This window comes from Bombyx mori, chromosome 24 (assembly GCF_030269925.1).
Source record: "Bombyx mori chromosome 24, ASM3026992v2".
NCBI classification, from domain to species: domain Eukaryota; kingdom Metazoa; phylum Arthropoda; class Insecta; order Lepidoptera; family Bombycidae; genus Bombyx; species Bombyx mori.
In genome coordinates, this window is record NC_085130.1 from 9,686,910 (window position 1) to 9,804,203 (window position 117,294).

The following is a 117,294-nucleotide window of genomic DNA, read 5'->3' on the forward strand; positions in this document are numbered from 1 at the left end:
TTGTTTTGTGCATAAAGTATAAATAAATAAATAAATAAAATAAGGCATGAGCTAAAGGTCTTAGTTACCAGGTCATAAAATCCCTTAAAAAAAAGGAATCTACTGGCCAGACATCGAAAAGACTTGCATTGTATTCAAAAACCTTAAATACAAATTTATTATTAAATCCAGTCTGGACAGCATGGGGCGACGTTGGCACGCACGTCACCTGGAGGGAAGGGGGGTTGGGAGGGGGAAAGGTTCAACTAACAAATAATGACTATGAAAAATAATACATTTTATTTTATCGATAACAATATTTACAAGTCACACTGTCCACCCTGTAGAAGACGCAGCGTGATGTTAATACTTGTCTCCGCGGGGGCTGGCGGGCGGCCGGTCCGAGAGTTAGAGTTGTGTCCGCGACTTATTGCATGTAAATAATGATTTGACTGACTTTGATGTCTTTTAAAGCTCAATAATTCGCATTTAAATACGCAATTTGGAAAATATATTTTTATATAGCCGGGCCGCAGACAGTACGGGAGTCCACACTGGCGCCATCTCTGGGACAGACGAGCACATTACTTACAGTCGGTCTGTCTGTCTGTGTGTTGACGTTTGAAATGACATCAGCCACAGCTATAGGATAAAGATGAAGCGTATTTACGCTACCAGGTTTTCTCAAAAACACCTGAACACTCACATGAAAATAGCTCATAGGAATCACTCATAGGAAAATGATTCATATCTTATTACGAATAAAAAACACAATCGGAATTGTGAATTTATACGACCTTGCTCCTTATGCATCATGGAATACGGGTTGAATTCCTATGTATTTTCAAATTTGAACACCACGGCGTCTCAAGCAGTACGTATGCTTTCAAGTATTTTCAAAACCTGGTTTTTGACCCGGGTATTTGTCCGTAATCGTTCTTAGAAGCCATGAAGATCATTTTTATAAAATGATTTCTTTAAGTGCTCTATTTGAAAAATGAGTTGGTTCAGGATCTGGACAGCACGCGGCTCCGCCCCCGCGCTCCGGTCCTGCCCGGATTGTCTCGAAGCTCTAACACATTCGACATTCCCACATCGACAACAGCGCTTCTCGCTGGTGCGGCACGGGACGCTCGGAGCCGGCCGCCACTCTCACCACAACTTCTTAATCGTTAATTTACAATAATTAATATTAATACAAAATTATATTTATTTATATAGGTAGTTAATGTGATGTTTCTCCGTGCGATGATAAGCCGCTTCCAACGCAGACCAATGATGGGAGGGTCCCAATGCAGGAATATTTACTGAAAGCATAAAATGATATTACACAATTAAAACATACTTTTATTTTCCTACCTAAGCTGATGGTCTAGAAACACGAGCCTGTGACTTGAATTAATGGAATGTGTGTTGAAAACTTCCACACATAAATATTTAATATGTCATTAAATAAACATTTGATTGGAAATAAAATTAAATGAATTAAAATAGAACGTGGCTCACAAAGTTTTTTGTCATTTTATTGTTCAATTATTTTACTTAAACAAATTAATAATAGCGGGGTGGGTGTGTATTTATGATTTCAATGTTAAAGCCAAATACTACAATTAAGAGTGTTTTTAAACATTAGGCTTTTTTTTCCTAAGTAACCTGATGGTCTAGAGATCATGTCAGCGTCAACAAATTTTAAGAAAATTCACAACATTTTTTAATATAGTTTATTTATATTTAACTAAAGCATGTGTAGATAACATTTTGTTTGATAACTTTTTGCCATATGATCCCATTGCTATAGAAATGTTGGGGCTTCTGACAGTCCTCTCGTGACGTACCTGCGGCTGGTAGAGGCCGGGCTCGAGGCGGCGCACGCGCACGCGCTGCCGGTAGTGGTACTCCTTGAGGTAGCGGCGGAGGCGGCTCGGCAGGGGCAGCAGCTCCACGCCGTCGTAGGTGGTGTGCGAGACGAGCACGGCGCGCGCCAGCTGCTGGAGCGGGAAGGGCGCGGCGCGGGGCAGCGGCGTGGTGAGCATGGGCTCGAAGAACATGACGCAGGCGGGGTCCTTGTAGTGCTCGATGAGTCCGGTGACGGTGCGCGCCGCGAACACGGCCGGGTCGTGCGAGTCGAAGCTGAACCGGTGTCGGTAGTGCTCAATGCGCGCGTGCAGCGAGCGCCCGTACTTGCGGAACGACACCGAGAACAGGTGCTCCTCCTGCGCGGAGTCACGCAGCAGGAACGTGCCTGCGAACCACAACACACTCACTGCCTTGGTGCCATACGTACTGGAGCAATGCGCCACCCACCTTGAGACAAGAGTTCTAAGGTCTCAAGTATAGTTACAACAGTTGCTTTACTATATTACTGCTTCACGGCATAAATAGACATAATGGTGGTGGTATCTAGCCATGCAGACCCACGAGAAGTCCTAGCACCAGTAAAACTCACCACACCCACATTAAGCCATTTTATTATGTCTTTATTGCCACAGAAAGTAAAGGACATGAACAATGCAAAGACCACAGTTGCCTACTGTATCAGTAGCAAACATACTCTTCACACTAATCAAAGTTGAAGTTCATTGACCCCGCGTTCATTGACCCCTTGAAATTTCAGTTTGACATCTCATGAAGACCACAAAATCTTAAAATAATACTTAGATTTTCAACGTTTATAGTTTTCTGGTCAGGTTAAAGTTACATTAATATTATGTATCACAAAATACAGGGTGCAATATTTGTGGGTCAATTTGCTGCCTTCACTAATATTATTTATACATCAAATATTTTATACAGTCTTAAACTTAAAGCGGTCATACATACAGAAAATAATAAATATCCACCTACGTAAAGTCTAATGGCACGGCAGAAATAGGCAGGGTGGTGGTACCTACCCGTGCGGACTCATAAGAGGTCCTACTACCAGTAAATGCCCTTCATCTCTTACCCTCTGGTTTATTCTCTAACAATCTCTCGGCCTCGTATCGGTCCATCTTGCCCCAGTAGTACGAGCAGGCCGTTATCTCCTGGAGGTCAGGCACCAGGCAATGGATGTAGTCCACCTGGATCAGAATACAGCAGTTGAGTAACTCCGTCTTAATTATGACAGTGTCTATAGACCGAGCCTTTTGGAACAGCGTTACCTGAGTGTGTACTTTAGTAGGCGGGGGCTGCGGCTGCTGCAGGGGCGGAGCCCTAAGCAATAGCGCTCTTAGTTCACTACCGCATACAACCTGGCAAAAATATACACGACAACTTTGAATAGATTTACATAATATATCTTATATCTTTAAACGAGCAATTCTTGTATATAAATATATATATATATATAATCTGAATCTTAGAAACGGCTCCAACGATTTTCATAAAATTTAGTATACAGAGGATTTTGGAGGCGATAAATCGATCTAGCTACGATTTATTTTCAGAAAATGTTGTTTTATTCGTGTTTTCAATAATAAACGTTATCGATAATTTTGATTTTTTCTTTAAATAACCAGTTCATATATTTTTATTATTCTGTAGGTAAGATCGAATAATATTTTTCATATTTAATCATTTTATCAATATGTAATTCGTATTTAAACATAATTTCTAAAAAACTCAAACTCCTGTCATTATCTAGTATATTATTATGCTTAAATAAAACTCCACATGTCAGCTGCACAAAACTCGAGGTCAACAACCTCATTTTGGCAGGGGTCGTTGACCTCACCATGCATCTAATGATTCTTAATCCGATCCCAATAGTATGCAGACTCTGTCTGATAACATATTAACATACATTCCTTGAATCGTTGCCAGTACGACTGATGTGTGCTCTCAGCACTCACAATCGCCGTTATGACTCGTAGAGCCCTCAACACTCAATATATATAATAATTTACCTGGAAGTGTGGATGTAGTCGTATTGCACTTTCGTTTGTTTGTGTTGTTTCATTCCTCCTCCCTTCCAATGCTGGGCTTCCTTCCGTGTCCGGCCTGAAAACAATGTCACTCCATTAGAACAGGATAAGCAAAAAACATATGACGGGCCAGACTAGATTTTTTACTGGTGGTAGGACCTCTGGTGACCGCGCGGGTAGGTACCACCACCTCGCCTGTTTCTGCCGTGAAGTAGTAATGCATTTCGGTTTGAAGGATGAGGCAGCCGTTGTAACTATACTGAGACCTTAGAACTTATGTCAAGGTGGGTGGCGCATTTACATCGTAGATGGGCTCCAATAACCACTTAACACCAGGTCGACTGTGAGCTCGTCCACCCAACTAAGCAATAAAGAAAAAAATTTAAACGAGAAACATGTTTTCAATGAAGATATACATGGGCTTTTAATATGAACCGCAGTTTACTTTAAGTTGTCACTGACTGACTATCTATTCAAATATATAAATCTACAATGGTTTTTATGGATGTTCCGTTATAACTACTGAACCATGCATCCAATTGACTTGAAACTTGGTATCCATGTAGAAAATACATGTACTTAATGGATAGGCTAAAATTTATATGAGTGTTGGACTCCCTACACCAGTTGCGGGGGCGTTAATGATGAGAATCTTTGTGTGGGTGAGAAATAATAATGTTCATTTTAAATGCCCAGCGAAGTGGAAGGGTACAGCTATCATTTTATAATTTCAATCATTGTTAAACTCTCCTTAGAAGATTAAGCTATTTCATAGTTCAGAAGCCGCAAGGAAACTATTAAACAAATTTGGGTTTTAGATGCTCTTTTCAATATGGTCGCTAGATATCAACAGCGGTTGTTTTGTGTCAAATTCGGTAAATTAAGATAATAATATGTACAAACTCATGTCAAAAACTTTATTGTGCAAGGCTTGTTACTGGAGTAAGTAACAAACAAACAAACAAACAAACAAACAAACTGTTAAATTCTTTGGCTAGTTTTGACAGAGTTTACTTCTTCATCTGATTATTTTTAAAAAATTACAATATCAATTTTTTTTCCAATTCTTTTCCATATTTCCTCACTAAGCTTTCGAAAAATTCAACCTCTGATTTAAAAAAATTTAAAGCACATTGTTTTTACTCAAAAGACAGTAATGTTTTTTGTTTTTTGTTTTTAAAACAATGAAATGGACCTAATAAAAAAAAAAAAAAAAAAGTACAATGCATCTATCAATTTCAGCTCGAGACCTGAGCAAGATTAAAAGAACTCATGGAACACAAAATGAGCTTTCTTCGTATTGATATTACAAAAGAAGGTTAATGTATGGATCAAATTTGAACTAAGTTTTGTCAATCTTAGGTTTAAGCCTTAATTATTATTATAGGTCATAGTCACTAAGCCAGCAAGGTCCTTAAACACCATCACAGGCAATTAATATTACCGGTCATAGAGTCACTAAGCCAGCAAATAGGGAAGCCCTTAGATACCATCACAGAGGATACCACCACTAATCAGAGACATGAAGAAATTCAGAATTGTTTTGTATATTAATACAAAATATCACACACTTCAAACTGTGTAACAATCTACTTTACGGCAGCAATAATCAGGTCAATGGAAACTATGCATCTTTTATACGGTTTACATCGCTGGCTCAAGATAGCTCATGATTCAAACATATACTGAGCTATTTTGAGATAATTTTCATATTGAAGTCATGCCGAGGCAATGGTAGCTCCATGGTTTACGTACGTCCTGGGCGCCACGGAGAGCACGTAGAGTTCAGCCGTCGCGTCTCCGTCCCGCGCCGCGTCGCTCTCTGTAAAGCATATACAAGTGATTTTTTTTAAGGGATTTTATGACCTGGTAACTAAGATCTTTAAGTCATGTCATTTTTATAAAAATGATAATATGGAGTGAAATGAAATGAAGATGATTAATTTGAGACGTTAATCAACTGGGATGAAATTAAATAAAATGAGATTAGGTATGGGATGAATGTGATCTCAGTAAAATGGTGGTCATTTACTGAGATTTTTTCAGTGGATTTTGGAGGATCCCGAGAAGTTATATCCATCGGCTTTGTTTTATTTTCCCACATTTGTGCACTTTCACAGATATTAAACAGTTAATAAACCACCGTTATTACACATTTAAACCTGAAGAAACACGAAATAAAACAAATCACACAACTTCACTGCTCGCATTATTCCCATCAAAAAGTCGCACACAAGTGAGTTCCACGCGCTTATCACGAGACACCTAATACGGACAATGTCCAATATGGTCATAGCAAGCTATGTCAGTCCTCATATCCTTCAAAGAGGCTTTTTATAGTTCTATGTAAGCACATAGCTAAATTCACATATGGGTTACACATTGAAGATTTCACTACAAAGCAAATTAATCTAAGACCTTAGGTTTTGTAAATCTTGACTCGGGTGGAACCGGAATCATAAAAATAACAAATAAAAGGTGCTCTGCCCATATTGTGGTCTGTGGGCTAGTCATCAGATCAATAGTGACAGTAAAAACAATTGTCATCTTGCATATCTGATATGTTGTCTGATTTAAAATAACCAACACATAATGGCTGATTTGTTTACTGTAAAAAAAAAACTCACCAGTGTTAATGACTATGGCATCTAATTCCCTTCTGAGATCTCTTGCTCCTAACGTCAGAACTGCTGCCAATCTGTATAATAAATTGTATTTAATCATAATTTTTGTCACACTTAGAAAAATGAAATGATTAGTCTTAATAATAATTGAGGTAGCATTTATTTTACAGTTTCGATGGGTACCGGTTAAGAGTTAACACTAGTAGGCCATGAGAAACCCAGCCGATCAATGGAATATTCAACAAAAAAGGCAATTTATTGTATTAAATAATTAAAAAACGGTTTGTTTATTTTTTATGGACATTTTAAAATCGAAATGCTATTCGAGAGAACACCTTTATTTTTATTTTTTTTATTGTTTAGATGGGTGGACGAGCTCACAGCCCACCTGGTTTCAAGTGGTTACTGGAGCCCATAGACATCTACAACGTAAAAATCGCCACCCACCTCGAGATGTGAGTTCTAAGGTCTCGGTATAGTTACAACGGCTGCCCTACCCTTCAAACTGAAACGCATTACTGCTTTATGGCAGAAATAGGCGGGGTGGTGGCACCTACCCGTGCGGACTCACAAGAGGTCCTGCCACCAATAAAAATAATGTACTGTGCATCTTTTCAATTAAGAGTGTCTCTTTATTACAGGTGTACCGACGTACAGGTCCTGATGATCCACGACCTAAGCCAGCCATTGTTTATAGTAATGATTGTATAACAGAACTATTTTGATTGTGGCGAAGAAAATAAAACATTAACATATCGGTGAGTACTGACCTGTCATCACCAACCCTTCTGTAAGCAGTGCAGACGCAGGCAGGTCGTCGCCATCTTTTCCTTCTGCAAGCGCACTCCCTTGCACTCCACCTGGAAGCAATATAGTATACAAGGTGAACCACTGGAGAACAAATATTTTTTCTTTAATGAACTATGTGAATAGCTCAAGGCTCAGGAATAGCTTAAACTGCAATACTTTTAAGACAAATATTGTTTAGTTATAAGTTATAAGTTAAAGCATTTAATTATTGCATAACTAAACACAGAAAAAAATCATACAAAGCTTTATTTGTTATAAACAAATTGATTAAATTTTATCAATTTATGGCTTCTGAAAATTTACAAAATCCTTTATTAAGAACAAAATATAGGATATGTAATATGTTACTGCCATCTACAGGAGCAATGACAAGCTAATTGAAGCGAAGACATCTAGTGGCCGACGCCCGTAAACATTATTGTTGAGTTCTTGAGTTGCTTATCTATAACTAATTTATGGGTATTATCTATGTCACAGATATTACAAAGCTAATGCTCACACAGTTATAGTGTATAAGCTATCCAATCCTTCAAACTGGAATAGCTATTTGCTTAGTAGCAGATAGGCATTACGGTACGTACAGATGCTGACAATAAATTGAAATTGCCATTACAACATATATATTTTGCTGACCCTACGTAATTAATCACTTTGTGAAAAGATCACCTGTCTGTTACAGCGCTCACATATCTCTGGACACTGGAGGGTGATTCAGCATAGCGTCTTCTTTCCCAGGCTCCACAACCACAGGTGCATTCTCCACCTGAAATAAGTCATTAAAACCTTAGGCATTTTATTCTTGTTTATTGTTATAACAAAATACAGACCTGTATTCACTGGTAGCAAATCAAAATTGCTAATCTGTACTATTGTGAACAAGTTAAAAGTTCTATTACTAACATTACGTATTTATAATATTTTCATTTATAAATACGGTACTCAGTTAATGTTTTTTTTGACCTTAGACATAATTACTAGGGTCATATTTGGAAACTTTTTTTTTAATATTTATTAACCATTAAAGTGATGTAAAAACTAAAATTCTGCTAACAAAGGAATTAAGAAACATTTACACAGCTACACACTTGTAGACAATATTGAGTCTCACACAAGCTTCAGTTTCTTGAACACATTTTTTTTTGCCTTTATAGGCAGACGACCATACAGCCCACCTGATGATAAGTAGATACCGTTGCTCATGGACATCAGCAATGCCAGGGGCACAGCCAAGTCACTGCCTACCATTCAGTACTCTCCTAATAACTAGACTAAATACTAACTAATAGTACTAATGAATACAAGAACACTAATTTCTATACATTAACTCTACTCACTTTTCCTGGACGTCTGCTGTCCCATGTTCCTCAGATTTTCTATCTTTCGTACACTGATAGGTTCAACCAGCGAACTACCATCTGAAAAAAAAAACATGTCGTTAATTTTCAACTAAAAATAAATTTCAGTACTTTGTGCATTGCTTGTTTGTTATATTTGATTTTATTTATACGTGTTTTAATGAGATTTCTTGGGTACCTATTTCTTGGTTACCTATATTTAAATTACATGAAAAGACCGAAGACTAACAGCTGAGACACCTAGCATCTTAAAAATAAGATACTCCAGGGCTCGAAGCCTGTAGGCAACGTTGACAAGCTCAATGAAGCAATCCACCCAATATCACCTTGTACCAAGGGCCCTTGAAAATTACAGCGCTAATGCCACAACCATGAAATAATAATAAACTCTCCATATTATTTAACAGCTGTCCCACCTTCAGACCTGAACCTGTGATAGCAGCAGACACCGGGGCCACCTATCGACGAGACACACTAATTGATTCAAAGATTAGCACCTACACCAGCCGTGTTACATAACAAATATTCTTGGCTTAATAATGCTGTTTAAATTCACGACCTCGTCTTTTGTGATAAACAATATCAAGTTCGGAGACATTAACAACTCTGTATTATGATGTTATCTTAAATTTTAGGCAAGGAATAATGGTGCGAATAAATAGCGCGCTATTTTTGCACAACGAAAACGAAAACTCTTTGTTAATTTGTATATGGTATTTTGTAGGCAGCGGCTTGGCTCTGCCCCTGGCATTGCTGAAGTCCATGGGCGACGGTAACCACTCACCATCAGGTGGACCGTATGCTCGTATGCCTACAAAGGCAATAAAAAAATAAAATAAAAATATGGGTTTCTAATGTGGATATCCTCAAAAAGTCCCACAAACTTTGGTGAAAACTTATTTATAGGAAGAATATGGTTTCTAATGTGGATATCCTCAAAAAGTCCCACAAACTTTGGTGAAAACTTATTTATAGGAAGAATATGGTTTCTAATGTGGATATCCTCAAAAAGTCCCACAAACTTTGGTGAAAACTTATTTATAGGAAGAATATGGTTTCTAATGTGGATATCCTCAAAAAGTCCCACAAACTTTGGTGAAAACTTATTTATAGGAAGAATATGGTTTCTAATGTGGATATCCTCAAAAAGTCCCACAAACTTTGGTGAAAACTTATTTATAGGAAGAATATGGTTTCTAATGTGGATATCCTCAAAAAGTCCCACAAACTTTGGTGAAAACTTATTTATAGGAAGAATATGGTTTCTAATGTGGATATCCTCAAAAAGCCCACAAACTTTGGTGAAAACTTATTTATAGGAAGAATATATACACTGTACATACAATTATCAGTACTAATGTAGTTAAAAAAACGAATACATAAAGTTCAACAGCATGTTCCACAAATGACAGCTCTATATAAAAAGATGAGAAAAATGATATAGTATCGTCGCAAGCCCACAGACTCCCAGTACTGGACATGAACCCCCCCCAAAGTATTTAGAAGTTTTCATGGCCTAAACGATAAGATGTCCGGTGCATCGTATCTAGCGATGCAACGGTGTTCGAATCCTTCCGCAGGTACCAATTTTTCTAATGAAAATACGTACTTAACAAAAGTTCCCGATTGACTTCCACGGTGTAGGAATAACATTGTGTAATAAAAACTAACACCCACAAAATTATAATTTGCGTAATTACTGGTGGTAGGACCACTTTTGCGTCCGCACGGGTAGGTACCACCACCCCAACTATTTCTAACGTGAAGCAGTAATGCGTTTGAAGGGTGGGGTAGCCGTTGTAACTATACTGAGACCTTAGAACTTATTTCTCAACGTGGGTGACGCATTTACGTTGTAATTGTCTATGGGCTCCGGTAACCACTTAACACCAGGTGGGCCATGAGCTTGTTTACTAACCTAAAGGAATAAAAATATATAAATTGGAAATAGTTCTACATGACCACATGTTGCAGGCTTGTTGATCATCCATCATTAGATTGGTGGCGTGTGCGCCTAGACCCATACATAGATGGAAGTACTAATGTAAAATAGTAGTCAGAGAATCCTGACTATAATGTCATAATATATGACTGTTAGGTGAAGATTGCTCATTAGGACCAGTTCAGAAAGGTGACGGTTCTTGGCACGTCTGTAAAGACAAGGATGTGCAGAGGCTCTGATGGCTCGGGCACGTAGTGCGTATGGAGAAGGATCGGACTGTGAAACAGTTGTACCTGGGTGTACCGGAAGAAAGCCGTCCCGTAGAGAGGCCCAAGTATCACTATTCTTACACTGCGGAAGGAAATTTACGTGAGCTCAAGTGTCAAACTGGCAAGGAGTTGTGCATCGCCGGGATGAATGGCGACGTTTATTGTGGGAGGCCAAGACCCACTTTGGGGTAATAGGGCCAGCGAAGTGGTAGTATTTATTAAAAAATTGTTAGCAGATCTGCTTATAATTTTAAACCCTACCATAAACCTACCTACTAATTTCTTTAACTCATATTTGAAATAGCACACCATATGATGAATAGTTTTAACACTACATGTTATTCGTACCATACTATTTCGGGTCACCTTTAGTTCGTTTTAGCATAGGCATGTAAAATGTATCACAAAATGTTTATCATATTATGTTGAATATATTGATGTAAATTTCCACTTCGACAAAGCGGCACGACATGAGAAACCTCTCATCGTGGCCGCCGGTAACTACATTCCCGATCCTGCGGACAGAATGGAAAGCAGTCGACGTCGCCCCAAACACGTCATTTCGGATCCTCCCGATCCACTAACGGTGCTTTTAGGTACCTCAAGCACCTGTCGTCGTTCTCGTCGAACCCATCGCTTGCGACGAAGGGCTCGACGAGTAAATTAACCCTCAGACAGAGCCCACTGAGTTTCTCACTAGATCTTCTCAGTGAGTCGCGTTTCCGATCGGGTGGTAGATTCTGCGAAGCACGGCTCTTGCTAGGGTTCGTGTTAACAACGTCGTCAGGTTTGAGCCCCGTGAGCTCACCTACTAGTTATGGTTACGCTGATATAGCCTCTCTAGGCTCTCAGCTTAGGTAGGAAAAAATCTTAAATAGAAGGATGTAAAGGACAATGCCCATTTTCTATGGGCGTTTGGGCCCCAAAAAAAAGTTGTCCTGTCATGATGGTTTTAACTTAATTTGATAGACAAAGAAATATCGTTTCATATTCAGAAAACGATTTTTATATTCTCACCCAGGTTTAAGAGAAATCTGTTTTTTTCTGCGGCTAAAATTAAGTTGTTAATTGTTTTCTTCGAAATCAATAATCGCTCCCATAATTATTAACAGTATTAAATAAGTTAATTGTGGTTAATGTTGCTAGAAATAAGCCCTTACGTACATTTTATTATTATTATATCCTCGTAATAATAATAAAATGAAATGAAATGAAAATCCGGAAGCCGGCAACGATATTGTTGTTGTTGTTTTTAAATTCACCAATAAGCAGGCAAAGAGCGTAGCCTATACAGCCTAGTCTGTCGAAGTTATATATTTTTTAAATCAATAATTATTCAATCAAATCATTCAATAATAATCACAATATTACAAATACAAATAATACAAATTACACAATAAACTATTAAAAAAACATCAAAATAAAAATTCAAGTGACGCTTCACTCGGGTTGCTGCCAAAACTCTCTGATCATATATAATAAGAATAGAGTAATGGTAGGGCATTGATATTTTTACTAATGGAATCATTAATATCTAAAAATGTTAAATAATTCATGGTTTTAAGTAATAATAATTATTACAATATATAAATATTGAATTGAACAAAAATAAACTAAGAAGCCTGTGAATTATAAGCATTAGCTATTTTTTTTTAATTTGTTGTTCAAGTCACAAACAACTCTTTCGTTTGACAGCATATAGGTTTGCTATAAGGCTGTATGGGCTAAGCCCTTTGCCTATTGGCGAATTTAAAAACTATGGCATGGATAGTTTTGAGATGTTATCAAATAAGTAATTTATTTTTTTGGAAAACAATGCCAGGTGCCAATGTTGATACAGAAACTAAACAACGTGAAAAAATAAGGGTTAGTTTTTCAAGTACAAATAGTTTTGACATAAAGTTGGTCCACTTTTGGGCATTGTCCTTTCAATGATTTAGACAAAGTATATGAAGCACAATATATCCATTGTACTGTAATTTAAAAGCTAACAAATATAAGGTTATGGGTTAGTAGTGGTATTCATGTTGTACCTAGTGTGTACAAGAACAGCATGATATTTGCCAATTTGCCCACATAACTGTATTAATCAAAATGAATTGTCTAGAAGCCAGCTTTAACATGTCCTCCTGTGCATTAACTGAATTGTTAAACTTGTTAAAATTGCTACGTCAACTCATCTGCCACTATCACAATTAATTAAGGCTACATTTTAATTGGGAATGAACCAAATGATTCATCATTTCAGTGAAATGTTAATTGGCAATAATTAAGGCAAGCAATAAAGGACACAATCATATTAGACGGATGTGTGTGCAGAGAGAGACGATTCCAATATCAGGAGATCCAACTTGAACTTATAGAGAAATGTAATTTACAAAGATGAGAAATATATTTGGTTCATGTTCAAATATATTGGGTATCTATAATACCTTGTGCAAATCGTAAGCTTCTCTAAGCCATAACTTGTCTTTTTTATGGCCTTAATGCATAGCCAAAGGCTGGTGTTGCGTGGTTATGAGAGCCACTAAATATGACAACACTGAGGGCACTTTGGATCCCGAGATGTGAAATTGAAGCCTAAATTGTATTGTGTAACAGCAGTCCCACCCTTCAAACTGGAAAACATGGTTACTTCACAGGAGAAATAGGCCGGATGACGGTATAATGTGGCAGTTAACATTTAACAGCAAAACAACATTGCAAATATACATATATGAAATTAAAGCATCACATTCGAGCAATGTGTTCTCCCGTGATGGTATATGGGACAGAGCCATGGAACAAGCTGTTAGGCATTTCTCTACTGGGTGGGGTCTGCAACACCGGAGTCTGCAGAAGAACTGGTTTGATTGACATAGACAGTGATGTCACAGAGAAAGTGGAATTGGGCTGGCCACATATGCCATGACACAGACAATTGGTGGGGCACAAAAGTACCAGAGTGGAAACAACTTGCATGGGCCGACAATCAATGAGGTGGACCAACATTCTGGTCAAAATAGTTGGTAGGGACTGGATGTGAAAGGCAAGAGACTGAAAATAATGGAATGCATATGAAGAGAACTACACCTTGGGTATAGGGTATAAGTAGCGTGACCAGAGGTCCCGTTTTGAACAGGACTGTCCCTTTTTATAATTATGAATCCCGGTGTCCCCGAAATGAGCTCTGGGACGCAAAATTGGCTTGAATGAAAAACCAGCTATGTCTTTAAACAAAGGGATATTGATGGATGTGTCTTTAACAGAACTTTCAGGATTAACTGTAACTGTTATCGTCTAATATTGTTCAATTGTCTAATATTGCTTGCTAATAAAACGCAAATATTTAGGTTTTCTTCTATGTAACAAGTTTGGACAGGTTCAATAACCTATGTTGACCTCTTTTACGAGTGCTCAACAAAAACATCGCAGCAAACCCACAAAGATGATTTTGTTTGTACACGTTAGTGAAATTATCTCTAACAATGTAGAAATAAACAACAACAAGTGTAATATAGTTCCGCCATTTTGTAATTTAAATTTAGAAGTGGGTAGAAATATATAAGTAGGTATTAAAAACCTCTCCGCTTCGAATGAGATGAAAAGTAACTTACGTCTATTCGTGAAAGGAGTTTTAAATTCGCGTATTTTCTTAATTTTTGTAGGTTTTCCTCGTGTAGAATGTTTATATACAAGAAGTTCGTATGTAAAATTAGTCACGGCACTTTAAATTTGTCGATTGTACACTTTCCTCTTTGTTATGGTTTCGGGAAATATTTATTAAAGAGTAATTCAGTATCTATAAGGTGACATTCACGATTTTACTGCGAAATTTCACAATTTTACGCAATTCCGAATGAAGTGAATGAAAAGTGTATAATCTATGTGAATGAATGAATTTAGATTCGAAGAATGAATTCAATTACTTTTTAAGGGATTTTATGGCCTGGTAACTAAGACCTTTAGGTCATATCTTATTTTAATTTTAATTTTTTATTTTTATGAAAAACGACAATATGGTGTGATGAATAAAATGAAGGGATGAAATATAATCTCAGTAAAATGGTGGTCATTTACTGAGATTTTTTCAGTTAACTTTTTGGAGGCTCCCGAGAAGTTACATCTAGGGGCTTTATTTCACTTTCCCACATTTGTGCACTTTGTCAGATATTAAATAGCTAATAAACCACCGTTATTACACATTTAAACCTGAAGAAACACTAAATAGACAAAATAAAAAAAAACGCACAACTTCACTCCTCGCGTTACCGCCAAAAATTCGTATGAACTCAAAATGAAAATACTGTATAGTCTTCTTTTATTTTTTAGTACGGCAATTAGCTTTTTGCACTGCTAGTGTTAACCTCTTTCTTTTTTCTTCATTATTCTTCAATTATTTATTGTATTTGTTTATAGATATCATATCTTAGATGATTTAAAAGCGAATTAAAGAGAACAAAAAAAAAGTTGCTTTAAGTGGTATCAATTGGGGTAGATTTAATAAAATCAAAATTAAATGTTATGAAAGGAGATGAGTTGAAGGGAACTAATGTCCCAGTAAAAATCCGGAAATGAATAAGAATTCAGTGGATTTTTTAAGCACTCGAATTCACATTACGGTAAGAGTCCGATAAACACTACGTTTATGATTTTATTTCCGCTACCTAGATGTGGTAGTGGCCTTTTTAGTCGCCACATAGGTACTAAATTTTATTTTATAAATTAATTTAAGCCATAGCGGATGAAAGAGGTAAAACGGCTTAATTAACAGCATTTTCAAAATGAGAAGTAGCAAATTTCATATTTCTTTATTAGTAATTAATAAATGTGCTCGTAAATCGGCGTTTACACAATATATGAAAGTGTTGGAAGGCAATAGGAAAATCCATTTGATTTTGATTTTTATATTATTTATTATTAAATATACTTGTGAATATGCTCACCTGCAACAGGCTGGAGCCCATAATCATCACACGTGAATCTTGCCAAGCCTTTGAGACACCAGCTCGAGTCTCAATTGTATTGTCCACCGACATCCTGTTCCAAGTTGCGTTATTTTTCTTATGCTTAATGTTTATTTTATTGTTAAATTATTTGTTCAATTTATTGATTGAAAATGAAAATCAGAGTCGATATACTACGACCTCTTAAGTTAATGATCGATTATTCTAATCGATTCGTGCCATCCCTACTAAGAAGTTTTAATTATTCGCTCGCACAAAGAGTATATAATCACTACGTTAGCCATTTTGTTGGCTTTGTTAAAATACTGAAAAAATCAGTAGAGCCCAACTATTAATTGAAATACGTGTTTTATGATTTATTAAAATGTCCAAACGTCGTATTGAAGTAATTGATCCGTTTATCAAAAAGAAAAGGTTAGTAGCACATTTTTCTTCACTCTAAAGACCCCATGCCTCGCGCTGTGAAGAACATCGCGGCTTTGTTTCAACTTTGAATGTGTAATCAAATGCGAATTTATTACACTTTACTTAAACAGTTAATATTAAGAATACCCTTTAAAAGAGAAGTATGTATTTTTATTACAGAATAAAAACGATTAAAATTAAACGATGTTCTACCAGCGTAGAGTTTATTGATTTATAGTGTAAATATCTGCGTTTTATCATAAATAGCTTTAATTCAATATTCACACGTGATCGTATTTAGATTTAATAGAAACTATTAAAAATTATGTTATTTAAAATAAATAAATAAAGGCTACCTGAAATAATAATGTTATTATGCTGACATGGGCTGTTGGCATTGAAATGTTGGCTACAACAAGTGCCAGGGAAGGAAATTATATGCAGAAATATATTTTTAATACAATGTATGTTTTTTAAACTTTGTGATCTGCTGTGTTTATACACGTGTAATATCATATCAACATGGAGCCCATACTGCTGGGAGGCAGATTTTAAATTTCAGCACCTAATGCTCTTAATGTTACAAGCATTCTCTAAGAAAGTATTTTTAACAAAGATATTTTTGGAAATTTGGGAAGGAGGTAAAATAAGGAATGTACGGTTGTATGGAAGTCTGTCACTTTCAAAATATTAAGCACGAAATTTCATATTATTCACATACTTGGGGTTAAAAATGAGTGTGCATGTATTGATGTCTCAGATTGAAATTTTATATAGGAAATTATTTACTGTGAAGGCAGTAGCATCAAATGAAATTTATAGTATCATATATTAAAACAACAAACATTACTAATAATTGGTTAAATATAAATTTACATTGTCCATCTGTGGTCATTGGTCTTATGTAAAGTGAGCAGAATATCTTTAATGACAAAGTTCTGTACAGCTTTCATTCAGAAATAGTTCAGTTTAATATTAGACAACAACTAGGAGGAATAAAACTGAGACCCCAACCTCATTTCTCAAGACAGGCTACAGTAATTGTTGAATTGTATGGGAGCTTCTATTCGGTTGATCTTATACTATTATATTGAGGGGTGAAAATCTATTTGGTTTAAGCAAAATTTTTTGTGACTTTACAGGAGAGCCAATTAAAGTTTAAAATTTGGAAAAAATATAATAACCTAAAATTTCTTCAGCTATTTGAATGGAGTGAACTTAATTCAAGTTCAATTAAAAACATCGAATCGTTGATACTAATACATAAATTAAGTGTACCTTTAAATATAAAAATAAAAGTGGTGTGTTACATGAAATGTTGCTTAAACCAAATTGTCTATCGCCCCTCAATATATTAAGCTGTGTTTCCTTCTTTCATCATTATCACATAAAACCAATCGAATTAAATCAATATTTCTTGATGTATTCCAGGGAAGAGAAGGCTGCGGCTGCTGCGAAATCTGGAATCACCGGTGAACCTTCAGAAGCAACTACCAACACGACTACCACCATGGCTACCAATACACCTGGACTAAATAAATATACCGGTACCATAGAAACAGTGATTATATATTAGTATACATTGATACCAGTTTGGCTCTGCCCTTGACATTGCTGATGTCTGTGAGTGAATGTGACTGACCGTCAGATTGGCGTAAGATTGGCTAATAAACTATTTACTAATAATAAATAAAACTAATAAGCTATTGAAGGATAATAAACGGTCTGAGGATAATAAACAAATAATTTACTCAATACTTAATGTGACATTCGCTCTAAACTCAGATTCTCAATTTTTGAGCTTGATATGATAAAAACTCGAAATTTTCTTAGTACGATTGCTATTAGTTCTGTTGGCAGCTTACAAAATGAGTCTCAGATATGTATGTCATTGTTTTTCCGAACAGTCAATTCATACAGAAAATTTGGAAATGACAATAAAATTCAATAGAACAATATTCTGATATGCCCCTAAATATTATTTATAAAGTTCTAGTGTTATAAGTATAAGTACAAATTCTTATAGTGTCATAGATTTAAGTAATACTTTTATGATTTAATTTCGCATTTTTTATTGTCATTCTATCACTTCTGACATTTCAAATGCATCACAATTTTTGTGGTCACAAATGACTACCAGTCTGACTAAAAATGCTGAATGAAATAAAACATAAAATTAGTTTTAATTAAGTTTCAATATTTTAGAGAAGGAAAATAAGTAAAATAAATTGTCCACAGGTCTTCCGCATTCACAGCGTTACCATGAGCTATTACGAAAACGTTTAGGACTCCCTGTCTGGGAATACAAAAATGATTTCATGAGATTACTCAACACTCATCAATGTATAGTGCTCGTAGGAGAAACAGGGTCAGGGAAGACTACCCAGATCCCCCAGTGGTCTGTAGAATTTGCTGCAGTAAGTGGCCTAGGCAAGGCTAAAGGAGTGGCCTGTACTCAACCAAGACGAGTGGCTGCTATGTCTGTTGCTCAGAGGGTAGCCGAAGAAATGGATGTGGCTTTGGGTCAGGAAGTTGGTTACAGCATTCGTTTTGAAGACTGTTCAGGGCCACAAACACTTCTAAAATACATGACAGACGGTATGTTGCTAAGAGAGGCTATGTCTGACCCAATGCTAGAACAATATAGAGTTATACTCCTCGATGAAGCCCACGAAAGGACACTTGCAACAGATATCCTGATGGGTGTTCTCAAAGAAGTCATAAAACAGAGGTCCGATTTGAAACTCGTTATTATGTCAGCCACATTAGATGCTGGAAAGTTCCAGCATTATTTTGACAATGCTCCATTAATGAACATTCCTGGTCGGACTCATCCGGTAGAAATATTTTACACTCCACAACCTGAACGAGATTACCTAGAAGCTGCGATAAGGACTGTAATACAAATCCATATGTGTGAAGAGATCTCTGGTGATATACTACTATTTTTAACTGGACAAGAGGAGATTGAGGATGCTTGTAAGAGAATTAAAAGAGAAATAGACAATCTGGGAACTGATGCAGGAGAGCTAAAGTGCATACCGTTATATTCAACATTGCCGCCAAATTTACAGCAACGGATCTTTGAGCCGGCACCTCCAAATCGACCAAACGGAGCCATCGGCAGGAAGGTGGTAGTGTCCACAAACATCGCTGAAACATCTCTGACTATTGATGGTGTTGTTTTTGTCATTGACCCAGGTTTTGCGAAACAAAAAGTTTATAATCCCCGTATAAGGGTGGAATCGTTATTGGTTTCTCCGATAAGTAAAGCATCAGCCCAACAGAGAGCGGGGAGGGCCGGCAGAACTAGACCTGGGAAGTGCTTCCGGTTATATACTGAGAAAGCATACAAGGATGAAATGCAGGACAATACTTATCCTGAGATTTTGAGGTAATTTTTATAACGGTTTGTATGTGACTACCGTTTCGAATGTAGTGAGTAAATACTGTATTTATTTCTATACTAACAGTTGTAATGTTCAATTATTATTCTTATATAATAACAAGATAAGCTCTGTTTGTCTATATTTTATAGCTTTTCATGTGCATCATTATTTCTGTCTGATTGGGTGTGGTCACTGTCAATTGCTGAGAATCATCACTTTATATTACTGTCAATTGTGTATAAAGTTTACTTGTTGTTTAGTAGTCCAAATAAAAATGTATGTGCTATAAAATCATTAATTGTGACGAATCTTGGATATTTTTTCCAAAATAGGTTTACGTCATAGAAACAACAAGCTAGCTATATAGGCTATATATAGTTTCTAGAATATATTTTCATACAAGTCGGTGTAGTGGGCAGAGCACGACAATGTTTCTCTACTCTAATATAATTTTGAATGGGTTACAATTCGCGGTATAAGAATCAGACCAAACGCATACCCACAAAAAAAAAATTTTTTTTTTCATGAAACTGTTCAAAATATAGTATTTTATGAATTGCCAAAACGACGTAATGGTATAGTTGATATTTAACAAATTCCAAAACAACTAAAAAGCCTAAGAATCACTTTCAATGGAACCAGAAAAATGTATGGAATTTGGTATGAAACGAGAAAAATTGAGAATTTTTTCCTGACTTTATCTGACTCTTACACAGCGAATTACACTAACATAGTTCTAGAAGCTAACACCCTAAATATCTCAGCTATTGAATGGGTGAAGTCTAAGAGTACTGTTACTGTCATGTCAATATGCTAAAATCACACCCCCTTTAAGTTTGTCCTGTTCGGGTAATGAAGTGAGTTGTAATCTAATAATACGACTGCGTTGCCCGTTCCAGATCAAACTTAGGATCTGTAGTTTTGCAGTTGAAGAAGTTGGGCATCGATGACCTGGTGCATTTCGATTTCATGGATCCACCGGCTCCGGAGACACTCATGCGGGCGCTCGAGCTGCTCAACTATCTGGCTGCGCTGGGTGAGCTTGTGCTGTATATTGTTTTTGAAATTACTTTAGAAGCGTTCATGGATTATTGTAACTAGAGTTGCCACGAATAGTGATTTGGCCGAATACCGAATATTCGGCAACGCTGTTGGCGGAAGCGCCGAATATTCGGCACAAAGTACATGCTAGTTAGTCGAGCGCGTAAAGAATAATATGACCGGTTGGGACCTGTCTCCATCGTGTGCGGGCGGTGTCCGGCCATTAGACTGTTTCAGTTGCGAGTAAATCACGTCACGGCACGCTTTGTCAGATCAATATAAATGAAACATTACGATTTTGTAGAAAACTTTTATCGTCAGTTCTTTTTCAATTGTTGTTCATTAAAAAATGACACCAATTAATAAAAAATCGGCCATATGGGAATATTATGAGATTTGTAATGAAAATAATAAACAAAAATCATTATTCGAGTTTTTTGACGAAACATGATTTGAGACCTGCCCTTCATTTTTCGGTATTGGGCCGAATAGTACCTATTATTTGGCCCAATACCGAATACCAAACAAAGTGGCCGAATAGGCCGACTACCGAATATTCGTGGCATGTCTAATTGTAACGTCACTAAAAAAGGCAAAGACAAAACAATCATAATATACCATTTGTCTATTCTTTTTGTGGTTTTTCTTAAGCTTTCGTAAGGATACTGTTAGTAATAAATAAAAGTTGGAAATACTTAGCCTTACTTACTTCATGAAGAAATGACAATAACAAAACAAAAGACAGAAATGTAATGGAATTTTGACCATTCAATGGATTTATAGATGTATGCAGTGAGGACAGACCTATGCAGGCTCTGCATGGCCTGCCATGAATTAAGTTTTTTTGCTTAAATCTGTGGGCGTCTATCACCCACCTGATGTTAAGTGGCTACCAGAGCCCTCAGCCATCAATAACGTAAATTTCGCCATCTACATTGAGACATGAGTTCTGAGTATACGTTTTACAGTACAATGGCTGCCTTCGAACCGGAACACATTACTGCTTCACGGCAGAAATAGTCATGGTCGTGGTATCTACTCGCGTGAGCTCACAAGACGACCTAACACCAGTCGAGACAGATGGGTTATTATTCATGATGTTCATTTGTCATTTGATTCTCCACAGATGATGACGGTAACCTCACTGACCTGGGTGCTGTGATGGCGGAGTTCCCCCTCGACCCACAGCTGGCCAAGATGCTGATAGCCAGCTGCAATCACAACTGTTCCAACGAGATCCTCTCCATCACTGCCATGCTGTCAGGTAGGATGTTCCATATCTGTGCTTACAGATAGCGTGGTCATCGTTCTCGTCGAACCCGTCGCTTGCGACGAAGGGCTCGACGAGTAAATTAACCCACAGACACAGCCCACTGAGTTTCTCGCCGGATCTTCTCAGTGGGTCGCGTTTTCAATCCGGTGGTAGATTCTGCGAAGCACGGCTCTTGCTAGGGTTCGTGTTAGCAACGACGTCAGGTTTGAGCCCCGTGAGCTCACCTACTAGTTAAGGTTACACTGAAATAGCCTCTCAAGGGTCTCAGCTTAGGTAGGAAAAAAAACCCAGATAGTATTTGACTTGCTTTAAGTGATTTCTTGTTGGGTATACGATACTGTCTGTTTATTTAAAGAAAAAATCACAAGCCACACTTCACTAGTTTGTTTTAATAGAAATTAATTTTAATAAATTGTCCAACTCCTGAACTGGGGGTAGCCTCAATATCTACAGACTTTTAACTTGGAGAATATACTGGGCAACTAGGTCAAAATGCTGAAACTACAATATATCGAATAAGGATGATGCGATTACAATTGCAAATAAGACAAGCATCATGTAGCTGAATGCACCATAAGCTCATAGAAATAATTTGTTTGATACGATATTGTATAAGTAATGGTTACATGGCTCATCGATGGAGCATGAGACAAAAAATTGTTGAAGAGTGCGGAGTTGAGTGACCCCTCCCAGCACTGACGCTTCCTCACCACATTTGTCATAAAACTAGGGGCCTGTTTCAAACCCAATGAAGGAAGTTTTAACGATGACATTTGTTCTATGCATCAATGGGAGTCACAAGCTATTGTTTTTGTTAAACGAAGAACGCTTATGACGTCACCGTCATGCGAAAGAGACAGCGAGACTACCCGTAGACTGGCTCCACATTAGCAAAGGAAACATCCCCACTGCTCTGTGCTGCTGTTCATACTACCTTCATAGCTTCATATTGTTACGCGCTGGGGTTCAGGATAAATAAAATTCCACCAATGTACACCTAAAAACTGTATTCAACACTTAGAACACTTAAAACACTCAACAAACACTTTAAAACTCGCTTCGAGTAATTCCGATTACTGACTGACTGCGTGCCATCTCTACAACGCTTTTATAGCCGATACCAAATCCCTAGAATTATCGAGAATATTCCACACATCTCTAGTATTGTGTGTACTATCTGACAATAGATGGCGTTGTACTTCTCGAGCGTTCTAGGTGCTACTAGATCCTTCAAATATTCGTTCGACTATTCGGCGATAGATGGCGTTACTCTTACGGGCGTAACAATATTATATTAATAATTTTCAGTGCCGCAGTGCTTCGTGAGACCAAACGAGGCGCGGAAGGCTGCCGACGAGGCTAAAATGCGTTTTGCCCACATCGACGGTGACCATCTTACGCTACTGAACGTATACCACGCCTTCAAACAGAGTGAGTATAGCTTTTTTTGTTGCTTAGATGGGTGGACGAGCTCACAGCCCACCTGGTTTTAAGTGGTTACTGGAGCCCATAGACATTTACAACGTAAATGCGTCACCCACATCGAGATCGGACCTCTTGTGAGTCCGCACGGGTAGGTACCACCACCCTGCCTATTTCCGCGGTGAAGCAGTAATGCGTTTCGGTTTGAAGGGTGGAGCAGCCGTTGTAACTATACTTGAGACCTTAGAACTTATATCTCCAGGTGGGTGGCGCATTTAGGTTGTAGATGTCTATGGGCTCCGGTAACCACATAACACCAGATGGGCTGTGAGCTCGTCCACCCATATTTTTATTTATTTTTTATTCCCCTATATTATCTACAATCAGTATCCTGTACTTTTATTAGATTTATTACTTTTATTAGCGAGCCATCTACTCTAAATTCAAAGATTTATCATTGAACTATATGACATCTTTTCTCTTGAGCTGTTTACCGTAACTTCGTTTCTTCAAGGCGCTACTCCATAATTCGAGTCCATACAGCCAAACTGGCTTAAGGATAACTTTGTAGATTAAAAGTTTGTTGTCAACACTTAGCTTGCTGTTACGTCCGAACAGCCAATGGAGATTTTTGTATCGGATGTTTAGTTCCTGTCTTTTAGTTTGGATGTGGTGTTTCCATGTTAGGCGGAGGTCCAAGTGCATTCCCAGGTATCTTACTTTGTCTTGATGAGGCAATATACCGTTATTGACATGGACAGGTGGACAATCACCTTTTCACAATATGAATGTAACATGGACCAAGTTGTTTGCACTGGCTCTTATTCATCCACCCATATAAGCATTAAAAATAAAATAAAAAAATAACCACTTAGCTACTGGTGGCTTTTCGTTTTTCCAAATAATGCAATTATTTTCTGTATACAAAAATTTATAGAATATTATATTTCATTTTCAGACATGGAGGATCCCCACTGGTGCTATGATAACTTCATTAATTACAGATCGCTAAAGTCGGGCGACAACGTCAGACAGCAACTTAGCAGGATTATGGACAGGTTTGTTTGTGAATAGAGCAAGGGGACTTGATCAGAGTTCAAAATTACATATGATGTGTAGTGGGTAGCCATCATACAACACAAGATAGTCGAAAGACGCCTAAATCTCGCTTACGACATTTTCAAGATAAGCTCGCATATATACAAGTTCCGAACAACAACATTCAGACCGTCGGTCTACCGAGCAATGTTACCCGCTCGGTGAAAGATCTTCCCTTTGTCGTTTAAGCCACTACAGATGTGTCTGAGGAATGTTCTCTGATACCTTAATGATGAAGTCTGATGAATGATGATGAAATTTAAAAGCTCTATAACTTAGTCATTTTTAACAAAATAATGAAACAAAATTTCTATGAAATTGTGATAAAATTCTTCTGATCGAGTAGACAGGTAGAATTTATGTTTGCAAAAACAAACCACGTGAAGCATTTGTCGCTTGCAATTGTTGCAATTCTTATTATATCCTTGTTTTATTTACAGATTTAATTTGAAAAGAACAAGCACAGAATTCACAAGCAAAGATTATTACATCAACATACGGAAGGCACTTGTAAATGGATTTTTCATGCAGGTATTGTCAGTTGAGGCATTTGGTATAAGTAACATACACATAGTGACTTGCAAGCTCACACACCCCACCCTGTGAGATGTGGTGATGGTGGTGATTAGTGGTCGTGGTCATTTACGACCGGACTGTGACATGATAGTATCAAGTTATTATTTTCTACTGAACTGTAGAGTTGACCTCTGAAATTTGAAAATGCACCATGGATTAACAGTGGTTAAAACCATTGTTTGGTACTATGGGTGCTTCAGAAAGAGCTGGTGTAACAGTACAATGGAGAACACTAAAACAATTGCTCTGAGCACTTTCCTGTTGAACCTCATACACATGTGTGTATGAGAATTAGATGATTTCATCTAATTCTCAATACTTGTATATACTAATGATAATAATCTATGTTAGTATTTGCTATCGCCCTATTGCTGATTAGCCACTTGGTGAATAACAAAAAAAAATGTTATTTTTTGAATAGAAAAATATTTACTAACAGTACTTACTTAACACATTTAAAATAATATTTGAATTTTTTTTCTAATCTTCCTTATACACATAACATCATGATGATCGAGATAATTCAGTCATTTGGTTGTGCTTATTAGTTAATGAAGCTGGTTTGTATCAATAGCAGTTGTATGTCGGGTGTTCCAGGTGGCGCACCTCGAGAGGACGGGCAGCTACCTGACGGTGAAGGACAACCAGGTGGTACAGCTGCACCCTTCCACGTGCCTGGACCACAAGCCCGACTGGGTCATATACAACGAGTTCGTGCTCACCACCAAGAACTACATTAGGACTGTCACTGATATCAAGCGTGAGTTGTTACATTATTCAAACTCAATGTTTTTACTACAACTAGTGGTTTCCCAGTAGTAGAGATTCGACTATAACACGGGTCATGGTGTTCAAAAACATGGTAGTGTGTGTAATGTTTTTTTTATTGATTTAATGTATGTATTATTTACGCATAATTTAAAAAAAAATATTAACATTCTGCACTCCTTCTCGGTATTCTCTATAAGTGTGGAAAATTTCATACTGCTTCTGTCTGCGCAATTTTCGTGAAAAGGGATACAAAGTTTTTGCGTCACGTATCAATATATAGATTATGTTAACAGCGGAATGGCTGCTGAAGATCGCTCCCCAGTACTACGAGCTGGGCAACTTCCCGCAGTGCGAGGCGCGGAGACAGCTGGAGCTGCTGCAGGCCAGACTCGACTCCAAGCACTACCAGGAGGGCTTCTAGAATAAAGTACACATCATAGTATCCGTTGAGTGTGTTTTTATTTCGTAACTATAGTAGAATTATTTTGTCGGTGCAGTTTGGGTCATAAAACATAGCCCGGCTAGGGCGGAGAGCGTGTTTCGCGGGCGCAACGCCATTATCGATAAAAACAAATGAGTCATCGAAGGCAGGTACACGGCGGCGGGGTGGTATACGAAGGGTGGTGAGACATGTTACGTTATGAGTCATTTGTTGTACTTACCTGCAAGTTCTCTTCGACATAATGTATAGTAACATTATGTCGAAGAGAGAAATGTGTTTTTATGCATTCACTCTTTGAATTTCTTTAGTGACACAATGGCTACTCCTTTGTTTTGTATCAAAACTGTAGAATTTATTCAAAATAATATTTGCACGTGTTGTTATCAACAATGTATTAAAATTTTTCACTGAAATAAAAATAGATCCCGAAAAGTTACAAAGTGTTAATTTTTGCCGTTCTCGTTAACTGCTGCGGCGATATGTGGTGTGTTTGATTAGTGATTTTTTCTTTAATTTTTATCACTAACCCACAAAATGGCAAAACTAAAAACACTATCGATAACAATAATGCACATCACTATGCCCGTCCGTAAGGCTCGTGAGTGGAAGAGAGAGCGAAACACTCGCTTCACCGCTCCGACTACTTATGACCCAAACTGCACGGACAAAATAATTCTAGTATAGTAGGGAAGCGGGCCGTGACGCGCACGCCATCTATCCTACGTTGACTGTGTAAATACCACACGACCTTCTAACGGAAGTATAGAATAAGAATATAGTACACATGTGCAGTAAAAGCTCTTTATCCGCGGAATATATGTCTCGTAATACGCCGCGATTATCGAATGGTAATGATATTATGATAATGTATATGTATATAGTCATCATACAACACAAGATATTTGACAAAGACCTGATTCTCGCTTACAACATTTTCAAGATAAGCCTGCAATAACAATATCACCAGCTCGGTGGAAGATGTTCCTTTCATCGTTAAACATTCCATAGATATTCGGTTGGATACATACATATTGGATTCCTTTTTATCAATGTGTACGTACCGATGTACCAATTAGATTGGCGAGTAAATAATTAGCCGCGTATATAGGAATTGGGTTGCTTTTGTTTTAATTGGGGAATAGTGAAAAGGTGAATGAAGGAACTGCGAATAAGGGGCTTTTACTGTAATTTAACAACTAAAAAAACACCACAAGAGCAAGCCGACATCAAAATTAAAATATTTTTCATTCAGGAGCTTTTGGAACCCATCGTTAAGGTAAAAGTTAATGACAAAGAGACTACAATTGTAAAAAATAAAGAAACAAAAAACAGTTCAACATTTTATTTACCTACAACTGAACAACTACATGCGATATTACAAAACACACACTTGGAATATGTAATATAATATTATATATTTACAACCAAACACCGACGCTCAGTGATGCTCAGTGACGTTCCTCACCATTAAGGACAAAGTGGAACACAATGTTTTCAACTTTCCAAATTCACAATTACTTCTAAACTAGAATCTATATAAAAAAATATAGTTAAAATATCGCGACCGCACCGGAAAGTCAAAAAAAATCTACATACGTTCGTATTAGTGATCTTTGCAAAAAGAAAACAATGTTAAATTACCAAAAATTAACGAAATGCAATAACAGATTGTGACCGTTTATTTTTTTTGTAAATTATTTTGGTGGCCAAAAATTTTCAAAGTACCCACATTCCCTTGTCAAGGTTCACAGAAAAACCAATTGTAAATTAACAAGTTTATTACTAGATATGACGTAACACGCGCACGCTCAACTCAGCTGTTACCAAACACGTGTCGGATAAAATTATGTTTAAATCATAATATTACAAAAACTAGACTACTCTAGTAAGGTTATTGACCCCGAATTATGCACGTCATACATTGCACGCTACCAACCGGAACGATCCTTGGATCAGCATATGAAGATTGCTTTAGGAAGCAACTTTTATACCTTTTTATTAATAATTAAAACCATAGCTGTCCGTGGATACTGTATAAAGTATTGTAACAATAAAACGAAACAAATCAGTGAAGTTGTTTTTAATTATATCTGCGACACGCCAACGCTTCAACAACTATCAGACCGGTCCAGACAGAAGAATGGTGATGGTTTGGATTAAATTGAGAATTTCATTTGTTTTTTTTTGTTTTTACATTTATTTCGCCACCCCAACCAAAGCTGGTCTGACGCATCTCTCGTGCAGTTTGTAGCCGACCTTGCTGACGGCCACCACTGTGCCTGACTCGGCGCCCTCCACTTCCTGCAACCATAACCGTTCACAAAATTAGATATATCAAATATAATTAGAGCAATAAAAAAAACCGACTGCCCCACTTTTAGGTTTCCACCAGTCGTTGGTAACCAGGCTTTCAATCCTTGGAATGGCTGATATCCACAAGCCAAAGTGACCTAACATCATGCGGGCTGTCGTTACCTCTATTAATTCGGAATAATGTTTATCAGTGTGGTTAGTGCGAGTTTTTTAACGTTCTCGATAGCGTAAAAGTTAACTCAAATTTGTATGCAGTTGGAACAGCGCCCCTAGCGGCAAGCATTATCATCATCATCATTCTCCTGCCCTTCTCCCAGTCACCTGGGGTTGGCGCAACATGTTTTCTCCTTCCATATACCATTCCTTCGCTCACTCCCCACTCTTACACATATCATCTTCACGCAGCCATTTCTTCTTAAGTTTACCTCTTCCTCTAACCTCGGCAAACGTTATAACTCCATAAAAATTTGAGTTAACTTTTACGCTATCGAGAATGTTAATAAAACTCGCACAAAGCTCACTGTAACATAAGGATACAAATAGCGTTCGAGAAAACGCATTTTATTAGCGCTCTTTATATTACACGCAATGTATGAGCAAAGGTTCGATGACCCCGAACGCTCCCTTGCGCGAGTCCACAGATCTGTCCGTCAGTGTCGAGTGGTCGTTGGACCACCCTGTAAGAAATACGGCGGAGCATCAAACGAAGTAGCGGGGGTACTGACCTGCTGGAACAATGCTTCATGTAGATTCGGGTCGAATTTCTCTCGGAGGGGAGACACCGGGACCAGGCCGTGCCGCGCGAACACCTGCCGACAACAGACGCTTAACATAAGTAAGGTCATCTTGCAAATGTCGATGGTGCGATTCAGGATATTTCATTATTTCTATGCTATGACTCGTAGTACTACCGGAGCATATAGGAATATTATGTGTTACAAAACTACCCGTAAAGCCGAAAGGAGGTTAAATGAGGCCTTATAAGCAGTCCATTCACAATATTTAAGAACCGTAGTAACGCTGTCTAAGCTTATGCCAAAAAAAAAAATTTGTTTTCATTGGTGTGCAAACCCTATTTCAGTAAAATTACAGAGTAAACTACGTAGATGTACCTACATTTTTACCTAATTCGCGGAACGACAAAAATTTTAAAAGATTTGTAATGACAACATATTTTTTGACGTGACAACGTCTTATAATTCGATGGAGCCGGCTGCACGCACAAAAAACATGACTCATTGAGGCGTTCCATTTAAGGCTTGAAGTGCAAGCGAGAGCGCGCAACGAGCGACAAAGAGGCACAATCGGCCTCCGCGTTCGGCAGCGTTCGACATCTCTCTCTCCTACTTGAGTGAGCGATGCATCTGCGTGGACAGCTGCTATACAATAATACATTTACATGTTTTCGTCAAGTATGAAGTTCAGTGAAAAGTGAATATGTGTCAATTGTTTATAGCAACGATAATTGGGATAATTGAAAAATGAAACCATTCCATCAGTATTTTCTTATGACGTTGTCACGTTCAACTATCGTCAGTAAACCGATTTTACAGACAACCGATTTTTTTTCAACTTGACATTTTTTGAAACCGGTGTTTTAGTATAATGACATCCTTGTATTGAGGTAGCAAACATTTATGAATGAAAAATAAAAAAAACTTAAAGTAGACAATTGATAGGTAAAATAAGTAGGTACTTATATAGGCCTTTCTATTAAATAATCTGGTTACCTGACATAACAGTTTAATAGGGTTGACAACATTTTTGGGCTTTGATAATTTATTATATTTTTTACAGGGTATTTTGTAACATGTTATTTAAGCAAGCTTATCTTGAAAATGTAAACGAGATTTAGGCATCTATCAAATATCTTGTGTTGTATGATGGATGATTTTACTGGTGGTAGGACCTCTTGTGAGTCCGCACGGGTAGGTACCACCACCCTGCATATTTCTGCCGTGAAGCAGTAATGCGTTTCGGTTTGAAGGGCGGGACAGCCGTTGTAACTATACTGAGACCTTAGAACTTATATCTCAAGGTGGGTGGCGCATTTACGTGGTAGATGTCTATGGGCACCAGTAACCACTTAACACCAGGTGGGCTGTGAGCTCGTCTACCCATCTAAGCAATAAAAAATAAATTTAAAAAAACCGCCACAATAATAGCCAATGTGAGCCTATACCGTGCAATCTTAGCTACACTCCTGTCACATCACAACTCTCCTAGTCCATAATCAGGCTGACCTGTCCTAGTTGAGCCCTCGTGAGTCGCACACCGTCGTGCAGGGCTCGTAGGGCGCCGCCCTCGGCCTCCGCCCCCGCTCCCTCTGGTATGCTCTCTGCTGCAGCCGTCAATGTGTCTGCTACCTGTGATAATGCGATAAAATAAAACATTTGTACACATATATTATATGTTTTTTTTTCCTACCTAAGCTGGTAGCCTAGAGAGGCTATTCCAGCAAAACCTTAACTAGTAGGTGAGCTCACGGGGCTCAAACCTGACGACGATGCTAACACGAACCCTAGCAAGAGTCGTGCTTCGCAGAATCTACCACCGGATCGGAAACGCGACCCACTGAGAAGATCCGGCGAGAAACTCAGTGGGCTGTGTCTGAGAGTTAATTTACTCGTCGAGCCCTTCGTCGCAAGCTACGGGTTCGACGAGAACGGTGACTGGTGCTTGAAGTACCTAGAAGCACCGATGGTGGATCGGGAGGATCGGTGGTAGATTCTGTGAAGCACTGCTCTTGCTAGGGCTTGTGTTAGCAAATGCTCTCAGGTTGAGCTCGTGAGCTCACCGACACATTAGGGTGCAGCTGAAATAGCCTCTTAAGGCTATCAGCAAATAGTAGGTTAGGGAAAAAAATGTTTTTAACCTATTGCGTAGCTTTTATCGCGGGCTTTGAGCGCGGCAACGGAATCAAGAAATTCCGTAACGAAAATAAAACCTAACACCCCCACTCCGCCTATCATGTAGCTCGCGGTCAACACATTCACACGTTGCGCTTGTGTAGTGTTTGTGAATAAGCGCGCGGCGTGACTTCGCACTGCATGCGCATCATGAAAAGTCTTCCCATCTCTCTCTCGTGCGGTCTAGCTTATGAGTGTGAAGAGGACAGTTAAAGTTTTGCTTGTTTATAAATATAGCGTGGTCTTATTTTATTATTCTTGTTTTAATATTAAATTATTATTGTCTAATTACAATTGCATGAGTTGACAAAAAATGCTATGCAATAGCTTTACTGCGGCAGTCCCCGAGTGCTACATGTGTTTTTTTTTCAAAGTTTCAGTTTCCCAGTACAATGTCTGGGCCATTATGTAATACAAGTGACTTTGACCTGATGTCTCAAGATAAGGATCTACATCGGGTGGACCATGAACTGTTTCACCGATCAACAAAAATTTGGTTACACTCTACCTCTAGCAGATCCTTGCAGAAGCTCTGTATGGCAAAGGACTTAGCGTCTTCGACTTGTTTCAACATCCTCTTCCGTACATTCTCGCCGTCCGCTAACGCTCTCTTGTATTTGTCCTGCGAGATTGTGGTTTTTTTAGTACATTGGTTTAATTCAAAATTTTTAGTCAAAGGTTTCAAAATGCTTTTAGATGTTATTTGAATATTTAAAATTGAATATAAACATATTGTGTGCAGGAACCTGTCCTTTAAGAGAAGATATCCTGCAATAGTGGCATGTAGTATCAGTGAATGGTTTCCTGAAGCTTTAGATATTCCAAAATTCCAAAGTAAATATCACATTGAGTATTTAATTCAAAGCCTCTAGTGTATTGTGTGCGTGCGTGTGTGTGTGTGCATGCATGTGGGTGGGTGTGTGTGCGTGCATGTGGGTGTGAGTGCGTGTGTGTGTGTGCATGCATGTGGGTGGGTGTGTGTGCGTGCATGTGGGTGTGAGTGTGTGTGCGTGTGTGTGTGTGTGTGTGTGTACCGTGTGTACCGATTCACTTGTTCTTGCTGTTATTCTACTGCGGAGTTAATGCAGTATAGCTTCTATCATACATCATCTCTGCACTTACACATCTCGTATATTCTCTTTCACAGTAATTTTTTTTTTTATTATTGTTGCTTAGATGTGTGGAGGAGCTCACAGCCCACCTGGTATCAAGTGGTTACTGGAGCCCATAGACATCAATTACGTAAATGCGCCACACAGTTGAGATATAGTTCTAAGGTCTCAGTATTGTCACAACGGCTACCCCACCCTTCAAACCGAAACGCATTACTGCTTCACGGCAGAAATAGGCGGGGCGGTGGTACCTACCTGTGCAGACTCACAAGAGGTCCTACCACCAGTAAAAAAATTAAATTTCATCTTTGCCAGCAAAACACTTATTTTTTACGATTTCTTTCTACCTTTTCTACACAACACCCCTTGACCTGCTCTTTAATAATGAAAAAGATGTAAGTAAGTAAGAGTTAGCTCAATACTTACATTAATGTCATTGAATTGTTCTTTAATAGAATTAACTTCATTAGTCAAACTTTCAATTTGTTTATGACATTCCTCTATGGTGGCCGGGAGCTTGTCATTTGACTCCGACTCGGCTGGCTTCTCTGCACTGAGCGCACGAACGGATGGTCTAATGGAAAATAAAAATATTCCATAACATCTAGCCTAATACTACTCATTTACTTAGAAGATTTTAGAATTGTAACTTTAATAGAAGTTAGTTGACGGAAATAAGACAGCACAGCAGTACTTGGAATTTAAGCCAGATAACTGTACCCGTGTAGACTCACAAGAGGTCCTACCACCAGTAACCAGTACCCACGAGTTGCACAAGTATTTTATAGTTACAGTAGTTGTTCTAAAATATAATTGTGATTTCAGCCTTTTGTCTCAAATTCATTCACAATTCACAAGACATTCACCTTAAGGTGTGTATAGGATCCAGCAGCCACTTAACACCAAGTGGGGAATGACCTTGTTGATTGTGCAATATAAACATGCTCAATTTATCATCCACTAGTGATTTTCAAATTGGGACAGTTCCCTTGCCTCTCAGTCATATTTCTTCACATCTTTTCAACAATTAAAATTTATTAAGATAAGATCAAATCTTGGTCTTATATGTAGTTTAATATATTATGGAGAATGTTACAGAACAAATAGAGGGTGACTTAAACGAATTCTAATGGGTATTTAGTAAATCCTTTTTAATGTTGTCAGTAATTTCCGCTGGTCATAAAGGTAATCTATGTCTTAACGTGATTTATATCTGATTGCTTTGCAGAATATAATTGATTTTATAAAATTTTATTAATGTATATAGCATGTATTAATTTATTTATAATTTAACACTGGAGATAGTGTTTATCAAAGATGTTTTAAGTTTGAAAATTACGAGAATTATCTATTTTAGGTTAGAATATTGTTGATTATTGCGCAATTATTACCTGAAAGTTTTGATCGTTAGATTTGGTCTCAGCGTGGTATCCGCCAAGTATTTTGCTATTCTCCCAAATGTATAAGCTTTTAGAGCCATTATTCCCTATATTTTATTCACCAAATTTGAAATAAACTCAACATTTAAAGAGGTTATGTCAGACTATGTCAAAATTGTCAAATATTGTGTTTTGACAGTTCACTAGGTTTCCTACTTCAGTGATTCACTCACTGTACATTATCAATCTGTAAAATTTTTATTTTTACTCTATGTGTTTTTACCTACGTTTTGACATAAATTTATCGAATAAAATCAGGCTCGCAAAAATTATATTTCGTACCTAATTATTGATGATATAGACAAATACCTACAAATTTTTGCCACGAAGCAGTAAGGCGTTCTTATAGTTTCAATATTGTGATGCCTATTGCTAGCCTGTCAACCCAGAGCATAAGCATTAGTCGTTCAACTATCTATGTAATAAAAAAATCCACTAAAAGATGATTATCAATCAGACAATCAAATCATTTGTTCTAAAAACTATATTCGAAAGTATAAAATTGAGATTGATACATTGATTTATTTAATATTATTACTTAGATGATTATCAATCAGACAATCAAATCATTTGTTCTAAAAACTATATTCGAAAGTATAAAATTGAGATTGATACATTGATTTATTTAATATTATTACTTAATTGCTTTTAAATTATGATTTTATTACTTTTACCCACCGATAAGCCGCCTACGAAAACTACAAAGTTTTCGAAACTTCGAAAATAATAAAATTCAAGTAATCATTTTAAAATGAAAGTAAACAGTATTATTTTATTTAGTCCACATGTGAAAACGGTGATAGGCTAATGCTAATTAAGTATAAAAGATTAATTTTCGAAATTTTCATTCTGCAATACGACTAATTCGAAAGAAATGAAACATTCTTGTCACGCATTTATGTTGTGTGCCTGCTTACTATATTTTAATGATGTTTATATAATAACCACAACAGAATATAGCTAACACACAAAATGTCAAAATAAGATTTTTTACAATTTTCCAATTCTTCTACAAACAAAATATTCCATCATCGACTAATGTAACGTGAAAGAATCATTGTTTACGTCAACAGACTATATTTGAAGATTGCCAAAATTACGTAATTTCGACCAAAACACTCTATCCGCAATCTTTCCGGAACGTGATAAATGACGTAAACTGGTTAACATTTGCAATGAACTTGAAATGAAATGGAACGTCTTAAAATCACACATAAAATAATGACCAGTTATTTCTTGAAGGTTGGCGGGTGTGCTTGTGATTTTTGCTAAAATGGCTTCTGTTGCTTTCTTTGATTTTGATCGTACAATAGTTGATGATGATTCTGATGCCACGATAATTAATAAATTAAGAGAGAAAAAGCCCCCGCCTGACTGGGAGAGCAGTAACCACGACTGGACTCCGTACATGAGTGATGTGAGTGTTGAGGATTTTATTTTTCTGATAAAACCTTTTTTTATTAATCTCATTTATAATTTCCAATTGGATCCGAACTATGTACATACCTATTTAATTATAGGGTTTTTTAAGATTAAACACTTACAATCAGATTGTATATATATTTTTTTTTTTTTTTAAAAAACAAGGACTTAGTTTTTTTTTTAAAAAAAAACTAGTCCTTGTTTTTTTGTACAAATAAATATATTTGGAAATTCTTAAAAATAATTGAACGTGTCTAAAAATAAATGGTACTAAATTATGTACGTATTAAAAGGAAAATTTGTTAGGAATAAATTTACATGAAACATACGGAAATAATGTTTGAAAATAAATCATAAAATATTATGATAGGAAATAGGTAAATATGTATTATATGAAGATATTTTCATGAAGGTTTTTTATTGGCAATTTGGATAGCTCAGTCCCAGCTAGTTGGTGATACCCATTCGCGCAACACAAATTCACTGAATCTCAAAGCAACCCATGCGTGGTTGATGAATACAGTATAAAGCTCCTTATTCGCGGTTCCTTCATTCTTGTTTTTATTATTCGCGGACTTAAAAAATCCGACCCAATTCCTTTGTTCGCGGCTAATTGCGGATCTAATTGGTACATAGACATTTGATAAAAAGGATTCGAATTTAAAGGTATCCAATCGAATATCCTTAGTAAACGCGTCGTCAAATAGACTAATAAAAAAGTAAAATAGACCTTATTACAACCACCCCTAAAGTGTGTTTTTTATTTTGTCACCTACGTAAGGTATCACCTATAATCCCTATATAATTTGCGTAAAATTTACTGGTTGTACGAGGTTTTGTGAGTCCGCACTGGTAGGTACCACCGCCCTGCCTATTTCTGCCGTGAAGGAGTAATGCGCTTCGGTTTGAAGGGCGGGGCAGCCGTTCTAACTATATTGATATCTCAGAACTCATATCTCAAGGTGTGTGGCTGCATTTACGTTGTAGATGTCTATTGGCTCCGGTGACCACTTAATATCAGGTGGGCAGTGAGCTCGTCCACCCAGCCCAGCACTAAAAAAAAAAAACCATTTCACATTCATGTGTTTCTATATACGCGGCATATTTACAGACATATACCGCGCGTATAAAGCGCTTACTGTACTCGTTAAAATCATGAAACTGCGTGTATCAGACGCGCTGAGGACGAGGAAGAGGAAAACGAGAGCTTACTTTGGCACCAGATCAAACAGCCACAAAACTTTCGCCCACTGACTAATTAATTCTGTGGAAGTTTATTGCTAACCACTATAATAATTGTAAATAGATATGCTTTAACAAAAACCGACTTCGAATAGAAAAAAAAATGATATTCCAAAACAAATTAATATACACTAAAAACAATAATAATCGAAATCGGTTGGCGTGATATCGAGTTATTGAGTTATTCATCTATTTGTCGCGCACGTACTTAATGCAAATTGAAGACTTATATGGTTTTCTCATGGATACCATTATCAGAACTGGACTCGAAATGACCTTGATCTTCGATGTGGTAACGCGATCTATTTTCTGCCATCTCTTTTTTAGTTCTTAATCCAAAGGAATCAAGATAAAACGAATGCTTATTTTTTAAAAACGCCCCCTGACCCTCTCCCTAATAATACCGGATAAATATTTCTGCCGAGAAAAATAATACGTCTCGTTTTGATGGGTCGATCAATCGTGATTAGATACGATTGACAGTTGACACATTGTGATCCGGCAGTAGATTCATACGCTGAAGCCGAAGCAGTTGCCCTTGAATTGTTAGGTCTCTTGGAGGCGCTCAGGCAGCTGTTAGCAAATCCCACCCCTTCTGGCTGAGCCTTTGCTCGCTCACCTGTATTGGTGAAACTGGATAGGCTTCCGGGCCACCAGTAATCCAATAGTAACCACTTCGATAAAGCGGCACGACACGAGAACCCTCTCATCGTGGTCGCCGGTAACTACATAGCCGATTCTGCGGACCAAATGGTAAACAGTCGACGTCGTCCAAAACACGTCATCTCGGATCCTTACGATCCACTAACGGTGCTTTTAGGTACCTCAAGCACCGGTCACCGTTCTCGTCGAACCCGTCGCTTGCGACGAAGGGCTCGACGAGTAAATTAACTCTCAGACACAGCCCACTGAGTTTCTCGCCGGATCTTCTCAGTGGGTCGCGTTTCCGATCCGGTGGTAGATTCTGCGAAGCACGGCTCTTGCTAGGGTTCGTGTTAGCAACGTCGTCAGGTTTGAGCCCCGTGAGCTCACCTACTAACCCAGTGACGCTGACATGCTCTCTCTAGATCACCAGCTTAGGTAGGAAAAAAAACAATAGTATCAAAACAAGTAATCAAACAGTAGTAAAAAAATCCCGCATTCCCTGTGTCATGTCAATGTACTTTCGTGATCACTAATACCTTAAAGGTAGGTCGTGAGTTCGTCCATTATTGAATATCGAAGTCACCATAAACCCTTCATAAGTTCTTTCGTACATGTGCAAAAGAATTAGGTCAGGCATTTGTCGAACCGTAGACAAAGGAACAATGAATGATCCATCACGAGGCCTCTTACGAAAATAAACAAATACGATGACGTCATTAATGAGCTCATCAGGGGACTGGTTAATACAGCTCGTGAAACAAAGTGATGATACAGCACAAGGTAGTTAGGGAGACCGAATTGGCGGACCATACTGCAATGTGGAAGTTGACAAAACTAAGGCGCTTTTCTAGCTAAGCGTCCGATGTCTATAGGGGTCAGGAGTCAGGTAGTGGCGGGTCGCCCCTAGTTCTCACCCTGCACGGTTTTCCGACAAGGTATACGAACAATAGCAATGGTTAGTAAGCCGCCAAACGTTGAAGACCGCCGCCAAGATGCAGACTTTAGTCTGCGTGAGCCACGAATATTCCTTCAATATACGTATTGTATTTTGTACTAAGCCAGCGAGTACCTCGGCGAGCATGTTTTCTTTAAGCATGAGAACACCTAGTAGCCTACGTGGTTATTCCAGCTACGCCCAGACGGGGAGGTGAGCTCACAGGCTCAACCTGAGGGAATTTGCTAACACTAGCCCTAGCAAGAGTAATGCTTCGCAGAATCTACCGCCGGATCGGAATCGCGACCCACTGAGAAGATCCGGTGAGGAACTCAGTGGACAGTGTCTATGGGTTAGTTCGCTCGTCGAACTATTCGTCGTGATCGACGAGTTCGACGAGGACGGTGACCAGTGCTCTAACCAAGTACTCCAATCAACTAAGGGGACCAGGGCTCTAAAAGCACCGTGAGTGAATCCGGGGGACAAGATATGTTTAGGGCGACGGCGGCTTGGCGTTGCCCCGTTGCGGTCGGATAAGACACGGGGCGTCTTATCCTTTAGACGATATTGATTACTCCCGGGTCGGATAGAGCAATGTGGATCATAATAACTGACTACCCCTTGTTAGCAATAATAAGAAAAACCTATCGGTTTTGATAAACAAACATTTTTCAAGCACACTTCTAGCGTATATCTCAAGGTGGATATTGGCAGCGTTATGACGCGTCCAAGGACTGATCTAATAGCGAATTGACAGTTCTGGTTGCTCTGTTAAAGAACTTCTTACAATTCTTAAGGTATTTGAGCACGCATACTCAGCCGGTCTAAGCGAAGAGGACATCCTGTCGTGCATAGCGTCAATGAAACCGAACCTCGGGGTGCAGCAGTTGATCAGGACGCTGTCCCAACAGGGCTGGGAGATTGTGGTCATCACAGACGCGAATAGTGTCTTCGTCAATCATTGGCTGACGGAGCACGGGTTGTTGGTACGTGAGAGTTTATTATTAAGTCTTGGGTTTGTGTGATATTAATAACAAACATGTTTGGATCGGATTTCCTTCCCAATTTTACAGGTTAGGTCCGTTTCATTTGGTATCAGCATCAACAGTTCGATGTTTTTAATTGAACTTCAATTAAGTTTCTCTCATACATATACTGGTGGTCGGACCTCTTGTGAGTCCGCACGGGTACCACCACCCTGCCTATTTCTGCCGTGAAGCAGTAATGCCTTTCGGTTTGAAGGGTGGGGCAGCCGTTGTAACTATACTGAGACCTTAGAACTTATATCTCAATGTGGGTGGCGCATTTACGTTGTAGATGTCTATAGGCTTCGGTAACCACTTTACACCAGGTGGCCTGTGAGCTTAAGAGAGCTTGGCTGGGAGGTGTTAATGCATCCGCCGTATAGTCCTGACCTTGCAGGACCTTGCGCCTTCAGATTTCCACCTGTTTCGGTCTCTTCCGAATTCCTTAGGCAGTGTCAGGTTAACATCACGACAGGACTGCTAAAACCAATTGTCGCGGTATTTTGATCAGAAGCCCCAAAATTTTAATAGCAATGGGATCGTGTCCCTACCTACAAGATGGCAAAAAATTCTCGAACAAAATGGTACCTACATACCTTAGTTAAATGGAAATAAAGTATATTAAAAAATGTAGTGAATTTTCTTAAAAAATGCGAACAAACTTTTTCGCCAACCTATTATAAAGTAAAAAGTTGTTTACACTACGAACAGACTACAATTTTATTTATTTATACGTATTGCTAATAAGAGCCCAGGAGCTCATGGATAAAGTGGATGCCATTTACGAGGACGGAGGCTCAATCGTATTGCGTAACGGCTATCCCTACCCTAAAAACAGGGTCGCATGATTCGCGCGTCTGCCCTGCCGCAGTTATAGCTCTGAACAACCTTGGAGCAGTTAACACCGACGATCTAATACTGTTTCCTGTTTCATTCGAAAAATAACCACACTTTAACAAAAGCGCTAATCACGAGCCGAACAATTAGCATTGTTAGCACGCGTCTATTTGCAACAAGGACAATTGTGTGACAAAATTCTGTCCTTAAGTCCGGCGTCACATGTGCCGGGGTTGGAATCTCGCAGACGCACATTGTTCTCACGAAATATGTGATCACGAATGACCTCCACGCTTATGGTATACCTAGAGTATTAAAATACAATATAAACCCGCATTATAATTGGTGTAATTACTGGCGGTGGTCTTGTAAGCTTGCACGGATATGTGACACCGTCTTGCCTTTTTCTACCGTGGAGTAACATTGCGTTCCATTATTATTATTTTGTTATTGCTTATATGGGTGGACGAGTTCACAGCCCACCTGATGTTAAGTGGTCATTGAAGCCTATAGATATTTACAACGGCTGCCCCGCCCTTCAAACCGAAACGCATTACTGCTTCACGGCAGAAATAGGCAGGGTGGTGGTATCTACCCGCGCGGACTCACAAGAGGTCCTACCACCAGTGATTACGCAAATTATAATTTTGCGGGTTTAATTTTTATTACACGACGTTATTCCTTCACCGTGGAAGTCAATCGTGAAGACTTGTTAAGTACGTATTTCATTAATCAAATTCGATCATTAGGAGGTAAACGGAGTCGGCCAGGACCCGCCAATGAAGGTCAAGTTTTCTTCCCCAGCAATATATAACGAATGTCATCACAAATCGTGCGTTCTGGAGGCACAGCCGTCTGTACATCGAGCCCTATATGAAGCAGACGTCCTGCCCCAGGTGCCCTAAGAACCTCTGCAAGAGCGAGGCCCTGAGACGCTGGTGCTCGGAGATGCCGGCCAGGCGTATCGTGTATGTAGGGGACGGGAGAAACGATTACTGCCCCGCCACGTCGCTGCCCCCACACGTGAGTGTCCCGCGGTGGAGTCTCTGGCAAGCCAGGGAGACCACTCGAATAACCTGACGCATTTTTTTTTCCTGCCTAAGCTGATAGCCTTACAGGCTATTTCAGGGTCCCTCAGACACAGCCCACTGAGTTTCTCGCCGGATCTTCTCAGTGGGTCGCGTTTCCGATCCGGTGGTAGATTCTGCGAAGCACTGCTCTTGCTAGGGCCAGTGTTAGCATCACTCCGGTTTGAGCCCCGTGAGCTCACCTACTAGTTAAGGTTACGCTGAAATAGCCTCTCAAGGCTATCGGCTTAGGTAGGAAAAAAAAAACTACACCTTTCTACACTTTATTTCCTTTTTATAAGTTAAAAAAGATGGTTATAGTTTTTCATTCAACTTTAAATCAAATTGTTTTTTTATTATTTTTTTATTGCCTTTGTAGGCAGACGAGCATACGGCCCACCTGATGGTAAGTGGTCACCGTCGCTCATGGACGTCAGCAATGCCAGGAGCAGAGCCAAGCCGCTGCCTACCATTAAGTACTCTCCGCAAGCCTCGTTTGTGGTAAGCGGTTACCGTCTTAACCCATAGACATTATGGTTAGGCACCACATGTCACCAGAGTTACGCATATGACCAATCAGAATTTGTTGGTACACCAGACTAGCAGTTACGGGGTAAATTCAAACAAATAGCCGGTGTCAGAACGTAGGCTATGCAATTGACAATGTTGATGTGGATGACCGACGTTGGCCACCCGTGAGTGTCTGAAGGCAATGAAACATCAATCTTAGCCACTGGTCATTAAGGGCTCTTATCGCGCTGCAGGCGACAGTGTTCCCCCGCCGCGGCTATCCACTGGACGACCTGGTGAAGAAGACGCTCTCGTCTCCCAACCCTCAAGTGAAGGCCAAAGTGATACCCTGGGACAACTGCTACAGGATACTCCAGGAACTCTACCCGGACATCATGGTGGATAATTAGACATTTCACTTTAGATACCAATTTTACTATAGTCAATACTATCTATAGACGACTACGGGAGCGCGCTAATTTGAACTAGTGGTCCCGTAGTAGTCGAAATTCGACCATAATTGTTAATTTCAATTATAATTTTGAACAATATCATGGTTCTATTGTCAAAGACTAATAAACTTCTATAATCACAGATTTCTCCAAGACTATACTATAGACAAATAATATTAAAGACAAACTTAATCTATACTCAATTTGACTATAGACTTTAAACAATAAACAAAAGAGTGTATATGTGTGTGTGTCAAATTTTTATTTAATTATTAATTTTATTTATTTTTTAGGCACACAGTGCACATTACAAGCTAGAAATATACACAATAAATAACAATAAATAAATGGTATTGTCTGTCATGTTTATTTTATTGATTTAGTTAATGTATTATCTATGCAAAATTAAAAAAAAATTAACATTCTGCTTACTTTCCTTATATTCTCTCTATAAGTTTGGGTAATTTCACACTTCTCCGTACGCGCAATTTTCGCGTGCTTAAAATTTTTGCTTCACGTATTAATGTATAGAATTAGAAATCACAACTCAAAATATTAAAAAATGTATATATAATTAGAAGGATACAAAATACAATTTTCAACAATTATTGATTTTGAATACTAATGACCAAATGTGGGTAACTAAGTTGACAGGCGAGTGTACCACGTCCGTCTATCCCTGGTGGTCCCTCTTCAACTCCGACCAGTCTGAAGTCGCTGCTATATTACGTCAGCAGGCCACGCCCTTTTTATTGCTTACGTGGGTGGACGAGCTCACAGCCCACCTGGTATTAAGTGGTTACTGGAGCCCATAGACATCTACAACGTAAATGCGCCACCTACCTTGAGATCTAAGTTCTAAGGTCTCAGTATAGTTACAACGGTTGCCCCGCCCTTCAAACCGAAACGCATTACTGCTTCACGGCAGAAATTGGCAGGGCGGTGGTACCTACCCGCGCGGACTCACAAGAGGTCCCACCACCAGTAAAACGGCTAAACTTTCCTTTTGGGTCCGTCGATTTGGAAGTTCACAATATTAGTTGTAGATAGTACTCATATATAAAAAGCTTTTTGCAAAATTTCAAGTTGCGGAGACACACGGTTTACGAGATATTTTTTTTTAAAGTTTCCGTAAATATTAGAAAAATCGTCAAGGTAGATGTCACATTTGACGTTTCACGTTCCATTCACGGTAAGCGTGTATTTTGTTAAATTTTATGTCATGTTTTTACCGAAATATATTTTATTATTTTGATATATTCACATAGTAAATTTGTTGTAATTAAAGTGCATTGTAAACAGTTACAATGCACTTTAATTACAGTCTTATAATCTTAATTACAGTAAAATTGCTCGTGTTTTGGAAATAAAATTGCAAAAATATTCGAAAAATGTCGAAAACCGAATCAGAGCACCCCACTTTCCACCTGGTCTTGTCTGCCCTACCCCTAGAGTGTATATAAAAACCGGAGGCGCGGAAGGAGAGCAGTCCTCGCCCGCTGTGACGGAGCACGGAAACAGTGCGAAGTACGAGTGACCGTGCTTTGGCACGCAAGGGCGGAAGGGCTGCTCTTCCCGCAGCGCCGGAGATAAGGCGGATTCAAACTTAAGCTCCCTTGAAGCTTAACTAAATAATGCAGTATTAATCTAAAAAATTAACCATGGATATCTTCATAGCCATGAGGATCTGCGGTTTGGTGATGGTGCAGTGGTAAGCCCTTACACCCCTCCCTCCACAACTCAAAAATAATGGACCATAATTGAAATTTTAACCCTATGTTGACTAAATAGTGCTATTCTAACCTCAAAACATTAACCGTGGATATCTTCGTAACCATGGAGTTCCGCGGAGTGGGGATGGTGCAGGGGATTAGCCCTTACTCCCCTCCCTCCCGACTCAAAAATTGACGGACCCTAATCTAAATTTTAACCTTATTTTGACTAAATAGTGCTATTCTAACCTTAAAACATTAACCGTGAATATCTTCATAACTATGGGGTTCCGCGGGGTGGGAATGGTGCAGGGGGAAAACCCTTACCCCCTCCCTCCCTTACCACCCCCACCCCGACCCAAAAATCGACGGACCCAAAAGGAAAGTTTAACCATTTGTATTTCAACATTACAAACATAAAGTATAATTTGATTTATTTGCTTTGTATAGATCACTAAACACCACACACTGCGCACGTATGACGTCACATGTGGCTAGTCGCTGTAGATTAGTGGGTTACATCTTGTGAATTAGTGGTTTATAATAATAATTCATTTATTTATCAGATAATAATAATCCATATATTCACATATACATTTAACTAAATATTAAATTACAAATAGGTTAATATAGAAAACTAAATAAAATAAAGAATAATAATAAAGAAGTAGGCCTTTATTTTAGCCTCAGATGACGTCATACAGTAAACAGATTCTTGTAAAGTTTGCGGGAAGATTTTTTGCTATTGCTGTCTCGTTGACACACTCAGAAATAACAGAATAACACTATTCTGTTAATAAATATTCACTGTTATCGAACAGTGCTGAATACAATTAAACCGACCTCATGTCTCAAGGTAGGCTTCAATGTTCGCGTTGTGAGGTTCCAGTAAACATTTAAAACCGAAAAAAGTCCTTTTTTTAAATACCTTATTTTGTATCCTCTGCATCAAGAGAACAGCTTCCTTAGAAACACGACTTTTTTTATTGCCTTTGTAGACAGACGAGCATACGGCCCACCTCATGGTGAGTGATTACCGTCGCCCTTGGACTTCAGCAATGCAGAGCCAGGCCATTGCCTAAAACGGACATACGTCATAGCTTTACGTGTTCAAGTTCCGGTAAGCTTTCTTTACTGGGGGGCCTGACCCACGATCCGAGAGGGGAGCCGCCCACCTCACCATCATGGAGTAATAATGAAAATACAATCAAAATAAACTATTGACAAATTAAAGGACTTTTCATCTTTGATACCCTTTTCTCTCCCCATATTTTTTATTACCATTATAGGTAGACGATGCTTCTGATCCATTTTATGGTAAATGGTTACTGTCGTTCAACACTCATAGACACAGCCCAGTGAGTTTCTCGCCTAAGTACTTAGCAAATGTTCACGATTGACTTCCACGGTGAAGGAATAACATCGTGTAGTAAAAATCAAACCCGCAAAATTATAATTTGCGTAATCACTGGTGGTAGGACCTCTTGGGAGTTCGCACCGGTAGGTACCACCACCCCGCCTATTTCCGCCGTAAAGCAGCAATGCGTTTCGGTTCGAAGGGTGGGGCAGCCGTTGTAACTATACTGAGACCTTAGAACTTGTATCTCGAGGTGGGTGGCGCATTTACGTTGTAGATGTCTATGGGCTCCAGTTATCACTTAACACCAGGTGGGCTGTGAGCTCGTCCATTCATATAAGCAATAAAAAAAAAAAAAACTCATTCTGCTTTTCTTTGGCGCAATTATTATTATAAAATTTGTATATTTACAATGATTAAATTGAGGTACTAACTTTGTACCAATTGTTTTCTTTTTTTTTGTTTCTTTGTTTTTTTTATATACCCATTTAATATTTACGTGTTGTGCCAAATTATTGGCTACAATTGACGTCCACGCCTCGTCCGAATCACAGTTCGCGACTTCGCGTGCATTCAAGTAATGATTGATGCTTTTGTCGTTGTCATTACATGATGAAATGATTTTAAAATATCGATGATTTTTACATGTGACATGATATCGGTCTCAACTTTGGGTCACATGCGTCTCCTCTCTACGCATCACATATCCACAGCACGCTAACCGTCCGCTCTTCACCGGGACTACTTTCATACTTCTTCTGATTCACACTCATTCCTAATCTTAATCAATAATCTTACAAATAATAAAATTGAAATTTGACAAAAAAATCCAACCTCAACAAAACAAATTGAAATCATCAATGTTATTGAAGTCAATTAGATATTAGTATCTACTATCAAGGATAACTCAGAAAGTACTGATCGGATCTTGGTACAATATATAAAGGGGCAACACTAGAAATGACAGCCTTCAAATAACAATATAATCGTTAGAATCAGTTCAATTTTATTTTATTTATCTATAGTCTTGAGTTTGTGCGAAGTATTTAACGTTCTCGATAGCGTAAAAGTTAACTCAAATTTGTATGCAGTTGGAACAGCGCCCCTAGCGGCAAACGTAGGCAAACGTTTCAACTTCATACAAATTTGAGTTAACTTTTACGCTATCGAGAACGTTAAAAAACTCGCACTAGGTACACAGATATAAATACCATAAGCAAGATGTCAACCACCAAATGAAGTAACTTAATCTATTTACACAGCGCATCAAATTTCCGCGCACCAAACCAAGTGGTGAGCGAGAATCATCTTTCTAGCGCAAAGGGTTAAAATAAAACCAGAAGTTTTTAGGTCACAATATGTCTATTACAATTTAATACAATAAATACTTCTACAACATTACATCGCTGGTAATTGTTTGGAGAGTCCGCGCGGGTAGGCACCAACACCCCGCCTATTTGTGCCGTGAAGCAGTAATGCGTTTCGGTTTGAAGGGCGGGGCAGCCGTTGTAACTATGCTGAGACCTTAGAACTTATATCTCAAAGCGGGTGGCGCATTTACGTTGTAGATGTCTATGGACTCCAGTAACCACTTAACACCAGGTGGGCTGTGAGCTCGTCCACCCATATAAACAATACATTTTTTTTATAAATGTATGATTTAGATTCGGTGTCAAATACCCTACTAACGTTCTCCCAAACAATCGGATGGTTGTAGATAAAAATAAAATCTACAATCAAACATATCATGGAAGTCGATTATTTTATTTTATGCTATAGCGTAATACTGAATACTGAATGTCCGATATTTGAGTCTTAGAAAAACTAAATGTCCGAACATTTTTACCACAAACAATATATTATTGTCTAGAGAGCGTAACGTAGACAATATGTAATTACAACACTAGAATCAATATGACTTCGTCTTTACGAAGAGCCGATCTGAATATATAATTCTAAAGGACATCGTTTTGGATGGAGCAGATATACCGGACCACTGCTATGGAAAACATCATTTACTACAAGGCAAACTACAGACTACACAAGGTACAAGGTACACAGTACGGTACGGGATACACAGTTTTGTACAGGGTACACAGTACGGTACAAGGTAAACAGTACGGGTTAGGGTACACAGTACGGTACATGATACACAGTACGGTACAATGTATACCGTACAATACAAGGTACGGTACAAGTTACACAGTACGGTACAAGTTACACAGTACGGTACAAGGTACACACTAGAGTACAGGGAGAAATCTAAAGCATTCTAGAATATTTGCAGGCTCCAGACACATAAAATTACTTATACGGTTCAATTTCTCATATGTCGCTGCGTTAGACAAGTTAATCACAATAATAAACTTGATATTAAAAAAATCGTAATTATTTTATTAATAAGCTGGGTACTCACCTAGCCATGTAGCACGTAACGTAACAGATACAGTATCCAGTGAGTACGTAGGCACGAGCCCGCTGCGAGCCGCTCGCAGAAGGAGCGCAGCAAGCTCGCAGTGACCCGCCGAGTGGCGGTATCACTGCGAGCACAAAGGCGGCTCGCAGTGTGCTCATGGCAGCTCGTAGCTAGATACGCTGTGGCCCGTGGACAAGCCGTACCCACTTGCAGGTTGATACAGTAACTGTTACGTTACATGCTACACAGCTGGGTGAGTACCCAGCTATACATTAATTGCTGATCACCGACTTAGATATACACGCCACGAGATATATAAAGTATCACATCCAAGGGCGGATCCAGCTTTGGTGCCAGGAGGGGGTCACATAGTCATGGTCAAGTCAAGAACTTATAATTTAATTTTGATAACAATAGATACAAGTAAAAAGTAGGTATTTTATTATAAGCATATGAAAGGTATAAATAAATTTTAGTTTTTTAACTTAGAACTATGTTCATATCATATATGTTGAAGTTTAGTCGTTCCGATTCCGATTGAGGTTAGGATTCAATTTGAGGTTAGGCCTAGCTAGACGTTACGTAGTCGACAAGCGCGCGCGAGTGTGGCGCGGTAAAATTCAAATTTTCGATGCGTTCGTTCCCAAACATTTGCCATCATACAAAGTTATTATATTATATTAAATTAATTAAGGAGCAATATAAGGAGCAACAATATACCTAGTCTTGCCATAAATACTGAAACAAAGGAAAAAAAAATTCTATTGCAAATAACATTTATTACTTTTACAGTGTGTTAGTTTAATACATAAATATAAAACAATTTAAAGTATAAAAAGCTTATTCGAAGTGGTCTCCATAGGCTGCAATACAGTCCTTTAAACGTTGAGGCCAGTTATCAATAGAAGCACGCACTCTTTCCATGAAAAAATTTTTCACTGCTAATCGTGCGGATTGTTTTAGGGACTCCAAATTATCATGGCGTTTAGAGCAAGCCGTACTCTCTAAAACTGACCATAAATCATAATCCAGCGGATTAAGATTGGGACTAGACGACGGTCAGTCTTCAGCTCTGATGAAGTCCGAAACGTTCGTTTCCAACCTAGACTGCGTAGACCGAGCTTTATGACCTGGCGCCGAGTCTTGCTGGAAGGACCATTCTTGATTATTGAACATGGTGTTGTTAAGAGGCTTCACTACCTTCTCAAGAATGGTATCTTGATACACTTGTGCCGATGTTTTGATACCTTTTTCACAAAAGTATGGCTCAGTCACTCCTTCATAGCTGATACCCCACCAAACCATCACTGAAGTCGTATAGTGCCCACGTTGCACTCTGTCGACTAATTGGGAAGCTTCCTTAGAGCTTTGAGCATAAATACGGTCATTTTGTTTGTTAAAATGTTGCTCAATTGTAAAAAAAATTTCTCATCCGTAAACAAATTTTTTCTATGACCTTCCTTTGCGTACCGTTTCAGTAGTTGTTTCGATTTTACCCCCCATTTTCTTTTAAATTATCAGTTAAGAAATGACCACTAGGTCTCTTATATGACCATTCTAACCGGCGCCATCTAGGCGGGCTTCGGATAGCCTGCCGACCGAGAGGGCTGGTGGTCGTGGCGCCGACGACCGCCAGTCCGGCGTCCCGAGGTGGAGGGTGATGGGAGAGATGTTTTCCGCACTAAACGCTTCACTTTCCCCCCTTTGCCTTTTCATGAGTTTTGTCTCATGCGAGGTTTGGACGTTGGTTGTTGAGAGACAGGAGGTTTTAGTCGGTTCGACTCCGACATGCCCCGCCCTCCATCCCCAGTGAAGGGCGGAAGTCCGGCGATCCGGCGAAAAAAAAAAAAGGTCTCTTATAGGCTGCAAGTCTTAAGTCATCTTTTAAAATACGCGACATGGTTCTAGGTGCTATCTTCATCTCCCGAGATAAAATCTTTTGATTTCGGACAGGATTTCTTCGAATTCTTTCCCTTACTGCTTTGACCACCTTTTTCGTACGAACACTACGTGGACGGGTAGATATTTTGCTGTCACAAACAGAGGAGGTCTCATTGCACCTATTAATAGCCCGGTACACAAACATTTTACTAATACCAAGCGTATGGAGAGTTTTAAAAATTGCCTTTGGCTCCATTCCTACTTTGCGTAATGCAATCACAGCGATTCGGTTTTCTTTATCACCCCACTCCATTTTAATATCGCAAAATATTATACAATGTATTAGCGCCAAAATGAAAAAACTCAATGAGCAATCATATAAAAATGACAGATTCCAAATTCAAATGTAATATTTTGTTTATTTTTAATTGTAACAGTATTTATGGCCAGACTAAGTATTGTGTCCTTAAATCATTATGTTCAATATGTGGTCCACCTAGGTCCCGGAACCAGCTCAGGGGGGGGTCATGACCCCCATGACCCCCCCCCTGGATCCGCCATTGATCACATCATTAGAATTACAACGGAGAGGATGATGAATAAATTGAAGAATAGACATGCAGTTTGTCGCGATGTATGTATGTACACACATTTAAATTTTTCCAGAATTTGAATTACCTATCAATTTTGCTTGGCATGTCAATGTAACAAAATGTATTGATCGATTGAGGCACTTGAAGGATAGAGGTCGGTTGGTACTTTTTTTTGTTGATTTATGCTTGTAGCTTTGACTATTTAGCTTCACCTAATGTTGTAGGTGAGCTCACCCAGTACTGGCAATTTTTTTTTTTTTTTTTATTGCCCTTGTAGGCAGACGAGCATACGGCCCACCTGATGGTGAGTGGTTACCGTCGCCCATGGACTTCAGCAATGCCAGGGGCAGAGCCAAGCCGCTGCCTACCGCTAATACTAGCCCTAGCAAGAGTAGTGCTTCGCCTGATCTGCTGGTACAATGTGCTATACTACTGTTTAAGTCTCGGGGAATTCCCGGCACAGCTCAGTTGTTCGATAACTCATCTTTGGCGACTCGGCGGCGCAGTGGTTTGTGCATGTGACCGCCGGGCCGAGGGACGTGGGTTCGATTCGCAAATCAGACAAGCAGTATTGATGTATTTAAACGTATATATCGACGCTTGAAAGGCAAACGTGACTAAGCAACAATAACTGCTTTGTACATAAATGATAGACAATAACCATATTCGATGTGCAAAAAAATGTTTTTTCTATGTCTATTAAAATCATTTCAATCCTACAGCTAGATTCGTTAAAATAGAATTTGTTTTCAGGTATTTCAACTTGAAATTAGTCTACTGTAAAGTTCACGCATTGTCGCTTAGTCACGTTTGCCTTTCAAGCGTCGATATGTAAATGTGTATATTTATCTCCAATTGCCAATAGTACAGGGAATCATATCTTAAGGGACCGGTATGATAAGTACCTTATAATAAGTAGTGGTTCACACATCTGTCATGGTGGGGATTTCGATCCTTGAAATTATTGCATTTGTATTTTTAGTTATTGGTATTTTTGTAATTTTTTTTGCTACCAATTAGAATCGAGCTGTGTGTGACGCTAGAAACTGTGCGGATGCAATTGGATAAGAATATTGTTCCCTGACCCCCACTATCCTATAAAACTATACGATTCAGAATACAATGGAAAGCGGTCGACGTCGCCCCAAACACGTCATCTCGGATCCTCCCGATCCACTAACGGTGCTTTTAGGTACCTCAAGCACCGGTCATCGTTCTCGCCGAACCCGTCGCTTGGGACGAAGGGCTCGACGAGTAAATTAACCCACAGACACAGCCCACTGAGTTTGTCGCCGGATCTTCTCAGTGGGTCGCGCTTCCGATCCGGTGGTAGATTCTGCCAAGCACAGCTCTTGCTAGGGTTCGTGTTAGCAACGTCGTCAGGTTTGAGTCCCGTGAGCTCACCTACTAGTTAAGGTTCCGCTGAAATAGCCTCTCAAGGCTCTCAGAATAGGTAGGAAAAAAAATCAGAATACACACGCCAACTGGTTTTAAAAAAACGAACATCTTTGAATTTTACTGAAATCAGTTCTCAAGTCCAAAATATAATAACAATATCAAGTACGGCATATCTATGGCCGCTACAATCTATCTTCTATTTATATATATGTTAACGGAAATGTATGTAATCCGTCATTGTATACAATTCCTAGGAAATGTATGTAATTCCTAAAATCGCACGGAAATGTGTGAAATAAGTTATATTATACTTACACATTACACATTTCCTAGGAAATCTATACATTTCCTAAATAGCAATCGGAAATGTAAAACATTTAAGATATTGGTGGGTACGCGGGGACAGCGGGACGAGTCTTGCACTACGGTCAGTTGCCAACTTGCAATCCACTGGAACCGGCCAGGGATTTAAGAAGTGCCTTTGCAAGAAAAACTGTGCTACTTCAAGATGTCTGTGTTTTAAAAATAAAGTATTATGTACTTCCAAATGCCATTCGAGCTTACCCTGCAAAAATAAATAGCTATATGGACTGACAAAGTATTATCATACAAAGATTTACTTTTATACTTTGACATTTATAATTATTTAATTATCAACTGACAAAGTATTATCATACAAAGATTTACTTTTATACTTTAACATTTATAATTATTTAATTATCAGACTGATTACTTGCCAAATGAAAATTTGATTTTGTAAGAATAAATATAAGTTGATTTTGTGATACGTTAAAAGTTAATAGATAGTTGATTTTAGAAGTTTTAATTAGTAAGATAATATGAATATATTATTATTATTTTACGGTATGACTGTTACCCGATTGTCTCAATAAGTGTTATATAAAAAAAATATTAATAACAACGTGTTTTATTACAGAAAGAATTTACTTTATACATTTCCTAATACGATATTGGAATTATATACAATTCCGAGGAAATTTATAAATTTCCTAGGATATCTATGCATTAAATAGTTTTTCAAACAATATTTTATACATTTCCTAAATAGTATCGGAATTGTACACATTTCCTAGGATTTGTATACAATTCCTTGATTTCATACATTTCCGGTAACATATATAAAAATGAATTGCTGTTCGTTAGTCTCGCTAAAACTCGATAACGGCTGGACCGATTTGGCTAATTTTGGTCTTGAATTATTATTATTCGTGGAAGTCCAGAGAAGGTTTAGAAGGTAGATATAAATATGCAAATGCTCGGAATTAAATAAAAATAACAATTTTGTTCTTTCCTTTGATGCGTCCCCCGTCGGACGGATTCCTTTTGTTTGTTTTAAGTTTATTTTATACAAAAGTTTAGGTCTTTTATTTATCGATCGAGGCACTACGAAGTCTGCCAGGTCAGCTGGTAGTTAATAAAAGAACATTTTGTTTAGCAGTTATAGCGATACGAGTAATTAGTTACATAGACACCGCCCACGCGCGAGTCGTCTGACACTCGAAGGAGTTTCATTGGAACAAAGTGACACAAAAACGATCAAGTCTGGTTAAGTTTTCTAAATTACCTAAAAATTTTCGAATTTAGCTTCTACGAGGATATGCATCGTATTATTGTCGGGAGGGAGCGAGGGGGAGGGGTTAGGTGTCCGTGCCGTCGGGCGAGTCGGGGCGCAGGGGGTCCGCTTGGGGGGACGCGTGGGGGGCCGCCGACGTGGTGGGGGACAAGTTGCGGACGCCATTCTTGGAGACCGTCTGGAACAAATGGTGGACGCTCGTGTCGGTGGCCACGCGGAGCGCCTGCTCCCAGCCCTGCAGCGACTGCGCTAGCACCGACACCTGTCTGGTGGCTATGTACGCCAGGACGCCCTTGATGTCCTGATGGGTCTTGGCGGTCCACGACCAGAGCTCACTGCGCAGAGCCTCGGTCGCCTCCTCGACTCTGAAAGCGGAATATCAGAGTTGTGTACGATTAGCACAGCATCTTGTGTACCTCCGGTTGTACTTACGTATTAACGCCACCGCAGCAAAAATTCAAATAATGAACTAATAAAAAGCGATCATTGTTTAGATGGGTGGACGAGCTCACAGCTCACCTGGTGTTAAGTGGTTACTGGAGCCCATAGACATCTACAACGTAAATGGTAATATTTTACTGGTGGTAGGACCTCTTGGGAGTCCGCACGGGTAGGTACCACCACCTTGCCTATTTCCGCCGTGAAGCAGTAATGCGTTTCGGTTCGAAGGGTAGCCGTTGTAACTATACTGAGATCTTAAAACTTATATCTCAAGGTGGGTGGCGCATTTACGTTGTAGATGTCTATGTGCTCCAGTAACCACTTAACACCAGGTGGGCCGTGAGCTCGTTCATCCATCTAAGCAATAAAAAAAAAAAAAGTGTGTGTGTCCGCTCCGACGCACGACTGGAGTTTACTGGATATAAAAAATTAAACGAAACAATACGAGAAATAGTTCTATATTACGACAACACGATACACTACAGATTATTAACAAATTAACGAGACACAAAACAAACGACTAACAAATATATGAAAATACAATAATGAGAGAAACGCGCGATCAGTACGAGGCTTTGTGGCGGACTGCCGGCGCAGCAGCCCGGCGTCACCTGCGATAACGCATTTCGTGTGACATGCGCAATCAGGCGCATAACGCATTTCGTGTGACATGCTAGTACGATTTTGGTCCCCATAATTTTCATACCCCGGGCCTATATATGTAAATCGATTCTAAAGGAGTAAACTCCAAAAAAATGCGCCACCCACCTTGAGATATACTTTCTAAGGTCTCAGTTGGTCACAACGGCTGCCCCAGCCTTCAATCCGAAAGTACTGCTTCACGGCAGAAATAGGCAGGGTGGTGGTACCCTAGGGTAGGGTAGGTACACGTGCGGACTCACAAGAGGTCCCACCACTAGTGAAAAAGTTTTTTATCTATAGTCGCCTCGTTGTTTGTACACGCAAGACGAGATCTTTAGTGTCCTTATTTCCTTGTTATTTGCTGCTTTTTGGCCCATTTTTTAGTACTACAAGAATGAATTTTTGCTGCGGTGGCATAATACGTAAGTACCTATCCGGGTCCCGGCGCCACTGTTCCTGCTCCTCAACAGTAAGTTGTAGCACCAATATCATCTCCTCAATCCGTTTTCCTTCCGATCTTAGCGGTAGACAGCGGCTTGGCTCTGCCCCTGGCATTGCTGAAGTCCATGGGCGACGGTAACCACTCACCATCAGGTGGGCCGTATGCTCGTCTGCCTACAAGGGCAATAAGAAGATCTGGAGGGTAGGACCAATTATTATTCAAATCTATTAAGACTCCCACCTTGTTTCTCTACACAGCTAGTGAAATCCACCTTTATCTACGGGATTCTCGGTTACGTCAACAAAAGTCTAGAGCTAAGTCCTGTATCTAAAGAGCACCAGCTATAACACGTCTGGTGTAGTCCCAGGTGTGTCCCGGGACAGCGAACCCCCAACCCCCCTCCCCCAGCCCGCCGTCCTCGTCGCGAAGCTGCGCTATACTATTCAGACTTCCTTTCTTTTTTTTTTTTCCTATCCGGATCCGGCGAGAAACTCAGTGGGCTGTGTCTGTGGGTTAGTTCACTCGTCGAGCCCTTCGTCGCAAACGACGGGTTCGACGAGAACGGTGACCGGTGCTTGAAGTACCTAAAAGCACCGTTAGTGAATCGGGAGGATCCGAGATGACGTGTTTTGGGCGACGTCGACAGACTTCCACCTCGAGTACCCTTATATCGTGGTGGAGGTGGACCGTGACGTCACAAGCTTCGTATTGAACAAGAGACACTCACCTGTTCTGCAGGTCGTCGCTGGTGTCCGTCCCAGACACGTATTCCGCTGTCGAACATCGCAAGCGTCAATAGATATAAGGTCGGAGGGGTATTGAGGTCCGACCGTGCCGGGGTTCAAACCCGCAAATATTATTATTTGCATAATTACTGGTGGTAGGACGTCTTATAAGTTCACACGGGTGGGTACCACCACCCCGCTTATTTCTGCCGTGAAGCAGTAATGCGTTTCGGTTTGAAGAGTGGGGCAGCCGTTGTACTGTTACAATTGAGACTTTAGAACTCTTGTCTCAAGCTTTATAGATTCCGATAGACGCTTAACACCAGGAAGACTGTCTATTCGTTCATCCGTCAAAGTTTTAGCAGAGACCAGCGAATCCCTTCACAAGATCCGCCGTGGGAGGGGCCAGCATGCGTAGGGCACGGTCCCCCCTGGGGGGCCTACCCAGCGGCTGTGCTTTGTACGACGCGTCCCCCACTGCCATTTCTCCCTTGCGACACTAGGACCTACGTCACCGAGGACCGCATGGAACCTTTCCCAGCTTTATTTCATACGATTTTTCTTGGAACGCTCCGTCACCTCGTCGGTGCGATTATAAAAATGTCTATGGGATCACTTTTAGGATAAAAGTTATTGACCTAAAAGTTCTACTCAGGATCAGACCAGGGGCTCACTTAGAATAACAATCGTTCGAATTTAGGTGCTTACTCTCCCTTAAACAGAATCCTTTGGGATTACAATAATGTCCACGGTAGCGCGCTCTCCGTCAATGTTCCATCGGAGTTGTCCGATTGCGCTGAACTAATTTTAAGTGATGAAATAGATGTTTTTTTCTAATTGTCTCACAACTTACAGGAAAAATCTGTCGCGGATCATTTCCCAATTAAATATAAATTAATCTTAAGCAATCAATCAAATGTAATCAAATCTTAGTTATACAATTGTTTATTTTATTTTTATTGTTAATGCACGTTTTATTGCACCTATAATTGAGGTGACATCTACCATGTACTTACTGTCAATTTGTCAATGTTTTCTATTGATGATCACTTTGTTGGTGCAACTTAATAAATAAATAAACATTCTATTAAGTTATTGCCCTAAAGTTCTACTCGAGACCAATTAAGAGTTAAAGAACAAGTTACACACGATACTTTACTCTCGAAGAGTTCTGAGGGACGAGACCTACCGTGCATCCTGTCCCGCTGCCTTATCTTATCGGCCTGGGCCGCGGCGTAGGCGGCCAGCAGGGGCAGCACGGCGCGGTGGGAGGGGGAGGGCCGCCCCCCCGCCGCCTGCCCCGCCGCCCCCGCGCCCGCCGACACCCCCCGCACGCCCCGCTGCGTTCCCCCGCACCGCGCCCCGCACTGCGTCGACCACACGTCGCACACGCGCTGCATGCTGGAGTCGATAGATACAAAAGGCTACACGTCATTTCGGATCCTCTCGATCCACTAACGGTGCTTCTAGGTACCTCAAGCACCGGTCACCGTTCTCGTCGAACCCGTCGCAAGCGACGAAGGGCTCGGCGAGTAAATTAACCCACAGACACAGCCCACTGAGTTTCTCGCCGGATCTTCTCAGTTGGTCGCGTTTCAGATCCGGTGGTAGATTCTGCGAAGCACTGCTTTTGCTAGGGTTCGTGTTAGCAACATCGTCAGGTTTGAGCCCCGTGAGCTCACCTACTAGTTAAACTACATTACGCTGAAATAGCCTCTCAAGGCCATCGGCTTGGGTAGGAAAAAAAAACCGAAGGCAATTCTGATGGTGGATTGTTACCGTCGCCTATGGACATCAACAGTGCTGGCGGTTCCTTTGAAATTCCTTTATTGAGAGTCTTGAGTCGGCAACACCATCTCTCCAGTTTTGCTGCTCAGCCATTATGTGCCCAGATTTGAGGGTTCGGTATCACTTACTTTAATTCCATTGAGGGTCGCGGGGTTCCGGACGCCAGTATTTTTGCTTCCAATAAGAAGGAAAAGAAAACAATTTTAAATTTTTTCATGGACACCCCTCCTATTTCTGCCGTGAAGCAGTAATGCGTTTCGGTTTGAAGGGCGGGGCAGCCGTTTTAACTATACTGAGACCTTAGAACTTATATCTCTCAAGGCACATTTACGCTGTAGATATCTATGGGCTCCAGTAACCGCTTAACACCAGGTGGGCTGTGAGCTCGTCCACCATTGGTAATATGACCAGGTCCAAGTGTGGTCTGTCCGTGTGTCCCGGGGCACGTACCTCGAGTACTCGGCGGCGAGGGCGGCGGTCCCCCTGTATAGTTTCGTGGTCAGATCACAGAGGGTGGCCAGCTTGTCTTGTAGAGCGTTCAGGTAGTCGACTGCCGATGAAAACTCTGGATCTTTTACTCTGCAAGAGAAACGAGGGGGACACAATAAATAGACCGGGGGGGACCGTGAAGGGGCATCTTATATCACGATGGGGGTCCGGTACCTGACGTACCGATAGCTACCCTATATCTTGGAAATGTTTTTTTTTTAATGCTCAGGTGGGTGGACGAGCTCACAGCCCACCTGGTGTTAAGTGTGTGGCACCAACTGTCGTTTTGTTGCAGTGAAACGATACCACCAATTACAATTTTATATTTAACTAGCGGACCCGGCGAGCTTTCTTCCGCCACACGGTTTGTTTCAAACACTATCAACCGGTCAACTTCAAAATTTAACCATAGAACGTTTAGCTGTCAGTTGCGTTTTGTTATTCCATATCAGTTGCGTTTTGTTATACCACGTTTTATGTCACGTCCCACGGGAATGTGATAAACAGTATCCTATGTCCTTCTCCTGGCTCTAAGCTACCTCCTCACCAACTTTCAGCCAAATCAGTTCAAAATTATAATTTGCGTAATTACTGGTGGTAGGACCTCTTGTGAGTTCGCACGGGTAGGCACCACCGCCCTGCCTATTTCTGCCGCGAAGCAGTAATGCGTTTCGGTTTGAAGGGTGGGGCAGCCGTTGTAACTATAATTGAGACCTTAGAACTTATATCTCAAGGTGGGTGGCGCATTTACGTTGTAGATGTCTATGGGCTCCAGTAATCACTTAACACCAGGTGGGCTGTGAGCCACTCATCTAAGCAATAAAAAATAAAAAAAGCCGTTCTTGAGTTATAAATGGTGTAACTAACACGACTTTCTTTTATATATATATAGATTAAAGAGTGATCAAATACAAATGTTAATAGCGGAGCACCCAGCGTATATTTATCTCGAACTCAACCGAATGAAAAACATTTTGCGAGTACCGTCGAATATTATATATAGTGCGATGCTTTAGCGCAGGGCCGCACTCAGGCTCGCTACAAGTGGTTACTGGAGCCCTTAGTCATCTACAACGTAAATGCGCTACCCACCTCGAGACATAAGTTCTAAGGTCTCAGTATAGTTACAGCGGCTGCCCCGCCCTTCAAACCGAAACGCATTACTGCTTCGCGGCAGAAATAGGCAGGGCGGTGGTGCCTACCCGTAAGGACTCACAAGACGTCCTACCACCAGTGAATACCCGGCGATCTCCTCACTATGCGTGTATGGTTCATTTTTGGGTGCCGCGCTAAGCATTTTATTTCGTTGTTTTCTTTACGACCTAGGGTGACCACGCGGTCCACCAAAAGGTGGACAGGAAAAAATAAATATGGTTTTTGTTTTATGCGTTATGTTTTATCGATTCTGAGTGGCTCTTGAAAATTCGGCACCGGATTTTTTTCCTTGGCGTACATACAATGGCGTATATACGGTATTTACGTTGTAGATGTCTATGGGCTCCGGTAACCACTTGACACCGGGTAGGCTGTGAGCTAGCCCCCATCTAAACAATAAAGGGCAGGGGAGTGGGGGGACCGTGGGGGCCGCTGCGTCGGACGGCTCCACGTAACAAGGACCTGCAGATATTATTGGTAACAAGTGACGTCAGCCGCCCTCACCGGACTCCGTTGGAGTGACGCCCGTCCCCACCGTACGCTAGCGCGCTGCCCAGCCCCCACAGATTCAACGCGTTATTCTCACTCCGGAACACCTGTCGACAACATATTTACTGCAACAATGAAGGGTCGATTCTGTGGGTTCGCACCACTACCCCCCCTACCGCAACCCCCCGCAGTTTACTGCGAATCATAGTGGATTCCAAATCCGAGAACCGGTAGAGCTGATGCAGGACTGGTATTGTCAGTAGTCAGGGTTGAATGTCGTCGTTTCAATTCTCACATCAGCCAAACATTTCTGTGATGGGTAAATGTGTCTGCTGTATGGGTCTTTAATATTCACATATTATATTTATATGTATATAATTGTGTATATCAATCGCCGGCTCCCAGAGTCAGGGGAGGGGAGGAGTACAGGTATCCTCGTTCGATGACGTGTCCCAAATTGAAATCCTAATATATTAGGATATTAACCTGAAAAGCTCCCCACGCTGCCCCCCCAATAAAATAATTTTTTCTTACACTATTTTTAATTCAAATTTATTAAAATTTATTTTCTATTTTTTAGTTGGATTTTCTATAAAAGCGTATTTTTTTAGTTTTTTAAAACTATTATTTATTTTTTCAATTTTTTTTTAAATATTGAATTGTCATCGATCCTTAATAAGTATGCCAAATTTCGAGTTAATCCGACGTTTTGAAGGGGGTCCAAATCAAGTCCAAAGATTCCGTTACATACTGACATACATACGTCTGAAGCTAATGAAAGCATATTAAAAAAGAGCATGTGCATAGCTCTTCCAGTACCCAAGTAGAGTCCCAGAGGCCTGGGGGCCGTACGCCCCTGTCCCCCCAGCCGCAAATCCCCCCCCTCCCCTCCTCACCTTATCGATTTCCTCATCTGGCGTGGTCAGAAACAATCTGAAGTCTTCGCTGTGTGTCAGGATCGGATGTTTGGCGATGCGATCTGTTGGCAACCAGGTACAGTCAGGCTGAGACGTATCTATCGCGACTAGACGTCTGACATGCAAGTTGCGACCGTAACAACAGTACATAAAGTAGATATTTGTTTGCCTCTAACGTCTATTACTTGATAACTTCTTAAATTCTTTAACATTTAAATTTAACCTATTTTTCCCTAGCTTGTAAAATTGCTGTAACATGTCATAGTGTTGTTAAAAGAGATTGTTGTACATGCCTGTACCTGGCTTACATATCAGTACTTAAATTTATACAAGTTAATTTTAAGCTTGGATGTTTTGTGTGTATTGCTGTTGGTGTGTCCTGAATGAATAAATAAATAACACCAAGCTGCTAAGTTTTACCGGGAAACTGTTATTAATTCAAGTTTGAAGGGGGAATTGGGAGGGTAGATATTTTTTTTATTGCCCTTGTAGGCAGACGAGCATACGGCCCACCTGATGGTGAGTGGTTACCGTCGCCCATGGACTTCAGCAATGCGAGGGGCAGAGCCAAGCCGCTGCCTACCGTTGAGTACTCACTACAAGCCCCGTTTAAAGAAGGACACGTCATAGCGCTCGAGAAACATCGTGGAGGGGAGCTCATTCCAAAGCCGGACGGTACGTGGCAAAAAATATTTCTGGAAACGCACTGTGGATGACCACAGTCAGACCAGGTAGTATGAATGTAATGAGCGTCATCTTGTATAGGGGACAAGTTGATAAAGTGTCCGTCTGTAAGCAGCGCGTTGTTGTTGGAACACTCACCGACATAGCGCTAGTGTAGGAAGGGGGAATTATATGAATATAACAGTTTTAAACAGAGGTGCGCGCAGGTTGAAGTGAACTGTAGTAGCTTATGGCGCTGTTTTTTAACCTCTCCACTTGCTGCTCCTGTGGCGCCACCTAATTTACTCCCTTACACCGGACGCTTTTTAAAACACTGAGCTGGTGTTCCCCTACTTCTATCCTCTATAGTTTTAATATCCTTATAATATCCTTTATCATTGTCTCCTCACCTAGAAACGCGTTGAGGGCTAAGGTCCTTATGGCGACAAACGACGCCGAGTATCTGTCGAGCTGCTGGCGCGCGGAGTGCAGCGGGGGCGCGGGGGGCGCCGCGGTGAGGGGGTGCGCCGCCGACAGCCGCTTGTGCAGCACCTGCAAGCCGCCACGCCCTGCACGCGATCTGAACTACCCAGAGCATGCTGACCTCGACTGTGGTCGTGAGTGCTCCGTCGCTTGTTCGTCAGGTCTACTAGGTGGCGCTGAGATCTCTATACAAATCATTCCCAATCCTGCAGACCGAATGGTAAACAGTCGACGTCGCCCAAAATACGTCATTACGGATCCTCCCGATCCACTGACATCATCACCACAGACCATCGTTCTCGTCAAACCCACCGCTTGCGACGAAGGGTTCGGCGAATAAATTACCCCACAGGCACAGCCCACTGAGTTTTTCGCGGGATCTTCTTAGTGGGTCACGTTTCCGATCCGGTGGTAGATTCTGCAAAGCACTGCTCTTGCTAGGGTCAGCATTAGCAACTTCGCCAGGTTTGAGCCCCGTGAGCTCATCTACTTGTCCGGTAACGTTGATATATAGTCTCTCAAGGCTATCAGCATAGATAGGAAAAAATATATATACAAATCTCATTGAAAAATATGAGACATAATATGAGAGTTCTTCACACTAGCTTGAGACATCGGATGCATGAATCAGGCTAACCTTAAAGTGATTGTACCGTCGTCTCACGCTGGGCGGGGTCGGCCACCGCGCGCACACGCAACGCACCCGGTACGTCACATACGTCTCGAGGGTCGACAGCTGTTTTATGGGGGCATCGACCTGCAACACCAAGCCACGAGTCAACACACCATAACATATTCCGTAAAACGCTGTCTAATCTAATTCTAAATAAAATTTTGTAGCTGCTTTTCAGCAGTTTTTACCGGTGGTAGGACCTCTTGTGAGTCCGCACCGGTAGGTACCACCACCCCGCCTATTTCTGTCGTGAAGCAGTAATGCGTTTCGGTTTGAAGGCTGGGGCAGCCGTTGTAACTATAACGAGACCTTAGAACTTAAATCTCAAGGTGGGTGGCGCATTTATGTTGTAGATGTCTATGGGCTCCCGTAACCAGTTAAGGTGGGCCGTGAGCTCGTCCACGCATCAAAGCTATAAAAAAAAACCTATGAGTAGCTAGTGTAATTTTTTATAAAAGTTAATCTGAACGAAATTTGGTATTTTTTCTTTATTTTTAATTTGGGTACTACATAAGAAATATTTTTTTTATTGTTTTATTTTGAGTCCCCAATAGCTCTACTATGAGGGGTTTCAGGATTATCCATTCTTTCTGGGACACCCTGTATAAGAGTATATATAATAAGAAATACTTATCATGGCAATAATGTATGTATTGGCATCAACATATAAGCCATCAAGTAGCTAAAAACAGGACTGTAAAATCAATTTGGGTGTACTTGCCTTAATTGCAATGTCATAGCCGTGCTCCATGATGAGCGGTGATGGCTCCTGATCGTCCATGAGAGTCGGCATGTCCATATCGTCGGAGTCAGCATCTGTCATGTCCAGCATTGCTGAACTGCTTTCACTGGCCATTTTGTCTGGAATATTCAGATTTTCATTACATCATTATTTTGAATAACAAATGATAACAGTTTTTTTTTTTACAATTTTTTATTTATTTTGTAGGCCTATGGATTTCAAATGAAATATAATATATCTATATATTGTTCTTTTTATTTGAGCTAATTTTAAAATTTTTAACTCCATAAAGTTTTTATTGTTTTAATTTTTATTGGCCGGTTTATATTTTTGTGTGATTTACACTGCTAGAGCATAATTGTTATTTTTACTATGTATTTTCCTGCAATTGAGGGAGTATAGAATGATAAGAACTATTTGTTACCTTTTTAACAATTTTCATAATCAGTGTATCATTTGTTGGAAAATCAGAATAAATTTAAAAAATAATAATTTGTTTATTGAATGTGATTTATTTATAGAAATCTCCTGGGCCTTTGACAGTAATTTCCGAAAATGTTGTATAGCAGCTATTTAAGGAAGGATTTTTTAAACAAACTTTTGTGTCACGAAAAATTAAAAAATTAAATATTTAATTACAAGAATATTTCAAGATAATTTACACACCAAACATAAAAGTATTAATTTTAATATTTAATCTATCGAAAATTGATCAGAATTTAGGATAAATTCAATTCATTTAATAGTTAATAACTAGTTAGTAGATGTTATAAGTGTCCTATTAAGGAAAATTGTTAAATTAGTTTACATGTTTTGTTTCTGAAATTCTATTCTATGAATTATTATTATGAAACTGAAATGTGGTTATGGCTGCCAAAGCTAGTTAGTTCCTCTGGGCAGCAGTAGTACTACCAGGTTTTATGCCAGACAGGCCATCTTTGATAGCTATGGTAAAAAAGGTAAGATTGTTTATCTTTACAGACCCTCTAAGACAACTCGTAAACTTGAAGGTACTAATTAGATGCTATTCTTGAGGCAGTAACAAATCGAAAGAGTGTCGTGAATTAATATATATTTATAACTTTATATACTTATAAAGGCGGACTTAAAGCCATAGGCATTCTCTGACAACCTACCTTAGGAGGGTGCAGAGATGAACCTTGTTAGGTGTAGTGTGATAGTGATATAACTTAAACATAGTAATATATGTATATATAACATACATAATATTTATAGATACAAATACTCGTACTTCAATAAATACATATACATAATAAATATTATCAAAGTCTAATCTAATATTTTCTCTAATACTAATCTAATAACTAATCTCTAATTAATAATATAATACGCCAAAGTTATTCAAATATATTTACAGTAAATTTAAATGGGCGTATAACTAGTGTTCGTATTAGTCCATATAGTTTTATCAGCGGCACACGCAGTGATAGAAAGAATTTATAAAACTTTTTTAAGAAATCACTTTTTGTCGGCCTACTTTAGTAATTCTGTCACGAAGCGCCTAGGTATTAAACTCAATTAAACTCAATTAATGTTTAGTTTATTCAAATTTTAGTATAATATTGCGTTATTTACCTCGAAGCGTCTTTTACTATTGTTGTGAATGTGTAACTTTTTGTAACAAAAACAAAAATCAATTCCGATGACACATTGACGTTTCTCTTTATTCGTTTTCATGTCAACGTTTAAGGGTCATTGACATCAAAACCTATAAACTCACAGTTTACCAATTTTAGATGTCTTACAAGCAATACTTTCGTTTTAGTCGATTTTTTGTATTTTCATTTATTTTAGAAACACTGTAAATTAATTAATTTGTTTTAACAGAAATTGTGGTAACCTGAATAACATTCAAAGAAAAGCAGTACATACCATCTTAATAAAGTTATTTAAAACCATGGATGTTTACTTTATTGTTAAATTAACTTTTTCGTTACAACTTCAGCCAAGTTAAATTGAGTAGATCAATAGGTAGTGTTTTAGTCCAAAATATATGTAATAACCGCTGCCTATTTTACCGTTTAACGCTATGCGAAACCTCATAAATATTTGAAATAGTCACTGGGTATGACTTTTCAAGTTCTTACAAAATTTTCTTTTTCCACTAAATTACGAAGTTTTAATGTGTGTTTCATTTCTAGCCATCCGACAATTGACCAAATCTTCAATGCTGTGGGTCGTGACCTCTATGGGATTTCAGAATCTCTCCGGTGGATTATCTTACGCCATACGTCGATATATTCTCGACGCTATAGATGACCTCAAATACGATAGTGTATTTGCGGTACGGATTTGGTCTGACCAGCGCAGGGGGACCTGCCCATCAACAACATCTAATTTCATTTAATTCCAATCCTCAATTAACTCTACTTCACTTTTTAAGCAACAGATATGGCGGGCATTGGCCTTTGGTACAAAACATTTTGATTTGGGCTCTTTTCTTTGCGTATTCAATAAATAAAAAATAAAAATTGATATTGACAGTTGACGTTTTAATTAGTGTCACAGTCTTCAGTCAGTGTTGCATTTCACTTCTTCCTATTGTGATTTTGCTGATAGGGTATCAATAAATTTCGCCGTTTCCAAGTGAAAACATAATTAATGTGAAATTTTTTAAAAGCTTTGTCTACACTACAATTAAAAATATCATATTCATACTAAAAGTTCGTTGAAAACCGCCAAAATTACGTCCAAAATGCAAAGCGTAAGTGCTCCGCGGGAGCCCACGCAACCAGTTTTAAGCACAACTTCAACTATATTAAACATGAGGGAAAAGGAGAAATACATAGAGGAATTCGACTTTCCCTTCTGCGACGAGTCTTCCAAATACGAAAAAGTAGCTAAAATCGGACAAGGAACATTCGGTGAAGTGTTCAAAGCGCGCGCGAGAAACAGTAGCAAAAAGTTTGTTGCCATGAAAAAAGTCTTAATGGACAATGAAAAAGAGGGTTTCCCGATCACGGCCCTGCGGGAAATAAAGATCTTGCAGCTCTTAAAACACGAAAACGTTGTAAACTTGATAGAAATATGCCGCACGAAGGCTACGGTTCACAATAAATACCGTTCCACTTTCTATTTGGTGTTCGACTTCTGCGAACACGATCTAGCTGGCCTGCTATCGAACGTGAATGTTAAGTTCAGTCTCGGCGAAATAAAAAAAGTCATGCAACAATTACTGAACGGACTTTATTACATACACAGCAACAAAATACTCCACAGAGACATGAAGGCTGCCAATGTACTAATAACAAAGAATGGAACATTAAAACTGGCTGACTTTGGACTTGCTCGAGCATTCAGCGTCGCAAAGTCTGGACAAGCCAATAAATATACTAATCGTGTTGTTACTTTGTGGTATAGGCCTCCAGAATTGCTGTTAGGTGAGTTTTTAAAACATATTATTTATTAATGAACAGTGTTTTTTTATGTAAACCATAATTTCTGGTAATAAGACAAATTGAGCTTGGATGAGTGGGCACCATTATTCTACTAACTCCTGTTGCTAAGTAGTAAGGCCTTGAAGTAAGCTCCCCTCCATGATGTTTCCCGAGAGCCTGTCTGTCGTCATGTCTTTCTTCAAACGAGGCTTGTGGAGAGTACTTCACGGTAGGCAACGGCTTGGCTTTGCTCCTAGTATTGCTGACGTTCATAAGCTACAACCACTCACCATCAGATGAGCCTTCTGCTCATCTGCCTACAAGAACATTTTTTTTTTTATCTAAAGCATCGAAGCAGTCATACATTTTAGTTTAAAGGAGACAAGTGTTATGTTATCTTTCATAGTGGGAGTGATTTTGAATAACTTATAACTAACATTTAATAACATGTAATAGTGAGTTGTCTTTGTCTGCTCATTTAGAAAAATATATGAAAAATGAGCTGTGGTGTGTTGTATCAGCTTTAACATGCCTTATTTAATTAAAGGTGACCGTAACTACGGTCCACCAGTGGACATGTGGGGAGCCGGATGTATCATGGCTGAAATGTGGACTCGCTCCCCGATCATGCAGGTTTGAAACTTTTCAAAGATACCGACCTGATTAAAACTACTTTTACAGTTTAATCTAGTTTTTTTTGCAAATCTAGTCAAAGGAAATAGATGCAGGGCCCTTGCTTAAAAATGCAGTAATAAGTTTTTGTGTTATCTAGTCAAAAATCACTGCTCTTGTAATGGGAAAGCATAAAATACCAAACCCTCTATTGAGTTTATTCAATAATAAACTTGCAATTTTATAATGATCACAAATTATATGCCATAAACCCCAAATTTAATGGAGTATTATTGGATAGACTTATTGGTTCAATGATGTTCATAGATAAAGGTTTACAATGAGTCACAAAATCTACGAATTATTTCTTTTCAAATTGATAAATTTTATTGTAATTGTATATTCTGTAGATATTTATGTTATTATTTTTAGAATATGTATAGAATAGTTTTAGAAATGACAGACTAAGAGGCTGAGGCTCCAGAAAGACAGACGATACACCACAGATCAGCAGTTAAAAAAAAAATTCTTGTCTACCATGGATCTTTGATTAGAAATGTAATATTTCAGGGTCCGACAGAACAGCAGCAGCTGATATTAATATCGCAGCTGTGCGGTTCCTGTACACCTGATGTCTGGCCCGGAGTGGAGAACTTGGATCTTTACAACAAAATGGAGTTGCCAAAGGGTCAAAAGAGGAAAGTCAAGGTGAATATGGAATTTAATCATTGAGATTTTTATATCTATTGGCTTAGTAAGACTGTTTGGTCAGAATCAGGGTACCTATGTACTCAATTGCAGTGTGGAAATAAGACATAATCATTTTTGAAAAAAAAAAAAGTTTTTTTTTTATCTTTGGCCGATAACACACATTCCAAGATGATATTTAAGGTCAAGGCTCAACACACTGCCTCATAAGTCAACATTTCATAGTTCATTACATATTTTCTTACAAAAACAATAAGTATTTTTGCCTACTGTCAACTAGTTATTTTATTTCTGTATCACCGTAGCCACCAAAAGCATTGTCAGCCATTATATAATTGTTATATCGGAATATAGGAGCAAAGAAACGAACATACATAATAACAGCCGGTTTATTATTGCACTGCACACTGCATAACACACACTGCAATAATACTATTGAGACTCAGATCTCATATCTCATGATGGGCGTCGAGAACATTTTGATGTTTGGTCCAGTGGGCATTTAACAATATGTGTACTTATTTTCCCATCTATGCCGCTCTCTCTTCACTGCATACTGTATATATTCATTCCAGCATCTCTTATATACTAATTAAGATTTGTATATAAACACAGGAAAGACTGAAACCATATGTGAAGGATCCCTACGGCTGTGACTTATTGGACAAACTGCTGCAGTTAGATCCTGCCAAGCGGTATGTATAATAGTTTACTTCCAGCTTACAATTTCTACAAGGAATTTATTCTATTAATGTTAATTGTTGATAGACAAGAAACTGGTTTTACCGGTGAAAGGACCTCTTGTGAGTCCGCACGGGTAGGTACCACCATCCTGCCTATTTCTGTCGTGAAGCAGTAATGCGTTTTGGTTTGAAGGGTGGGACAGCCGTTGTAACTATACTGAGACCTTAGAACTTATATCTTAAGGTGGGTGGTGCATTTACGTTGTAGATGTCTATTGGCTCCAGTAAGCACTTAAGACCAGGTGGGCTGTGAGTTCGTTCAGCCGTCTAAGTAATAAAAAAACAAAACAAAAATGGGATGGTATATTCGCTTGTATCAAATGATTCCGCATATTAACTCAATCTATTCTATATCTATATATATAAATGAATTGCTGTTCGTTAGTCTCGCTAAAACTCGAGAACGGCTTGACCGATTTGGCTAATTTTGGTCTTGAATTATTCGTGGAAGTCCAGAGAAGGTTTAAAAGGTAAATAAATATGAAAATGCTCGGAATTAAATAAAAATAACAAATTTGTTTTTTTCTTTGATGCGTCCCCCGTCGGACGGATTCATTTTGTTTAAGTTTATTTTATACAAAAGTTTAGGTCTTTTAATTATAGATTGAGGCACTACAAAGTCTGCCGGGTCAGCTAGTTTTTAATATTAATCATCTTTGCAAAAATTTTTTTTTCCGTTCACGTTATCTGTCTTTACATTAAGATAAAATTATGTATTAATTTTGTTAATAGTAATCAAAATATAGGTAAACTAAAAAAAAAAAACGACTACCCTCTTTTGAGAAAAATGCTGGTGATACTAAATGTTTACGTATATTAACTCAATTTCGAATATTTTAGGAAATTGTGCACTTTTAATGCGAAGACGGTATATACCTTGTCAGGTCATAAGTATTGTCACACAGTAAAAACTTTTCTTTTAGAATGCTGGCCACAAAAAAGTTTATTGAATTCGAATTTCGAATTGTTCATGAAAATAAAAATGTATACTTTTAGAATTTTACTCATTGTTAAATATGGAGTGGACGCCTAAAGAAGACCGTGTTGCAGTTATTGCGTTGCATCGTTGCGGTTACGCGCCAATTCAAATTTTTAACATACTGAAAAATTTGAATATAACCAAAAGATTCGTTTATCGTACCATCAAACGATATAATGAAGACTCTAGTGTAGATGACAGGTCAAGAAGTGGTCGCCCTCGGTCTGTTAGGAATCCAGCAGTGATAAAAGCTGTGAAGGCGTGAATTCAAAGAAATCCCAAACGTAAGCAGAAACTGTTGGCCCTTCAGATGGGGTTAAGCAGAACCACGGTGAAAAGGGTGTTAAATGAAGACTTAGGGCTTCGGGCATATCGAAGAAAAACAGGACATCGTTTGAATGCTCGTCTAATGGACCTGAGACTGAAGAGATGCCGCGCTTTGTTGAAACGGTACGCGGGAAAAAAATATCGGGAATTCTTTTTTCGGATGAAAAATTTTTTACCGTAGAAGAGAGCTACAACAAACAAAATGATAAGGTGTACGCACACAGTAGTGAAGAAGCGAGCAACCGTATTCCGCATGTCCAACGAGGTCATTTTCCATCCTCGCTCATGGTATGGTTGGGAGTTTCTTATTGGGGCTTAACAGAGGTACATTTTTGTGCGAAAGGTGTAAAAACGAATGCAGTTGTGTATCAAAATACAGTCCTGACGAACCCTGTGGAACCTGTTTCTCATACCATGTTCAATAACAGGCACTGGGTATTCCAACAAGATTCGGCGCCAGCTCATAGAGCGAAGAGCACACAAGACTGGCTGGCGGCGCGTGAAATCGACTTCATCCGGCACGAAGACTGGCCCTCCTCCAGTCCAGATTTGAATCCGTTAGATTACAAGATATGGCAACACTTGGAGGAAAAGGCGTGCTCAAAGCCTCATCCCAATTTGGAGTCACTCAAGACATCCTTGATTAAGGCAGCCGCCGATATTGACATGGACCTCGTTCGTGCTGCGATAGACGACTGGCCGCGCAGATTGAAGGCCTGTATTCAAAATCACGGAGGTCATTTTGAATAAACTTTAGTGTCATAAGAATCTATGTTTTGTTAAGTTAATTTTGGTATATGAATGGTTACATAATGAATAAACTTGTTTCAATTATTTTACATTAAACATGTGACAGAATTTATGACCTGACTAGGTATAATGTTTGTTGTCGGGCTAAGCTCTTGTTGTTTGGTTGCAGCTATGACGCGGACACGGCCCTTAACCACGACTTCTTCTGGACGGACCCCATGCCGTGCGACCTCGGCAACATGCTCGCGCAGCACACGCAGAGCATGTTCGAGTACCTGGCGCCCCCGCGGCGCCCCGCCCACCTGCGCCACCACCACCACGCCGCGCCGCCCGCCAAGCCGCCCCTCGACTCCGGCTACCAGGACCGCGTGTTCTGAGCCGCGACCACTTGCCGCCGCCAGCGACACCGGCACAAGCACGACCAGACGCCACCAGAGCCTCGGTGAGGATGTAAAGGCGCTTTATGACTCTGATGTTGGGAGTTGAGGTCGTTGGGTTTGGTGTTGGGAGACACGTGGCGAGTAGAAAACATATTGAGGGGTAAAAGGTTATTTAGTTTAAGCGACTCGTCAAGTTTGAGCCCCGTGAGCTCACCTACTAGTTAAGGTTACGCTGATATAGCCTATCAAGGCTATCAGCTTAGGTAGGAAAATTTTTTTTTACCAACATTTATCTTTGTAATTTTACTGGTTTACTTTGTACCGGTGGTCGTCTTGTGAGTCCGCGCGGGTAGGTACCACCGCCCTGCCTATTTCTGCCGTGAAGCAGTAATGCGTTTCGGTTTGAAGGGCGGGGCAGCCGTTGTAACTATACTGAGACCTTAGAACTCGTGTCTCGAGGTCGATGGCGGCATTTACGTTGTAGCTGTCTATGGGCTCCAGTAACAACTTAACAATCCATATAATTGCGTGAAAGAGTAACAAGCAAACATACATTCTTACAAACTTTCGCGTTTATTAATGGGATAGGATTAGTATTAACAGTTCGATATTTTTAATTGAACTTCAATTATGTTTACTGCATTCAAATAGTTGAAGAAGCTTTTTTTAATATTTTATCCTTTAAATGACTGGTGAAGTTGCAAAAATGTTGCTTAAACCAAATAATCTTTCACCCCATGATTTCAAATTACTTTAAAATAATATGCACATAATATGTGAATACCTCTGACTATTTAGGAGCCAATGTTTCAAGCGGACTGCTATTTGAGGTTAATTATGTTATTATGTTCAATGGAAATTATTTTGTACAAGATAAAAGGGATTGTTCTTGAAGTCGGAATATATTAACTTATAAGAAATCCTTTGCCATTGATAGTAGAAAAACACCAACAACGATTTCTCTTCATCTGGGTTATGGACTCTGGAACGCGAGGAGTGAAGTTGTGTGTTTTTTTTATTTTGTCTATTTAGTGTTTCTTCAGATTTAAATGTGAAATAATGGTGGTCTATTAACTGTTTAATATCTGTGAAAGTGCACAAATGTGGGAAAATGAAACAAATCCGCTGGATGTAGCTTCTCAGATCCTCCAAAAAGTCCACTGAAACTCTTAGTAAATAACTACTATTTTACTGAGATTATATTTCATCCCATATCATCTGATCTCATTTCATCTAATTTATGCCAACTTCATATTATCATTTTTCATTTAAAAAAAAGAATATAAAAGATGAGGCTGTATGATACCTTTGCCTATTCGGTTGGAAAAACAGAACTACTATTACTATCCGGGTTATGACAGGGTCGAATTAAGCTTCCTGATTAAATAAAATAACACGAGATGGGTGGGTGAGCTCACGACCCACTTGTTGGTAAGTGTCACGAGTCGCCCTCCACTCACGAACGTTTGCATACAGCTTGTCCGAATATTGTAACTAACAAACGTCTGTATATTTATATTACTGGTGGTAGGACCTCTTGTGAATCCGTACGGGTAGGTACCACCACCCTGCCTAGTTCTGGTTTGAAGGGATGGGCAGCCGTTGTAATTATACTGAGACCTTAGAACTCATATCTCAAGGTGGGTGGCGCATTTACGTTGTAGATGTCTATGGGCTCCAGTGACCACTTAACATCAGGTGGGCTGTGAGCTCGTCCATCCACCTTAAGCAATAAAAAAATAAAAAATTTAAATCCGGTGATGTTTGTTGGTTGTAAAACCAAACACAAAAAGTATAGAAGTGTACGGTACATAATATTACGTTGTTTAATGTCGGCGAAACAGGGACATAGATTAGTTTTTATTAATAACAATTACGTGTAGATCATGTCCCTTTTTTTTAATTGCCCTAGTAGGCAGACGAGCGTACCGCTAACTTGATGGTGGGTGATTACCGTCGCCCATGGACTACAGCAATGTCAGGGGCAGAGCCAAGCCGCTGCCTACCGTTAAATTTACCATTAAAATACCGTTATCTGTGTAACCTTGATTCGTTCGAGTGAAGTGTTTTGGTGGCCACGTAACTGCGGTGTTTTAAGTTATTGGATAGCTTTTATCGCGGGCTTTGAGCGCGGCGACCGAATCAAGAAATTCCGTAACGAAAATAAAACCTAACACCCCCACTCCGCCTACCATGTAGCTCGCGTTCAACACATTCACACGTTGCGCTTGTGTAGTGTTTGTGAATAAGCGCGTGCATCATGAAAAGTTTGCCCATCTCTCTCTCGCGCGGTCGAGCTTACGAGTGTGAAGGGGAAGGTTAATGTTTTGCTTTTGTTAATGTTTATAAATATGGCGTGGTCTTATTTTATTATTATTGTTTTAATATTAAATTATTATTGTCTATTTATAATTGCATAAGTTGATAAAAAATGTTATGCAATAGTTTTACCGCGGCAGTCCCCGAGTGCCACACGTGTTTTTTTTTTTAATAAAAGAAAACCGACTTCCACAAAACAAAAAGAGATCACTAATATTGTTGAACTCAATTAGATATGTATTATTAAGGATAACTCGGTAACAATAGGTGCAGGCCCGCACTAAATGCATCAACTTTTCAAATAAAATCATCATTGATACTTCACTGGCTACCTTAACACATACATATTGATGTAGGGATTTGGAAATGCTTAACATGCAATGACTCCATAGACCGTTGAAAGATCAGGGATGCCACATGGTCAAATATTGTAATGTGTAATTGTAAATAGTAAATATGTAATAAGAGAACGACCATGTATTGTGGGAACTGATGTTTAGTCGCAGTGACTGGTTAAGTGAATACTCATTGTTGCTCAGATATGCTCACGAGTACACACTGCTGTGCTAGCATCAGTGGCTTTAATGTAAGGCTATGTATATAAAGTTGTATATTATATTAAAAATGTTGTAAATTATCAGATGTTTTATTTCTATGAACCGGAAATGGATAAAAATCGAAGGTCAGGCTCAGTGGAGTAAATTGTGAGGCCTGTGTCTCGCTGGGGACGGTGAGGGCGGCACAGAGCCCTATTAAGATATTTGACCAGATCAGCTCACCTGGTATTAATGGTAATATTAATTAATATTAATTAGGCTCATGGGCATCACAGCACTAATGTTATAATACTATCTTGAAACAGCCCGCATTTGAGACCCTGAAACTCCTTCCACCTGTACTAATCGATGGGATACGTTAATTGCCTTGAGGTCTGGACGCTCGACCCTTGCCTCACTCCCTCACATCGTCACCGAGTCTGGGCAATGTTTTTTTTTATTGCTTATATGGGTGAACGAGCTCACAGCCCATCTGGTATTAAGTTTTTACTGGAGCCCATAGACATCTACAACGTAAAGCGCCACCCACCTTGAGATATAAGTTCTAAGGTTTCAGTATAGTTACAACGGCTGCCCCACCCTTTAAAACTCATTACTGTTTTTTTTTATTGCCCTTGTAGGCAGACTATCATACGGCCCACCTGATGGTGAGTGGTTACCGTCGCCCATGGACTTCAGCAATGCCAGGGCCAGAGCCAAGCCGCTGCTTCACGGCAGGGTGGTGGTAACTACCCGCGCGGACTCACAAGACGTCCTACCATCGGTAAAGTATATCAGTGAAACCCTCTCATCGCCACAAAACGTTTATTTCGGTTGGCAGTCGTCATCTGTATCGCTGGGCGGGTGTCTACGGCTGCGATGTCTGTTCAGATCAGACCAGCGATCCGTGGAGTAAGTGCACTCCAAACACGAGTACCTCCGCTTCTTCCTACCCTCGTTTTCGTCGAGATCCAGTACCTTGGTTTTGGAGTGGCTCTTCATGTGGTAGATGAGGCTCATGTGGTGCTTCGCCTTGAAGTCGCACAGGTGGCACTTGAACTTTTTGTCGGCTGCGTGCTTGCGGGAGTGTCGCTCCAGCTGCGGCCTGGAGGCGGTGGTGTAGCCGCACGTGTGGCACACGTGCAGGACGGTCTGGTGCGCGCGCACGTGCCGCCGGTAGTCCAGCTCGTCGGCGGCGCTGTACTTGCACTGCAGACAGTAGTTTCGGTAGACGCCCCAGAAGATGCGCGCCAGGTTATCGGGGCTGCCGGGCCGCGCCAGCCGAACCAGGGGGACGTCGTCCTCGTCCGTCTCCGAGGAGAGCTCGACGGTGTCGATCTTCGGCTCCTGGATGATGACGTCGTCCTCGTCGCTCGACGTCAACAGACTGATCGGGTCCTCCTTGCTGCTGAACGCAAATATAAACCATTAGAAAAAAATAATCGCAAGGGTCAACCACTCCTCAGTGCAATGACGCAGCCTCACCCTGGGGGAACCGCCTTGGAATTGTTCAATTTACGTGCAGCGACATCTGTCGATAACAAACTAAACAGAAATAAAATAAACATGGCGCGTAACGGAAATAATTAAGATGGCGCGTAACCGAAAAACGTTACATACGTTTTTTCCTCCCTACGTCGATAAAGAAGTTTCACTTCAAAAATAACTAAATCAATCAATCGATCAATTTAAAAGAGTATTGTGAGTCCTGGTTTCGGTCGATGTACAATGAAATCGAGATTCCAATGGCATTTAATTTGATTCCTGTTCATCCAGAGGATACAGTCCAATAAACAAAAAAGACAGTCCGGCACCGTAGTCAGGACATGAACTCAGAGTGTCACAATGGTCAAATTAGTCGTGTGGTGGGTCTTCGTCACGAGGAGACCGACCCTGGACGATCTGGTGACGGAGCCCGGACTACACTACTGTTATATTGTGGACCTCTTGTGTTACTGGTGGTATGACCTCTTGTTCTTACTGGTGGTAGGAACTCTTGTGAGTCCGCGCGGGTAGGTACCACCACCCTGACTATTTCTGAGGTGAAGCAGTAATGCGTTTCGGTTTGAAGGGCGGGGCAGCCGTTGTAACTAAAGAGACCTTAGTACTTATATCTCAAGGTGGGTGGCGCATTTACGTTGTAGATGTCTATGGACTCCAGTAAACACTTAACACCAGGTGGGCTGTGAGCTCGTCCACCCAACTAAGCAATAAAAGTGTGAGTTCTGGTCAATGTACAATGAAATCGAGATTACAACGGCACTCAATTTGATGCCTGTTCATCCAGAAGATACAGTCCAACAAAGAAGAACGACAGTCGAGCTCGTCGCGTGGTGCGGGCCTCCGTCACGTGGGGACCGACCCTGGACGATCTGGTGACGGTACCCGGACCACACTACTATCATATTGCTCGCTGCATCAGTACTATAGACAGGGCACGTTTACCTGTTGGCGCAGTCGTCGTCGCGGTCCGGCAGCATGAGCGTGGCCGGGTCGAGCTCTACCTGCACGCTCTCCATCACCAGCAGACAGTCACTGCGCGCCGCGCCCTCTGCCAACACCAACACGCTCGCCCTCATCTACTGCACGCGGCTAGTCTATGTGTGTGTCTGTGCGTCCGGGGGCCGCCCCACGGGGGAGGGACACTGGGGGGTCCAGTATACAGTGCGTGCCCCCTAAGCGGTTCAGCTTTACCATTGTTTAACACTAATCATACCATTACTTACTGATATCTATTTCTACCATAGCGTGTAGATAACGGTAGCTCGACAAATATAACTTAAAATACACAAATAAAAATATAATTGCTGTAGATTAATTGTTAAGAAAAGTCATGGAGTCAAACTTAAAAAAGCCATAAGATGATATTATGTGCATTTTCAATGCAAAAGTTCAAAATTGGTCATTTGACCCGCTATGGTATGTTTAGTGTTAAGCCTGCTTGAGTAGGGACCATTATGACCCCTATGCCGGGAAACAGGCACGCGTGCCAATTTGAAGGGTGGGGCACACAATTGAAACTCCGGCCTCATGCCTCAAGGTCTGTGGGTACCTCGGGGAGTCCCCGCGACGCTACCATCAGCTCGGAGCCCTACCTTGTCCCACGGCTATCTCTATATACACCGGATCCTTTTCCTTAAGCTTGGCACTGTGTACCGGGACTTCTTGCACGTCGTCGGCGGGGTGGGGCGCGGGGTGCGCGGGGGGCGGCGGGCTGGCCAGGCGCCGCGGCTTCGATTTCACGATCTGGTAGTTGGTTAGCAACTCCTCAATGTCCTGTTTGTCGGGTTCGACGTGAGCTGTGCCTCTGTGGAACAAATTGTGGCTTTTGTGGATCAGTCCTGCCGAGGCCTCGTGGACTCCGCAATGATGGCTGACTTATTTTTAGTTCAACTGTCTTACTGTCTTAATGACTTCTACGATGAAGGAACAAAATCTATAAATATAAATAAAATTGGAGTGTCTGTTTGTAATATTGTAATAACCGTTTTTTACTGCATGCATATGAATTTATATACGGTACGTACACCAAAATAACATTTTTTACAATTTTTGTCTGTCCTTCTGTCTGTCTGTCTGTTTGTTGCGGCTAATCTCTGGAACAGCTGGACCGATTTTGATGGGACTTTCATCGATAGGTAGCTGATGATATAAGGAGTAACTTAGCTTACTTTTTTTAGACTAGCTTCGACCCGCGGCGTCACCCGCGGTACGACAATAACCGCGGATAACATCGCGGGACTCTGAAGCGAAGCGAGGGCGGATCGCTAGTTTTATAATAAAAAAATCGAACCCGCAAATGTTATAATTTGCGTCATAACTGGTGATAGGGCTCCTAACCCCGCTTCGGTATGTACCAATACTCTGCCTATCTCTGTTGTGAAGAAATCATGTATTTCGGCTTGATGATGATGCGGCAGCCGTTATACTCTAAAATTGAGACTTAGAGCTCATGTCCCTAATTAGTGGTGGTAATGACAATGTAAATAATAGGAATTGTACTTACATCTTCCTTCCATAATCATTGGTTGATCGGAGACTGACTTCACTTGCTGAATCAGTCCCGCTGTCAGCTGAGTCTGTGCTCACGCGGACGACGGGGGCTCCGGGACCCACAGGGCGGCCCCTCCGTGTACGGACACCAGTAGGCTTACCAGCACTCTCACTAGCCGGGGCACTTTTATTTGCTATTTTATTACTTATAACATTCTCGTCACTATTAATGTCCGTTTTGGAGTTAATTACGTTTTTACTGCACTCATCACTCGTGTTTACGGTAAACTTATCGACACTGTCACTAACACTGTTAACATTATTATCACTACTGTCAATTTCAGTATGTTTATCGGAATGTGTCTCACTGGTGCTCTCGACAACTCCATGAACCAGGGTCTCGTTTGTAATTTTGCTGTCAGCACAAACACTTGGCCCATTGGGGGTGTGACCGAGGACATCAGCTATGCCATTATTAACGCTTGCATCTAATTTGTTATTTTTATTTATTATCAATTTTTCACATATTTTGTCGATGTTTTTTTTTGTTTTTTTGTTGTTTTTATGTACCGTTTTAATTTTGTCATTTGTTATTACGCTCTTATTATCAATATTATTATTAGATTTCTCAGTTTTATCACTAATTGAGTTTTCTATTAAATCTTCTGTTCGTGTTTTGACGCTTGTCTGAAAAAATAAAGGAATTTATTGTAAAGCTACTTTGGTAAAATTTTTACAAGTGTGTTTTAAAATAAATTTTGTTTTGGTGTCTCGTTCTAGACTGCATACATATAACATATAATAAATTCTTGCTTTAAAAGGTTTCAATAGATAGTGTTGTTTTAAGTTTTATTATTGATGCACAAGAACCACACTCAACTCTACGTTAATTTTGCTATGGACTCAATCAATGAAGTTCAAATCAGGCACTTTCAATTACTGCAATTACTCCGATTATCTACTGGTAGCCTGCAGGAGTGGGCACTGGACACATCAGGATTCTGATACCCTCGCCTTTGAGACATGAGGTCGACTTTGTCTCAATACTTGGTAAGGTCAAGTCAGGAGGTGTTGACTGTCGACCTGAGTTCGATCTGAGCCGGACCTGTCGTCTAAAGGCTGGACATACTCACATCTTTTATAAATAACGTTGGCACCACCTTCCTTTTGAGCCTGACCTTCCCTCTGATGTACTCGTAGTCCGTTTTGGCGAAGTGTTTGCTGCACAGTCCCGATTCCAGGGTTATCTTGCAGGACGGCGCTATGACCTTGAGCCATCGCTGGCGGAGGAGACGACTCGTCGGGAAACTGAAAGGATATAATAGTCTTTAGATTGATTAGGACCACGATATTTGTATCCCACAGACTTTACCACTTAGATACGTGGACCAGCGGCTACCTGGTGTAAAGTGGTGGTAGGACCACTTGCGAGTCCGCCCGAATAAGTACCACCGCCCCGCCTATTTCTGCCGTGAAGCAGTAATGCGTTTCGGTTTGAGGGGTGGGGCAGCCGTTGTAACTATACTTGAGACCTTAGAACTTATATCTCAAGGTGGGTGGCGCATTTACGTTGTAGATGTCTATGGGCTCTAGTAACCACTTAACACCAGGTGGGCTGTGGGATCTTTCACCCATCTAAGCAAAAAAAAAGTGTTTACTGGAGCCCATAGACATCTACAACGGAAATGCCACCACTCACCTTGAGTCAAGTTTTAGTTTTCAGTACAAAGGCTGCCCCCTATTACTGCTTCATGGCAGAAATAGGCAGGGTGGTGGTACCTACCCGCGCGGACTCACAAGACGCCCTGCCACCAGTAATTACGCAAATTATAATTTATGCGGTCTTGATTTTAATTGCACGATGTTATTCCTTCACCGTGGAAGTCAATCGTGAACATTCGTTAAGTACGTGTTTCATTAGGAAAATTGGTACCCGCCTGCGGGATTCGAAAACCGTTGCGTTTTAATGAATGAATTTCACATGTCGGCTTAGTTTACAATGACGAACAGATCTGGATCGACATCCTGGACTGGCTCCATATGAAGGAACTCTACAGCAGCATTACGGTAGTCGATTATAATATTTACCCTGACATGGCTGAGGGCGAGTCTGGTCTTGATTGAGGAAGCCCCTCAATGGTCAACAGCACAGACATGAGACGTACATATTATGTAGACATATACAATTATGGTCTCTATAGTTCTCGTCGAACCCGTCGCTTGCGATGAAGGGCTCGACGAGTAAATTAACCCTCAGACACAGCCCACTGAGTTTCTCGCCCAATCTTCTCAGTGGGTCGCGTTTCCGATCCGGGGGTGTAGATTCTGTGAATCACGGCTCTTGCTAGGGTTCGTATTAGCAACGTCGTCAGGTTTGAGCCCCGTGAGCTCACCTACTAGTTAAGGTTACGCTGAAATAGCCTCTCAAGGCTATCAGCTTTGGTAGGAAAAAAGAAAAAAAGGACTCACTCGAAAAATATGATGTCCTGAGTAGATGTGACCCCGCAGCCGAGTACGCAGCACGTACGGAACATTGTCAGCGACCTGCCAGTTCACAAGACATTTAGTAGCCGAAATTGTCTAATATAATAATAAAATAAAATGATTAGATGGGCGGACGAGCTCACAGCCCACCTGGTGTTCAGTGGTTACTGGAGCCCATAGACATCTACAACGTAAATGCGCCACCCACCTTGAGATATAAGTTCTAAGATCTCAGTATAGTTACAACGGCTGCCCCGCCTTTACCGCTTACCCGTGCGGATCCACAAGAGGTCCTACCACTAGTAATACCAATCAATAATTGCAACCAATAATTAACAATTCTCACAATACATAATATTTTATTTTAATTATTTGCAAGAACTTCTCCTTGAGTGAAGACCTCCTCCAACGAAAACCAATGTTCCCTATTTTGGGCCACTTGTATCCAGTTTGGGCCCGATGTCCTTGCGATGTCATCCCACCTTGTGTGTGGTGTACCTCTGTCTCTTTCCCACTGGACCGCTCCAAAAAGTAGCTCTTTTGGTCCGTCTTTCATCTTGTAACCTCGCTACGTGGTCCGCCCAGTTCCATTTCAGTCTTTGTCTAATATTGGTCAAAGGACCTTAACAGCCAATCTCGACAATCCCGCTATTCATTTGGATTTACGAGGAACACCATTCCTTTATTTTCTGGACCGGGATCCCTACCGTCTTCGAGGTACTCGTGGCGAGCCTTGTCATGAGTTCTGTTTTTACAGTACAACAGCTGCCTAACTCATCAAACCGAAACGCGTTACTGCTTCACGGCAGAAATAAGTAAGGTGGTGGTACCTACCCATGCGGACTCACAAGACGTCCTACCATCACGATTGTTTAATTAATAAATCGTGATTGTTTTTTTACAAGAGTATTGACTAGACCAGCAGCTTCTCTCCTCCCGAGTATAGTAAAAGGCGACTTGGGATAACGTCGGAGAATGGGCAGCAACATTCTCTGGGTATTACTCCAGAATACTGGGATCACTTACTGGCATTACAGGTGGTAAGCCACAATGAAGGTATGCAGTCTGTTACTACCTATTAATTGGCAGTAGACAATCATACATTCTAGTTTGAAGGGTGTGCCTCATGTCTCAAGGAGAGTGTGCAGCATTCAAGTTACGATTTCTATGGGTTCAAGTGATGGCTTAATTGCGTTGGTCTATGTAATAAATTTAAAAATGTTGGAAGAATAAATTTGCTTTTTGTTTATTGCTTTCTACTTCTAACTACTAGTACATATATACTAGTAGATATATATTATAAAATGCTAAGGATATCAGAACAGTAAGTGATTTATTGAGTTTAAACAATAATTTTTATACAAGAGCTAAGAAAATAATATTCCTGTCTAAATTTATTGGATGTCATGTTTACAAACAAAATTGTGTGTGTTGTGTTAGTAAAATTGGAAGTGACCTTCAAGAGGTTCGGGATTTGTGGCTTGAATTCCAATTTTTAACAATAACAAACCGAACTAATAAACGGAAAGAAATACTAGGGCATAATCCACTGGTTTTGTTTTTATGGATTTTGTTCAATAAAAAAAATTAAATAAAACTGTCATGGCTTTATTTAATAAACATTACAAATTAAACATAAAGCTTAAATTGTATTTATTTTAATTTAAGAAATGCCGCCAAAATTACGGTAACAATCTATCCATTTAGATCCACAAAACATTCAAAAATGGAACCACTCCCGCGTACCTATTCTGTAAGCGCAGTAACTGAACGGTACAAAATCTATTCTCGACTCTAAAATCTCTATGCATAAGATCTATTTTCTATTAATCGCATCGGCGCAAAGGGACAACGATTTGCCAGAATACTCCCGTACAATAATTAATGCAACGCCAAACAAAATCAATAATTTTAACTACAAAACATTACAAAGTACAATAAATAGTTGTTTGTAAACATTAAAGCGTTGATTTTACGCGCGAAAACACGAAATACTAGCACAGTACTATACGATGCGTTATTTATGATTTACCTGTTTTTTCTCTCACGTTGTGGCCTTGCAAATTTGTAGAATACTACATGATCGCCCACTTTACATCGTTTAATACATAATATCAAATAAAATCCATTGTAAATGTGGAATTATGAATTATTACACGCGCACAGGGAAAAATATTTACTTGTGCTTTTTTTAGATTGACTTGACATTTCAATGAACAGTGCCGTGTTTATATCGCAGTGTTGGGCTTTCGAACGTCGAACTGCGTCTTGTTTTAGTCGATTTTTATTTATTTTGTTATCACCGGTGATGACCAATGCCCCTTCCCATATGTCAGGTTGAAAGTTTGACTATCTTTTAATTAATTGTGCGCTTTATTCATGTACACATTTTTATCAATTTAAATAAATGATTATTTCATTCTAAAAGTACTATTGTCGTGTCAATTTGGAGACTGCGAACACCACGCCCGCAGTTTATCCTACGGTTACGTAGATCTGTTTCGTGGGTTTACTTTTTAAGTAGGGTTTTCATTGATTACATAACAGTCAAAGGGAACAAAAACGGTACGAAATCTTTGTTAATACTGAATTTTTTTCATTATTATTTATCTATTTAGATTCGGTAAAATGTGCGTATAACATTTACGCAAAGAATAAATGTGCTGCCATCTATTGTTGAAGGTATATTAACATGTAACATGTTTATATAGTGTCAACATAATTTAACATGACTAAAATAAATTACTAAAAACATTAAAAGCTATTGGCTATATATATGGCTATATATATATTCTAACCTACTCGCTATCATAGCTCAATATCTACCAAATTTTGTAAATAACAATATGTCGGAGACGGTCATTGGTTTGGTAGCTAAACGAAACGCAGCACGATTCCCGAGAGATGGCAGCACGATTGCAGTATCGTCGGAACTCTGTTAGCTTCGTGCTACGACAGGGCCTAGCCGATGGATACGCGTTGATGCCATCACACTTACCAACCAGCCTTCTTGAAGAGCGGAGCCTCCGTCCTAAGAACTGTTCCGTATTCGATTTCGTTTGCTGGCGTCATGGCGTCAGGAGGGGATTTCTTAATTGTTCTAAGACAACAAGCGTGATTGGTGTACTCAATATTTCTCTTACCTCGATCACCCTATTCGTCCCTATGATGTCTGACGATGGTGTTAATAATTGTGGCTTCTCCGACATAATGTGTAGTGCCAATTGTTTGGACACATTAGACTTTAACGTTTAAGTTTAGATATGAAATATTGTTTTTTTAGTGACAAAGTATTATTCTGGTTTTCATATTTCTTTAAATTACTCATTGTATTTTTACTTTTCTAATTTCAAGATGTTATCAACTATTGCACTGTCGGTTGCACCTATAATTAAGGTGATATCTGTCATGTACTTATTGACAATTTGTCAATGTTTTGTATTGATGATAACTTTGTTGGTGCAATTAAATAAATAAAGTTTATTATTTTATTTTAATAATAAACATAATATTACTTTTCGTAACGCTCGATTTCACTACTAATTTGATTGAAATCGATTTTTAAGGAGTAAATTCATTTCATAGGTGAAGAATACAATTTTTTTGGATAAAAGTATTGCTAGCGGCCTAGATAATTTTCCAAACTCACCAATATAGGTTGGTTTGCTCAAGGGCATGTGATATTCACCTAAATAGTTTGGACAGAGGCACAAGCTTAAATAGTATCTATTTGTTGTGGCATTCATGGCCCTCCATCAGGTAGAAAATAAGGAATGCTAATAGGATTTTTAAAGGCTATATTATATACTATATACTGATTTATAGTTAATATGTAAAGTTTCAAGCATTCAAGTGATGTTTATTAGCCCCGGTAATAGACATGTGTAAGTAATGCGAGTGATATTACTCGGGTAATATTACTCTACGATGTAATGCAACATCACACATTACGCGAAGGAAACAAACATCACACTATCACCCAACATGTTTCTTTCTTTGTCGTGTAATGTTGCTTAATACACGAACGGAACCGAGCGAGCGAGACAGACCGATCGACGCAAAATAAATGAGCAAGCGACACGGAATTATTCCTAGTGATTTTGAACCGTATGTCCTGGCCGCTAGGTACATTTTTATACCTATGGTACGTCTGAATTTTAATATAGGTATTTGTGTTTATATTTTTCATGCGGCCAGCCGGTAGTTCTCCGCAAGTACTTACTTAATTTTTTATTCGCAACTTTTGTAAAATCGCTAGTCGCTCGTAATTGTTTAGTAATATTTCATATTAATTTTTGTGTTTGATTTGAATTACTTAAGCACTTGTTTGAAGATAGTTTTATTATTTGTTTTAATGCGTGTTTAATAAGTGAAAGAAATAACGGCGTCTAAATGAAAGTACAGTCCTCCTTGGATGCACTTTGAGGATATCGCGCCGAAACAATGCATCTACTGCTCTCGTATATTAACATTATTGTCGAGCTCAATTTGCAGTCTAAGTCGCCATATGAAATCCGTTCATCCCACAATAAATTATATTAAGTAAAAAATAAAATTATTATATTATTAAGTAAGTCAATCTCTGTCAAGTAATATAACAGTGTATTACAATACAAAGTTCATACTTTGTATTGTAATACACTACTGTAATGACACACCCGAATCATTACCTAAGTGATGTGTATCAACACAATGTATTCGTCGTCACAGTATCTATTGAACGCACCGAGTAATGTTAAGAGTGATGTGTAATGTTTTCGAGTAATATCACCTATCTGTAAAAGTGATGTCATATCACATTACATTGGAAAGTGATGTTTTGCGCAAGTCTACCCGATAACCACTTAAGTTGAACCATGAAATCATTCTACTGTCCATAAAACAAAATGTAAAAAGATATGTAAATTGAGTTTTAGAAAAATCATGGTGCTTGTATAAAAAAATGTGTGTGTGTGCAAGTCACATAAGAAACTTATAAAAAATGAGAATAATCGCAAGGGTCAACCACCAACCACTCCACAATGCAATGGAGCAGTCTCACCCTGGGTGAACCGCCTGCATGATCACGGTATCTCTACGTCAGGTAAGTATGATTTAGCAAGAGAAATACGAGAATATCTATCAACTGTGTAGCATCTCGTCATCGCAATTCAGGAATTGTTGAATTTACGTGTAGTGACATCTGTTGACAACAAAAGTATGAGGTAGCGCCCTCTGTGAATTGATATTTTAACTTCACGTTTCATTTTTTCGTTTCATCGAGTTTGAAATCACATCGTAACGATTCTAAAGAAGCTTCTCTTCAAAAATGAAAGGGAAATTAAGCGCACAGAAAACAAAGTAGTTAGAAAATTATATATTTTATTGATATGTTGATACAAAATCTCTACGTATCACTGTTTTGTTTTGTACGTGAAGAAATGTTGAATGTGTAAAATCAGCCTTAATGCTATTCATTTTACGAGCAGATCGACGGCTGCGGGGTCGCAACGCGGCACACAACCGCCTTCAAGTTCTCGAAGGCTTGAGTTTCGACATCTTTGTCGTATTTCTGTAACAAATTTGTGTTTTAAGATTCTGTGGTACGTTAGTAAATTGGCTTCTCGCGGCCGCCGGGAATTACATACCAGATCCTGTGGACCGAATGGTAAACAGTCGACGCCCTAAACACGTCATTACAGATTTACCCGATCCATTAACGGTACTTTTAGGTACCACAAACACTGGTCATCGCCTTGTCGAATCCGTCGCTTACGACGAAGGGCTCGACAAGTGAATTAACCCATAGACACAGCCCACTGAGTTTCTCGGCGGATATTCTCAGTCGGTCGGGTTTCGGATCGGGGGGTCAATTCTGCGAAGCACGGCTCTTGCAAGGGCCAGTGTTTTTTATTTTAATTTTTTGTTTTTTTTTATTGCTTAGATGGTTGGGCGAGCTCACAGCCCACCTGGTTTTAAGTGGTTACTGGAGCCCATAGACGTGTACGGCGTAAGTGCCGCCATCCACTTTGAGATTTGAGTCCTAAGGTCTCAGTATAGTCACAACGGCTGCCCCATCCTTCAAACCGAAACGCATTACAGCTTCACGGCAGAAATAGGCAGGGCAGTGGTACATACCCGTGCGGACTCACAAAACATCCTACCACCAGCCTTTAGTGAACTTTTAATAAACCTTTGCTTGGAGAACTATAACGATCAATATAAATATTGACATTCCCGCTTGCTGGTAGCAATTTTTTTTTATTGCCTAGATGTGTGGACGAGCTCACAGCCCACCTGATGTTAAGTGGTTACTGGAGCCCATAGACATCTATAACTTAAATGCGCCACACACCTTGAGATATAGTTCTAAGGTCTCAGTATAGTCACAACGGCTTCCCCATCTTTCAAACCGAAACGCATTACTGCTTCACGGCAGAAATAGGCGAGGCGGTGGTACTTATTCGTGCGGACTCACAAGAGGTCCTACCACCAGTAATTACGCAAATTATTATTTTGCGGGTTTGATTTTTATTGCACGATGTTATTCCTTCACCGTGGAAGTCAGTCGTGAACATTTGTTGAGTACGTATTTCATTAGAAAAATTGGTACCCGCCAGCGGGATTCGAACACCGGTGCATCGCTCGATACGAATCCACCGGACGTCTTATCCTTTAGGCCACGACGACTTCAATTGTCCGCTGGAGATCCAAGATTAAGATTTTAATAACAAATCAAACACAGAATAGAAACTAAATAGAAGACAAACCTCGTTAATAATAACGGTGGGCACGAACGCGAGAGGTCTCATCACAGCATCCGTTTTATCACCGTACGACGCGAGCAGATTGTCTCCTTGTTCACTGGATGCGCATCTTTTCAGTTTATCCGACTCCGACATCTTGTCTACTTGAGTTAAGCACTGTACGCAAATTAATATAAAATTCAGTAATCGCATAACACGGATTAATACAGAAAATATTTAGTGTAAGCGCGCAAGCAAAATAGCAGCTGTCTTAAGGGACTTGAGTCCACGGGTAGCGTATCGTGAATGCTAACACCTTGAGTCACGAGGACATAGTTCACATAGGGCCCTGAAACTGCGATACTTTAAGACAAATATTTTTTGTATGGAAACTAGCGACATCTTGTAGCGGATGCCTCTAAGCTTATATGTTGTTAGAGTTAAGACATTTAATTCTTGTAAATCATAAATAAAAAAATAATACATCATACAGGTCTTTATTTGTTATAGATAAATTGATTAAATTTTATCAATTTGTGGTTTCTGAACATTTACAGAATCCTTCGTTAATAATAAAATATAGGATAGGTAATATGTTACTGCCATCTACAGGAGCAATGAGAAACTAATGGAAGCGAATCCATCTAGTGGCCGATGCCCGTAAACATTTTCGTTGAGTGTTTGAGTTGCTTATCTATAACTAATTTATGTGTATTATCTATGTAGTTCACGACAGTGAGGTAGGATGATTTTACGCGTGTGAGTCACAATAAGCCCTAAAATAATTATGAAAACTATAAATTCTGTGGGTATGACTTTTACTATATAATGTTACTACTTCGTTGTGGAAGTCAAAGGCGGATTTACCCATTTATTAATGGAAGTTATGCCACTTCTAAAGATACATATCACATGTGGTATTGGCTGTGATGAGCCAATAATATTTAGATAAATAGGTAATATAATTTTTTAATTTCTGAAAAACATTGAAAAAGTTTCCCCTATAATTGCCACCGTTAAAATCTGTCTAGACTCTAGTCTACTCAGCCTAATAGTGAATTCGCTACTTGTAGAAATTATTACTGAAAAATTATTTATAGAATAATACAAAAAATATCTTAGTCGATTAATTAAGAGTTAATTAAAATCGACTAACCCCATGACATGAATCGAGTGGCCAATTTCCATTGTTCGATCGCTTCGGAGTTAATATCGATCTTTACACTATAATCAGGGGGGTGCAACTCCCATACAAAGGAAAATAACATACAACTAGCGTCATCTTACTCCTGTGGCGACGTCATTTTTGTAACTTTTAGGCATTAATGATCTAATAAACTCACTAGATGGCAGATATGAGTTCTGACTCAATAAAAAATGTAGCGTACTTTGAAGCAGTGCTTCCACTTTTAGGGAATTCTCCCTTTTTTAGGGAAAAATAGCTGATATTTTGGATGATAAAGACAATTTAAAAAATACCAGGATTTAGGATATTTCGGGGTAAAAAGCAAAGCCTATACTAGTAACTGTTGTGAATTTTAAAATAAACGATAATTAAAGTAAAACAATGAACATTTTATTTTATGGAGAGAGAATGACATTAAGTCGAGTTAACAAGTAAAAGAATAAAACAGAGTTGTGTATAAAAACTATAAAGGTTTGATTCAACAGTAACCCTCTAGTAAAGTAAATCATAGATTAAGCCACTGCTTTTTCTTAGGGATTCCCCAGAATCCCAATAAGTATAATCCGCCAAATTTTTATTTACCTATTTTCGTTGATGTCACCAGAACTTACTTGTATTGTAATATACAGGTACTTCATGTACCATGAAAGATTATCATGGTAATTTCATTTACGAAAACCTTGTAATTGTCATTTCACTTTTGCTAGCAGTTCCTTCTTCAAAGACTGAGGTGGAAAGATTATTCAGTGTTCTCAAATTTAAAAACTGACAAAAGAAACAGGCTTTCTAATGAAACCCCCAACGGCTTGCTTCATAGAAAGTTCCCAACTTTGCCAGCAAACAATTGCTCAATTTTAGAACCGAACAGTGTTAGGTTGTGCAGCAAAAGAATATAAAAGCAATGCGTCGACTTCCTTGAAAATTCTAATCCTATAGATCTATGATCTTCTGGGGGCGTTTATATTATATATACCTACATTAAATAATATGCTGTGGTTTATTTTCTGTATTTTATTTACGCTTTCTATATAAAGGATTTATGAAAGTTGTCTAGGAAATTTTAGGGTAAATTCAAAAGAAACTAGGGTAAAATGTGTTAAAAAAAACGTAAGTGGAAACACTGCTTTGAAGTTTTCAAAATTCCAGGGCCGTAAAACAATCTCAAAAAAAAAAAAAGTTTTCAAAATGTCGTAACGATTTAATTTTTTAAATCGTTTTTTTTTGGTCTTGGTGTGAGTTATTTTACGTTGTAGTATTAATTTAGAGCAACTTTTAGCTTTATGAGAATATTAGACGATTAGACATTGAGAAACTCTGTTTTGAATTCTCTTTAGACATAACTTGGCTCCAATACTTTTTTCTTCGTTAGCGTTTCGTAAGCCTGTGTAACTATTTTCATTTCTTACAGAATGTTTATTATTAAAAATCAGCATGCCTCGAAGATCGAAAATGAAATGCTATTTCGGATGCCTTGATAACGGTGAGTTTACACTATTTTCCCGGTATATTATTTGCTAACAGAATTATTATTCATAATATAATTAAATGAATTAGCACCAACTAATGGTCCTTCCTATTTCTGCTGCCTAGCTATCATATATGTTAAGTTTTGATCAAAACAGTCGGTATTAAGTCTCGTACTATCACACACACACCTCAGATAATAAAATTGTCTCGAGTGGGTGGAAGTATTTATGTTTTGCAACTCAGCGTATTATATGCTTATTGTCAAGTGGGCCCGAACTAGTTTTTTGGAATGATCAATCAGTCATGCTTTCCTGTTTAAATAAAATACAGCACAATTGATCTCACATCCAAAGTTAGATGATGGCATTCACGTTTTGTTTCCTGGTGTTTGATAACTAAGTTACACCAAGTGGCCTGTGACCACGTTCATCCTTCTACCCAATATAAAATAATGTTTTTATTTTTGTAGACAAAGGTTTGATAATGACAAAATTTTATGGAAAAATTATAAGGAGCACTAAAATGTCTGAAACATGAAAAGATTGATGCACTATATTTGAACCAGAACGTGTTATGTAATATATTAATTTGTAAGTAAGATTACATTAACACTAAATTTTTCATGGTCGTATTTTTTCAATATTTGTTACATACTTAAGATACTTTGTTTCTCCGTTTCAGAAGAGAAACTGATTCAGCAAGGAACGTGAACTCTCAAGGGATCTTAATTTTTTTTAAATATGTTTATAATTGATAAATTAATAATTGAAATAGTTCATAAGAACTAAATTGATGCCAATTTTGTTTTAAAATAGGTTGTTTAGTTCTTATAGTTATAGTATTACGTTTGAATAGTTGTAATTAGTAAGTTAGTAATATATGAAAATACTGATATAAATTTTTGTAAATAACCTTTTGTAAATTCTACGAGAAGATGATTTTAATTAATGATCAAAAGTCAACGGTCTTTAAAAGCATTATTTGCAATTATTTAGATTAACTGTGGAATATATTTGCTAAGTTGTGTTTTCTGTATGAGCAGATATAAATGAAAATGCCCAAACATGATTATGTTTCTTACATTTTCATTATGTGAAATCAATATGCTTGTGACTGAGTATATTAATAATTTATTAAAACTTAAGTGATAGACAGCAACCCCTATGGCACTGCTGAAGTTTATAAGCACTGGTGACCACTTATCATGGGCCGGGTTGCGTGCTCGTCTGCTGTTGAGTGCAATAAAAATTTTCGAAACCCTTTCTATTATTTAGATGTAATATTAGTGTACATTTAATTTGGATTAAAAGATAAATTTACATTTTATGTTTGCATGTGTATGTTTATAATTCATTTGCATGTAACGAACACCAGTTTCTTTTGTAACAAAATGTAAACTAATGGTTTGTAATGAATGTAATTAACTTTAAGATGATTTTCTTTCAATCTGCTGTTTGTTTCATCTAGTATTACCAAAGCTAAAGCATCAGAAACGTCAGAATAGAAATAATTTAGATAGGGAATAAAAGTATAACTAATGTAATCATGTCTAAGATTACTATAAGCGTCATTAAGTACAAACTATCAATATTTAAGAGTACTTTAAATCATCATTACATTTTTTAAACATTTTTTGTTTTTCAAATCATGTAATAAAACGTTTGTGCAGAACAAAATGTCACATGTTATGAACATGATTGTGGGTTAATCGTTTCTTAAATTTCTAAATGTTTATAAGAATGCTAAGAATAATTTAGTATTCACTTTAGTGTGTGTATTATCTCTACAATGCTAGTATAAATGACAATTATTGTATGACGAAGCATAGGTAGTGTTTATAGATGTAATATTTTCATACAAGGTCATGATCTGTCACGATCAACTTTAAGCAAGAACTGCTATAGTTAAGAAACAAATTTATTAAATTTAATTCAAATTGTCTACTATGTTTGTAATGGAAAGCTGACATGTTTATATTTCGCACAAATGACTTAAGTGACATTGAATGATTTGATTATCTAGACTTAATTAACTTTTAGATAACTTTCGATTTAATGTTATTAAGTACTCTAGTAGGATTAATCTAGAGGAGTTATTGTTATTCGAAATTTTATACAATTGTACGTTCATACTATCTTTTAACAGTAAATTGTTTGTAATATAGGGAAATTAAATAGCTTACAGAGAATTACAGCTTTTTATTTAAAAAAACTGTTTTCTCTCTGTATGAAAAGGTCTTATCGATTAGAATGCTGAACACAATCAAACGTTCTTTAATATTTCATAAGTACTACCGGGAATTTCAGCGATTCTAAACGATAAGATTTTTTCATAAAGAGAGTTAATTATAAAAAATATTAAAATTACTAAAAAAGCCACCTGGTGGGGGGTAGGGAGACTAATAATCGACAGCAGCGACGCCTGCTGTCCCGGGCTCTAACTAAAGCAAAAATAAAAATGAGAGTTGCGCATCTATCTCAAATATATTAAGTGTATAATCTATGACTATAATTAACAATGATGCTATCGTCTTAAGCGCAACACACAGCTTCTCGATTAATGAATTTGAAATAAAAATTTAAGTACATAACTAAATCTGTAAATATGCTCAACACGGACCAATCACCATTATCATTGTCAATATTAATACAATTAAAGACTTTATATTTTGCAAACTATGGATGGTATAGGTGGCGCCACAGTAGCAAGTGGAGAGATTTTAAAACCATAGATTATACACTTAATAATCTTAATATATTCGAGATTTAAAACCGAGCCATAAGCTGTTAGAGTAGAATATTAAATTAAAAACGAAAGAAACACTTGCTAAGTAAATAGTAATAAAAATAATTAGTTGAGATTTTAAATACTGTATTGTGTCAATCTACACAAGTCACGAAAAATATGAAATGTCTCTACCTACGCACACCTGACTCTGCTTAAAACTGTTAAATTCATATAATTTCCACTTGCTACACTAGCGCTATGTCGGCGAGTCTTCCAAAAACAACGCGCTGTTTACAGACGGACACTGTCAACTTGTCCCCTATACAAAATGGCGCTCCTTATTTCTAAACTCCATACGAATAAACACTTTGTGGTTAAAGACACGAAAAAAAGGGGGGGGGGGGTGAAATATTAACATGCTGGCTTCGATTAGCGATGTTATATTTAAAAAGCCTAATGCGCGATTATCCTCTGAAGCGGCAGTAAAACTGCGTTGCTTCGCTCAGAGCGGGAGGCGATTTTGCCCACATTCCTATAAGTATGCGTATCCTATATGCCCAAAAACAGACTTTTAAAGATTTACAGGTCACATGCTCACTATAAAGAAGAGGGGCGGGAGGTCAGTTCTGCCCCTTCCACGGCTGCATAACGACCACAACCACTAGGCCTTTTTTTTTCCTACCTAAGCTGAGAGCCTTGAGAGGCTATATCAGCGTAACCTTAACTAGTAGGTGAGCTCACGGGGCTCAAACCTGACGACGTTGCTAACACGAACCCTAGCAAGAGCCGTGCTTCGCAGAATCTACCACCGGGTCGGAAACGCAACCCACTGAGAAGATCCGGCGAGAAACTCAGTGGGCTGTGTCTGAGGGTTAAAGCAGTTAATCACTAGGCCAAGAGTGGACCGTCTCTATGTATTTGTAGGGTCAGTTCTATTAGCGCGCACGATTCCGTGTCACTCTATTTTATGACCCGGATTTGTCCCGTAATCAAACATACCTTAACCAGAAAGCGACTCTCTGAAGGCGCTTGTAAAGTCCTCTACCTATTATTAACAACTTTTATTTTATTGCCCTGGTAGGTAGACGAGCGTACGATCCGCCTTATGGTGAGTGGTTACCGTCGCCCATGGACTTCAGCAATGACAGGGGCAGAGCCAAGCCGCTGCCTACCGTTAAATCCACAAGCCTCGTTTGAAGAAAGACATGTCATTGCGCTCGGGAAACACCGTGGAGGGGAACTCATTCCAAAGCCGGATAGTACGCGGCAAAAAAGATCTCTGGACGCGCACTGTGGATGAACGCAGTGGCTCCAGGTAGTATGGTGAAATGCTAACTGGCATTTATCTTTGTAATTAAAGGTCCGTTTTATTTGGTATCAGCATCAACAGTTCGACGTTTTCAATAGAACTTAAATTAAGTTTACTCCATTTAAATAGCTGAAAACAGCTTTTTTGTTATGATGTTTCGACCAAATTTCTAAACTTTAAATAAGTCTCCTGTAAAGTTGCAAAAAAGTTGCTTTAACCAAATACCCATCCACTGGTCGATACACAGCCAATAGCCTGGAAGCGAGACACCGGCGTAGTACCCTGGTAGTAAATCAAACGTACCGTGTCCAAAGACTTGTCGGGGCTGGTCTGGTTCATGAGGCATATTACAATCTCCATCTTCTCCGTGTCCTGGAGGTTGCGGTCCTTCAGGACGCAAGCTTGCACCTAAAACCACATGGTCAAGAAAATAAGTACAGCTCTAGTTGCAGTAGTAGTGATATCTGTGTGCTTAGTGCGAGTTTTTTAACGTTCTCGATAACGAAAAAGTTAACCCAATTTTGTATGGAGCTGGAACAGCGCCCCTAGCGGCAAACGTACGCAAACGATCCCATTTCATACAAATATGAGCTAACTTTTACGCTATCGAGAACGTTAAAAATCTCGCACTGAGCACACAGTAAGTAGTATAATCCACGTTTAGTACATTAATATTTACTAGTGGTCCCCCGGTATTTGTAGGCAGCGGCTTGGCTCTGCCCCTGGCATTGCTGAAGTCTATGGGCGACGGTAACCACTCACCATCAGGTGGGCCGTATGCTCGTCTGCCTACAAGGGCAATAAAAAAAAAAGTCGAAATTCAACTGTAACATTATAAGTTTGAACATTATTGTGGTTCTATTGTCAAAGACTGTACTTTTCTAATCACAATCACCAAGACTACACTATAGAAAATATTAATCTATTCTCAATTTGACCACAGACTAAACATTAACTACAGTTTGACAATATACCTAGTCAGGTCATAAATTCTGTCACATGTTTAATGTAAAATAATTGAAACAAGTTTATTCATTATGACGTAACCATTCATATACCAAAATGAACTTAACAAAACATAGATTCTTATGACACTAAAGTTTATTCAAAATGACCTCCGTGATTTTGAATACAGGCCTTCAATCTGCGCGGCCAGTCGTCTATCGCAGCACGAACGAGGTCCATGTATATATCAGCGGCTGCCTTAATCAAGGATGTCTTGAGTGACTCCAAGTTGGGATGAGGCTTTGAGCACGCCTTTTCCTCCAAGTGTTGCCATATCTTGTAATCTAACGGATTCAAATCTGGACTGAAGGAGGGCCAGTCTTCGTGCCGGATGAAGTCGATTTCACGCGCCGCCAGCCAGTCTTGTGTATTCTTCGCTCTATAAGCTGGCGCCGAATCTTGTTGGAATACCCAGTGCCTGTTATTGAACATGGTATGAGAAACAGGTTTCACAAGGTTCGTCAGGACTGTATTTTGATACACAACTGCATTCGTTTTTACACCTTTCTCACAAAAATGTACCTCTGTTAAGCCCCAATAAGAAACTCCCAACCATACCATGAGCGAGGATGGAAAATGACCTCGTTGGACACGCGGAATACGGTTGCTCGCTTCTTCACTACTGTGTGCGTACACCTTATCATTTTGTTTGTAGTAGCTCTCTTCTACGGTAAAAAATTTTTCATCCGAAAAATGAATTTCCCGATATTTTTTTCCCGCGTACCGCTTCAACAAAGCGCGGCATCTCTTCAGTCTCAGGTCCATTAGACGAGCATTCAAACGATGTCCTGTTTTTCTTCGATATGCCCGAAGCCCTAAGTCTTCATTTAACACCCTTTTCACCGTGGTTCTGCTTAACCCCATCTGAAGGGCCAACAGTTTCTACTTACGTTTGGGATTTCTTTGAATTCGCGCCTTCACAGCTTTTATCACTGCTGGAGTCCTAACAGACCGAGGGCGACCAATTCTTGACCTGTCATCTACACTAGAGTCTTCATTGTATCGTTTGATGGGACGATAAACGAATCTTTTGGTTATATTCAAATTTTTCAGTATGTTAAAAATTTGAATTTCCGCGTAACCGCAACGATGCAACGCAATAACTGCAACACGGTCTTCTTTAAGCGTCCACTCCATATTTAAAAATGAGTAAAATTCTAAAAGTATACATTTTTATTTTCATGAACAATTCGAAATTCGAATTCAATAAACTTTTTTGTGGCCAGCATTCTAAAAGAAAAGCTTTTACTGTGTGACAATACTTATGACCTGACTAGTTATAAAAGAGTATTGAGAGCGTGGGTGTCAAATACATGGCAGTGTGTGTAATGTATTTTTATGCATAATTAAAAAAAATATCATTCTGCACTCCGTCTCTATATTCTCTATATAAGAGAAGTGTGGGAAATTTTATACTCCTCCGTCCGCGCAATTTTCGTGAAAAGGGATACAAAGTTTTTGCTTCACGTATTAATATATAGATTTCCTAGAGACAGGTCATTGAACTAGTCCCAACCTGCAGCCTACGTATTACCTAGTTGAGTTCTCTATGCTACTCTACGCTACTCCTGACGTTACTTCACTTGATATTTCATCATCATCAGGCCACAGACGTCCACCGCTGGACATAGACCTCTCCAAATCTACACCCCTGAGCCTGGTTTTCGACTCCCTCACCCACCTCTTGCTGGCTTGACATTTGCCGTGATAAAATATATCCAGGTCAGTTCATTATGCGGAATCAATCCGAAGGCTTACTATTACTGGTGTAAGGAACTCTTGTGAGTCCGCGCGGGTAGGTACCACCACCTCGCCTATTTCTGCCGTGAAGCAGTAAAGCGTTTCGGTTTGAAGGGTGGGGCAGCCGTTGTAACTATACTGAGACCTTAGAACTTATATCTCAAGGTGGGTGGCGCATTTACGTTGTGGATGTCTATGGGCTCCAGTAACCACTTAACACCAGGTGGACTGTGAGCTCGTCCACCCAACTAAGCAATAAAACAAAAAAAAGGCGTTCAACAATTTTTGACGTGATCATGTGCACAAATTTTCGAAGTGAAAATAGGGATTGGTCCTTGGAAATGTAGAGACCACAAATGTCCCCTTAGCAGTGATGCTACGTTGAGTCTCAGGATTGTCGGGCTGTCGATAGCACGATTTTAATCCCAATATGCTTTACTCACTTAACTGAACACGTGTCTTATTAATCCTTGCCCGATATAGAGACTATAATATATTGGAATAGAATACTTATACTAGAATATATTGGATGCGGAAGGCGGAAGACCGCATTCTGTGGAAGACATTGGGGAAGGCCTATGTTCAGGAGTGGGCAGATAAAGGCTGATGATGATGATGATATAGAGACTCAACAGAAATATTGAAGAGTTCCAGTGGAGCTTTTAGCCTAGTCTCTCACCTTGTTGCCGTAGCACTCGTCAGCGCCGTGGTGGCAGATGAATGACCATTTCCCATCCACCTTGTCGTGCTGCAAGGAAGAGAGGATTAAGTTTATCTTCGATTTTCAAGAGTCGAAGACTTTGTTACTGGTATCCGACGGAACTATGCCGGTATTAGAACCATTTACTCTGGATCCCTCTACCAAATCGTTGGCAGCCTAAGGGCAAATTCCAGCTATGCACGGTTTGGTAGGTAAGCCTCAACCAGAGTGTACTTGTTAACCCTGGCCCTAGCAACAGCAGTGCTTCGCGGAATCTACCACCGGATCGGAATCGCGACCCACTGAGACTATCCGGCCAGAAACTCAGTGGCTTGTGTCAATGGGCTAGGTCGTCGGTCGTCGGTATGGCGAAGAGTCCGACGAGGACGATGACCGGTGCTTGAAGAAAAAGCACCAAGAGTGGACCTAGAGGATCTGACAAGACATGCTTAGGGCGACGGTGGCTTTGTGTCACCCCGTCACCGAAGTCGGATATGTTATTAATGGCGGTCACTATAACAACCCTCAGGTTAGAGCCCCGTGAGCTCTCCTACTTGCCCGGAGAATTTAGTATAACCCCTAGAGGCTACTAAAATAGGTAGGAAAAAAAGTAACAAGTTTGTATAGATACCCTAAAAGACATTAGGTATATAAATGATATTTTAATAGTTACCGTGCTCTTCCCATACGGGACCATTTTGACTTTGACAAGTCCTCTGAAGTCCCTCCAGACGGGAGCCAGTTGCGTCGTTATAAACTTTTTGCTGTCAGGACAAAGGGATTCGTAATAGACCGCTATTTTGACCTGCGAAACCATTACTATATCACTTTCCTAGTACTCTATTTCGACATCAGAACCAGACCAGTGTGCTTAGTGAGACTCTTTTAACGTTCTCGATAGCGTTAAAGTGAACGGGTGGTAGGACCTCATGTGAGTCCGCGCGGGTAGGTACCACAACCCCGCCTATTTCTGCCGTGAAGCAGTAATGCGTTTCGGGTTGAAGGGTAGGGCAGCCGTTGTAACTATACTGAGACCTTAAACTTATATCTCAAGGTGGGTGACGCATTTACGTTGTAAATGTCTATGGGCTCCAGTAACCACTTAACATCAGGTGGGCTGTGAGCTAGTCCACCCATCTAAGCAATAAAAAAAATGAAGTCACTTTGTATGGAGTTGGAACGTTTGCCTACGTCTGCCGCTAGGGGCGCTATTCTCATTCCATACAAATACGAGCTAACTTTTACGCTATCGAGAACGTTAAAAAACTTACGCTAAGCGCACGGATCTAGTTTACACAAAATCCTGTTGAGCTATTCGTGTGTGATCCGTGATTTCAACTACTAGACTTCTAGAACCATCATCTAAAACGTTGCTATCTAAAAAAGGCAAAAGTCGATGTACATATATATGTTCCTTATCGACGTAGAGACAGCTGGACGGGTTGAGGTCGTTGAGGTTTTCAAGAAATCTCCAGATCGGCCTGGTGAATGATCAGGTCAAGTTTGGCAGTGACCAAAGATCGGCAGCAGAGAGGGCCGGAAGAGTTAAATTGTTTTAATTCGCTGATCAGTGGACGACCTCATCTGTAGTTGAGTGCTTCCTCGGACCCAACGGTATCACAGCACGAATGGAGACACTCTTTTCGAGACATGAGATTGAAGTCTCAATAATATAAAGGCTGTCTGAGATTTCACGTCGGAGAAGTTTGAAAAGTGAATGTGACGCAAATCCGAGGTATGCCTTCAACGTGATTCATAGATTTAGCAAGTGTCATCACGTATAGACCACGCCGGGTTTCAGTGGAAACAAAAGGTAAGTGTTATTACTTTATGGTCTTCGGTTTTCTTCTTCGCCACGACATAACAGAGCAGCATCAGAAAGCAAACCAGCCGGAGAGTCTTCATCTTGTTCTGAAACAGAAAATTTACAATGTTATTTATACCGATACTTACTTAAATGTTCTTAAGTAAACTTTTGTATGGGCTTTGTAAAATGAGCGTACGGTCTTATGGTGAATGGGCACGGTCACTCATGGACGCCGCAATTCCAAGGGCCAATAGCCAAGTTGCTATTAACCGCAGAGTACACAAATCTCGTTTGAAGAGGGATATGCACTAGCGCTCGGGAAACCGCACCTAACTGAGGAGGGAGCTCATTCCAGAGCCAAATGGTACAGGGCAGAAAAGATCAGTGGAAACGCACTGTCAATTAAGTCATACCCGATCCTGTGGACCGAATGGTAAACAGTCGACGTCGCCCTAAACACGTCATTACGGATGCTCCCGATCCACTAACGGTGCTTTCAGGTACCTCAAGCACCGGTTACCGTCCTCGCCGAACCCGTCTTGCTTGCTTGCGACGAAGGGCTCGACGAATAAATTAACCCATAAACACAGCCCACTGAGTTTCTCGTCAGATTCTCAGGTCACGTTTTCGATCCGGTGGTAGATTCTGTGGAGCACTGCTCTCGCTAGGGCCAGTGTTAGCAACACTCCGGTTTGAGCCCCGTGAGCTCGCCTACACGTCAAGGCGAAGCTGAAATAGCCTCTCAAGGCTGTCAGCATAGGTAGGAAAAAAAAGTGGATGAACGCAGTGGCTCCAGGTAGTATGGATGAACGTAGCGGTTCTATGGACAAACTCTGTTCCGATATCGGATTGGGGGCGACGGAGAAATTATCTCGGAACATTCCTAATAGATCAGTGGTCGAGAACCCACAGTTATTCGATTCCTTGGCTACGGCTCTTCCGCGATATGTTTAATGTAGATACGTAATATTACCCATTATCTTACCTTGTAAGAGACAAGTAAACACTTTTGATACACAAAGCTATAAAAATATATCGAGAGGTGAAAGGTTATTTAATGCAAGCGACATTTCGCTTAACCCGCAACATTTATCTCTGTAACTAAAGATGCTTTTTAATTGGTATCAGCATCAACAGTTCGATGTTTTTAATTGAACTTCAATTATGTTTACTTTATTGTAATAATTTAAGAAGATTTTTTGTCATGATATTTTTTTCCAAATTAAAAACATTAAATGGTTCTGCTGTAAAATTAGGTGTTATCTGTATTTGATTCTTTTGGTTGACGAAGGTTGTCGACCGCTGTCATAGAACAAACAGTAGGTATTGAACATAGAGAGAACCGAATTCCCTCCGTACACACATAGGTCCTAAAGGACCCGTGGAACTGTACGAACCGTACTATCGACAGTCAAAACGGAGTATTGCTGTATGGTATCAAAGCTGTAGCAAAAAGCTACATGGAGCTTACAGACATCACGACGCATCAATGCCCGATAAAGCAACAACATAAATGAATACAGCGTGCTTAGTGCGAGTTTTTTAACGTTCTCGATAGCGTAAAAGTTAACTCAAATTTGTATGGAATTGGAACAGCGCCCCTAGCGGCAGACGTAGGCAAAGGTTCCAACTCTATACAAAGTTGAGTTAACTTTAACGGTATCGAGAATGTTAAAAAACTCGCAGTAAACACACTGACGTATTGTTTATTTCAACAACGCAACAGTACGACAGATCTGTATGCGACCGACACGTATTTAGTACAACTGTAAGTGGGACATGTTAAAACTGTTACTCGGTGTTTGAACTTTCTCTTTACGGCAACGTCACAGAGCTGATGCACGCTAGAGGCTCCGCAGAGCAATCAACCGACATCAGATTTTCACTTATCGTTTGCTTAGAGTAGTACTCCGCGGAAGGCAGCGGAATGCCTATGTTTTTTTTTCTTTTTTTCTTATTGCTTAGATTTCGGTAGGCAGCGGCTTGGCTCTGCCCCTGGCATTGCTGAAGTCCATGGGCGACGGTAACCACTCACCATCAGGTGGGCCGTATGCTCGTCTGCCTACAAGGGCAATAAAAAAAATTAAAAAAGATGGGTCTACAACGTAAATGCGCCACCCACCTTGAGATAAGTTCTAAGGTCTCAGTATAGTTACAACGGCTGCCCCACCCTTTAAACCGAAACGCATTACTGCTATACGGCAGAAATAGGCAGGGTGGTGGTACCCACCCGTGCGGACTCACAAGAGGTCCCACTACCAGTGAACAAGAGATCCTATCACCAGTGACATTGTCGTATGATGGTAGACCATATTTTCATTCGCCAATTACGATATCCTAGTAGCCTCGAGTTATTCTAAATTCAACAGACGTGTAGCTGAGCTCATGGCGCTTTACCTGGCAAATTTGCTAATAATACTCCTAGTTTGAAGTAGGGAACATCCGCTGTTTAACGGAGCCTTTTTTTTCTCGGGCTGGGGGCCGAACCTCCTACGAGGTCCCTTCGCATAAGGGGGCGCGCGCGGTATGTGTGATTTGACAATCTGCTGATGTTGGGAGCAGACCGCGGGCCCAAGGAATTTTAGAGTCCTACCGCACTAAACGAGTCCACTGCACTCTTACTCCCGACGTATGATCTCCATCCGAGGTCCATTTTACTGAGATTATATTTCATCCCATATCATCCCATATCATGAAATGAGATGAAATGATAATAAGAATGAATGATATGAAATGATAATAATCATTTTTCATAAAAATAAGATTAAAAATTAAAATAAGACTTGACCCAAAGGTCTAAATTACCAGGTCACAAAATCCCTTGAAAAAAACCAAACCACTTTGGCGCCTTTTATAATTATGAATAATCACAATAAATTATTATATATCGAACTAAAAACTAAATTAAAACATTACTTCCACGAAACCGACTTATTGTTTATCCTGAGCGTGGATTTAAGTGTTTTTGGGACGCCTTCTCTTCACATTCTTCGACACTGAACGAACTATTATCAACAACTTAATAATTATGGAGGGTAGAGGTAAGGAGAACCGTCTCATATGGGAGAAGCTTGAAAAAGTTTCCCACATTCAGCACCAAATAACAGTTCAAAAATCCTCCAGAATGGCGCTAGCATAGGCACAGGGTTTGATATGAATTGAGCACTTGTTAACTGATTGAAGTATGCTGAGTTACGAAATTTAATATATTTAATGACTAAAGTAGTTAGTGATAGTGTAATATACAAGATCTCACATGTTTACGTTGTCCAAACTAATTACGTCAATGTAACCTAAAATTATTGCTGTGGTAAAACGTGGAGTCATCGATTGCATTTTCTTATCAGCTCTAAATTAAATACTTTTTATGATTTTGTAGTGCTTACAGTTATAAAAGCTCTTTCGTCCTTTTTTATTTCTCTGTTATTCTAATAACTTTCTACTGTAGCGCCACCCTTATTTAGCAGATTTTAACGGACACTTTTCACAAACAGAATTTTTTTAAGAGATTTTATGACCTGGTAACTGAGACCTTTAAGTCATGTCTTATTTTAATTTATATTCATATTTACATGAAAAATGATATTATGGAGTGAAATGAAATGAAGATGATTAATTTGAGACACTAATCAACTGGGATGAAATTAAATGGAATGAATTGAGATGATATGGGATGAAATATAATCTCAGTAAAATGGTGGTCATTTACTAAGATTTTTTCAGTGGACTTTTTGGAGGATCCCGAGAAGTTACGTCCAGCGGCTTTGTTTCATTTTCCCACATTTGTGCACTTTCACAGATATTAAACGGTTAATAAACCACCATTATTACACATTTAAACCCGAAGAAACACTAAATAGACAAAATAAAACAAATCACACAATTTCACTCCTCGCGTTCCCGCCAAAAAGTCCTTTCACAAACAGAGACGGTTCTCCTTACCTCTACCCTCCATATTAATAATTAAATTATGTACTTAAGTAGAGGTGACATGAAAACGCTAAAGCATACACATTCGACTTAATGCTTAGAATTGAACGAACAATTCATAGCTGGAATAGCCTCTTATGCTAACGGCGAATAGATACGAAAAAAGTACTAAAAACCAATACTGACCTTCTTCAAATAATTGATACACAGTAAGCAATAGTTTTTCATAACACTTCACAGTTTTAAGGCGAAGTTCTATCGGATGTTGTACGTGCAAAAAAACTTTACACAATACGCAATTGGAGTTCGCTAATTAAAAATACCTAAACGGAGCTGTGAGTGGTTCCGATTAAATTAAAACTATTTTTACCTTTTTAATCTCGCATTTTTCATTCTCGTTACAACAGTAACGCGTTACCATGGAAACTGTAAAGTATGCGAAACGATGTGATTCAACGGTAGGAAAAATTCGAGATCAAACGGTAAAGTTTGTTTTAATAATTGTAAACATTATTTAAAAATACTTTTACGAGTCGAGAAAAGCGAAGAGTTAGGAATTTCTTTACAAAAAAAGTCTTGTTCATTAAAACCATCATTTTAATAAAGTATTAACCACTTATGACGTCAGAGGTGGGTAATGCTTGAACATGACATGTATGTAATGAATTTCTGTTCGATTTCGGAAGCCGCTTGCTATCAGGTCGTTCCAGATTTCATCTGATTGTGCACTCTAATATTTAAAGCTGCAAAGCTAACGTGAAAATGATCTTCCGCTTTGGTAAACATACAGGCTGATAACTCATCATTAAAGCCATGAAGTTGCTATTACGACAAAATTATCATTTAACTAGCTGACCCGGAAGACTTCGTAGTGCCTCAATCGATAAATAAAATACCTAAACTTTTGTTAAAAAAATAAAAACAAAGGGGACACATCACAAAAAGGGGACACATCAAAGGGAAAAGAAAATGGTTTTTTTTTCCCGAACTTTTTCATATTTTTTCTCTTTTTAAACCTTCTCTGGACTTCCACGAATAATTCAAGACCAAAATTAGCCAAATCGATTCAGCCGTTCTCGAGTTTTAGCGAGACAAACGAACAGCAATTCATTTTTATATATATAGATTTAAAAGACAATAAGCTAGACATTTCTTTGAGATGTATTGCAGAGAGCCTACACGGATTGGTAACAAGGTCCGGACTATTTCGAGGCGAGGTTGTGACGCGCTGCCTTCTGAATTGGGAGACAGTAGTTAAGCTATATAAACGATATTTGGACCAAAGGATCAGGTCGGGTGTTGGTCATCACCTAACAGATTCAAATGGGCCGTGAAAAATCCCACATGAATCTGTTTAAGGATATCACTACATAGTATAAAACAAAGTCGCTTTCTCTGTTCCTATGTATGCTTAAATCTTTAAAACTACGCAACGGATTTTTATGCGGTTTTTTTTAATAGATAGAGTGATTGAAGAGGAAGGTTTATATGAATAATAACATCCATTAAATAGTGGAGAAATAAATAATAAATTACAGCTTCCGAAGCGAAGCGAGGGCGGGTCGCTAGTCAATAATATTTTAGGCAGAGCACAACTCACTTCAAGTTAAACATAGAATATATTAATTGATTCTTAAGACACTGCACTGATAAATGTCTCGTCAATGGTACGGACAAATGATTACTGAGTTTAATTTGATATTTTTAGTAGCTAGGGTGACCATATTATGATATATAATATTAATAACTGTAAATTTCATATATATCTATACTAATATTATAAAGCTGAAGAGTTTGTTTGTTTGAATGCGCTAATCTCAGGAACTACTGGTCCGATTTGAAAAATTCTTTCAGTGTTAGATAGCCCATTTATTGAGGACGGCTATAGGTTATATAACATCACGCTAAGACTAACACAAGGGGAGCGCCAATAAAGAATGTTTCAAAATAGGGGTTTAAATAGCTCCTTAACATTCTATAATTTAAAAATATCTTCACTTTCTACGTAAATGAAGGTGGGGGGGGGTAAAATTTAGCGTTATGCCACAGTAACTATTCCACGCGGACGGAGTCGCGGGCAATAGCTAGTATGATATATAATATGTTTAAGAGACACTTCGCTTAATACGAATAATAATTTATCTTTGTAATTAAAGGTGAGTTTTATTTGGTATTACGCATTACAAATAAAGGATAGGTATACATATTCTGTCGCGGGCTTTTTTGTAGGACTTTTTAAGATAAGATAAGCATTTTAAAGGTGTAACTTCAACGGTTTTTACGGCGCAGGCCAGAATGACTTGCACATTGCGGATTTTTTTCCTTACTTATCGTTATATTTTGGGTGATTCACACTATATCTTTTTATAAGTTATGGCTTATATCTTATTCTGATGTGTAAGCTATATTATTGTAAAGTTTCATCAAAATCCATTCAGTAGTTTTTGCGTCAAAGTGTAACAAACATACATCCATAGAAACTTTCGCGTTTATATATTATTATTTTATACTGCTTAATTTGGTGAACGAGCTCACAGTCCACCTGGTGTTAAGTGGGTACTGGAGCCCATAGACATCTAGAACGTAAATGCGTCACCCACCTTGAGATATAAGTTCTAAGGTCTCAGTATAGTTACAACGGCTGCCCTACCCTAAAAAACCGAAACACATTACTGCTTAACGGCAGAAATAGGCAGGGTGGTGGTACCTACCCGTGCGGACTCACAAGACGTCCGACCACCAGTTAGTAAGATTTTATGGTTCACGGAATTTCTGCTTCGGAGCTGACAACACCGGTTCGGGTTATCCAAAAGTCAAAGCTTGCGTTCAGTGTCAAATGTCGTTTGATAAACTTTGAGGCATGAAGGCGCCAATCGATATAATAGCTGTTTTGAAACATTGTCGACTGAGATGGCCACTCTATGGTAAGGGGCTACCGAAGCTCCTGGGTGACGTCACCAGGGATGCCCCTGATAAAGATCATTAGGGTTGGCAAGTATCTAGCTATCAATCAAACCCGCAAAATTATAATTTGCGTAATTACTGGTGGTAGGACCTCTTGGGAGTCCGCACGGGTAGGTACCACCGCCCCGCCTATTTCTGCCGTGAAGTAGTAATGTGTTTTGGTTTGAAGGGTGGGGCAGCAGTTGTAACTATACTTGAGACCTAAGAACTTATATCTCAAGGTGGGTGGCGCATTTACGTTGTAGATGTCTATGGGCTCCAGTAACCACTTAACACCAGGTGGGCTGTGAGCTCGTCCACCCATCTAAGCAATAACAAAAAATCTTGCTTTTATCAAGACAAAGACCACGTTATCACATCTCCGAAATTGAAGAGCTCCTTCGTCCATCAATACGCAAGCGTAGCCACTGTCATTAACCCTGTTATCGCCACCAACACCCGACCTGATCCTTTGGTCCAAATATCGTTTATATAGCTTAACTACTGTCTCCCAATTCAGAAGGCAGCGCGTCACAACCTCGCCTCGAAATAGTCCGGACCTTGTTACCAATCCGTGTAGGCTCTCTGCAATACATCTCAAAGAAATGTCTAGCTTATTGTCTTTTAAATCTATATATATAAAAATGAATTGCTGTTCGTTTGTCTCGCTAAAACTCGAGAACGGCTGAATCGATTTGGCTAATTTTGGTCTTGAATTATTCGTGGAAGTCCAGAGAAGGTTTAAAAAGAGAAAAAATATGAAAAAGTTCGGGAAAAAAAAACCATTTTCTTTTCCCTTTGATGTGTCCCCTTTTTGTGATGTGTCCCCTTTGTTTTTATTTTTTTAACAAAAGTTTAGGTATTTTATTTAAATGAAGGTGGGGGGGGGTAAAATTTAGCGTTATGCCACAGTAACTATTCCACGCGGACGGAGTCGCGGGCAATAGCTAGTATGATATATAATATGTTTAAGAGACACTTCGCTTAATACGAATAATAATTTATCTTTGTAATTAAAGGTGAGTTTTATTTGGTATTACGCATTACAAATAAAGGATAGGTATACATATTCTGTCGCGGGCTTTTTTGTAGGACTTTTTAAGATAAGATAAGCATTTTAAAGGTGTAACTTCAACGGTTTTTACGGCGCAGGCCAGAATGACTTGCACATTGCGGATTTTTTTCCTTACTTATCGTTATATTTTGGGTGATTCACACTATATCTTTTTATAAGTTATGGCTTATATCTTATTCTGATGTGTAAGCTATATTATTGTAAAGTTTCATCAAAATCCATTCAGTAGTTTTTGCGTCAAAGTGTAACAAACATACATCCATAGAAACTTTCGCGTTTATATATTATTATTTTATACTGCTTAATTTGGTGAACGAGCTCACAGTCCACCTGGTGTTAAGTGGGTACTGGAGCCCATAGACATCTAGAACGTAAATGCGTCACCCACCTTGAGATATAAGTTCTAAGGTCTCAGTATAGTTACAACGGCTGCCCTACCCTAAAAAACCGAAACACATTACTGCTTAACGGCAGAAATAGGCAGGGTGGTGGTACCTACCCGTGCGGACTCACAAGACGTCCGACCACCAGTTAGTAAGATTTTATGGTTCACGGAATTTCTGCTTCGGAGCTGACAACACCGGTTCGGGTTATCCAAAAGTCAAAGCTTGCGTTCAGTGTCAAATGTCGTTTGATAAACTTTGAGGCATGAAGGCGCCAATCGATATAATAGCTGTTTTGAAACATTGTCGACTGAGATGGCCACTCTATGGTAAGGGGCTACCGAAGCTCCTGGGTGACGTCACCAGGGATGCCCCTGATAAAGATCATTAGGGTTGGCAAGTATCTAGCTATCAATCAAACCCGCAAAATTATAATTTGCGTAATTACTGGTGGTAGGACCTCTTGGGAGTCCGCACGGGTAGGTACCACCGCCCCGCCTATTTCTGCCGTGAAGTAGTAATGTGTTTTGGTTTGAAGGGTGGGGCAGCAGTTGTAACTATACTTGAGACCTAAGAACTTATATCTCAAGGTGGGTGGCGCATTTACGTTGTAGATGTCTATGGGCTCCAGTAACCACTTAACACCAGGTGGGCTGTGAGCTCGTCCACCCATCTAAGCAATAACAAAAAATCTTGCTTTTATCAAGACAAAGACCACGTTATCACATCTCCGAAATTGAAGAGCTCCTTCGTCCATCAATACGCAAGCGTAGCCACTGTCATTAACCCTGTTATCGAACCCGATAAAATATGGGATTAATAATAAATGATAATAAATGAGGGCGATGCTGTAATTACGTACATCTCTGTCAGCACCTTTGACCGCGCCGCGATGATAACGATGCTCAAACAAAACAAAGTTAACGTCCGAAAGTGTTGCCGTGTGCCGATTGGTTCCATCACGAGCCTTGCAGTGTCCATGGCCTGATGTGGAAGACGCCCTGTATCTCCTATGGCCGTTCCATAGAGCATTTATCGAAGAAGTTACAGCTTGACTGCTGGTAGAACATCTCGTGAGCCCGCACGGGTCGTTACTATAACCTTGTCTAAATCTGCTGCGACGCATAATGCGTTCCAGTTTGACGTCGTCGTGGCCTAAGGGATAAGACGTCCGGTGTGTTCGTATCTAGCGATGCACCGGTGTTCGAATCCCGCAGGCGGGTACCAATTTTTCTAATGTTCACTATTGACTTCCACGGTGAAGTGTAATAAAAATCAAACCAGCAAAAATATAAGTTGCGTAATTACTGTGGTAGGACGTCTTGTGAGCCCGTGCGGGTAGGTACCACCAACCTGCCTATTTATGAAGCAGTAATGTGTTTCGGTTTGAAGGGCGGGGCCGCCGTTGTACTGTAAAAACGGAGACCTAAGAACTCATATCTCAAAGGGTAGGTGGCGGTATTAACGTTATTGATATTTAAGGCCGCGGTGGCCTCCGAAACTCCGAACACCAGGTTATCCGTGAGATCGTCCATCGGTCTAAGTAAAGAAAATAAAGATACTCCCACTCCTCAGACCAGACATCCTGTCTCGAGCCGTCTACATTAATTATAAACTATAGAACAGCACAGTCAAAGCCAGATTAGATCTTAATTGCTTTAAATTAGCCTGATTAATGATCTCACTTGGCGACTGCAGGCGAATCTAATTGATTGTTTGACCTTGAACGCGACCCCCCGTCCCTTTCCGGGGGGTGTCGTGATAGGGACTCACCGGATTATGGACAGCAACGTTTTCTGAGCATGATTACCGGGATACTGCGATCGACCACGGGTAGGATGTCAATATATAAGATCGCACGGCTTTTCTATTTACGACTTATCATATTTATATATTTAATACAACTGGTATAATAATTACCGGGGGTAGCACCTCTTGTGAGTCCGCGCGGGTAGGTACCGCCGCCCCGCCTATTTCTGCCGTGAAGCAGTAATGCGTTTCGGTTTGAAGGGCGGGGCAGCCGTTGTAATTATACTTGAGACCTTAGAACTTATATCTCAAGGTGGGTGGCGCATTTACGTTGTGAATGTCTATGGGCTCCAGTAACCACTTAACATCAGGTGGGCTGTGAGCTCGTCCACTCATCTAAGCAATAAAAAAAAAATGTTTTCAAGTCGTGACAGCTTATTATGTTGCGGCGACCATTTAATGCAAGATGGACCGCTAGCTCGTTCATTCATTTAGGCAATACATTTTTTATTGCCCTTGTAGGTAGAGAGCATATGGCCCACCTGATGGTGTGTGGTTACGGTCGCCCATGGATTTCAGCAATGTCAGGGGCAGAGCCAAGCTGCTACATAGCATTAAGTACTCTAGGTCAGCGGTCGGGGAACTTTTTTAATTATTACCCCAAAATATTTTTGTGTAAGTTGATATTACTCCATGGCGAAGAACAAAAAAAAAATGAAATCGTTTCTTTTTAGCATCTTTCATATTATAGCCCCCATGATAATTTTGAAAAGAAAACAATAACTAAAAACTTTATTTAAACATCATTTATCCTTTATCAATGTAATACTTACACATGACGCCTACAATAAAATACCTGGGTCAGTAACGTGAACTTTGTGTTTCCAAATAATGTGTTCTATCTCATTCTCTCGCCGGCTGAATCCTATACATTTATGTGTTTGTGTCTCTATGGACTTACTTTTTCGTTTCGTTTCATTTTGTTTCGTTTCATTTCGTTTCCCCCGAAATTTCATTTTACCCCATTTGGGGTAATTTACCCCGGTTCCCCGACCGCTGCTCTAGGCGAATTGAATTTGATGATTACATTGTTATTTGAAGGCTGACGCTTCTCGTGCACTCCCATGCTTATTGTACTATTGTATACCATTTATACTATTACTATCCGACGAGTAGTTACTGGAGTTATCCTTAATAACACATATCTAATGACTTCGACAACATTTATAATGTTCTCCCTTTATTCTGTTAAAGTCGGTTATATGTTTTTTGTTCAAATTGTAAGTTATTTTAATCATATCTCTAACATCGGGATATCTAAAAGTGGCGGGTGATATATTATTATAGTACGCAAGCGTCCCGATTCTGGTAAATTAATTCGTTTTCGGAATGATTCGTCCCAATAAAATGGCGATATATTTAGGACCCAAACAGAAGAAACATCTCGTTTTTACTATAGCACCGCCCGCCACCGGAGGAGAGTTCATCCATACTACCTGGAACCACTGCGTTCATCCACAGTGCGCTTCCAGAGATCTTTTTTGTCACGTACCATCCGGCTTTGGAATGAGATCCACTCGGCGGTGTTTCCCGAGCGCTATGACATGTCCTTCTTCAATCAAGACTTGTAGAGAGTACTTAACGGTAGGCAATGGCTTGGCTATGCCCCTGGCATTGCTGAAGTCCATGAGCGACGGTAACCACTCGCCATCAGGTAGGACGCATGTTTGTCTGCCTACAAGGGCAATAAAAATAAAATCGACATTTATGAAGACACTATGAAGAAAAAAAAACCTGTTTTCTTGTTTACGTAAATTTGTGAGGTCAAACTCAGTGAGTTTATTTGTAACCTTCTGCTGTTACGTAAACTAGCTTCTATCATCATTATTAGGCTTACCAACAGACACAGCCCACTGAGTTTCTCGCCGGATCTTCTCAGTGGATCGCGTTTCCGATTCGGTGGTAGATTCTGCGAAGCACTGCTCTTGCTTGGGTTCGTGTTAGCAACGTCGTCAGGCTTGAGCCCCGTGAGCTCACCTACATGTTAGCCTCTCAAGGCTATCAGCATAGGTAGGAAAAAAACATCAGGCTGATTCGTTGGGAGCCATGCTCTTGTATCGTCAGCAGAACTGTTTATTACTACGTGATGATATACAGAAGCGAGTGAAAAATAGTAGGACATATTCCAAGCACGCTCAGATGGGTATTATATAGGAAACATTGCAGTTATTCTACAGTGGGGCAGCCGTTGTTCTGTAAAAACTGAGACATTAGAACTCCTATCTCTAGGAGGGTGACGCCATTTACGTTATAGATGTCTATGGGGTCCGTTAACCACTTAACATGAACGTGAGCTCGTCATCAAAGCAATAAAAAAATTAAAAAAAACCACTTATCTATCGCGAAGCAATTCAAATATGCATAATATAATGATATGGAATACTCCAGAATGTACAATATAGGTATTAATAATAAAATACTTGATTGGGTTTTCTGTATTAAACAAGAAAACAACATTTAAAGCCCTCTTTTTAAATTAGTATTTTAAACAGTCTTTATTACATTACTAGCCGTACTCGCCCGCTTCGTTGGGAATTTAAAATTAACATTATTATTTATTGTCATTATTATTAGGGAGTCCAACACTCATATAAATATATCCTAAGCCTAGCCATTAAGTACATGTATTTTCTACATGGATACCAAGTTTCAAGTCAATCGGATGCAGGGTTCAGTATTTTTAACGGAACATCCGTAAAAACCACTGTAGATTTATATTATTAGTGTAGATGAAAAACTGAAGTAATCTCTTTACTGAATGACAGACAAATGAGGGGTTCTGTTTAAGAAAACTCTTATTTTTTAAACTAAAGAGTTTTATAGATTTTAAATGGTAATATTTTTCTTTACATGCCTAAAGGCATTCCGCTTTTAAGGGGGGGGGGGTCGTAAATAACTATCAAAGTTGCAGCCTTTTTTTTCAATGCAAGGGCGTTCACATGATGTCCATGGGCTCAGATAACAAATTACATCCGTTACGCCGCGAGTTAGTCGTGACCTTCAGTAATATTTTTTCCTACCTAAGCTGGTAGCCTTGAGAGGCTATGTCAGCGTAACCGGGCGAGTAGGTGAGCTCACGGGGCTCAAACTGGGAGTGTTGCTAGCACTGGCCCTAGCAAGAGCACTGAGAGCACCGAGAATCCGGCGATAAAATCAGTGGGCTGTGTCTATGGGTTAATTTACTCGTTGAGCCCTTCGTCGCAAGCGACAGGTCCGGCGAGGACGGCGACCGGTGCTTGAGGTACCTAAAAGAACCGTTAATGGATCGGGAGGATCCGTAATAACGTGGTTCAGTAATAGGAGGCTATCAAAAGCTAGCATCATAGAGAGAGATACTTCCTAAAAAGTCCCGTACGCGAAGCCGAGTTATACAGTGTGATTCTTTATAACGTGCACATATTTAAATGAGGGAATCCATGCTTAATTTTATTGAGGGAAAAATATTTAAAAAAATGCTAAAGATTTTTAAGATTTTTTTTATGTAATTTTTTAAATTTTTTGTTCATTTCTGTGACTCCGGTGTAAACAAAACGGTGTAACTTTTGAACTAAATGATCTATCGCGGTTAAACAAATTCCATTATGATTGGAAGTATTTAGGAGTCCTCATAAAATGAAAAATAGGAAGAGGAGAAAACTTCCCTTCAAAAAGAAGAGTCATTACACGCTTTATTTGTATGTATGTTTGTATGTTTGTAGCTGACTCCTTTAGACGCGATTTTGACCCACTTTAAACGGCCAGATTTCATTCAAACTTTGTAGATTTATCGAGGACTGATGACAATTCAATATTTAAAAAAAAAATAAAAAAATTGAAATTCAACTAAGAAATGAAAAATAAATAATAGTTTAAAAAAACTAAAAAACACGCTTTATATAAAATTCAACTAAAAAAATAGAAAATCAGTTTTAATAAATTTAAATTGAAAATAGTATAAAAAAAATATATTTTATTGTAAAAAAAGCGTGTGGGGCATGGTGTTATTAGTTATAAATATTTTTCTAACAGGTATGAGTAGAAGAATTATTATTTCTTTCAATAATATATTAAACAGCACCCCACCCTTTTTTACAATAAAAAAAAAATTTTTTTACACTGTTTTCAATTTCAATTAATTAAAAAAAAAAAAACTATTTTTTAGTTGAATTTTGTATAAAGCGTGTTTTTTATTTTTTTTAAACTATTATTTATTTATTTTCTGGATGAATCGTCTCGACTACACCTGTATGTATTTTTTTACCTATTACACATAAAAAATAAGCATTCAAATTTCGGTTATTCCCATATATTGTGGGTTCCCAATTGGGTGACATTATAATGTAATTTTCTACATAATTTTCAACAAAACTAATTCTCGTTATCGTGTTGTAGAAGTACCGTGTTATTTCTCTTTTCGTGTTAAAGTGGAACCGTGTTGTAAATAACTGTGTTAAAGGACGGATAAGTGTATAATGTAGACGCTAGTATCAAATGTAAAGCTATTTTTGAATATGAACATGCTTTTCTTGGAACATACGTGAGCTAATGTTAAGTAGACTATGTAAGTCAAGCATTAATGCAATAGTCTTGAATCTCTGCCCGCGAGCTAACTGTTTGCGATTACAAACAAAATATCCTCACTCATTACAATTGTGAATAACCTTCAAACAACAAAATGCTACCTCAGTATGGTATATTCAAACTAGGAACGATAGAGGAAAACATTACAAAAAAAAAAAAACATTACGCAAATAAAAAAGAAACCTCAAACAATGACACAATTGATTTTGCATGCAAAACTTTTAGTAACATAAAATCGATTTAGAATTAAAACGGAAGCTCACATAATTATTGTTCGAAATAAAAAAAAAAACTTACGTTTTATATCAGGAAAAAAAACGATTTAATGATTTTTTTGAAACTCCCGCGCACTGTAACGTCACGACAAGCTAGCGATCCGAAGGAGACTGGCGTAGATTATACACAAGTGGTCGAGCCGTTGTAAATAAAAAAAGTTGTAGTCAATATAAAGGTAAGAACACATTGGATTAACAAAATAAAATTATTATTTGTGGTAGACCATAATGCGTACTGCGTATTGCCGTGAAGTACTCATACCGACGCTTGAAAGGCAAACGTGACTAAGCGACAATAACTGCTTTGTACATAAATGATAAGCAATAAACGTATTCGAAGGGCAAAAAAAAAAAAATTACTAGGTCTATTAAAATCATTTCAATCCTACAGCTAGATTCGTTAATTTTTTTTTTTTCAGGTATTTCAACTTTAAATTAGTCTACTGTAAAGTTCACGCATTGTCGCTTAGTCACGTTTGCCTTTCAAGAGTCGATATATTGTATTTAGAAGGATGTGACAGTCGTTACCAAGTACAACTAAAATGATACGCTTAGATTAAAACGAAAGACTGCGAGCCCTTTGCCTTGAGAAAACAAAAACGTTTTCCTTACGTTATACCTTTCTAATTTTAATTATCTATGTAAGCAAATGAGGTCGGAGTCAACTTGATGTGATTGTTGTCGTCGCCTAGCGATATCAGGACAACTGTTTTTTTAAATTTACCTACCACTCACACACTCACTCCCATCACTGTTGATCCTGTGTATTAAAGGTCAACGACAATAACCGCTTGAAAAACAAAACAATGATGGAATGCTTTGAAAATAAATGATAAGGAGAATCTCCGAAAAAACTAAACCATGACGTTCAAGGAAGTCGAGGGAAGATAATTTGTCTTCTATGACAGCTAAACTCTGTTAAGTAGTTCAAATGTAATCTATTGAAATATATTACTATTATATGTATACTATTATATGTATTATATGTATTACTGGTGGTGGGACCTCTTGTGAGTCCGCGCGGGTAAGTACCACCGCCCTGCCTATTTCTGCCGTGAATGCGTTTCGGTTTGAAGGGCGGGGCAGCCGTTGTAACTATACTTGAGACCTTAGAACTTATATCTCAAGGTGGGTGGCGCATTCACGTTGTAGATGTCTATGGGCTCCAGTAACCACTTAACACCAGGTGGGCTGTGAGCTCGTCCATCTATCTAAGCAAAAAAAAAAGTCATCGACATCATCACCGGTCCGTAGTCGTCCATTCTTCCAAGAATCACTCGCCTCTTCCAAGAACCCGTCTGTTCCAGCAACCGTCAGTGAAAATAGCATTAAAGTAGTTGCTAGTTCAAAAACAATCACCTAAGAACATACTCATAGAAAACGCATTTAGACCAGCAAACTAGTGCATTGTATACAGATCCTAAGCTACGGCGGTCCGGTATTACCCTGTCAATTTTAAATTTCGTGCGCCTAAAACGGTTTTGATGCTTACAATTCGAATTCAATTTATACGATTTGCATCGCACTGATTTGTATTTGAAGTTGCCAGCCCAACTGTTTGTACTGTTGTTTTATTTATTTACAGCCTTTGTGTGTTTAAATATATAATATGTATGTATGTGTGTATATCTTTCAGTCGATAGGTACACCGTATGTAATTTATTATTTAATGATTCTTGTCCTTTTAATTGTTGTCTGGAAGAGATCGCTCTCAGCGATAAGATAATAGATAAATAGTTTGGGGACTTAAAAGAGTTTGTAGATATATACGACAAAGGGAAGATCTTCCACCGAGCGGGTGATATTGCTCGGTAGACCGACGGTCCCAATGTTGTTGTTCGGAATTTGTATAAAAGCGCTTTATATTGAAAATGTCGTAAGCGAGATTCAGGCATCTGTCAATTATCTTGCGTTGTGCGATGGCTACCCGCCACATGCCCCTTGTATTTTTTTGCATTTAATGTTTTGCGTTTTTGTTTATATTGTATACAATAAAGCATACTCTCTCTCTCTCTCTCTCTTTTTACCTAATTTAATTAGTCTATTATTGTCTAATTACGGAATAAAAATTGCCATTACTTTTACCTCATTGGACATTACACCAACATTAACACAGATAAAAAGTTTTTTTTTAAATGTATGCACGACATAATGTTTTATTTGTGCCACAAAAATAAAGTCATAATTATTACATGCATTCGTAACTCAAACGTAGAGTAGCCACTGAGATGGCAGTCGCAGATAACTAAACTATAACGAACAGTTAAAAAAATCAGTGATAAATCTAGAAGCTATAACAGTATTGTGCAGTATTATTGAAAGGTATTCTTGGCAACACTGATAGTATTTTATTCTCGCCGTGTCCGTTACTCACACCGTAAGGTAACACCGTGACCTAGTTCTCAATAAACATGATTAACAAGTTAAAGTTTCTATAATCGCATCGGGTTGTTAATATATTGTCTTTTTACTTGCATATGCTCACTGTAAGAGCGCCATGTAAAGTCCTATGGAGCTATTAAGAGATTCTACAGTACGATGTGTTTGGGTTGTTTTCAAATTTGGGGCCAAAAGCGAGTTATTTGATTTAATTCTCATAACCTTAATGTTACTGTAATTATAAGTACAGTAAATGTGTTGTCATGACAACAGGCACGTGGTCTTATAACTATATATTCGTAAACTCTGTTAAATTAGGAGCTGTACATTAAAAACTACCCCAAATTTCGTCCGTATCACTGGTTCGAAATTCAAAGTCTAACTTGTTTGTTATTTTGCCAGTAATGCGTGTTGAAATTCGGCAATTTTATTTAATCAGTATAATAAAGGAAATAATACAATAATAAAGGAAAACTAACTGGATATCAGAACATTATTAAAAACAAAAGAAGTACGATTTCTAAGCTTTTAAAAAAAGTTCCTATTTAGTTTGTCATCCGTGTTGGCGTTATCAAATGCGTAAAATGAAAAATATAAATGAATAATTATTATATAATATTATCAATAAATGTATGATTGACATGATTGTGATGAAGCATTATTTATTCTGAACATACCTAAATACAAGAAAATATGGAAAATTAGAGAAAGTTTATATACATGAAATCGTTACTTTTCTGCTTTATCGCAAAATTGAAAACGATCCGTTTGATGAACGTGCAGGTTGTCTTTGCGAGTTTATTTATTGCCCTTTTTTATTAGCTTTTAATTATTATTACCGTCGCCCACGGACTAAAGCAATGCCAGGAGCGGAGCCGAGCCGCTGCCTACCGAAATTAAATGTTAAATATTAATAAATTTGAATTAAGAATAGTGTAAGAAAAAATGATTTTGTTGTAAAAAAACGTGGGGTCCTTTTCAGGATATTATCAAAATAACCCTTCTACTCATATCTGTTCATAAAATATTTATAACTACTGATACGAGGTCCCCGCGCAAAAGGGGCGCGTGCGGTATGTGAGACTCAACGGTCTGCATGGTGTTGTGAGCAGACCGCGGGCCCAAGGATTTTAGGGCCCACCCACTAAACGACTCCCCTGCACTCTTACACCCGACGTCCGATCCCCTCCGAGGTCAGAACCCGGATGAGGTAGGGGGGCTACCGCGGTACGCTACAACCAGACGGCGCGGCTCACCCCTAGGACGCCCAGCCGACGGAGCCTTCGAGGCGAAT

At 39.3% G+C, this 117,294-nt stretch overlaps 8 protein-coding genes and 2 long non-coding RNA genes across 25 annotated transcripts; 5 read left to right on the forward strand and 5 right to left on the reverse strand.

Moving 5' to 3' along the window:
• Nucleotides 1-918: 918 nt before the first annotated feature.
• On the reverse strand, nucleotides 919-8,674 carry SOCS5 (suppressor of cytokine signaling 5). Its single transcript, NM_001256995.1, has 3 exons — nucleotides 8,650-8,674; nucleotides 7,982-8,078; nucleotides 919-1,014 (listed from the first exon to the last, which is right to left on the reverse strand). The coding sequence occupies exons 1-3, from the start codon at nucleotides 8,672-8,674 to the stop codon at nucleotides 987-989; spliced, it is 150 nt and encodes a 49-aa protein (NP_001243924.1). The 3' UTR covers nucleotides 919-986.
• Nucleotides 8,675-12,500: 3,826 nt separating this feature from the next.
• LOC105841654 (uncharacterized) lies at nucleotides 12,501-14,380 on the forward strand. The gene is made up of 2 exons (XR_001139657.2): nucleotides 12,501-12,747; nucleotides 13,130-14,380. It is a non-coding gene; the product is annotated as an uncharacterized LOC105841654 (long non-coding RNA).
• Nucleotides 14,381-16,042: 1,662 nt separating this feature from the next.
• Nucleotides 16,043-26,249, forward strand: LOC101746103 (putative pre-mRNA-splicing factor ATP-dependent RNA helicase PRP1). Its single transcript, XM_004926292.4, has 10 exons — nucleotides 16,043-16,241; nucleotides 17,664-17,779; nucleotides 18,471-19,626; nucleotides 20,521-20,657; nucleotides 21,789-21,926; nucleotides 23,244-23,366; nucleotides 24,316-24,415; nucleotides 24,896-24,986; nucleotides 25,629-25,791; nucleotides 26,096-26,249. Exons 1-10 carry the CDS (start codon nucleotides 16,192-16,194, stop codon nucleotides 26,221-26,223), a joined length of 2,202 nt encoding a protein of 733 aa, XP_004926349.1. The 5' UTR covers nucleotides 16,043-16,191; the 3' UTR covers nucleotides 26,224-26,249.
• A 1,322-nt stretch (nucleotides 26,250-27,571) lies between these two features.
• Nucleotides 27,572-34,406, reverse strand: LOC101745958 (grpE protein homolog, mitochondrial). The gene is made up of 6 exons (XM_004926291.4): nucleotides 33,970-34,406; nucleotides 33,005-33,152; nucleotides 31,975-32,088; nucleotides 30,801-30,923; nucleotides 29,283-29,366; nucleotides 27,572-28,545 (listed from the first exon to the last, which is right to left on the reverse strand). Exons 1-6 carry the CDS (start codon nucleotides 34,056-34,058, stop codon nucleotides 28,441-28,443), a joined length of 663 nt encoding a protein of 220 aa, XP_004926348.1. The 5' UTR covers nucleotides 34,059-34,406; the 3' UTR covers nucleotides 27,572-28,440.
• A 497-nt stretch (nucleotides 34,407-34,903) lies between these two features.
• On the forward strand, nucleotides 34,904-42,514 carry LOC101745817 (pyridoxal phosphate phosphatase PHOSPHO2). Its single transcript, XM_004926290.5, has 4 exons — nucleotides 34,904-35,434; nucleotides 39,058-39,246; nucleotides 40,927-41,145; nucleotides 41,954-42,514. The coding sequence occupies exons 1-4, from the start codon at nucleotides 35,291-35,293 to the stop codon at nucleotides 42,107-42,109; spliced, it is 708 nt and encodes a 235-aa protein (XP_004926347.1). The 5' UTR covers nucleotides 34,904-35,290; the 3' UTR covers nucleotides 42,110-42,514.
• Nucleotides 42,515-46,563: 4,049 nt separating this feature from the next.
• Nucleotides 46,564-64,472, reverse strand: LOC101736713 (sorting nexin-30). 2 transcript variants are annotated; one of them, XR_009976467.1, is made up of 11 exons: nucleotides 64,348-64,472; nucleotides 62,731-62,870; nucleotides 61,974-62,093; nucleotides 61,264-61,405; nucleotides 60,170-60,252; nucleotides 59,289-59,380; nucleotides 57,591-57,719; nucleotides 56,542-56,753; nucleotides 55,355-55,400; nucleotides 47,928-53,467; nucleotides 46,564-47,636 (listed from the first exon to the last, which is right to left on the reverse strand). XR_009976467.1 is itself a non-coding variant. In XM_038019747.2 (10 exons), exons 2-10 carry the CDS (start codon nucleotides 62,863-62,865, stop codon nucleotides 53,167-53,169), a joined length of 1,260 nt encoding a protein of 419 aa, XP_037875675.1. In that variant the 5' UTR covers nucleotides 62,866-62,870; nucleotides 64,348-64,472; the 3' UTR covers nucleotides 46,564-53,166. The 2 variants fall into 2 exon arrangements, 1 of the variants encoding a protein (XP_037875675.1); XM_038019747.2 differs by having other exon boundaries at nucleotides 46,564-53,467.
• A 995-nt stretch (nucleotides 64,473-65,467) lies between these two features.
• On the forward strand, nucleotides 65,468-70,645 carry Cdk9 (cyclin dependent kinase 9). Its single transcript, NM_001173152.2, has 5 exons — nucleotides 65,468-66,152; nucleotides 66,697-66,782; nucleotides 67,332-67,469; nucleotides 68,085-68,164; nucleotides 70,438-70,645. The coding sequence occupies exons 1-5, from the start codon at nucleotides 65,468-65,470 to the stop codon at nucleotides 70,643-70,645; spliced, it is 1,197 nt and encodes a 398-aa protein (NP_001166623.2).
• Nucleotides 70,646-74,314: 3,669 nt separating this feature from the next.
• Nucleotides 74,315-82,245, reverse strand: LOC101745670 (uncharacterized). Of its 2 annotated transcripts, none has more exons than XM_004926289.3 (7): nucleotides 82,013-82,245; nucleotides 79,966-80,040; nucleotides 78,630-78,804; nucleotides 77,510-78,183; nucleotides 76,599-76,810; nucleotides 75,949-76,054; nucleotides 74,315-74,908 (listed from the first exon to the last, which is right to left on the reverse strand). In XM_004926289.3, the coding sequence occupies exons 2-7, from the start codon at nucleotides 80,028-80,030 to the stop codon at nucleotides 74,329-74,331; spliced, it is 1,812 nt and encodes a 603-aa protein (XP_004926346.1). In that variant the 5' UTR covers nucleotides 80,031-80,040; nucleotides 82,013-82,245; the 3' UTR covers nucleotides 74,315-74,328. The 2 variants fall into 2 exon arrangements, with proteins under 2 accessions (XP_004926346.1, XP_012545976.1); XM_012690522.3 differs by having other exon boundaries at nucleotides 74,315-74,911.
• Nucleotides 82,246-85,324: 3,079 nt separating this feature from the next.
• On the reverse strand, nucleotides 85,325-113,711 carry LOC692888 (lysosomal thiol reductase IP30). Of its 13 annotated transcripts, none has more exons than XM_012690485.4 (8): nucleotides 104,177-104,268; nucleotides 102,763-102,909; nucleotides 98,667-98,750; nucleotides 97,513-97,644; nucleotides 96,819-96,887; nucleotides 93,698-93,802; nucleotides 86,730-86,882; nucleotides 85,325-85,531 (listed from the first exon to the last, which is right to left on the reverse strand). In XM_012690485.4, exons 2-8 carry the CDS (start codon nucleotides 102,802-102,804, stop codon nucleotides 85,439-85,441), a joined length of 678 nt encoding a protein of 225 aa, XP_012545939.1. In that variant the 5' UTR covers nucleotides 102,805-102,909; nucleotides 104,177-104,268; the 3' UTR covers nucleotides 85,325-85,438.
• LOC134201262 (uncharacterized) lies at nucleotides 87,936-91,546 on the forward strand. Of its 2 annotated transcripts, XR_009976471.1 has the most exons (4): nucleotides 88,699-89,123; nucleotides 89,300-89,371; nucleotides 89,828-89,948; nucleotides 90,040-91,546. It is a non-coding gene; the product is annotated as an uncharacterized LOC134201262 (long non-coding RNA). The 2 variants fall into 2 exon arrangements; XR_009976470.1 differs by having other exon boundaries at nucleotides 87,936-89,371.
• Nucleotides 113,712-117,294: the final 3,583 nt, after the last annotated feature.

Bases quoted from the DNA above. Each gene is read 5' to 3' on its own strand.
- LOC101745670 (XM_012690522.3), bottom strand. From the start codon at position 80,030: ATGTTCCGTACGTGCTGCGTACTCGGCTGCGGGGTCACATCTACTCAG. The intron at 78,805-79,965 runs GTGAGTCCTTTT...ATATCCTTTCAG, and splicing joins CAGGACATCATATTTTTCGA to TTTCCCGACGAGTCGTCTCC. The intron at 76,055-76,598 runs GTAGGGCTCCGA...TGGTGTTGGCAG, and splicing joins AGAGATAGCCGTGGGACAAG to AGGGCGCGGCGCGCAGTGAC.
- LOC101745958 (XM_004926291.4), bottom strand. From the start codon at position 34,058: ATGGCTCTAAAAGCTTATACATTTGGGAGAATAGCAAAATACTTGGCG. The intron at 32,089-33,004 runs GTAAGTATTGAG...ACAATCTCGCAG, and splicing joins AACAATTCAATGACATTAAT to GACAAATACAAGAGAGCGTT. The intron at 30,924-31,974 runs GTAGAGTGTAAC...GCATTATCACAG, and splicing joins TCTGCAAGGATCTGCTAGAG to GTAGCAGACACATTGACGGC.
- LOC101736713 (XM_038019747.2), bottom strand. From the start codon at position 62,865: ATGGCCAGTGAAAGCAGTTCAGCAATGCTGGACATGACAGATGCTGAC. The intron at 60,253-61,263 runs GTGAGGAGACAA...GGTTGCCAACAG, and splicing joins AGCCCTCAACGCGTTTCTAG to ATCGCATCGCCAAACATCCG. The intron at 55,401-56,541 runs GTAGGTCTCGTC...GATGTTCGACAG, and splicing joins GCAGCGGGACAGGATGCACG to CGGAATACGTGTCTGGGACG.
- LOC692888 (XM_012690485.4), bottom strand. From the start codon at position 102,804: ATGAAAAACTATTGCTTACTGTGTATCAATTATTTGAAGAAG. The intron at 96,888-97,512 runs GTAACTATTAAA...TCTTCCTTGCAG, and splicing joins TCCCGTATGGGAAGAGCACG to CACGACAAGGTGGATGGGAA. The intron at 85,532-86,729 runs GTTTGTCTTCTA...AATTTGTTACAG, and splicing joins CCACCGTTATTATTAACGAG to AAATACGACAAAGATGTCGA.
- Cdk9 (NM_001173152.2), top strand. From the start codon at position 65,468: ATGCAAAGCGTAAGTGCTCCGCGGGAGCCCACGCAACCAGTTTTAAGC. The intron at 66,783-67,331 runs GTTTGAAACTTT...GTAATATTTCAG, and splicing joins CTCGCTCCCCGATCATGCAG to GGTCCGACAGAACAGCAGCA. The intron at 67,470-68,084 runs GTGAATATGGAA...ATATAAACACAG, and splicing joins GTCAAAAGAGGAAAGTCAAG to GAAAGACTGAAACCATATGT.
- SOCS5 (NM_001256995.1), bottom strand. From the start codon at position 8,674: ATGGGACAGCAGACGTCCAGGAAAA. The intron at 8,079-8,649 runs GTGAGTAGAGTT...GACTTATTTCAG, and splicing joins ACAGCAGACGTCCAGGAAAA to GTGGAGAATGCACCTGTGGT. The intron at 1,015-7,981 runs GTGATCTTTTCA...CGGAGCGCGGGG, and splicing joins GTGAGCGCTGTAACAGACAG to GCGGAGCCGCGTGCTGTCCA.
- LOC101746103 (XM_004926292.4), top strand. From the start codon at position 16,192: ATGTCCAAACGTCGTATTGAAGTAATTGATCCGTTTATCAAAAAGAAA. The intron at 16,242-17,663 runs GTTAGTAGCACA...GATGTATTCCAG, and splicing joins CCGTTTATCAAAAAGAAAAG to GGAAGAGAAGGCTGCGGCTG. The intron at 17,780-18,470 runs GTACCATAGAAA...AATTGTCCACAG, and splicing joins TGGACTAAATAAATATACCG to GTCTTCCGCATTCACAGCGT.
- LOC101745817 (XM_004926290.5), top strand. From the start codon at position 35,291: ATGGCTTCTGTTGCTTTCTTTGATTTTGATCGTACAATAGTTGATGAT. The intron at 39,247-40,926 runs GTACGTGAGAGT...TTTCTTCCCCAG, and splicing joins TGACGGAGCACGGGTTGTTG to CAATATATAACGAATGTCAT. The intron at 41,146-41,953 runs GTGAGTGTCCCG...ATCGCGCTGCAG, and splicing joins CCACGTCGCTGCCCCCACAC to GCGACAGTGTTCCCCCGCCG.